Here is a 121,896-nt window from a genome sequence, read left to right on the forward strand (position 1 = left end):
TCCTTAGCAGCTGAATCATCAAACCGGTCAGTTTTGGTGTTACGCAACAGATGGACATATCAAGTGAAATTGTACCCACTTTCTTAAAGCAGAATTGTATTGTTCCAAGCAGAATTTAAAAATACACACAATGAAGTATTCTGATCACAGAGGTGGAAGAGAAATATGCTCATGTAACAACTTTCCACCAGTCTAATTGAATAGAATTATCTGTTAAAGGAATCACTTATCTGAAAACTGCATCCAACCTCAGGTTATATAAAAGTACATAAATATTTAGCCTTTCACAGTGCATAAAATATGTGGCAAAATATATCCTTTGTTAACTAGAACTATTCATGGACTTCTCATAAATTATGAAAATAATTCTTTTTCCACAAACTCCTAAAGTCATCGTAAAACATTTTTCACCTCTTCTTAGGTGGATTCTTATTTGATTCTGTGATCAATTTGTAGAGAAAAGCAGGTGAGATCCTTCAGTCAACAGAAAACATACACATTTTGAATTTACACATGTAAACACAAATAAAACACAGCATTTTATTTCTGTGAATTGATTTCTCTGCAGAATATAATGTCTCCTAGATAAGAGGTGTATAATATACTAGGTTCATATAATTAGGCAATATTGTAAATTAAACTTACAAAGTCTCTAAAAGTATTCCTGTATCTACTGAGGTTGCTTCCACCCTTTGTTCATATCTTTTTTCTCATGGATAAGCTTAGTTCAATAAGGAATTGGGGACAGAAGAAAAAAGGAAGCAAAACCAAGAAATGTGTGAACTGCTGCCTGTTTATCTAACAGCAGCTTCCTGTCTCTGTATCTGATCAAGCAGAAGCAGACACTTTTCTTAGAGGCAGATACAGGTTACGCTGCCAATGGCGCAACAGGAGCCACTGCAGGGGACACGTGGCTGCCAAGGTAAGCGCTCGGGATCCAAGGAGCCAGGGACACAACGCCGTTCTGGGACAGGTTTCAACCTAGCTCTCCCCAATGGCATGCTGACATCATACATCTGAAAGAAGGGGCACAAAAGGGGCTGGAAAAGATTGCTTTGGGAGAAGGATTATTTCAATCCCAGCACAACCAAAACATGAGACTAAGGCTAAAGATATCAAAAGATTAAATTAGGAAAGACATGCCTAGGAATAGGAAAGAAAGCTGGATTCATTTTTTGTTGTAATGGCATTGCCATGATCAAAATACTGTTGATTACGAAAGGGGAAAGAATGGAGAAGAACTGTGTTTGGGGGTAAATTTTTAACATTCTGAGCTGTCCCTCACTTCACTGCAAAAAGTACCTCAGGCCTCACAAACGATTCTAGTAACTCTTTTATTAGTGTTCTTCAGTATTTTCAGACACTGGCAAGATATCCAGTGCTATTAATATCAATATGCAGAATGCTTAAAACTTAGCAGAAAAATAAGCTCTGGTATAAGTAGCTTCTTAGAATGCCAAATATCATGTGTGTGAAAATATATTGTATGTTTCTGTATGCATAGAAGAAAACATGATACACTTAATGATACAGCAAAATAATGCTTGCATGGCCTACATTGTATAAAACCTGTAGGTATTTTTTCCTATTTTCTCACATTAAGTGAATGTTATGCTTAATTAAACAGTCCATAAAATATATCTTAGTTAAAAAGCCCTTTTAGACCTGTTTGAGTCTCTACAGAATCTCATGGACTCCTGTGGGTGAAATTTAATGTTGCATGAGGAAAAATACTGTTAATTTTAAGAAAAAAATGCCATATTTCTGAAAGGTGTATTTCAACTCTCCTAAACTGTGAAGTCGTTCAGAATTGACTTTGGAGATCTTGTTAGGTAAAAAGAATTAGCTATGAAGCATCTTCTGCACTTGAAGAACTCAGCTTGGCAATAGAACTTATTTTGAGAACACAAAGCAAACTACTTTGTCAAAATTTCTAAAAGAGAAAAAGGAAAACAATCTGACTTTCCAACTTACGATTGATATACAGTATCACCAGTACTGCAGCTACTGCTCTAGCTCACACAGCTTTGTTTCTTTCTTCCCCTACAAAGTTTTTTACAGATAAGAGTATGAAATATCCTTTTGTATTTATATTTATGAAAGTTTAGCTTTCTACTTTGCGACTTTCAAAATGTCATAAAAGGAGAGACCACATAAAGCTCTCTGTGAACCTGAAGAAGATGCTGCAGAAACGTAATGATACAAATACGGTATATAATGACTACTTTTCTCTAGAAAATCTCACAAGGGTCCTTTGTAGGATTGTTTGCATACAGTACTTGAAGCATAACATTTGCTAGTTCATTTCTCTAAAATTTATGTTTCACTGACCCTTCAGAATTCTTGTACAGTGGATTTTTTGTAGCAAAATGACAGGGACAGGAACTATGATAATAAATTAATAATGTGACTAAAAGAAAAAATTACTGTTGAGAATTTATTTTTTTTATTTGAAACATCTAATTCGAAAACAAGTCTATAAAATAAGTCACAAGTATATGGAATTAGTCATAGTAGTTTTGGACCATGAGAATCAAATCATTAAACCAAAATTCCTTGATGGTTAAAAAAATATATAATTGGGGGAAATTATCAAATATTGTTTTTTAGGATAGCTGTAAGCCAATACCATCCTCCTAGGCAAAACCAGCAGGTGTACGCAGTGGCAGAGAGAAAACCTGGGAATGCTTCAGGTCATGCATTCAGGTAAGAATAATCATCTTGCATTACAAAGTCCTAATTATCAGAAAAACAACTCAGCAAGAAAGTGTGATATGGACTACTTCCTCTGAAATAAGGCCTCAAGCAATTTGAGTGAAATGTGTTGTAATCTGGTCAAAGTGGTACTTTCTGCTTTTATATTTCTGTGCAAGAAACTGCAGCATGCATTGTGGTAAGCTTCATTTGCTGGCTCTTTGACACACTTAAGTATAGGTCATCAATACGTGCCAGAATGACACACTTCTCATTATTCCCATCATTGAAAGCATGTCCTCACGTAAGTGCCATCAATGTGTCATCAAAGTTCGGACATGGATTACCTGGGGAATGCTACACAGCCTCCAGGGCTGTGTTCATAGGAACTAATGAACATACAGGTTAAGAAAGGAAGGCAGGGGGGTACAGTGACTTGTGAATATGAAGGACAGAAAAACCTTTCTGAGCTGAAAATTTTCATGTGGTCTCAACTCACTTCTTTGAATTTCATTTTTAGTGTCCCATCCTGCCATTAGTCAATTACACCTTCAGACATTAGTCCCTTAAGGCAGATGGCAGACGAGCAAAGCAAAGAACATGTGGTTTATTCAGAGAAGAGCAATATAAGGACAAGTGTTTTACATTATAATCAGTAAGATCAACAGAGCAAAACTCTCAGAAACAGTGAGATAAAATGAAAAAGCTGAAAAAAACCCAGGTGGTATGAGGAAATTGGTATGTTGATCTAAGAGTAGATACAAAAGAAGCTGTTGTGAGTAATAAGAGAGAAGTTGGGAGCTTATAAGGATGTCAAGTCTGCAATACAAGTTAACAAAAGAGAAAGGGTTTATGGGGGAGGGAGAAGGAATTCCAATTTCTCAGTCACGAGACTAGGAAACACTGCCTCATACACTTGCTGCATTACACACATGCTTCTGAAAGGGCATGTTTCCCTCTCAGACATGAAGAGACCTGTCATAGGAAAAGTGTGATTAGGAGAAGAGGTAGGTATTTTATCTTTGATTCATCTGGTCTGCCTGCATACATTTGATTTCATTTTGGTGAGAAGTGGGTCACAATACCCTGGGATAGAATTTCTCGAGCTAGATTTTTATCTTGTGGTACTTACATATACTGATAAGCTTATACCGCCCAATTTACTGTGTGGTTTTATGAAACCAAGCTGAAATGCAGACATCTTATGTCTTATATATAGACATGGCATTTTTTTTTAAGTAGTCATCATGTTGATAAAGTCCCTCAATGGACCAAATTGGCAAGTCCTTCTCAAGAGTTTTCCTTGACTTTCAAGCTTGTGAATGAGTTTAGTGCTAGCTCTTAAGTTAAGCAACTTGATCAAATAAGGCATTGGCAGGTAAAATTGAATATGTGCTTTCTGGGTAGTTTTGTCACTGCTCCTTTTTTTTATGAATAATAATGAAAGGGGTTTTTTGTGGACAAGAGATCCATATAATAACCTCTCAGCACAGGCAATAAACCTGTTTGGGTTTTTCTGATAAACCCACAAACACATCAAACCTACAAAAGGATGAATTTTTCTAACCACATATTTTAGAAAGTTTCTGCAGACAAGATGTATTCCATTGGAGTTCTTTTCCATGTGGAACAGTTGTAGATGTGCTATTTTGCAACCTACTCATTCTTCAGGCTCTTCACCTCCTCTGCTGCAGTCCAGTTTCTCAGCACAGATGAGCAGCAGTCTCTCAAGCAGTTGGCGTATTTGGCAGTGTAACTGGACTGCAACCAATATTTTCCATTCTTGTGTTTCCTGAACGTAACAATTAGATGTTCTCTAGAGAAGGGAGCTGCTGAATGTCAGAGCTGTGACACAATCAGTGAGTACCAGCTGTCTCACCACTATGGCTGTACACCCTTTCTTACTGAAAGGTCAGCTCTTCTTTGTGTTTCTAAGGCTCACACACACAACTCCTCCAGTCCCACTGCTTTAGTCAGGCCTGCCATTTTACTAATATTTTCATGTTGAAGCTGTTGATAACCACAGTCCCGGAAGTGACTAAGAAAAGTTTAATTGCTAATGGCTTTATAAGCTCATGCATCACAGCTCCAATTTTTAGAGGGAAGAAGTGTAAATGAAAAACTGTACTCAGTCTCCACCTCACTTGTTCAACCCAGCAGATTGTCATGTGCAGGCAGGAACTCAGTAGCCTGGCAGGTTTCACACCAGGGTTTCTGGTACATGCAGTAAGTCATGCTGGAAGAGCACAGCTGATGGCAACTTCATGTGGGATCACATACAAAGGAGGAGAGAGGAAGCAGGGATGTGTGAGGATGCAAACATGACAAGAGCAATTTGCAGTAGGGAAATATACCAGATACACATTTTCCTCTTCTGAGCAGATCCCAACATCCAGTGGTACCTGAATCCCTGTATTTCTATCTTTGTCTCTCCATTGCCTTGGAGGAGAGGAGGTTATTTGGGATACATTTCAAATCTACCATATTCATATTCCCAAAACAGTGCTTACCAGGAAAATTGAAAGTGTACATCTATTATTTTATTTGTGGTTCACTTTCTGATCTCCTTTAACTCTCCCACAAGAGAGACCCAGGATTGCAGGACACCACCCCACTCCTAGAAGTGTCTTAACTATTCATCCTGCTTCTGCTGTAGAAGCTTCCATCTAACTGACCTTGACAACCTTAGATTTTGGGTTCCTCTTCCGATGCAATCTGGGAGCATTAATATCCTCCGGTCTCCTAAAAGCACGGTTTCTTTCTTCTAAAAAAAAAAAAAAAGTCACACACCAAGAATCCCATAAAAACAACAGAAATGTTATCGCTGACATTTTTTCTTTTTGGTAACAGAGGCCTGGAATCTTGTCAATCAGGTTCTGAAGAACTAACAGATGACAACCTATTGGTCTACAACAAGGGGTTTTATTGCACCCAAGCTGGAATTATCTCAAGTTTACTACTGGGGTGGACAATGAACAACACTGAGTGCCATGATGATCACACCCTGGATAAGTATTTGTTTCCATTTGTGTACAGCACTGTGATGATGATCAGTATTCCCATCAACTGCATATCCCTGTATGTATCTTGCATTCAGGTGAGGAAGAAGAATGAGTTAGCAGTCTACATCTTTAGCCTGTCCCTGGCTGACCTTTTGTACTCTTTGATTCTGCCGCTGTGGATTGATTATGCCTGGCATGGAGATGACTGGAGGCTCTCTGCCTTGCTTTGTCAGATTTTTGCCTTCCTTATGTATATGAATTTCTACACCAGTACTGCGTTCCTTGCTTGCATCTCTCTTGACAGGTACCTGGCATTAGTTCACCCCTTGAAGCTCCAGTACCTGCGCACAAGAAGATTTTCATTGATTGTCAGCATAATTGTTTGGCTTCTGGAAAGCATCTTTAATTCAGTCATATTGGTGTACAAAGAAGTATTCAATGATCCTTGCAATTTCACGAATCATACATTGTGCTATGATAACTACCCCCTGGAAAGGTGGCAGGCAAACATAAATTTATTCCGGATATGCTCAGGGTATGTGGTCCCTTTGGTAATCATTGTGTTTTGCTACCATAAAATCTACCAAGTGGTGAGGTATAACCAAGCCACAGTAGATGAAGAAAAGAAAAAAGTGAGGAAACTTATTCTGAACATCACAGTTACTTACCTTGTTTGCTTCACTCCTTATCACGTTGTACTGCTTATCCGCAGCATCAAAGAGCCTTCCACCTCTGACCCACACCTTTTGTTGTTGATGTATAAGGTTTACAGAATCACACAGGCCTTAACAAGTTTGAACTGCATTGCGGATCCCATTCTGTATTGCTTTGTGAGTGAAACCGCACGAACAGACATAGTGAATTTGCTCAGGTGTTGCTTGTGCCTGCGAAAGCGTGAGGAAGACCAAGCCAAAGAATATGCTCTGTGCAGTTCTGCTACAAAAAACACTGCACTGACCACCTACAGAACTTCCTGTGAAACACAGTCTGTCAAAAATTCCTGAATGAGCACATGCAAAAGAAAACTGGATAACCTGAAAGGAAAAGAAAGAAAAATTCCTCTCCAGTCTGTACCTAGGAAATGCCCCAAAACACAGAGATACCAGTCTAAGCAAAACCTGTAGCTGGAGCCAATAAGAATTTCATATAGGGTCGATGAAAACAATGGAGTATCAACACATATGTTTAAATCACGTATGGTACATAAATCAGTGATAAGGAACAAACGCACAGTCAAGAAGGATGGCTGTGACATGCTGACAGAATTACTGAGGATCCCCCACAGAACTGTCTCCTGTTGCAGCTTGCTAGCCAGCCTGCTGCAATGTACTAAACCAGAGGAAGACTGGAGTCCTCTTTGTCCTGATTAGCAAAGGAGCAGGCAGAGGGAGCATGGTAAATTTCTCTGTAATTTCATGGTGTCATTTATGCTGCTGTGATGGTCCTTGTGTTTCATTAAAGATTCAAATTCTTCTTTAGCATACCCCTGAGAGCAGACACTTCTCAAAAAAAGTTTTACCTCCTGTGTACAGGCACTTACCTGCCCTTAAGCTTTTGTTTTCCTTGAAAAATACATGTTCTAATGTATAACTGTATGTGATGCGGTTTCATTACAATACCAGTATTGGGTTTCAGGTAGTTGAAGATTCATTAATTCAAGTGCCCATAAAGAAGCAAATTCTAGCCACCACTGCTTTGACTTGGATGAAACTTTCCCTGATACATGCAGAGGAGGAAGAGAAAGTGAGGTTTCACATCTCAGTAATGGAAAGGGACAGCCTTTAGAGTTGCTTATTATGACTGAAATCTGGGGTGTGGTTCCGTTTCCAGACTCAATAAATTAAGGTTTGCATCCATTTACTTAACTGCACATGGAGGCCTCAGCTAGACGTTCCAGGGCTCTCAGTCTGCCAGTTTTAAGAAAATTAAACAGGCCAGACAGCAATACTGGCAAACCAGCAAAGAATGTGAATGTACCAAGAAACAGTAAGAATGGAAGCAAAAGAACCCACATTTTGCAAGAGTTGATGTTAGCACAAACCAGAAGTGCAGGATAACTCAGGGACTTGTTCATGTGCAGGCCCCAGAAACAGCTGCCTGGCCTCCTGGTTCCCTGTCCCATCCAGACACATGACCCTCTGAAAAGAGTTAAAACATTACATTTTTTTCTTCTCTCACAACTTTTTTACTTTTTCTCAATTCCCAGAAAAAAAATATTTGGTTATGGTGGGTTTTTTTATTTCATAGGGAAAGAATTTTTCTTTTCATAAAAAAAAAAATTGCCCTCTAGCCATTTGTGTGGTGGAAAGACACAAATTCAGCACCTTTTTAGGTCTGACATTATGTATGGAGGATGTGCATAAAATGGTCATAAACAATAAGATATTTCTTATGAGAATATCCCTCTTTGTATAAATTAAAAATTTCTCCGTTGCAAAGAGCATTTCCATGGTTTTCATGAGTTGCTGTGTGTCTGTATAAATGGGACCTTGCCAGGCTGTGCAAGCTGGGCTTGTTCAGCCTGGAGAAGAGAAGACTTTGGGGGACTTAATGGCAGCTTTGAAATCCTGCAAAGAGGGTATTGAGAAGATGGAGCTTCTTCACAAGAGCTCATAGCAGGAGTGATGTGTTTTAAGACTGGCTGGAAATAAGGGACCCTGCAACCTCTCGCTCAACCCCCTTCTGTCTCTCCACAGACAAGTGGAATGGAAAAGAGAATCAAAGTAAAACTTGTAAGTTGATATAAAAACAGTTTTATAATCAAAAATAAATTAAAAATTTAGTAATAATGGTCAATCATAATAACAATGATAATAATAAGGGAAAAAAACAAGTGATACACAACACAATTGCTCACCACCCACTGACCAATTCCAGACCCCACTCCCTGAGCCCAGATCAGCCACCCTTCTGGGTGACTTTCCCCAGGTTATATACTGGGCATGACATTTTATTGTGTGGAATATCCCTTTGGCCAGTTTGGGTCACCTGTCCCAGCTATGCCCTCTTCCAGCTCTTTTGCAAACCTCCTCACTGGCAGAGCATGAGGCAAGTAAAAAGTCCTTTACTTATGATAAACACTTAACAAAACCCAAAACACATCAATGTGTTATCAACACACATTCTGAATTCAAGACACTGTAACAGCTATTGAAAGAAACTTAACCTTACCTGTGCTGAAGCCAGGACAAGGAGGGACAAGAAATCACCTGTATAACTTGAAGCAAGGGTCAGAGTTGATATAAGGAAGAGTTTTTGAGCTATGAAGAACTGACAAGCAGTGGAGCAGGATGCACCGAGATGTTCTGTGTGCTCCATCCTCAGTCATTTCCAATACCCAACTCATCAAAGCTTGAGCAACATCTGACCTTGTAGCTGACCTTCCCTTTAGCAGAAGGTTGCGCTTGAGATACCCTGAGGTCCCTTCAAACCAAAATTTTCCTGTGATCCTGTGGGTAGTCTTTATTCTGGCTGTTGCCTTCCTCTCTAGAAAATGATGTTCCCTTCTCTTTTTTGTTTCCATTTACTGGATTTTGTTTTGATGTGGATTTGTGTTTTTGATTTAGGTTTGTTTTTTTTCTGTAGTTCCTTCTTATATATTATGAAGGAAGAATTATGCAAGCAGTGGTGCAAGTTACTTCATCGTGAATTTTTTCCACTGCTGACCTATGCATTTTGCAACAGAATGTGAAATTTCACAGTAGCATTGAAATAAAAGAAGAACCAAAATTCAATGTAACTTCATGGAAAAAAATAACTCAGAGGTTGATTTTTAAATCTTTCACATGCCATAAAGGTTGGAAAGTCAATTCTATTTGGGCTTTTAATTTAAGGAATTTAAGAATTCATTTTAAAAATAATGAAAACAAAAGCTAGACAACAAAACTGAGTCAAATTTAACCTCTGTGTCAGGGAGTAGTTAGAGCTGGCAGCTCTGAAAGGGGCAGGGAGCCAGGAGCTGAGTGTGACAGCCAGGCAGACTGGGCAGCATCGTCACCAACACGCCACAGTCCCACGGCACCCCAGCGAGGCAGAAGAGCAGGTCTGGCCAACTGTTCTCTGATCACCAGACAAACCTCTGGTGACAAGGCAGGTCTGAGGTCAGCTGGGAAGCCAAGTCAGGAAGGCAACCTTGGGATCAGCAAAGGTACAAGGCTGGACATGGCAGCACCATGTCAGCATTGGCCTGTGCACAGGCAGTTCATTCCTAATGTAGTAGGAGAAGAGATCACAGACTGTTGGTAAAGTGACCCTTAGCCTCTGCAAAAAGCTTAATTTCCACAAAATTTCACCTTGAGATTTTACGTTCTTTAATATTCCACCAAAGCTCATGAAAGCCATAGCATGGACCAGCTTTCATGGGTATCTGTGGATGTTTTTCATAGCATCATTTCCTGTGGTACCTCCCTGCATAGGTTATGGAAAATGTCATCCAGGTTCCAAAATGTCATCCATGCTATATATTATTGTTATTGAATATTCCACTTAGAATTCCTGATGGCTCTGCAGGTAAAAAACAAATGCTAATCCACAGGAGCTCTTCCCAAAGAAATGACATTCCTTGCACAAATGAGTTTATGAAATTCACTTCCTATTTAATAGCAAGAAGAAAGGCATGCATTTAAATTCCATTTTCCTCACAGACAATGCCTACAAACATTAGTGTACAGTCTCCGTGAGTCACCATAGTTCCTATCTCACTTCAAATCAATATAATAAGAATATGGATAATTAAAAGGGCTGTGATGGTAATTTAATTAATATCCACAGGGCATGAAATGTCAGTGCCAAAGAATATTGCTGTCAGCTTAATAGAAATAGGGGTGAATTTGTGTATCAATAATTCTCTTAAAACAGAACCTGTCTGCCAAAAGTTCAGCAAATATATAGCTCAGCTTCATAAGTTGAGGGATTTTCAGTGAATTGTGATGACCTAGCTGGTAGAATTCCAGACATCATTTAATCTGGGTTTTTTTTCAGAATCTTAGAATCATTAAGGTTGGAAAAGAGCATTAAGATAATCTAGTCCAACTATCAGCCACAACCTGCATCCCTGCAGATCATTATTCTGTTCTGCAATACCTACACATAAGGTTCACTTTGTTAATGTCAGTGCAGCCAGTCCTGACTCACAAGGTCTCTGACAGAGACACCTGCCTAGCCTGTGGCTTTTTTCCTTTTATCTTTTTTCTTTTTTTTTTTTTTGAATGTCTAACACATCTAACTGCAGAACTAGTGAAAAAGATGAAGTATGAATTTGAGTTATAAAGATAATGTATTGCACTTCCTGTTAGGATTCACAGAGAATGATGCTGCTGAAATCATTCTGATAAGTCTAGTGACGAGTCTTCAGTGATGTCACTCTTGATTAAATACCAGTAGAGAAGAGAGCAGTGGGCCATAGTTTAGTCATGTGCCAATTTCCATACTACCAGTTTCATCATTAAATCTAGGTCTCTGTTTTCTAACATGGTAAAGAACCAAACTATTCATTTGGTCCCACCTCCACACAGCAGAGAGGGAGAACATGGATAGGAGTATAAGATGCTTGGCACCAGCAGGACCACAGTGGCAGAAAACCAGCTTGCCCAGAGCAAGGCTGCAGGGAAGGAAAGTGAAGCACAGTGCTGAGCTCAGCAGGAGCCAGGGCAGCTGCTGCACCCACAGGCCACTGTTGCCAGTTGCCAAGGCTCTCCTGGTGGTCTCCAAGCCCTGTGAGATGGCAGCTTGCCCCTGCCCAAGGCCACCAACTCCTCAGCACCTGCAGGGTCCCCAGTGGGGTTGATCCAAGGCAGCATCTGATAAGTGATGCTCTAGTACTGATAAGGGGAAAAAATCAAAACACATTGTGCAAGTGTTTTTCATAAAGATTTTTTATTTTATGGCTGCACCACAATGGCTGTGTTACTAACAAGTTGCTAGCCTAAGCTGACACAGGGAATTTTTGGCTGTTCAGACATGAATTAAAAGTAACCAAGCTATTTCACCTAAATCCTTTAATGCCCTAGAAAGACATAAAGTATGTTCTGAACTAGAACTTCAGAAAAGAGAAACACAAACCAATTAAAAAAAAAAATGAAAGAGAAAACATTAAGGATAAGATTGCATTGGATGATATATAAAAGGCCTGATCCAGGTGAATTACAAAGATACTGCACAAGAGAGAGTCAGATTCTCATCTTTGCCAGCCTAGAGGTATTGCCAGCAGAGTATAACTTACAGCCTGTATCCAGCCTCTGTACAGCAGAGTGTGTGTCCTACAGCATCTCACTGAATATCAGAGTACACACATCGTATCACTAATGTGGCATGGAAGTGCTAAAACAGTGGGAGGTGCAAAAAAAGTGGGAAAATAGGTCAATCCCTTTTTTCTTTTTATTTTCAAAATTAACTTTGAATATTTTGGTGCACAGACTCACAGCTCCTTTAAATGGAGTGTGAGAGAAATTGAAAAATATAAAAGATGAAGTCTCAAGAGCAAAGGTAGCTGTTACTTTGAACTTAGCATTTTGAGAAATGTTATTGCTATAGCAACTGCTAAAGGTTCAATACAGAGATAAAAGATTCTTTTGTTTAATTTTCCTGGTAAAGTCAGTATCTGTTGCTGGATGAAAAACAGAGCTGATGACAGATTGGGTAGAAGAAGCACTGTACCAGTGCCCAATCCTATATAACCTTGTGGGGTGAGAGGCTGGACATGACCCTGCAGTGTGCACTCACAGCCCAGAAAGCCAATCCTATCCTGCATCCAAAGCAGTGTGGGCAGCAGGGCAAGGCAGGAGATTCTGCCCTTCTACTCTCCCTGCTCTGCACTGGTGAGACCCCACCTGCAGTGCTGCATCCAGCTCTGGAGTCCCCAGCACAGGAAGGACATGGACCTGTTGGAGTGAGCCCAGAGGAGGATCTTCAAGGTGATTAGAAGAATGGAGCAGCTCTCCTGTGAAGAAAGGCTGAGAGATTTGGGTTTGTTCAGCCTGGCAAAGAGGAGGCTTCAGGATGATCTAATTGTGGCCTCCCAGAACCTGAAGGGGACCTGTGAGAAAGATGGAGAGGGACTTTTACAAGGGCATGTAGGGGTAGGACAAGGGAGAAAGTAGGTTTAGATTAGATACTGGGAAGAAACTCTTTACTGTGAGAGTGGTGAAGCACTGGAACAGGTTGCCCAAAGAAATGGTGGATGCCCCATCCCTGGAGGTGTTCAAGGCCAGGTTGGATGGGGCTTGGAGTGACCTGGTCTGGTGAAAACTTTCCCTGCCCATGGCAGAGGGGTTGGAACCAGGTGATCTTTGAGGTGCCTTCCAGCCCAAGCCATTCTATGATTCTATGATGATTCTTCAGCTTTATATGTGGCATGTTGCCTTTCAAAGGACTTACTGAAGTTCCCTTAACATAAACATTGATTTACACAAGCTTTTCACAAGAGGTGGTCCTGATATCCCTAAATTTGTGCTATATTTCATACCAGCTGCAGCTTTATTTTGATTTTGTGTAGAATCTTAGCCTTACCTGCCATTTCTGCCTGTTTAAAAAAAATCTTCCTTTAAACAACAGAATAATGTTGGCTGTTTTTCTGACCCCACATGAAGAACTACACCCAGGAAAAAATTTATTTCAAATTTCTAGCATTTTAGCATGGAGGTTTTTTCACCTCAATCCTAATCATATCTCAGGCCTATCTTGAACAGTTGGAGAAATTGTCACCCCAGTTTCCTTCATCTGATAGCTGGTATCTTACCAGATGTCCCAACAGGTACTAAATCCAGAAAGCTACAATCTAAAGGAGAAATCTGTACACTGTGTTCTGTTTCACATGCTCAATTACATGTGTGAGGAAACACTGTGAGGAAAATGCTGTTGATCCTGTAAATCAGGAATTCCTTAGACTCACATCCTTAAATGAAATGAAGTGGTGAGACTGAGGTGAGTATCCTAATTTGAGGTACCAGGTCTCCCTTGTCTGAAAAGGTGGTCTGGTTTATGGCAATTCCTCTTCTTAATTATCATTTCACCACAGGATACCCAAGGACTCTTAAACAACAAGGAAGTTCTTAATGGGCAAAAGGAACTTTTAAGTCTGCTAAATACCTAACAAGCAATTCCTGAGATTCATTGTGTTCTCAGAATGAGAGCATAAACTCATGGCTTCACTGTCTTTGCTTATCCTCATTCAGTGCAACACAATAAATAATCCACAGTAAACCAAAGTTTCTGTCGATTCTCCTTCTGTATTGTGGCAGAAAAAAAAAAAACAGAAAAGGTCAGACTATTGAGGACTGCTGATTTATTCATGGTAATCCCGTGAAAACACGTGAGCTCTCCTTCCTGGCATGCAGAGAACAAGCACATGTCACTGTCTGGCAGCTCAGTGTATGTGAACCTAATATAGGTTCTGTGGAGCACAACCAAAGTAGGAAAAAGCTCCATCCTGAGATGTCTTACAGGGAAACAATGCTGCAGTCACATTTGTTGCAGAGTTTGTGCCAGAAATGTGTGAAGTACAGGATATAATTTCTTAGACACATTTCTGATGTGATCAGTGCCAGTCTTCCTGCCCCATCTGATGGCTCACAATGCAGGGTCTCTGCACCGTTCATGTGCAACTCGGCCCTCATAACAAGGAGGAGGAAGATACTGCAGTGGATTGGGAAGTGTACTGTGACTCCACATTAACTTTGCATTGAACTTTGCATCTGTGAAAATTCCCCATGCTCTGTTTGAGAAGACCATTTTGTCATGAAGTCTAGCGTTCAAACTTAGAGGATCATTTACTTCTGTGGAAAGCAGGAAATAAATTTAGGCAGTAGCATTTAGCAGTTTAAAATTAGACCTATTTGGGGAGAGAAAAAAAAATCCTGAAGGTTTTTTTAATCCTTAGTACACTGCTAGTAGATAAAATTTTGATTTTATATAAGCCTGACATATGCAGTTTCAAAAAGATCTAGAAATATTCATCAGCAGTAAGCACCATAACTCTATCTCTACCAAAGCAAGTCAAGGAAAATAACTTTCTATGAGTGAAAAAAACACTGATTCTTCCTGTCTCACTGTTGTTTATACTCATGATTTCTTCATAATTCTTTCATGTGGTTATCTGAATGTCACAGCTCTTGTATGTGGAAGTTCATGTGTATTTTCCCTTACTTTTTCTTGTGTCTGTACAATTTTAATTTTAAAATACTAAAACTAGGACATGAAAAAATAATCTAAAATATAGTATATTTAACTGTAACTGATTTTTAAATAAAATCTTAAGAGTGATTTGCTATGCATTTTTGAAAAATTGTCATTTTATTTCTTCAGTGTACCAGGAAACAACGTACATATGATGTGTCATGGTGGAAATAATAGAAAAGTGTCTTGATCACTCAGATCAAGCAAAAGAAACCTGCAAAATTAATTTAGCTGGAAGCCTTTCAAAAACTTCCCAAGTACATATAGGTACATATAGGTTTATCTTTTCTTTGTTGCACATTCAATTCAGTACAGACATCCTAAAAGTGAAACCACTTCTGGATACTTTTGGTTTTAGCCAGTTCTGCAGTTTATTTTTAGCAGTTCATTCAGAGAAACCAGGATCAGAGACCTTTTGAAGCACTACCTGTGCAGGATGCATAAGACACCCAATGCAGGTATTAAATCAGGCTCTTCACTCAAGAATCCTGTAAATACATTGTGAAGACAATAAAGTGAGTGCCTAATGATTGCAGTGAGAGGTGATAGAAACACGTGTGCTTAGATATGTATTATTTTATGAAAAATGCCTGTGTTCCTGTCACTTCAGCAAATACATTTTTCCTTAAATTCTTGGGGTTTTTTCTTGTAAAATATAATTATCACTCAAACTTAAATGCAGTGGAATATTATGACTAATTCAGCTGTATTTACAAAAGCCTTGTGTAAAATGAGTGAGCTGAGAGCCTGTCCTCACTAGGTGGCGATTTTGGTCTGTTTAGGCAGTTTTGTGGAAAGGCATTAAAGCATCCCTAGTTTAAAGCTGTGTTTCTAAAACAGAAGAAAAGGAGGTTTGGGGATGGAGCTGTCCCGAGCTCCCAGGAGGCTGCAGTGAGCCACCATGGTCCTTCAACCTCTGCCTTGAACTCCAGGAGCTGTCAGGCTGGCAATCGTCAGACCCAGGAGCAAAACAAAAAAGGCCCAACAGTGAGCCTTGAGAGCTGGCTACAGTAGTACACCATCAACTCTCATTTTTCTGCTTCAGCCATGTGCATCTAAACATTATATTTAACAAAGAAAAATGTTCACTGTTATTCTGAGCAAGTCCATCCAGTGTGAAGCCTTAGATTTCTCTCCTTCCTTTTTCTTTTGCCTCCATTTCACTAGTCCTTACATTTATTTGCTTCTTTTTTCTTTCTCCAGAGTTTGTTCCTCTATATTGCTCCACCCTGGTCCATTATATGTCCTGAAGAATATTTATTAAAAAATCTCTGCTCATCTCCTTACATCTTTATTACTAACATAAGCAACCCTGAGCCATGGCACAGTACATGGAACTGTCATGGTTTTGGGGAAGGAAAAAAAGCTCGCTAGGTATCAGTATTTTGGCTAGGTCAGAAAGGATGTATTTATCACAATGGCAGCCACAAGCAGGATTCAGGAGAATTTTCTCAGAGCTAAAATGAACTCAAGGGCCAACCACCATGAAGTTTCATATGAATGTGATGGCAAAATGAATGGATGTCATGTAACCCAGGTTCCTTGTTACTGCAATCTTCTCCCCCTCCACCCCCTTTTTCTTTTTTTTTCCCTTTTATTTGGGCTATTTTGGGATATTTTTGTCCCTGTTAGTTACTTCTCTGAAGAGCTCTTTAGAAGAGCTTCTTTCTGAAGAGCAACTGAAGTAATTTAGAAAGTTACTAAGGTTTCAATACTAAAAGTTGTTTACTAGAATAAGCATCATGTCTTTACCTTATAATACTACGAGGATGACATGATCTAAACTCATACTGAATTTCAAGAAATTACTACAGACAGATAAATCAGCTTGACCAGGAAAGAGAAGAGGAAGAATCTTGCTGAGTTCTTACATCATATTAATAATTGTATGCAAATAAACACAGAATAACTGTAGAGTGCTATGTTGGGCAGGAATAACAACTACTTATTTAAACAAGATGATTTTTCCTCTTCCAATGAAAAGTAGGGAAGAAAGAAATTTTCTCCATATTCTCAGATATGTGTAGCAAGGAGAGAAGTTTTAAATGCCTTTATTTGCTTTAAAATGTTTTGTAGATATATAAGCTCAATGAGGTGCTCAAATAACGATATGCTCTGTACCCATTTAAATGTTCTCCCAGGTATTGACCATGGAGCTTCATACAAGACACACAAAAAGCCTCTTCATTCTTCCCTTTTGCAGCCTTGGAACAGTTGTGATGTGCAGAGCTGAATGCAGGAAGGATTCCTGCTCTCACCTCTATCAGTATTGACTCTGTTGTGGTCTGCTGTTGTCAACAATGCCAACAATGCTTATCAACAACAAAAGTAGAACTAATCAATAATGTGTCACAAGGACCAGCTGGGAATATAAATCCTTGTCAAGAAAACATGATTTCAGCTTCAGGCTCTGTAACTTCAAGAATTGTTGAAGTGTTAGAAACAGATTTTTATTTCGGAATATATTTTGGTAATGTTTTCAGTAGTTCCCACCAACATTATTACTATTATTATTGTTAATAATAATAGTAATAATTATTATTATTTCCCACTTACACAATCTTTTTCGAGAATAAATGGTTGTGTAATTTACCAAAAGAATAACACATCTCAATAATTCTCACTCTATGCCATTTAAGACAGATCAAGAAAATATCTTCCCAAAAGCTTTAACAATAAGGAAGGTATCTGAAACTTTTGTTTCTGTGGGAGCATGATCATATGAAACAGATACTAAAGGAACAGAGAGCCCTGATACTGTGCTGATGTCTGCTAGGCTAGAGTCACTATGCCCACACTGTCCCCTCTCCTGCCACGCTGCCATCCTGGGATGTTGTTTTGCTTTTTTCTTGTGTTGGGAATGGCATTTCTCCTTGAGGGCACAGTGCATGCAGCCAGCAGGGGAGCAGCATGTGTGCAGGTATGCATGTGCACTCACAGACATCTACAACTGCTGGAAAATGGCTTTGCAGAGAATCACTGCAGCCTTCCTGGAATTATGGCAAACAGTGATGCTGTATTGCATGGCCACTCCTACCTAACCAGTATTGTGTCATCTTAAACATACATCACCTGCACAGTCCCTATTTTCTAATAATTAAAAAGCAGAGATTTAATGGCTGTTATTTTCAAAATAGCACTATTTTTTTTTTTAATTTTTTTTTTCTTTATTAACTACTAGCAAACTTCTACTACCAATAGCATTTGCCTTACTGGTGACTGTGCCAGACAGTGAAAAAAGGCTATGGCTGAGCTGGTCAGCCACCACACCTGGATCTAAATCTCCTACAGCAAAGATATAAATAAGATCAGAGTCTGAATACAGTGCAGCTCAGATTCTGAATACAAGTGCAGAGAGTAGTCCAATTATATGTGCTGTATATGTCATGCACATATCAAGTGTTATAAAAAACTGATGCTAAGCAGACAATACAGAGCTCTAAAAATAATTTCTTTGTCCTGAGATAATTGTATTTCTTCCTTGGTGTCAGCTATTTTTGGAAAAGTATTAAATTTCATATGAGGTGCTAAACCACAAAGATTCTTATAAAGAGGATATTAAAGAAGTCATCATCTCAGCCCAGAATGGAAGAACTCCCTTGTCTCCAATGTGGCTCTCATTTTTCTATCTATGGCACTTTAGAATTCACATAAAATACACAGTGATTAGAAATTACATGTACATGCTGACTTTTAGCTATAGCACACACCAAATCAATAAATTAATTCAGCTAAATGTAAAAATAAAATTGTTTCCCTTGGGTATGGCAGCAGTGAAGGCAAGAACCTTGGGAAGGTATATTACTTATTTTTCTTTCTCATCATCTTGGCTCACCTTGTTAATGTTTTGTTCATGCAGCAGCTTTCTTTCCAAAATTACTATGAGTGTACAAAAAGCATAAGCTAACTCCTGTCAGATTGTGGGGAAAGATTCCTAGGGAGTTTGGTGAGCTCTGAGCTATGTTCTATTTCATCAAATGAGTAGCACATATGATATTAGTAATGGCAAGTTCAGATTTTAAATAGAAAATAGTATTTAATCAGGGTAATTCATTTTTCCAAAACAGTGTCATTGCTAAACAGTTCATTTGGTTAGGCTGCTTTTATGGAACATCACAAGTATTAATACATTGTTTGAAAACACTATATTGTGAGTGAAACTATGATCTCTAACATTACCAAGAACTGCCTTCTTCAATCAAATTCTGGCATTTCTGTACTTATCACCATTTCAGGAGAAGAGATGATGCAGTACATTCTGCTGTCAATGTGCTTGTCACTTCACTGTCACTGACTAGCAACTGTGGGCATCTGGGGAGCCCTGTCAGTCAAGCCCCAATACACTCAGACACGATCACGAGTCATACCTGAACACCTTATGTGGTTTCTCGCTCTGGCATTCTCCTCTGAAAGCAAAGTAGTGCCCTTGGCCGTTCCCATGCAGCTGCTGTGGCGGTGCTCGCGCCGGGGTTCGCAGCACTGTGAGCACGCCTGCCTCCTCAGCGGAATTATTTTGGTATCTGCTGGTGAATGCTACAAGTGCACATTGCAGGCTGTTCCCGCTGGCAAGAAATTAGCCCCAGTGCTCTGTCCCAGTGTAAACCAGCGCGTGAGACATGAACCACACCCAGATCCATCTGCTCGGATCCATCGCTTCCCATCTGCCACCATGCTCTATCCTTTCCACAGGACATTGCCTCAGAATTGTGAATCATCCTCTCCAGATATCCTACTGTAACAGATGGGCATGACATACATTCCATAATAACCATGCTGGAAATTAGCTGCCCTTTGTTATGTTAATGAGTTAAAAAGAAAAGAGCCAACTAGCTGGAATTACTAAATTACTGACCTGTCAGGTAAAAATGCTGAAATCCAAATTTGCTTTAGTAACCCCAGAGAAGGCACACCTGTGAAATAACACATTTCTTCTTGGTTTGCCTGGGAATCAACATATGAGCTATAATCCAAATCTTTGTTAGTACCACTAACTATGGCAGAGAAACTCCTAGAAAGATTTAGAGGTGTCTTATGAGCAGCACTAAGGCTAAATAAATGTAATGTTCAACACTTATGACATTTGGCAATACATCAGTGAAGAGAAATAAATATTTGTTAAGAGTGAAGCAAAGATGAGTCCATAATAGGAGAGAAGCATCTCCCTGCTGGTTGTTTTGTATGATAAAATCTTATGTGCATGCCAATTTTTAAAAGATGTGAATTGCTTTCTGCTGCATGGTCTAGATTTCACAAAAGAGGATCCAGGGACTAAAAAAAACTATTGCATGTCTCAAGAATTCAAGATATTTGATCACCCAAGAAGAAAGCTGAGTAATTTGATCACTTTCTTACATGTTTAGACTTTGAAAAGGTGTGTGTGACAGGAGGAGGTTATCTGCCTGCCTACCCAGAAAGGATCACAGGTCCAAGTGGCTTAGAAGGTGCAGTCTGACATATGGAAAAGGCCATTTCCTTACAACAGTGGTATTTAAACACTGGTAAGCTCCAAGGCAGCAGCACTGTCACTTGGAGTCTCTAAAATTAGGTAAGGATAGATAAGCAGTACAGACTGTGATGGCCCATGAGTGACTGAATCCTTGCCACCTACCCTGAATGCAAGCAGAGATTTTCTACAGTGGCTGAAGGAGCTACAGCTGCCCATCCTCCTGCAAAGCTAGCACAGGAATGTGATTTATCTGCTCTGTGCAGCATGAAGGGGAACCGACTGTGCCTTGAAGTTTCATTCCTGCTGCTCCCTCAATATCTCTGCAGCCACGAGTGCTGAAATCAGTAACTCAATACCAAGGGCAGGGACAAAAATACACAGGAGTATGAGGCCAGTGTGTGCAGTCTGTGATTTTAAACAGTATTTATGACAGGAGATAGTTGGAGAAACATTATTTTAAGAGCTATGGGGTCTTTTTGGTTTTTTGTTGGGTTTTTTTTTTGGTAACACCTTATAGGCAAACATAGAATTTCTGGGGCATTTCAGAATCAAAGAGCACAGAGGGATCTTCAGGCCTCTCACTACGAAAATCTCTGAGTTTCCATTTGTCCAGCAACAGTGGCAGGGACTGATTCCCATTGGGCTATTGTTTCTCTTATTGTTTCCACTGGATGTGAGGGATGGGGGTGTGGGGTGTGGAGGTATTCAGACTGGTCACCAGAATACAGCAAATGGTTTCCAGTTCCATTGGGGATAAGCATTTCTTCAGCTATTTTGTAGATCTCTTCTTTGGTGATGGGATTTTTTTCATCAACACCTCAAAACTTCCAAAGGAAACAGATGCTGTATAAATGCAATTGGTGGTGCACATGACACTTTAGTGGTGAAAGTGACAAAGCCAGGCTGCATTTCACATGAGCACATCATTTTTGAAGATGGTTGCACATCTAACTTCAGAGGATGGAGGGCACAGCTAAATGAGACTTATATTTACTGATGGCACCTCCATCAGAGTCTGCTGTCCTGGGCCCTTGCTTCCAGACAAATACAAAAGCTGACTTGCTCTTAATATTGAAAACCAGGAATAAAATGTGCATTTGTGCTATAGCTGTGGTAAAATCTAAAGTCAATTAATTTATTATTCTTAATACATGACAGAATTAATTCTCATAATTTAACAGGTTTTATCTAAGCATTTTACTTTGTTTTCAGCAATCTTATATTTTAGTTCAATTCCACAGTGGCTAATTAAGATTTATAAGCAAATCCAAAAATCAGACAAATTCAGCAGAATTAACTGATATAACAACCATAATACACATACTTATAATGCAGATTTCTACTTATAAATATCCCTTAGACTCTGTAATTTCAGGCTATATAAAAAGTGCTCTCCCTGCATTTATTTAAAATTTGTACTAATGGCTCTAAGCATGGTATCATCATTAATAACAATAATAATTAGATTCATTAATCATTAAAGGAGTTATTTCTGCAGCATTTCATGCCATTCTTTCACCTGTAAAATCTATTTTTCTCTTACACTGCTGAGGGAAGGAATCCACCTGTGATTTGCCATTGATGGCCAGTAGCAGTGTTTGCAGATAAAGCAAGCCCAGTACACAATTTTTGGTTGAGTCATCAGAGAAGTGTGCCCTGTGACAGGAGCTTGCCTGTAAGGGACCTCCTGTGCTGTGAGATTGCTCTTGGTGTCGCTCTGGCACAGAGAGTACACCTTTTTTAAAGCTACTTTGACATCATGTAGGAAAAGGGCATATACTGCCAAAAAAAATATCTCCTATTAATAGCACTTTCTCCTCATAATCCATCTATTAGGACAAAGAATGAAGCAGCTGATTACTATGACTGATATACTAAAGGGAAAAAAATCCTGTCTTTTCCACTATTCCCATTGCATGCCATTGCCACTCTGTAAGTGCACTGCACTTTTGCAGAAGACAATTGATCTTCATCTTCTTTCTAGGGAATAACTTTCAAAGTTTCTCTGGAAACAGCACTGTCATGATGGATTCATTTATTGAATGAGACACCCAACATTTCAATTAAAAAAAATTCCTCAACCTGCATTTCTCCATTCTTCTTGAAAGATGCAATTAAACACCTTTTGATAGAAATTATGTAGTTTCATACACATATGCACACATCCATCCAACATTTGGTTCAAGATCACCATCAGTTATACTATGGCAGACATCAAAGAAATATAAGAGCTGGTTTCAGACTTGCTGTAGTGAGATGTAAATCCAGATCCTGTTTATTCATGATCTTTCCTCGAATTGAATTAATTTTCATGAATTTTTCCCGAATAAGACAAGGTTTAGTACTGTTTTTTTGTGGGATTAATTTGAAGATATCCCACTAAAGTAAAAGTGGGTAAAGATGGGAAAAAATTGGTTTAAAATTGTGATTTGGAGTCCAGAAAAGTATTAGCACAAAAGTGTGTACTCTAAGAGAGCTGATGGTAAAAGCACCCTGATAGCCCATGTGAAATTCCGCTGTGGTTTGAAGACAAATGTCATAGCAATAAACATTACAAGACACTGTTACGAATTTAAAACGGAACTTCAGTGTAACAAAAATCATTACTGCGTCCATGCATCCACATGGACAAACATGAGCCAAGTTCAGCCTTTTTTTGTCCTATAGACTTCAATATGAACAGACTATAATCCTTTACCACTTACAGAAAATCTTATGTGTTATTGGCAGACATGTGAGACTCTTGGGGATGGTGCTGTGCAGGGCCAGGGGTTGGACTCAATAATCCTTGTGGGTCCCTTCCAGCTCAGCTTATTCCATGATTCTGTGATTCTGTGACATACTAAGAGTTCAGAACTGGAAGGGCTGAGTCCCAGAGTCATTTGGGGTCCCTCATTGATGATCCATATTCAGAAAGTCTATCCACTCAGACAGGCAGACTTGCCCTAATGCTCTCCAGCAATGGCAGAGAATGGAGACTGCTCCCTCCCCGAGTCAATTCTGCTGTAACCTCTGCAGCTGCACAGCTCTCTCCCTAGATCCTCATAAATGAATTGGTGACATGCTTATGGGTCTGTTGCAAAGTTTGTATAAAATCTGTAAACAAAATCAGAGCTGGCTATTCTGAAAAGGAAATAATTGCCAGATTGAATTGGGAAACAGATTGTTATAATTAATTCACTTGGATGACACTTTAATCTCTATAAGCATGTCACAAAGACTCTTCATTCAAGAACACAGATGTGATTGTGTCTTTCAATTCTTTATCTATTCCACCATAACTGAGCATGAATAATGTGCACTAAAAGCCAAATGTCACCCAAATTAATGCCATTAAGAAGGAACAAACATCTATCTGTGAGTTGAACTGTTGCTGAACCTGCGGGCTTATGTGATTCTTGTCACTACACATACCATCAGCGTTGTATAATGACATGTAAATGAATTAGAATTGTTCTGAATGAAAATGAAATGGTTTGAGAAATAGGAGGTAAAAAAAATTGTGCTGCATATCAAAATATACATCTAGAAAATTCTTCTATTTCTGGTGGGGGTTCTCAGTCAGATCTTTTTGCAATTCACTTCAGGTACATATGCCCCTCTCCTTATTCCCTTCTTTTTCTGCTTAGGCAAGTAATTCCCACCTGTAACTTAACAAAATAGATTTATTTAACTTATGTTTTGATAATTATCTGATAATAATGCCTACTTAGATGAACAAGACTAGCTTAAATATAATAGACTTGGCCAAAACAAATCTTTACATTTTTATGTAAACAGAAAAAATAACAGAAGCTAGCAAGATTTGCTCCTCTGCCTGTCCTCCTTGCCTGAAATATGTATTTAAAGGCACCACAGAATTAATTCATCATTCCCACTTTGAAGAAAGAGAAACTTAGGACATACTGATCATTTCATGTAAAGTTCATATGGTCAATCATACCTTGCAATCATTTTGTTCAAGCTTCATAAGGCTTAATGTCCAGCTCTGAGCCCTACACACAGCCTCAGGGCTCACTCTGCATTTTAATCCAAAGTGAATCTTGTGCAGATGCACTTTTGTGTTCACACACAAATGTGTATTTATACTCCATTTTCATTCTCTGCCATGTGTGCATATAGGTAATAAATACTTAGGATTGGCCAGAAAACTGTAATTTCACCATGAGAAATATTTTGAATTTGTGATTAAATATTGAAATGTAAAATTACAGTAAAGTAACAATATAACTTAAACCACAAAAATAGCTATGAAAATACTTCCAAATCCCCTTAAGCCTTTACTATTTATCCTCCATATCAATAGGTGTTGATTATTACTTTTAAAGCAGTCAAAGTGCAGAGCCAAAACAGCCTCTTTACACTAATGGCTCAGAAGACACTGTTAGTATGCTTACAGCCCTTTTCTGAAAATCAAATTATTTCAGCTTCAAACAGCATTCAAGTAAATTACTGGAGGTGCCCTTTGCCACTTAGTGCATTGCCAATTACCAAATGCCATTAGTTTCAAATGCAATGAAATGTTTTGGAACCACAAGGTTAAAGAGAAAACCTATTTGGAAAGAATGAAAGGGCATAAAATGTCACACACAAAACAGAAAGACAGAATGAAGAGTTACAGCAGGAGTCAGAGGTCCAAAGTATAGATGAGCTGGCTTCCCCAGCATGATTGCTGGCTGTGAATGAAATGGATATTCACTTGAGATTCAGGAGGCTCTGCACAGTAGAGGATATTGAAGTAGATGCTAAATGCTTTGTGCAGCCTCCTGTGAGGAAGACAAAAGGTTTTTGCTTTTATGTGACATTGTGTTTAAAACATGTAATAGAAAAACCTTTTAGTTGAAAGAGCCGTGCTGTGTCAGGTTAATCTTTCTGTATTTCAATAATACCCTTTAAATGTGTGAATATTGTTGGATTTGTGAGATTTCCAGATTTCCAGATTTCCATTCTGTAATGCCAGTACAGTAAGCTGTAGGTAAGAATTACCTTTAAGGAGAAATTTGCCTCCTGTTTTTCTCATTCCCCTTTCATGAAAGGCATTTCGCAATCTAAACTGAAATAATTTCAGATCAAAACCAGTTTAAAAGTCTGGAGTCCAGTTTCCATGAGAGAGTGTCAACTTGAAGAATACATATAAATTTGGAGCACACAACAATTGAATCTACTACAAAACAGCCACCATCTTCAAAACAATGCAGTTATTACATATATGGGGAATACTGGTTGTTATGTCATCAAATTGAAGAAAGTGCTGACTTCAGAAGAGGCTTTCCAAATGTGTTCTCCATGATCTTTCCACAACTGTGAGTAATCACTAGCAAAATAAAGTAGCAAACATGTAGGCAGAAATGAACCATCTAAATTAATAAAAATACATAATCCAGGATATTTAGTTTTTTTCCTACCCACAAAATGGCTCTGTAGAGCAGCTATAGATTTTATCTTTTGTTATTGTTGTCATTTTAGCTGTAGTGGTGCCTATTTCCCAGCGCTGTCTCCATTTGTCATTTCATTTTCCTCCAGCTAGTGATTTATGCTTCCCCTTCTGGCTAATTCATGTCTCATTTCAATTACTTCACTTCCTAAGTCCATTTCCTACAATTACTTGAGAAATGGCTGTTTTCTTTATTGCCATGAGCAGTTCTTTTTTTGCCACAGCATTCCCCATATCATGCCATCTCAGAAAGGTTTGTGCCTACTATCTAAAATTGTCTCAGCTGTGCATTTCACCATTCACATTCTCTTTTCAGTTTGAATTCTCCCTTTCAAACCCTTGGAGCCTCTCTAAAGACTCTACTTTCATATTCTGTGATACATAAAGATGTAAAAACCTTTCCAGATCAATTAAAAAGATACTAGGACAGTAGAAATGTAAGACTGAAAGTGAACATATGTACTTCAAAAATGTGACTGCACAATGTTACGTTGGCACAGCCAGATCCATGGAGTATCCATTCCCCCTTACACATGCCATAAAACATTTCCCCAAACCTCCCTAACAACCTTAAATTTTTAATAAAATACATACAGGCACAAATAAAAATTCAAAAATTGAGAGTGCAGGCGAACTCAAAGACATTGTTAATGCTCCAGGTTCTTTCCCAGCAGGGAAAAAAAGAGATACAAGGCTGTAATCCCATCCTACACAGCCACAGAGAAAACATGAAGTCATGAAACATAGACTGGCCAGTTACTGACACTGTGAGATGAAGAAATCTTCCTACCAAGCTCCAATCACAAGAAGAATTATTTTAATCAGGTTTTTTTTCCAGGTTCACATTATACTTCTAATTGTGTGTGTGAAATTTACTAATTAGGAAATTTCATCAGCTTATGTGATGTATCATATAAAGTCTAATTACCCTACAGGTAGTGTAAAGTCTACCGTATCATATAAAGTCTAATTACTCTGTAGTATCCCTATCATTGAAGGTGCATTTTATTAATATACAGTTTAAAAGGAGTCTAATTGGAAAAAAAAGTTTAATCCCTTGGTATATACATGGAAAATATGTGACCCAGGCTAATTTACTTGACTGAGGGAATATGTTCAAGCTATGCTGCAGTGCTGCTTCCCTACAGGGCAAACAGGGCTAGTCCAGTTTGAGGTGATGAGGGTGAGCTGACTTTGGAACCCTGTCACTGTGCATCCCCCATTTTCTCCCTCAATGGCAGCTTCTCCACCTAGTAACACAGCTGGTCATGGGAGAATATTTCAGCACAGGGAAGCAAGTAGAAGTCCAGAGACATGGTGACTGAGGGATCTGCACAGAAGGTATTCAAGGAGGAAAAATGTGAGGCCAGTGTGAGCTTTCTCTCCAGTTAAACATGTAATGATCTTGCCAAGTAAATCCTGCTTGCTAATACATCCTTTAACACAGCAGCTAAGAGCTTAATTTTCAAATCTTGCACCCATGACAGTGGCCCTCATAGCTGAAGAAGAAAGGCAAGGAAGGTATTCAATGACACAAGTGGCTAAAGGAATGGAAAAATATCAATACAGGAAATACCTGGATTGGCTCTCCATTTCAAACACACTAACACATCTGCCATATGTGCCTTCTGGGAGCTGACTGACAGCTCTCTCGGTGACCAGCCTGCCAGGCTATGAAGAAACTGAAATAAAAGTACTGCCTTGTTTAAAACAGTCAGATCTATAGGTAAAATGGGTTAAAACAGGAGTCAAAAATATCAAAAGCCCAATAACTTGTGTTCCTGCTTCCTATATATGCCTTTGATAACCTTTCCCAGAAGGCTAGAAATTTAGCATTTCTAGAAGTTCTAGAATTTCTAGAAGTGGCTTTCTCTCTGGATTTGATCAAGCTTTTAGAGTCATAGGGCAGCTAATAATCTGAAAGTGTAACTAAAGATAAATAAAATTAAAAACAAAATTATTAACATCATATCTGCCTTACTAGAAGGAAGATGAGAGAAAGACAGTGCTTTCACCTAAACTGTGCATAAACTCTCCTCATGTAATGCAGCCAAAGGTACTTGTGCAGAAGGCTGAGCTTCATCCCCCTCGAACCTGCATCAGTGCTTGTTGTTAATTACCTGCACACTCAGGACAGGCTCTGAATTCCAGAACCCAGAATCACAGCTGTCAGTGAGATGCAGAGCTGTTGTTAAAGGTTTGTGAGCTGCCAATCGTGCCATCTATCCCACTGCTCTGATTTCCAGCCACTCCTCCTTCCAGAGTGATGTACACTCTGCTGGAATCAGGTAAACAGCAGGAAATTCAATGTGTGAATAATGGCATGGGCAATCAGACCTGTCCATTCAAAGGGCTGCTCTGGAAAGAAAGCAACCCTGAACTGCAGCATGTAAGGTGAAAAAGAACAAAGCCTTCAACAATAGTAGTGGGAACAAAGTAAGCTATGGACAAAGCACATTTCTCTCTCTGTAAAATTACAAATTTTCTAAACTTGCTCTAATGTGAAAAGGATCTTTTGAAACTTCAACTACCAAAAAAAAAAAAAATTAAAAAAAAAAAAAAAGGCTTTGCTTTTACCAAAGCCAGCTATTTGATCCAACTTGAATTTAGCTTGTTTCAAACTGTCCTCTACAAAACAATCCAAAAGGACAGGGACAGCACCTGTAAATGAACCAGAACTTTGAACCAAAAATCAAAACCAGAAGATATAACAGTTTCCTTATAGATACAGCAATCATTAAAAGGAAAAGGGATTTTGATCAAAGGAGGACAGCTGATTTTGGTTTTACACAGAGTTAATTTTTTCAAAGAATAAGAACATTTTCTGCTTGGTAGATCATAAAGATTTGTATATTCTATTATGCATTTTCTCTGTAATTATTCCAAACCTTAAATACATTGGAGACAGTGCAAATTTGAGAAAAAAAAATTCAGTACAAATCTCTGAATCTTTTCTTTCCATAATCCCCATTGATATTGCTGGTTATTGCATACAACAATTTTCCCTAGCCTTTGCATAGTTTTTAAACAATTTCAGATTGGTATCATTGCCTCTATTTTTAATGAGATAAGAAAGATCATTGTACATGGGGAAACATCACTTTAAGTGACCAGGAAAAAAAATTAACCTATCTAGCCTTCAATTAATCCATAGGAATATAATCTGTAATTGCTGCACAGAAATGCTAGTGATTTTCTTTGTTTCTTTCTATCTTTTATGAAGAGGGCAACTGAACAGTCTGACAAGTCCTGATCATATTAACTGATGCCCTTGGAAGCTGAAGTATCTAATGGCTGTAGTGTGGACAGCTGGAGCCATGAGGCCTAATTTTTATACTATATCATATAAACCTACAGTGGGCTTAGTGCCACATCACCTCATGTCCCTGTGCATTTATTCATACCTTAATTATGAGAAAAAAATGGGAATAAAATATCTCATAAGGGTGTATTGAAAAGTCATCAGCATCTGTAAAACAATTTGAGACCTGCAAATGACAGCTTATACATTAAATGTGTACACAGTTACTATTTTGTACTATGTGTACACAGTAACCACTGTCAAGGGCTGATTTCCCACTTTCTCTTCTATTACATTTGTATTTCAGTGGCTTTGCTGATGGTCCACAGCAGCTGCAGTCTCAGCCTGGTTGCCAGGTTCTCATGTGTCCATGAGAGACACCCAAACACTGCATATCTTTCATTTTTTCCATGATCCTTTTATTTGTGCATCCTGTTGCTGCTGTGGAGTAAGATATTTAATATTACTGTAGTATGGACTCAGCCTGCCCTGAGGTTCTTCCACACTTTCTCATGAAGTGCCATGACTGTCAAAATAATATGACTGAGCTTATTCTTTAATGTATCCCAAAAATTATTTGGGCCTGATTTCTGGTCTGTTATGGCTCAAACTGCTTTTGAACCAGTGAGCTGGAAGATGAAGGCTTGTTTTCTAGGCATTAGTAGCCTTTGGTTCATCTGCCTCCTGGTTTATCATAGAAAATAATTATTCATTGTCACTATAGTAATTCTGATCCATAATCAAGGAAAAACAATCCTGGCAGATGGTCTGGGACTGTCTAGGTACAGATAAACACCCCACACAGGATTGTGACACTGCCTATGCTATAACCTTTAGTATTATGAAAGGATTATTCAAAACAATATAATACTTAAATAAATAAGACAATGGGATGTGCCTACATGTTGCCGGCTGCCAAAAGAATACATTAAATATTCTGAGGAACTCAAGCATTCTGAAATTACTGAGAAATACTATGCCTTTCTACACCAGTATTCTTCAAGATAAAAAGACCAAGGAATCATTTCTTAACTCAGCAAAAGCTCATTACAAAAAAAAAATAGTACTTGAACAAAGAATATCTGGTCTTTTTAGTGTTTATAATTTTATTTTGTACATGTGCTACCACTTTTTAGGCATCTTATTTGCCTTTCTAACAGAAGACATCTGTTAAGTTTAAATACAGTCTTCCTTACCTTAGGTCTGAGGCAGAAAGCCACTAAGAAAAATTGCTGAAGACCAGGATTCCACCCAAACAAAAAATTCATTCATTATTTATTGGACTTCCAGCTTATTTTTTAATTACTTTACAAAGTGGCAGTTTTTTTCTTAATATTTCTGGGTTTAGTTTGTGATTGATCTTTCAGCATAAAAATATCGATTTCCAGGAGTGCCCAGGACTCCATCTGGGCTCCAAAGAGATGCAGTATTTCTCCATAGAAAACAAGCACATATTTCAATTAGCTGTGTGTCATTGCTTTTGTCATTTCTGAATAACCCAACCTTTGTGGTTAAGCTCTGACACTCTGAAGGCTGCACCCATATTTTATTGGCTAGATAATTTACCTGGATTAGGAGGAAAAGGTCTCCTGTTTCTCCTGTGCCCCTTCCATCACACCAGGTTAGTGCTGGCCGTGCAGGGTGGGCGACTGTAGGGGCTGGGGGTGAGCAGGGGACTCGCAGCTGCTCCAGACCCCAGCCCATGCCCACGGGCAGGAACATGCCTCATTTCACACTAGCAAAGAAGCCTTGGCACATTAAGAGTTTTAGCTTTCTCCTCGCCATTCTGCCGAAAATCTGTATCCATATCTGCTTCTGTGGAAAAATTGTAAAGCAGGCAGGGGAAACAGAAGGGAAATCAGATACCCTTTTAGCACACTCCAGTGAAAATGCTCAAGCTAGTGATTCAGCTCTGAACTGAATAATGAAATTAAATGGTTATAACAGAATAGCAGCCTCAAATGCAGCAAAACACAAAGAAAATTATGTTTATTAGACCATTTCTCTTGTCCACAATGCCACTGGTGCCTGACTGGGATGTGGATAATATGATCAGATATTTCAGTGATGAACTCGAGGGGAAATATGTAAGAGATGGGGGGAAAAAATGGACTGCAGTGCTCAAAAAAAAATCTGCAGGCAACTCCTGCTTAGTGCAAAAGAAGGTCTTATGGATGATGAGAGATATTCTAGCAGATATCCTCACGACAGATCTCAAGGCATCATTCAGAACCATTAAGGCCAAGACAAAAGCACAAACCTTTTATTACTGAAAGTATTTCTTCTGCTTCAAAGGTAAGGCCACTGGAAGAAAGCAGATGTCTGGGCTGTTTTCCTGTACGTGTCCTGCCTGGACTGTGAGATGCCAGGAGAACTAGTATTAGTTCTCAGGTCTCTTGATTTCTTCATCACCTCCTGAGGAAGCCAGCTTAAAATTTTCCAGATTAAAATGGCCACACAGGTCTCCTATCTCACTTCCCAAGGGCTGCAAACTTGCAGCTCTTACCAAAACCAAGCTTTCACCAGTCAAGTATTTCTATTTGGATGAATTTAAGCCTTAATCTAATTACATATAACTTTCTAGTTTTGCATCTCAAAGATATTGCACTCTGCAAAATGGAGACCTTGAGGGACTTTCAGCTTTTTTAAAAGGCACACGCTTTGGCTTGCAAGAAATAAAGTACTATTGAAATAATTTTAGCTACACTGATTTAATATATATTCTTAGGCCAAATAATAAATTTTACCTTCACTTTTATCCATGCCTAAGGACTGTTTTTCAATAAATGTGAAATTGATACTGTGTTGATGAAGCAGTAAGAAATGGAAATTTCATCCAAAAGCTATTTTCATGATGATAATAATAATGCTGTGGTTACTAATGATGCCATGAAAATTATTCCTATTATCTATATAGGTATCTGCAAATCTAATTAGCTAACAAATGAAATTATTTTGCAAAGTCATCTGATAGGTTTTTCAACTTAAAACCACATCTTTTTCTCTTTGATAGGATGAGAACTTCGTACATTTTTTCCTTTTTTTACTCTGAAGTGACATCTTCAAAAGGTATCTAGCTTGTATCATGTATCATTAAAGTCTTGATTTCAAGCCTGTTAATATGCCTTACCACTGAATTCAATGAGATTTATCTCTGACCATTAACCTGTAATGATTGTTACTAGCTTATTTTTTACCAGTTCATTTAAAATGATAAAGCATAAAGTGTCGTGTTGCAAAAAATATCATTAAATACAGAAGAAACTCAATTTCCCTACTGTTACCACCAAAGCCTCCCCTGTGAGCCAGCAGTCCTTACACAAAATTCATTCAGATACTCATCTCTGTTAATCACATTCATTGCCTTTAATCAGAGAGGCAGAGAGAAGGAGAGACAAGGTGATATCTTTGGTGTTCTTTATGCTCTCTGCAAAACCCCTGCTTCCTACCCTTCAGTAACTGAGCTCTGTGTCACAGACCTCATCAAAATCTCCTATTACAGTCCATTAGATATTGGACATGAAATACCAATCATGGACATGAAATACCATCTGGAATTGCACAGCTGCAGGTGAGGATGCTATTTTTCAGTTGTCTTCAGCTGAGCCCAGAGGTGCTGAAGTCTCTGGGAAATTTGCCATCAAATTCAAGTAGGCAGCCTTGCCCCAGTGTTTTCATAAAGTTCCTTGCAGAACTAGGACCTATTGCAGTTTAACAAGAGTAATTTACATGTAACTAATTTGTAATCATGTGGCAATCTGTCTTCTAGTCTGTCAGGCACCTCCTCTCTTAACAGGATTTTCCTGTCATTTTAAATAGAATCAAATTGAATAATTTTTTTTCTTCCTGCTATTTTTAGGCAAAGAAAACTGAATTTTAGTCTCTGGTGCTCAGACAATTGAATCACCTGACAATTTCAGGAGAAAGAAATGCTGAACTAATGCAATGCTGCAGATTATTCATCTGAGTGCTTACGTATTTGCAAGTGCCAGGACCACAGAATGTACAGTGCAGCATTCAGATTTAAGAATTGTTCTTCTCTGAAATATTACTGTAAGAGGGCCTCTTGTTTGTTTACTACCAGGAGTGTTCCTGTGAGTAGTGCCCATTTCCATTTTCCTCGAAACCTGTCTTGCTGACTCATTGCATTGTTCGAAGACAAACGTATTCAGAACTTGAATGAAGATAAGGGGGAGAAAAAACACTGAGAAGTGACATGATTTTTCATAGGAAAAATAATTAATTGCATGTATTTACCAAAATATGTTTCTGCTCTTGCTTACATTACTCAGTTTCTCATCATTTGGGCTTTAGATTAAAAACATTTTAGCTTTGTCTGATATATTTTTTTATAAAAAAGCACTTTATCACCATGACAAACATGTTACTTATTGCAATGATTTTAACTTTTAGTGATGGGTAGGAAAAGCTTCATTTGCATTCTACTATTTATTTAATCCTTTTGCTATTCAATTTTGTAGAGAGTGAATCAAAATTTTGGGGGCCATTTCCATTTTTGTCCATCTCCACTGCAACAACTCTGGTTCTACCAGAAATTATATTTTATCCTTTGTTTTCAAAGTGCAAAACCAAAGCAAAGATATTACAAAGCAGGAGACACACAGGAGGTGCATGTAGCTATTATAAAGTGCTTTTCTGAGTCTGTTCAAGCAGCCTGGGTGCTCCAGCTTTAAGCACTACTGTGGTGCTGTGGCTGTGATTCAGAGCCAGCTCTCATGGTGAGCAACGTTGGGATGGGTTCCTGTTTGATGGAGCTCCAAGAAACACCTACATGCTGCAGGAAATGGTGAGTCAGATGTCAGCAGCTTCCCTCTAATACACCACAAAACAAATGCCTTAGCATAGTGCAAGAGTGATGGAATGCAAACTCAGTTAAAGCTTGAGCTAGGTCATTTCAGATGTCACAGCTGTTACAGCCCCTGCAGCCTGAGGTGATAAACTGTGGTGCTGTAGGCTCTTGTACAGCACCTGGGTCAGTAAGAAGTCACTCCTTGCTAATGATGTCTCCGAAATCTTTTGGGGTATTGTGAGGCCATGGTGTGCCTGGATGTCTTGGGATGACATGATTAGGTACTAGCCTGTGTGTCATCACCACATCGCTCAGGATTTCAAACCTGGGGTTTATGAAGCTCTGATGGTGGCAGGAATAAGGTGATACTGAGTTGTGAGAACCTTGGTTTTGACCAAAGTTTTTTACCTAATATCTCTTGCATTTTTCACAGAAACGTGGGTGTACTGTGGACATGCCTGTACATTGCATAAGTCAGAATAAGTAGCTCAATGCCTGGAGAAAGCTCCCACTCTAATGACTGTATAATTCCTCAGATTCCCTCTTGCAGTAAAAAAAAATGGTTGTCTCCTGGCTCACAGCCTGCCTGGTGCTAGGCCATGTGGCTCTTCATAATAACTCAAAAAAAAATCTGAACATGTGTTCAGAACAAAACTCAGTTGCAGGGTTTTGAGAGACCACATTTCACAGCATTGCCTGCTGTTACAGACATGAAAGAACCATCAAGTTTGATTTCTGTCATGACCTGCATAGATACCAAAAGTGAGGGTGGCAAGAAATAATATTCATCCATCTGAGAGATAAAGAGGCTCTGATTTCAGGGGTCATTGAGAGTCTATGAGGACTGGGCCTCATCCTTCACACATTTCTAATCATATGGCCTGCACAATGCAGCTGTGTTCACTGTAATGATTTTCTTGCATTCACTGAGGCAGAACATTTCCCCACTCTACTGCAGCTAGGATGAGAGAATGGAAAACAAAAGAGCACGCTTAAGGGTTTTCATCAAATAATCCAACTGTTGCAGTTTGCTGGTCTAAGTATACCTACCATCCCCAAAGACATTTTGATGGCAAACCCTCTTTTTGTGGTCTTGACCTCTAGTAGCATTTGTTAGGTGTTAAAAGATCAGTGTTAGCCCAAGTATTCTCCAAGGAAATATGTTGTATAGTGCTGCTTTTGCTGGCAGTCAGTGACAAGATATACTATAAACATCGTGTTATGAATTTAAGGACAGAACATGACTCCCATAACTAAACTCACACAGTCAGCTGCTTAGTTATTGCATTACATACAAATTGCATCCTGAGAATTATTCAGTAAGGAAAATCACAAATATAATAATTAACAGATCCAAAGCTTTGCAATCTGCCAGTCAACAATTCAGGAGAAGTAGAAATCTTCAAATTATTATTTAATGAATTTCCTGTTTCCTCCATTGCATACAAGAATTTTTTAGTGTCATGCAGCTTTTATGGTGCAGTAGCCATTTTTATTCCTTAGAGAAATTCTTCTCCTTTACCTATTCACCAGGCACCTCTGCAAGACATTCTCCAAATGTCTGCAGGGAATGTGTTTCCCCCCTACCAGTGTTTTGCTCTAAGACTGTGCAAAAATAGTCTGGATGTGACAGTGGGAGGGGTAGATGAAAGTCAAAACTGAGAAAAACAGCCCATAATAAATATCTAAGTACCTAATCTTTGTAAATAGTAATTATTTTAAGTCATTATTTTTTCCATTGGCATCTTCCATTGAGAAAATACATTTAATTAAAATTCTATAACCAAAAGAAAAGCTTTTACAGCATCACCTAACCACAGGTTATGGGGTTTTTTTCTTTAGCTGGTGAGAACATGCATGAACAATTTTATGAGTTTGTCACAGGATATTTGTGTCTAATGTAGTGTTGAAACATATTGCATGATTCATTCATATAATCAACACATTTTTGTGAAGTGTTTTTTGTGTCTTTCCTTACCTGAATCCAGTACATCTGGTCTAAACACAAATGTTGTGTGGCGCTTCCTTTTAGAACAGCAGGTCCTCTTCGCTGCACCTAACTCAGCTTGAAATTAACATGGCTTTAAAATAAATGTAAATTAACATAGCCTTAAAATAAATATAGCTTTCATTTCACTGCCTTCTGACTTCAGGCATGTTTGCTTCATGATTTCAAGATACTGGAATCTTGTTTTTTGTCTTGGTCTTCAAGAGATGCCTGTCTATATCCACTTGTGCCATAGAAGCCAGTAAAGGGATGTTCTGCATACTTACTGTTCTTCAACTAGATTTAATATTCTGTGAATAAATTTTCATCAGAATTCTGCTCTGCCTCATGGATCATGCCATTAGGATTCTTCACCTGAACCATTCTGTCCACAGTTCAGTGAACACTAAGAGAGCACCAAATCTGCTAAGTACTATACAATAGAGGAGATAGACAAAAGCATCTTAAATTCTCATTGAGGAAAAAATGAAATTTTGGAAGCCAGAATCAAGGTTTGGTGAAATGAGCAAGAGAAAAAGTGCTTTTGCAACACACCCATTTGTAAATTAAAACATTCTAAGTTTCCCTTGGATTGATTCTCCAGTTCTCTTTTTGCCCAGCACCCAGTGACTATCTTGAATCTGCAAGAATCAGGCATGTATGGGCTGTTTACACAGCCATCTTCTATAAAATAAATCCTCACAATAATCTTCCTATTAATCAAGATTTTGTTATCTCAGAAGTCATGCAGAGCTGTCATCATTCTAGACACCAGATGGGTTACTGATTGCAGAGGATGTGAGTGGGCAGGACAGGGACAAAACAGCTAGAATAAAACAGAATGAACTTTTCAAGCCAGCCACGTTTGCTAACTGCACATTTGTGGGTTTCATATTTGTTAGGAACATAGTTCAGCCTTCAGAATTGTTGGCAGTTTGGTATGTGGAGTCTCACAGCAGCCTTAGTCATGACCCAGCTGCTTTAGTCATGCAACTAGTTTAGATTCATTACTTCTGTTGCTCATTTCATTTCCCTTTGACAGCAATGTATAGAAGATATACAGCTGCAAAGATATCCTTCTCCTCTCACTGCCTGGCTGGCCTTCCACCATTTTCAGACTGAACCCAGCTGTGGAAAGTGTGCTCTAAAGAGTCAAGTGTATTTTTTTGGAAATTGGTTGTCACTCCTATCAATGGTTTACAATTAATTATTCTGTAGGAACCCACAATTGAGGCAATTGATCCAGACATTCAAAATGCTACATCTGCAGGACAGGTATCTGGCACTGAGCATGACCTACCTCATCCAGACTTTTTCTGTCTGTTACTGAATGCTCAACTAGAAAAGACACTCTTTTCAGTGGATATTGACAGACTGTCTCCAAAACCAAAACCTTTTAAATGAGAATCTAGACTAAGCTCAGACAGTTACTGGAAGATTAAGGAAATGGCATGCCAGAAAGATATCTGTCCCACCTCCTGGAAGGAAAGGTGAGGTGGAAGCCGAGGAGCTGCACACTGTGGGGCCTCCTGGTTCACACAGGCCCCTGGGAAGGGCCAGTCCATCCCTGGGAGAGGCTGGACACACCTGCCAGCCGTGGCTGCACTGCAGCAGGGATGCAACCTGGAACTGATTGACAGTTCAGCCTGTTTTATCAGGCCTCTTAGAGACAGACAGACACCAGCCAGCTTCCTTCAAAGCAGGCAAATGAGGAGTGACCAGGTGCCAAGAGGAGTGCGCTGTTAGAAATGCAAGGTCCAGTGTTACAGGCAGCACTAGAATGGGTGGTGGGTACAACACTTGTGCACAGCTTGAAAAGCCAAGGCAAACAGGCAAAAGGCAGCATTTCCCAAAGCAGTGATACAGCTTCCAACATCATCCAGACTTCAAAGAGTACCTAACCCAAATGACTTTTATTCTACGTAAATTTTATTCTACGGTGCCATTACAGTTTTTCAAAGCTGCAATTTTATGATTCATCTAGATTGACTGTTATAATTGCAAATCTTTTAAATTAGTACAGTATCTTTGCACTAAACAAGTGGGAACAGTCGTGTGAAGTAACTTACCAGCACATTATGGGATTTTTCCTACATTCATGCCAATTCAAACAGATGTATCAATCCTGTGCTACCCATTAACATTTTAAGTGACAAGATATCACTTGCTGACATACAGAAAATATATAATTAAACAGCTGGCTAGTAAAGAAAACAGCTCACTGAAGAACATATTGAAAGTAAACTGCTAATAAATACATTTGGAAGCAAAAAGTGGTATATCAACTCATTTACATGATCCAGAGGGACCTATGATTTGCCCCAGTGAGATATCTTTGGGACTTTTTCATTTGTTTTCATTTCCCTGGCACACTATTACAATCAAATGGCATTAAGGAGGACTTCAGAATGCAAATTCCTGACCAACTGAATGATGTTTAAATCACGAAATTAACCATACATTTATTAGAGATCTGTACCAGCACTCCAAGCTGGAAAGACAAAACCATATTCACTTTCACACAGTTTCTGCTGGGACACTTGGAATATGAATTTTACAGATTGCTGGGAGGCATGAGAAGTGATGCCATAATGAAATCCACCAGTTCATTATGAGCAGGGAAGTGAAGATCATCAAATTTTGTACACTGAGGAATAACTTCATAAAATATCTCTTCCATTTGCAGTGTTTTCCATCAGAAAGTCAGGATTTACCCTTAAGTATTTCCCTACACTTATAAGAGATGCTGTCAGATACTGTAAGTGAGGAGTAGCACAGGATATATGTAAGCATACTTTTATATTCTGAATAGCTGGAAATGGTTGCTGTAATATTTAACTCCACAAAATATTAAGAATGTATATTCCATTTAAAGTTTGTGAAGATCTGAAAACCCCTCTGTTCGGCAGGGTACTTATTCTTAACTACTGCTGAAAGTTGTTTTCCACTACACAAGCTCTCCAGCAGTAAGCCACACCCTCCTTACTGAGAAAGCAAGTACACACTGCCAATATAAGCCAGTTTTGGTACTGAAGAGGAAAGTCCTCAACAGACAACCAAAAATGAACATTATTTTCACTACAAATTCAGAATTCTCATTAAAATAATATCTGAGGGTTGCTGTAATGCACATCCAGCTAGAGCAGAACAGCATCATGTACCTGAGATAGCCACTGATACCTGAAACACTGGTCATTTCTCAATGATCTTTCATCCCAAAACCATAAGACTGACTTAGGGGCACTTCCCATTTCCCTGCTTTATCTATCATGGAAACACCTGCAATATTCAATTTAAATTCAAACTTTATTAACATACTTTTCCTATATTCAGTGTATGTTTAAGAATCAGTCCATGTCAGCTGGTATTTCTAAATCTTAGTGACACTTTCTAACAAGCAGTGCATTGGATTTCATGAGCTAATTAAATATGAAACTTCACTGAAATGTCCTCGATCTTTTATCTTTTACTGCTAGCTATAGATACTTAAGAATATCTTCCTGTCTTTCCTTCTTTTCCTTCTGTTTGTCACAGAATTAAATCCTTCAAACAAGAATAGCATGACTTGTGCAACAATGATTATTATCCACAAGAAAATTGGCCCATCACACAGTATGTATTCATTTTTGATGTGTAAATGGGGAGCTTTTGAGGTTTGAACATCACTGTAGAAAACCAGAAACCTAAGCATCTCTAAACCTGCTGTCACTGTACCCAAATCCTCTGCAGCTTGGCCTTTGTAGAAGCATTTGCATACACTCAAACCAAGAGCAAACCTTTTAAATCTGGCTTGTCTGGTGCTGTCCAGAGCTGGCAGAGCTCTGAAGGGTGAGGTAGTGAATAACATGTGCTTAACACATCTGCCACATCAGTACTGCAGCCTGCTGAAATGGCCATCTTCGGATAGGGTCAGAACAAGTGAGACAAGGCAAAATGTAGGAGAAAATGTCAGAAGCCTTCACTGAAGAGCTAAGCACAGAGAAGATTGCATGCAAAAAAAATGCACTAATAAAAACAAGATTCAAATATGCCTGGTCTCAGAGAACATTTGTACTGACTGCTGTGCTATACAATACCCAGCTCAGGTTCACCTCACTTTAAGACACAGTTTCTCCTGAGTTTCTATTTCCAATCCAGATGAAAAAGCTGCTCAAGAAAGCTCTTTAAAATTCGATCAATTGAATTCTATGGCAGAAAACCTAAACTTTAGCAAAATTTACCCTGAATTTACCTTTTATTTTGATGGGATTTTAAAATACTTAAGATAAGCATTTCTTATTGATCTTTAGGGGGATTTTTTAGGCTCTTTCAATGTTGTCTTAGAATACATGTGAAATATTTTCTAAAGGATAAAACTTAACAGGGCTTGTTAAAGAGCCTTACTCAGATCTGTTTGGACAACCTTGCCTGCTTTCATTTGGAACCTTGATGAGAGAAAGCCAGCAGCTGATGGTGGATGGAGAAAGAGCATAAGCAACCTGCTCCTTTAGCCAGTGGACTGGCTGTGCTGGACAGCCTATTCTTCCCTGCAGCTACATGCAAAATTCCTTAGGGAAAGAAGCAACAGACCCTGTTCTCAGAAACATAGCCATTTGTGACCCAAGCAAGTCAATACAAGCAGGGTTTTCACCACCCTCTGTAGTTTTTCAGTTGGCTGCTTTTCCTGTGTAGACAGAAATATCTATAGCTCTTGCAGCGCCCTTCAGAATCAACATTGTGTCAGCACACCAGTGGTCCAGAACTGAAATGGGATTAACCCTTACTCCATTCTGCAACAATATCACTCTGTTCTGCTGGAGTGGAGGCACAAACTATTTTTTGTCTAGGTTTTGAACAACTTATCATAAGGAGAGGAGAAAAGAAGAGATCATATAAAGAAAAATGAGGTAAGAACTATGCTCCTGGTTTGGGGGAGGGGGGAAAGAAGGAACTGTACAAGCATCAAAGAACAAAATTTTTGAAGAAGGAAGAAATAATGAGCATCTGTCTTCTAGAATCTTTTCTTTTAAAGATGAGAAAAATGGGATTCTTTGGGGGAAAAAAAAAGATGCATAAAAACTACACACTTCAGAGGCGGTTTTCAAGAACTTCTATGTAACATATACCTCTTAAGACAAAGACTCCTTTGCTATATCACCTCAAAATATAAATCTGATGCTAAAATCATGCATGACACAGAGGAGCACCAGCAAGGTATCACAGAACTGTCAGCACAACAGAGTTCCTGTTGCTTCACTCAGACAAGTGTAACCTGTATTTGAGCTCTTACATCACCCCAGAACTGGCTGGGCCTGTTTTCCCCAAGTTCATCAATTTTTGAAAATGTCAGCCACAACAAGAAACCTGTGGCTTGGCAGGTGTGCCAGGAGCACGTGCCCATAACAGGACTTTCCAGATGAATCCTTGGAATGCAGTTCAGCCAGACGTGAGCTAAGGGCAGCATATTCCCACAGTCACTCATGTTGAAGTAGGTTTCCCAAAGCAATTTTAATTTAAATTTATATGACTAGTGCTTAAATACTATGGATACACTTCCTGTGAATTAATTACCAGCTTAGATGAATGGACAAATTATTATTTCCACAAATAATTAATTCCCCCCCAAAATCTCCCTTTCCTGGTCATCATTGAAATCAGAATACCTCTGCAGAATTCATCAAAATAAATATTGCAATTAATCACTATTCAAAAGAGCCTTGAGGAGCAAGAGTTTTATTGGATTTTGACTGTGGTCTTTGAAACATGTTTCATAAAAATTTGATCTAAACTTCTGTGAGTTTTGCAATAATTGTCTTTTTATTCAAGCAGTTGATGAAATTAAGGGGGAAATGACAGAAAGATCTGATTTTGAACATTTCTATATACACTTTAATCAAAAAATAATTAATTTGCTTTAATTTAATTTATTACATACATATGAAACATTAGTTCTGCATATATATCTAATGATGTAATATTATAATACAGCCTAACAGGAGTCAATCCTTCCTCTCCCTACACTTTGGCTAAAATATGTTAATCACCTGTTTTGTTTAAAATTTAGTGCTTTTTCTTGTGCTTTGGTTTCAGTAGACTGGAACTTTGCATGCATTATGAAATAACGTTTGATGATCCTTAGCTGAGACTGAAGCTGGGTGAATTTCATCTGCACAGATACTCCATTAGTTCTCAAAAAAAAAAAAAATTCTTGTAGATTGCAGTTAAATTTTTAGTTTATTACCAAATCTCAGAATCTCAGTTTGGTAATTTTTAGGTAATAGGCAAAAAGAAGATATCCTTACACTGGGAGGACTCATTATCAAAACATGAAGAAAAAGAACCAAATTGTCCTGTCTGCCTTGAGTAATTGCAGAAGACTTCAAGTCTATTATTAAAAAAATTGTTATTGAAGACTTCTGGTGGTCTGTTTGATTTTCCTGCATCATTACATAGATTTAAATTCCCTCAACTTCTGAAATTTATGTTTCCAGCATAGAGCATATAGCTTGTTATAGATCAGATATCTTCTTACCTAAACAGACTATGTCTATGTATGAAGGGATGCCCTGAGCAGTACTAGCAGAAATAAAGCTCTGGGGTCTGCCCTTATTGTCCATCTGCTCTGTGCTTTTGGCAGAAATGAGGGGCCCTGTTCACAGACTGGTGCTTTGTGCAGCACTGACCCAGCAGATTTCTGCTGCTCATAGAAATACCAAACACAAAATGCCACAGAGTAGCTAAAGTCTCCACTGGCAGACTTGCTAAAGTCTCTTTTATTGGGGCTGCTTTATAAACTAAAGGTTTAATAAGATTCCCAAGATTAAGCTCTTTTGACCCTAGAAAAAGGGAAATGTTCTCAAGCCAGAGGAAGTGCTAGAAGTAAGGTTTTCACCTATACTCTAGAGAGGACCCCAGAATGAGACCTGACCTGCTTAGGTAGCCATAGACTCAAAAGCAAGCCAGAAAATTAGGACTAGTTTTCTCATCAACACTTTGACAGCTTATCTGCACCCTCTGATACCAGTAGTGATGAAGATCCCCATTAGTGGTCAGGCAGTAAGGATGGGCTGTGCCCAGGCACAGACCCCCATGGCCTTGGGCTCACCATCAGTCATGCTGAGGCTCCTGCCCCAGCTGCCTCTCAAATCTGCAAGCCCAGCAGCTTGGGTGAGGTTTGGCACTAGAGGCTCAGACATATACTAGTATTTCTCAATATTGCAAAATTTATTAGGGTTCCAGCATGAAGATGCTTGTCTTCATGTGTCAAGAGTGTGCACATTTCTAACTCCAGCATTTCTTTGGTGCAGTATTGGTGTTACAGTATTTCAATTCACGGGTTTCAGATATTAACATTTTCCCATAAATTTGATGTAAAATCAGTTCTGTGGGATTCTTGGGAGGAAAAGGCACATTGATTCCTTTTCTTTTGTGTCCCCAGCTCATGTCTTTGATCAGTGCAGTATTTCAACTTTGACAAACCAAAGAAACTTGTAACTGGATTAATAATTACTTTGGGATTAGAAAAAAAAATATATATAAATAAGTCAAAGTCTTTAAATAAGCTGGTCAGCAGCCAGGAGATGAAGAAACCCCTGAATGTCACAGTTATGACTGTGAATATGAAACTATAGGCCCATAAATTCCTTTGGGCAGGTTACCTGAGCAAATTCAGTGATATGTATGTAACTTCAAGCATGGAAGTTTTTTTTAAGTGGCTTAAACTAAAAGCAAATACAAATAATATTTCCTTCCTTGTAATGACTATATTTAAGCAGAAATCACCTACCCATGACTGAATTTTTGAGAATTATGGATTTTTAAGCCATCAAAAAACAAAGCAAAAAAAAGTTGTGTCAAGGCAAGGCATCGCACACAGATTTACCCAGTGCCATGGTCAATGCATGACTCTGAGGACTCTCATTTGGCCATTGTGGGCTTTTCAGGCTGGAGTCTGCAGAACAGGCAGGTCCTTCAGAGTCTGGGTAAGACCTAACATAAAGAATAAATCCAGAAATTTTAGATATTTATGAATTCCAGAGTGATGAAGGCTGAGATTTCAAGTGCATTTTGTAATTTTGACATTATCTGGCTTCAGATAAGATCATTGGAATCAGAGAACTTCCCACAGGGAAGGCAATTTCCACAGAGCAGCACATTTATCTCCTCATCATTTGTTTCACTTCCCAAGGAACCAGATGCATCTATCCCTGATAAAATTCTGGCTGAGGAAAAAGAAACATTAGAATTGACCCCATATGTGATTTAAATAAAGAATAAGGGAATGTATCTTCATAACAAGCTTATGTGAGACACGTAGATTTGGACCTGCCTGAGCACACCAGTGTGTGTCTGTGGCAGCAGGTGCTCTCTCCTGGCATCACAGGTAAGAGCAGGTACAGGAATAGTGCAGACACATGCATTCCCACACAGCTTTGAAAGTCAAGCACATTTCAGGTTTCCAGGGCTAGAGTGTTCTCCTTGGCACTATCTGGTGTACATACTGGAGCCTTCTGTACCTGTAAGAGAGCCCTCACCTTCGTTTTCTAGGTCTGCTCTTATTTACCTGTCCCAGGTATTATAAAGCTTGTACTGGGTTGCCTAGCTCTCCTGGAATTGTTTCTGACATAATTTTTAAATAGTAAAACATTCACTGTCACTGTATTATCTTCCAGAGTTCCAGCTCCTGCTACTTGCAGCATCAGAGTAAAAATTTTAGTTCTTTTCCATTGTTCTTTCACTGAACTGCTTTGAGCTGTCTGGATGATAAGCATTAATATAAATGGTTGCTTCAATTATTAACACTGGTGACCTTTGCTAAAATGCAGCAAGGAGGAGAAAAGTATAGTCAGGGTGCTTTGCTAATAGTAATAATCAGCAGGAGGTCTCAGTGGGAAATGAAAAACATGGAGTTATATTATCTGGCAGTTCAAAGAAGGAGGCAGAGGAGAAGCAGAAAACAGGAAGAGAAGGATTTGATGCATGTTCTTCTACCTCTGTATCCCATGGTACTGTCATGCAAAATATTATGGAGAATTTAGTGGGACATGAAGCCAAGAGAGACACTTGGTCTGGCCCAGCACAACAATGTTCTTACTTGGTTTGGAGAGCTGAAGCACATTTCTGAAGTGCTCTAAATGCTGTCATCCTCAAAGGGACAACTAGCCCTCGGGTAGTGTTCTTCAGTGTTTTCCCTGGATTGAACCTCTGAGGACACACCGTTACAAACCACTTGGGTTTTGCCAAGCTTCTTTCAAGTGCTTGGATTTATGACAATGCTCAGGCAAGGGACTGAATAGGTAAGCAGTCTTCTCCCTGTGGGGATGATGGCCTTGTCTGTGCAATGTGCAGTTCCCTGTTTTCTTCTGATTGCAATCCCTGCGCTGAGTGGCAGGTGGGGGAGATAGCACAGAAGAGAGAAAAGCAGCTCTCCCTCTCATACCCAATACATGCACTCCACTTTGGGGTGAATGCTGTAGTTCTGTCTTAATCTCAGTCAGGGAACAGTCCAAAAAACACCAGAGAGTGAAGATTAGTAAAATAGGAGCCAAATATGGCAGGATGCTCAGGCAGAGAAGCTGCTCCTCTCCCCAGAGAACTTAGTAATTTTACCATCTGGTTGTTCTCCAGCTCTCAGTCAATTTCAGCCACATGGTTTCCCCAGGGAATATGACAGCAATTAATGGTGATTTTCTCAAGTGGAGACATTTCTGTAGTGTTGTCACTCAGGGATGAAGTCCTGTGTGCTGAATGGAGCAGCAGTGGCTTGGGTGATTTCTGTGCACTCATCCCCTACAGCAGGGTAAAGGCAGCTTTGCTTCCCAGGTACACAGAGCCCTGGTAGCTCAAACACAGAACAATGTGAGACCACCAGGAATTCCAACCTGTGTTTCAAGACTTCTGGTACAGAATTTTGGTGCAAAACTAGCAAAGTACTGATTAAAATAAAGAGGCTAGTTAGGGTTTATTTACTGAGTTCTTGAAAAAGTTCTCTCGTTGAGATGCATTGGTTTTGTTGCTACCAGTAACATCACTGTTATAAATAGCCATGCTGATAACAGTGCCCGGGGCACTTGAGTCTTTCTCCACCCACATTCAGAGCCCTCTCTCATCCTCTGTTCCTTCCCCTGGCTCGTTCAATTCCCTAGAACACAACTCTCCTAACCCAGAGCATGGGAAGATTCCCCCCTTCCTCTCTAAACTGAAGGAGGAGCACCTTGACTAGCCTAGAGGGTATGAGATGGACCATCCAAGCTGATCCAGGCAGCTTTGGGGAGAGTAAGTTCAGCAGCACACTCACAGCTGGCATGGATGCTCTGTGCTGCTGCAGTGGGTCTGAGACAATAGTAGTTAAATCTCCTCAGCTGAACACTAAGGGTTGGGTTTCCCAGGCAAGAGTTTTTATTAATTCAGTCTTCATAGTTATTAACAGACAAAGCATGTGACTTGATTTGAAGTGCTAATCCAGCTCCTCCAGCATTAGTTACCTTCTTTGAAGGGACAGCTTAAACTGTGCTAGGCCCTTTGAGGGTGGGGCAAATAATTGATAGATGTTCATCACTTGCAAGTCTGTCTGCTCTCTGAAGAACTCCACTCAATGCCTGAGAGAGACATTTCTCACTTCTTTCCTCTCCTGGAATAGAAAACCTTGGTAATATTGCCTTGTGATACTAAGGCTCTCCCTCTCCCTGAATTAAACAGGTGGTGACTGCCAGCAGCACAATGGGTTTTACCCAGCAGGATGGCACAAACATGTCCTGGAAATGCTCCCTCTCCTCCTAACCCCAGCAGGATCTCTGTCCAGATACCAATTGAGTGACCAGTGACCTTCCCCAGGCAGCTCTCCCCAGCTGCATTTTATGCAGTACCAGGCAGTGCAATTAGCTGTGATATAATTAGGAGCAAGAAGAACATACTATGAAGAGATGGTTTGGGAGCCTGAGGTAAAAGGTTTTTTTCCATCAGCTGGTAGGCTGAGTAGCTTAGAAATTCTTAAATAAGTGGTTCTAGGCTCTAGAAAGTATTCAGAGCATAAGAGAAGGAATTTTTTCTCTGTTTCATCTGAGGAAAAATTAAAGGGACATAATAGGAAGTTCCTATGGGGCTGATTTTAAAAGAAGTTTATCATAAACGTGAAATAATATGAAAAAATTGTGTATAAAAACCAACACAATCTGACCTGTGTAGAGACTTTGATAACAGAATAGTTGAAATGCTTTGTTAAAAGGAGGTAAATAAAGACTTTAAAAGGTATTGTCGAAGGAACAGTTAATTTACTGTTGTGCTTCTGTTGAGTTCAGAAAATAGCTGTGGTTTTCCCCACATGAAAGAAGAGGCATTTTTCAAGTGACTGGAAGAGCATCTGCTATCCTCTCTGTTCTTATTGTGGGAGCCATGAGGACACAGCATGGAAAGGGCATGGGACAGCCTGTGGTGGGGAGGAGCTGCCATCCCAAGGTGGGTCAGAGGAGAAACACCCAGTAGCCACCCAGGACTGCTCTCAGACAGGATTGGCAATAAAGGCCAGAACCACCCCAGCACATGGAAAGGCATATTCATGCAAAAATTATCATCTCACCTCGGGGAGTAGATTCTGTCTTCCTACCATCTGCTTGTTCTATATTTACTGTACAGTGAAGATTGAAATACATTAGAATAAGTAAGTAAAAGACCAAGCCATATGGGTTCCAGAGTCCTTTGAATTGTCTGCAGGCTCATCAGGAATCATTCAGCTGTCTAGGTGAACACTAAGACCTCACAGAGCCAGTGACACTTGCAAGGAGATAATTCCTTCTCTTTGTTTCTCCTGTGGATCCCCTGAGCTTAGAAGCATTTATTTCATCAGTACTGGGCAATCTCACACTTCAGCTCATCAGCACTGAGGACTGTAAAGGAGTACCAGAAGCCATACTACACTAATCAGTGGAGGGCTGAACACATCTGTCATCTCCTTGTTTGCCTAAAACCACTTTAGTGCAAAGCATCTGGAATGCGCAATAGCACTGCCACAAAGGACAGCAGGTCCCAGGTCCTGTGCCAAGTCCACATGCAACTGGAGAGCTTATCCCCTCTCCTGGCTTGCTATTGACTTCAGACCTCACTTTCTGGATGCTTTGGTCCATGACAGAAAGTCAACACCTGCCAGGCACAGTGACAGTACAACCCTCTGGATGAAACAGCACAAACCCTTTTTGAAGCTAATCTTCAGTAAAAATGTATGAAGTCCTAAGAGGGGGAGGGAGACAGGAAGTCTCTTGGGTCTGTTTGAGAGAGGCAGATGTGAATGCCTCTAAATGACATATGTGAATTTGATTAATTAAGCAAAGGTCTTTCTTGCCTTTGTACCTGCTTAGGAGACAGCAGAAAGGAGGCATTGCTGTCAAGCCATTATGCACAGGCAGGAATCCACATTAATCACTCCACACTGGCTGCTGACCATCTCAGACAAAAAGGGCACACCCCACTTTGAAATAGCATGATGGTTAGAAGCCACTTGTAAATTAGTGCAGATAACCTCAGAAGACACAAATGTGGAGACTCAAAAAACGAAAAAATGAAAGGAAAACATAATCAATAATTCATAAGATTTCCTGAATGAGATGTGATTCAGTGTGCTCCAAACCCTCAGCTCTCATCTATTCTCCTTCTGCTTACAGCTCACTGAAGCAAGTTAAACATTTTTTGCTCCCTTTGATGCATATATAAACAGATAAACTCATTGAAGTGGCATGGCATGATAACATGTATTTATGATACTGGACATGCACAGCCCTATTTATCTATCACCATTAGCAAGGCTCCTCTGAGACACATTGCCATACTGAAATGAAGTCCCCACTGTACCCAAGGCCAGTCCCTATCCCTGACAAGTGTCACACTGGCTCTGCCATGCTCAGTTATGAGCTACACATAAAAAAGCAGTGCAGAAACAGGTCTTTGAAAATGCTGCCTCAATGTCTTTGCAATTTATGGCTGTAAATATTTCCTCATGGGATTGAAGGGTGAACAGTGTTTCCATTCCTCTTTGCTCACAGAAATTCACAAAGGTTTACATTAAATTTAAATGACTTGTATAAGAACTAAAATTCCAAATTTACTCCCCTCCTTCCTCCTCATTTTTCATAAAGGAATGAAATGTCCTTTGATAATACTATGTCTAAACCACTTCCTCAAACTGAACTAGACATTTATTGTATAGAAATCTATTGAACAACAATCAGAACTCTTTGAAAATCTTTATGTTCCATGATTAACAAATTACTGAATTCAGAAATAAAAGTTTTCAAAATGCAGTCTTTCAGATCTGGACAAAAAGGTAATTATTTTTTCATTCCAAATCCTTGCAGTTACAATACTTATAATAGACCTTGAAAAGTTACAGGATGAGCCTTAAATGTTCTGCCCTCTTCATTTTAGGCACTGATATTTTTGCCCTAGAAAGGACTAAGTTGATCAAAAATGACTCAGTCTCTAAAGCAGCTAGTAAATATTAGGCTGATAGTGTGGTTCTACTCTGACAAGTAGCTATATAAAACTGAACATATCCATTTTGTGGTGCGTATTCCAAGCCATAACAAAGCAGTGCCAAAACTAAATACCTTCTACTTCTTACCCCTGTTAGCCCAGCACAATTAATGCAACCAAGGGAGATGGAACTGCATTTTAGTTGGGCCTCATTGAGATAATGGAGTGGCTCAGCTATGACAGGAAGTTCAGCTGGAAACAGCCTATTAAGGCTGATAGATCTCTAATAAGCAGACCTTCAATAAGATATTGAAATAAAGAAATGACTGTGTGATATTCCAGATCAAAGACTTCAAGACATCAGTCTGCCAGAGATATTAAAAAAAGTAGCATTTTTTATAGAGTTGCCAGAGGATGAACTGGGGCATTATTATGGCTATTTAAAACAGGCAAAAAATCAAGTAATCATATAACAAAAGAATAGCTAATCACAGGCTGTAAGAGAATAGATGTACTAAAGAAAAAGCACAGATTGTCACTCTATTTAGAAATAATTATGTACAACTTGAAGGAAATACAGTGAAGTATAAACAAGTGAGGTCAAGCAACAGATTCCCAGTTTCAAAGCAAAATGTGCTGCACTATTTTAAGTATTTAATGCAGATTACAAAAGTGCAAACCAAATTCAGTTCCCACTAAAATCTGTGATGGGAAATGATTTGGAAAAAAAATAAGACACTTTCCATGGAACTTTCACACAATTTTTTTTCTTCCTTTGTAGAATGAAAAAGAAGGAAAGATGTAGGGTTAAGTCTACCAGAACTTATAACTTACAAAAAAAGGAGAAAAAGAAAAGAAGATTGCTGCTCAAAGTAAAACTGTTTCCATAAGGGTATCTGCACATAAAGGACTTCTCTGGAGTAGGTGAAAATGGATATGGATAGGTCTAGTACATAGGAGTGGCTTCCAAAACAGCTTTAAGTGTCAAGCTTAGAGGAAAATGTACTACACAGAACACTCTAAAGTGTGTATAGAAGGACATCAAGGGAGACAAATGAGAGCCCCCACTTCCTGCAAGGTTGTTCCATAAGCAGCAGAAGAGGCACTGGGAGGCATTGGGTGCACTGAAGAGCCCACACCCTAGCCCCTGACAGGCCAGAGTGACTTGGGAGGGACTCCTCATACCCTCCTGATATTCTCTCTGCTGCTGGAAGCTCCTGTTCTTTTCCTCTTGCCAGGACAACTGACCATATCAAAACCAAGAGCCACCTAATATTCTAAGTATCAGCTTCACCAGATAGCACAGTTGAAAGGACTGGTAACATCTGATGCTCACAAGACTTGGGGGAAGGAAAAAAGGGATACTGCAAAAAATATTGCACTTGGCAAGAAAAAAGAGAAAGTATTGGAAAAAAGGAGACTGGATGCTGTTATAGTAGGACTCTCTGGAGAAGTGTCCTATTTCAGGATCTCCCTCACTAACTACTCTCTTGTTTCCCATTAACTGATGGAATTGGGGACAGAATGTTAAGAAATTTGAGGTCACAGTGCACTGCCCATGTGGAAGGTGGTTCAACAGGCAGTTCCAAAACTTAGCCATTGTTTCCATCTTTGATCACAGTTACCCAAAATCCATGAGCAACCTATGAAATACTTAAGGTGAAAAAAACCTTTAAATATGGTATCTTGTAGTTGCAAAGCCAAATAAAAATTCTGCCTGAAGCAATAGGAGTGCAAATTTTGTTCAGAATCTGATTGTCACGGATGCATGTGGGCGCTCCCTTTAATGCCCTTTTAGAAACCTGGAACCCCACGACTTTCTGGAGTACTTCAACTAGAATAGTTCCCTTCTCTTTTACTGAGCTTTTGATTAACTACAAAATACTATAGGTTTGTGGAGATTTTTGTATTTCATGTACTATCTACTGCAAATTTAAGGTCTTATGCAAGGATTTAAATTAAATTCCACACATGAAATATTTTTTGAAACATCTATGTCTTATCTATGTACCTACCCTTCACTTTTCTCTGCAGCTTGAAAACAAAGCAGCAGTCTGCAATACACCCAGGGCACAGAAAGGCTGGCAATTCATAATACATCACCAAAAGTTCACTCTCTTACCAGGGAAATATTTGCATCATGCTACTGTTTTTCTTTAACCCTCTAGGCTATATTTCCTTTTTACAGATAGATTAATATCTTGATGCACTGATATTCCTCTTTTGCCATTGCTCCAACATGGGTCAAGTTATGCAAGACTTTTTATCTGATGATCTTTTCAGAACTTGGGAAGAACTTCAGGACAAATCCAGTAACCCCTTAGGCATCTGAAAGTTTGTTGCTGTAATAGCAAACATTCTTGATGCCTTACCTAATACTAGCTTCTGTGCTGAATGAAGGAAAGAGTAAGTTTAAGTATCAGTCCTCAAGCATTTTGCTTAGACTTTAATGAAAACACTTGTATCCTTCCAGGATGTGGCATGTCTTCAAAAACTCTGATAAAGAAACTAGAAGAGGTCTCTTGGTTTAGGAAATCAAATGCCACAATAGAAAACTGCATTATTTTTCCTACCTCTCCTTGGAAATGCTGAACAAGCCATATAACCAAGATTTTCTGAGGTGATCAGAATCTCTTTCATCCTCGTTTTCTGGACATTTACCCCTTGAGCTGTTATATCCCAAGGTGCTACACAGTGCTACAGTAAAATCTCAGGTTCCAAACTCCTTGCACTGAACCCATGGCGTTAATGGAAAGACACTTTTTGTGCTTTGTTCTGCCCTCTGAGTGGAGGAAGAGCACTGCCTTACTTCCCTGCAGCAGCCCTGAAGGGTAGTCAGTGCTTGTGAATCATTCCTGATGCACTCATGATTAACGCTACTGAAAAGCACATGAGAAAAGATCAATCCACAGAGAGTGGGTGGAAGAGATTTCAGTAAATAAGGCCAGGGTTTATGTGGTGAACATGAAGGAACAGATAAAGTACTCAATAACTGACCAGAACACATGGCATGAAACAGAACACCCATGACAAGTATGAAGTGATGTAAATCAAAGATTGCCCCATAAAGCAGACATAAGAGGAATTAAGGTGCATAGACAATCAATTCTGGCATCTACCAGTTTTGTAAAAGCCTGACTACAATTTAGCAATTAATTAAAAAAAAAAAAAAAAGTACATGGAATACTCCCAAACCTTCACAGTTTCTTTATAGGAAAAGCTGTACCTGAGCCATGGTATAGTCAAGAGAGCATGGCTAGTCAGCTACTAGAGCACACAGTAACAAGTTAGAGTTAAAACCCTTGCTTGGACACAGGTTTCTGTGTAACCTGAATTATCTAATTCATTTTCTATGCTGTAAAGTAGGAATAAGGATATTTCCTAAGTATGTTGACTATAATTAATTTTTATTTCCTAGCACATGAGATCTGGCAAGGAAGTGTTCCACGGGTGAAAAATTAATAGTAAGTAAATATTAATCATCACATCACTAACAACACTAAAATTTTTTCTGTACATCACATTCTCCTATCTTCCTAGTGCTTCATGTAAATGTGTCTTTATAAATACAAAACAGTACATAAAATATGAAGCTGAAACAAGAGCCTCAAGGCAAAAAAGCATCCTCTGTCTAGAATTTAAATTAATACACAGGTAGCACTTACTATGCTACCAAAATAATAAAAATTATTATGAGTTCATACATGCCCTAAACTTAGCATTGGCTGCTCAATTGTAAATTGGTTCCTTACATTAAGCTCCTAATGGGAAAAGTCTACATTTCCAAAACTTGAGCTTGTTTTTTCTAGTGATTTAGTGATTGTGTTCAATGCACACTGGTGAGAGCAGGCTTCAGGGCTGCCCAGAGATTTAGTGTACAACAGGAAAGAACCAGCCTGCTCCTACTTGAGCCATATATGCCTCCTGCTGGTTAAACCATCTGACTTCTCGTTTGGGTTGACAAACCAAATTCAGTTGAATTATATGTTCATTCATCTGAAAGAAAAATAAAAAAAGGATAAAAAAAAAGACAAAGCTTGTTTTTCATTTATAAGCATTTTTTTTTTCATTTCAATTAATAGATGGCTCCTCTAACTTTTGGGGGAAAGTTCATTTTAAATGGAAATGTGACATTTGTTTCAGATTGAAAACATAATTAATTCCAATAGAATTTGACAGGAGGTTTTTTACTGCTTTTGTATTTACTGAGAAGATATTTCAATTTGATTTGACCCACAAACGATGTTTCTTTTTTTGTCTTCCAGAGGTTATATTTGAGCTGAAAGATCAGCAATTCTGAGATCCAGTTTTACCAAGATTACATCTCTTTTCCAGTCAGTCTTTAGCCCAGGTGTTTTGTATCATAGTATTTTGCTAGCCTTGTGCAATTTTGCATCTAATCTTTGATCAAATCCCTATGTCAAGTCTGATCCAAACACAGCATTGCTTAATCCAATCCACTCTGATTTTATTTTCCTAAAATAATTTTTTTAAAACAAATCTTATTATTTAGCAGAGTTTGCTTCTCTGGAAAACTACTCCTACTACCCATCAAGATACAACAGAAATTTTGTTGCAATGGAAAGAAAACAGACTTTGGCTGTTTGTTACAATACTAAGAAATAAAGTGAATATTTCTGTCTCTAGGTGGACCAGAGATGCAAAAGAAGGGTCCTGATCTCAGTAGAAGAGATCATATTCTGCCTACTCTGCAGTACTCCTCATTTAAAGCTTGCCCTGCAGTGTCCCCACTCCCGTCTGAGTCACAGCCAGTCACACGTTCACATTTTGCCTGGCCGAGGGACCCTGACATATCCGGATTTGTGGCTTGACTGGCTGACATTTCAACCAGTGTTTTCAGCACTCCAAATACACATTGATTGTGATGCAAGTTATTGATGATTACATTAATGGACATTAAAACCTCCTCCAAAGAGTCTTCACTTTCTCCCTATAAGAGAGGTTTCCTTTCCAAACCACACAGCACTGTAAAATAAAATCCCTTTTCTGGGTCCCATAAGCACTGTAGGTCTTCTTTTAATTCTTTGTACAGTCTGACCAACAAACTGATAGAATAACTAAGCAATACCACCAGACACAGAGAGATAAAGACTTAACCATTTCCTCTTATTAAGCTGCAAGGTTTGCCATATAACACTTTATTTCTTTTGAGTGTCTTTCAGCACCTGAAAGCATCCTCAGTGTACTCATTTCCCCATCATCAGGATGCTTCATGGAAGTGTACCACACATGTTAGTAGCAGGTAAGTGGCTAGACCAATATACAGAGATCGGCATACCAGAAATGGGGATTGCTTAAGACAAAGAGCCTGAACACCACAAATACAATGGTGACTATCATATAGAAAGTACCTCCACTTTCTTGGCCTTCACAGCTTGACCTTGCACATGAAAAAAACATACATCACCAACCCCCTTACAGAGAACTCAGGTTAAACTTACTGTAGGCAAGCCTCTTTCCATGGGTACCAGTGCAGGAATCTGAAACCCAGGGGGGGATGTGTGACTAATGATGGGCAAGAGAAATTGCCAAGCACAGCCTAAACTTCTTTTGCTGTTGCATTAAAATGCCTTATTTGAGAACTGCCAAATACAAGCTAATGAGCTTGGATTGCTTCATAGAGGATTGCAAGTGGGCAGGGCTAATTTATTACTACTCAGCCTGAGGGAGTGAGGTCCATTCTACAGAGAGGAAGACACCTGTTTTCATAGATTAGTGAAGGCTTAGCAAGGCAGGAAACTTAAGCAATCAAAAGCAGGAATGAAATGATCCATTTAAAGCTCTCGTTAAGCTGTGAAATATAAAATAACTTCCTGCTAAAAAGGAAATCATAGTTTCAGGAAGAGATAGTAAAAATTTTATTTTCCAGTTTTACCCAAGCCCAGATTTCAGAGAGATTCCTCCTCTTTTGCTTCTCATGAGAAATGCAGTCATGCACCTTACTTCAAACAGCAAGATTTGCTGTTTCTAAACAACATTATAAATGCTGTTATAAATCATTCTCAGCAGGCAGCTGTGCAGAAGGATTCCAAGGGGGAAAAAAGGAACAATTGCAACCTTTAAGGGGATATTTGTTGTTATTTTGTATTTAGTTGGGGTTTTTTCTTATTTTGACAAAATACGTTTAGTTTGTCAAATTGAGCTACATCAGACAGAGAAATGGAAATGAGAGAATATAAATGGCTTCACGGCACAGCATGAATTCCCCACAAGATGGACCTGCTCTAGGATAGAGTCTGGGCTCAACACTTGAGTAGGCTATTGTCTTACAGACATCCATGTTTGGAGGATTAAACACTTTGGTGTAAACCTGACAGCACAACTTGTATCTTTCAGCACCTAAGGCACAGCTGAAATCTTCTTGTTACTCAAATAGTGCCTATTATTTCCCTTGTTACAAAACACGCAGTCATCATTTGTTTGTGCTTAATCCCTTAAATGCCTGCTGCTGTATTCATTGTGGAGGAGTTATCGATTAGCCCTGCTCCAGCCTCTCCACACTTCAACAGATGTGACAATGATTGTCAGGGCTCTTGTTTTTCCTGCTGTGATATCTTAGAAGTCACTCCCAGGCCCATAATTTGACACCACAAAAATGATCTCAGGAGGTTCCTGTCTGTATTTAATGTCTCTTTGCACAACAGCATCAGTTAATGTGCTGTTTTGTTTATTTTCCAATCATAGTGTTCCCAGCTTGTGCCCTGGAACATACTGGGCATCTCTTTCCCACAAACCCTTGTAGGAAGAAGAGATGTGCATGCCCAAACTCTGTTCTTTGTGGAATTTTCTGTGTCTCTTTTTCTAACCAGGTATTTATGCAAGGGGAAAGCAAGTTCTTCATATGAACAATCAACAGTCATCACATGCCTTGGAATGTAATACAACCTTAATTTGCTGCTTTATTCTTCCAAGTCAGATAATTGTACTTAGAAGGAATTTGTGGCACAGGTCCATTTAGCTAATTGCTTCAAGTCAAACCTATGGTGTCCATCCATCCTGTTTAAATTGGGTTCAGTAGTGACATTTACATTGCTCTGCTTCAGAAATGGTGCTGTCAAAAGAAAAAAATCAGCACCTTGTGCCAGAATGAAGGGAAGGGATGGCCCAGAGGCAGTCTCCTACAGTGGGGAAAGTCTCCTAGGTGCCCCGTGGAAATGGTCTAAAGCTTTGCTAGAAAGCAGTGACAACTGCCAGGACAAAAAGTGTCCTGTGGAATCTCTGTGGGATACTCCTTCCTGAACTATTCACTTTGAGTATGTTACTTTATTATTGTATACTTATTTATTGTTTTTAAAGCAAATCTAAATTTTCTACCATGTAACAATTTGTTTCAAAAATAATTGGTATTATGCAAAACAGCGGACTGTACTGAGAAAATAATTTTTCAACAAGAATCTTAGTGCAACCCCCAGCATCCTGCATACAGATTTTGGTGGGGGTAAAAAGAGTATTTCACAATTTGTCACACATCCACCCTTCGGTTTTTGCTGATTTGTTGGGTTTTCTTCTCCTTTATCTTTCTCAATCATCTCTCAGAAGAGTGACTTGGGTCAGTTTGCTAAATAGGTCAATTTGCTGGAGGACTCCAGAAACTTAAGTACCACCTCTATATCCCAGGCAAGAGGTCACAAAATCAGAGAAAACAGCTGTAGCTTGATAAAGTCTGGACCTGGAAATCAAGTAAACAAAAACAATGTGCATAAACTAGAAAATGCAAATAACCATTTTTTGCATGAAAAATAAGAGTGATACAGAGTAGCTAAAGTAGGTCCAAATAAGAGACCCATGCTTATAAGGGAAGAGAGATAATTTTGGAGATGGAGATGGGCTTTGGAGAAATGCATATTGACTCACACAGTTAGTACACAAGTAGCAAGAATCAGTATGGACTGAATAGCACAAACAGCATATAAAAAGTAGCACAAATATGAGAGAGATAGTTCTGCTGAGTCCAGTGAACGTTTTTTCTTTTTTTTTTTCTCAGAGTCAAGCAAAGGTTCAGCCATGAGGGGTCTCTATAGGCACTATGCAGAATTTTGAACCAAGATTCCTGGGGGTTTTTATTACCCCAATTTGCTGACAAAAGGAACCATACTTCAAGAATTTGCACCCTCTAGAAGTGGACTGGACCCTGTTGCAATTTCCCAACAAAGGAAAAACAAGACAGTGAGGGAATCTGAGGCCCAGCATAGAAAGTTGTCAAGACAGAAATATCAAAAAAGTTGCAAAAAGACAAAAGAATTCACAGTAAAAGACAACCTCAACCTTGTCTGTGCTTTTCAAGGTCAAAAAGCTTCACCTCATCTCTCCATCTATAACTTTTTCCAGTCATCCTGGCAAACAATTTCTAAAAAAAATTAGAAAGGAGACAGAGCCTCCTCAAAGCTCTGATTCTTCCTTCCTTGTTGACTGGTCATTAAATGCAGAAATGGCTAAGTATGAGTAGAAGAATGGCTGGAAATTTGCGTCTCTCTTTTGAAACCAGCCCAGCAACATGGCTTCCCAAATTAGACACCAGGAAATATGGGAATCTGGATCATCAACCAGGAAGAAAAGGTAGAAGGGGGAAAAACAAGCTCAAAGGTCCAGCAAAAGTGATATTACCAGCAATGCACAGTTTTCTAGAGATACACAAGAGGTTAATTACAGATCCTCTCCCCTTGGTGGATAGGACAACAGAAAGAGAAAAAGAAAAAAAAACAGGAAAAGTGTTTTCATCTGGATGGTCTTTGTTGCAATTTTTTTTTAATCTTTTAAAACATTACATCATAAAATAAAGACAATAGCAGCAAAACTTATCAAGTTGGTACAAGCACATTCTGCTCTGCACCCTGGTAATGACATTTCTGAAATTTTAATTTTTCTGAGAATGCCTTTCTAAAGCACCATTGAATCTTACATAAAGAATGAAAGAGGAACAGAAACAAGAAAGTAGATAGAATATCCTTGTAAGTGGTTTTACTGATTGTTTATAGTATAATTTGAAGTTGATCAGGAAGATATAGTAGAACAGCATCCCAAAAAATGTTTTCCCAAATTTTAAGAAACTTCTTTTTTAAATACAAATCTGAAAATTACTAATATTGGTTTCTCAGTACTGTCCAAGGTCCAGATCAAGTTCTATTAGAACTTGAAAAAAAAAATCACTTTAAAAATACTTTGATACTTTGCCCTGAATAAATTTAAATTGTTGGGAAGATATGATCTAGACACAAACTCTGCTTTTTTCTAACTAAAGCTACCATAAAAAGCAGCAACCCTGCTATTTCCTGGTGATGAGACTTAGCTCAGATATGACCTGTAACCAGAGAGGAGGGAGCACAAGAAGTTTGCATCTACCTGCATGGAGTGAGGAGGCATCACCTGTAAATCTGTGTGCAAGAACCAGTTTTGTGTGGCATGTGAGGGGTGTTAGCATGGGGCCATTCTTCATCTGGTTCCTGAGAACTCACCAGTGTGGTACATAAGGCTTGCCTTTAGAGTGACCTTCCCATTCCAGCATGATCCAGCTCACAGACTATGCACTGGTTACATCAGGACAACAGCAGATTAGCTTCTGCTACTGCTTCCTCAGTGATTTCAGAAGCACAAGTCAACAGAGACTAACAATGTTATGAACTGCAGTTGCAGTGGCAGAAAGAAAAAATACAGTCCAGTTTAGCAATGGTATTAAAGAGAGTAACTGTTACTGATAGTAGAGGACACAGGGACCTTGGGAAAATTTCAGTAACTCAAAGGAATTTTCAGATCTACATTTTTTTGGTGATTCATTTCAGCCAACCAATTTCGTACATTAATCTACAAGCCTTTATTTGTGTTCCACAGAGTTGTGTTGATTTGCCTTGTGTTTTCATTGATATTTAAATGCCCAGGGAACTGTTTCTGAAGCTGAGCTTATTTGTGTTTAGTATTGATATAATGCCATTCCAGTAAGTATAAATTGCACAGTAGAGATGAGTTATAACAGCAGGCCTTTGCAATAAAAAGATCAAAAATAACAAGCAAGTTCCACTTTACTGCATAGACTTACAGGGGCAGATTTTGGCCTAGATGAGACAAAACATAGCTCAGAACACATAAATGTACAGGGAGGACTGAAACAGTCCCCAGACATCTCTCAAATTCATATCTGTTTAGTAGGACACTTCCTGCTCTAAGTTAGTACACAACATAACATGATGCTTGGTCTTTACCTGTAATTTATTTCTAGTGGATGATGGGAAAAGTGAGAGTAGCAGACATTATGCAACCTGACAACACAAATAAACCCCTGAGAAAACCAAAGCTGGAAAACAAACAGCCCATGTACAGCATAAATACAAATACTTCAGAAAAATGAAGGGCTTTTAAGGACAAGGTTTTAATAATCTGAACTCAGATGTAATTTTATTTATTATGGGTTAGAGATTTTTGCAGAAGTCTCTAGCATAGTCCATTAATGGCTTTGGAGGAAGCAGACGGGTACTAGAGACATCCTAAAGCCAGGCAGCAGAAGCTTGGGTGATTTATAATTTCATGGCCACAATCCAAATCAGGTTCCACGAATATAAATAACTGGGGGGGGGGGGGGGGAATTATTGTATTTTATTTAATATTATTTCTAGGTTTTATTAGAAATAATGATCCCTATTAAATGGTAATGAAATTTAAAATGTTTTGAAAACCAGTATCTGCACAAGTTCAGCAATGCTTATGATGGTTCAGAAGGATTCCCAAAGTGGCATAGCAGAATTGTCCTGCACAAGGCAGTGGAAAGCAGGACTGCAGAGCTGAAAGCTGCAGGGATACAGCAGCTGAGTCATTCTCTATCTGTGAGGGCTGCAGCTACAGCAAATCCATGTTGCTTTGTTCTTTCAGGTCCCAATTCCCATGTCAAGTCATGTTATGCTCAGGGCAAGATTGGAGAGTTAAAGCCAGTAACTCACCCTTCTGTCTGACTTATTTTCCGGCTGCTGGGAAAGGGCCTAATTTAGAGAAAGAAGTTTCAGATATGATTCAGACTACTTTTGCTAAAACTTTTCTATAATGGTGAAACAGCCTCCCTAGAAATAACATGACAAGTTTTTTATAGGTGTTACTAAATGCCAAAGGATGAGAATTTTAGCCATAAAAACACTTGATGTTTGAACTGAGATTCTCTCTCAAGCTGTTGCAGACAATTAAAACCAAGGGGTGCCCTTTAAAAGGGAAAAGCAATTTAGCTCATTAAAATGTCATTTTAGGTGTCAAGATGTTTCTGTGTGGTTCACTATGAAATACACCATTTCCACTTCCCATATTATAATAAAAATTATGTATATTGAGGTATTTAATAAGGAATCATCTAGCAGAAAATATTTACTCCTGTCAGTCATAGCCTGGCAACTTTCTCAGCAAGTTTCGTAGGCACAGAAATTGAGAGGATTGAAAGAGAGAATTTTATTTTCATATAAAAGGTCATCAAATTCTCTGCTCAGTATCTCGCTGAGAGTTTATAGAGCATCACCTTTTGTCCCTGAACTATTATATCCCAAACCAGGAGATGCTGAAGAAACAGCTGACAAAATGTCATCCAGGGGCTCCAACATGGCACGGCCACACAGAAACTAGAATGACACACACACACCATCACCTAGAATCTGTTCAGGGGACAGCCTGAGAACTCAGAAAGCTAAGATAAAAACTATGCCAGTGTCCTTCTCTTGCATAAGAACAAACAGTTCTGAATTTGCCCAAGAGATTTTGCCTCTTCACTTCTTCATATTGACTCATTTTCTGTTATTGCCTGTTGTCCAACTCCCTGCTCACATGAACAATTCCTACAAGACAGATTTTACTTTCCCTGACCCTAATCAGAAGAAATGCCCTGGCTATGGCTAAACTTTATATTTCACATACAGCAAATGCATCTTCCATATTCTTACAGATGTCTGTGTGACTATGCAGAACTTTTCTATTGCAGGCAAGCATAACTTGTGAGAAGAACTCATCTGGCGATAACACTGCATGCATGATGTTGACCTTGGCATTTGGTAACCAAATTTTTGCAAACCAAATAATTTGTAAAACTGATAGTATTGCATGCTTTCAGAGACAGTTGAGATGCTTTTGGGTGCCAGATCCTTCACAGATGCAAAGCACAGGATGATGTAACAAGGAATTACTTCAATTCTCAGACCCAAATTGTACATCTCAGCACTTCTGAACCTTTTTTGGAATTCAAACACAAATCTAAATTGTAACTTTCATTCCTAACCTCCTACCAATAAAACACCAGATCTGAACAGCCTTGGTCATCCAGATACGCTTCGTCCATCCTGGCATTATAGAATTAATGATGCTCCTGGTTAAGACTTCAGAACATTTGCTCATGTGTGGCACTCAAGGCCTGCCCAAAACCAGCAGTAACAGGCAGGCTAAAGAGCTCCAGCTTTTGAAGAGACCTGCACCTTTCTGGTGTCTGCCTGGGGCTTGAGGAGGATAGGACCTGGGGATGGTCACAAGCCACCATCTGCATGTTTGTGAAGCCAAGCACAGGGCTGCCTGGCACAAAAGTCTCCAGAAGCCATAAGAGTCCTTGAATTAAGTGGAACCTTCCCCCGGGACTGGGCTTACTGCCCTGCCTCTGGTAAGGTGAAGCCAGAGTGCAGCCCTGCCCCTTAGGAGATTCACTAAGCAGAATTCAATTTCCCTTGGATCTTACTGAGTTAGAGCAATCCTAAATGACCTGAAATTTTTCAAACATTGCTTTCTCATCCTTGATTTTCAGACAGATAATGAAATTAGAAAGATGATAAGAGTCATTTCAAGGGAAGTGAACCAGCGGACAGAACAAACTAAAAACTTCTTTCCTCCTCTGCACTAGTGGAATTTGGCTCATTCCTGCAAATCCAGCAGAGTCATTAGATATGCAAATATGTATACTCAAAATTTACATTCACACAGCCATGCTTTCATTCATAGCCATGGCAATCTTGAATTCTGGTGGCCAGATTGATTTTGAGTTGTCTTACTGTGTATAAAATCTCAGAAAGTATCAGGGAATGATACATGCATTTCTGTGTATGTAGACATCGGCATGCAATTCCAAAAGCCTGTGTCTGCATGACCTGTGGATGTCTGCATGATTGATTAGCTTTCAAGAGTCTCTGCAATCAACATCCATGCTTACCTTACCTATAAGCCTATAGTTTGAATTGCAAAAATATTTAGGATTTTGTGAAAGCTCAGGGAAAGCATTGCTGGTACAATCAGTGTATCTCATTTCCAGCATGCAAAATCTTCTATCTGCAATGGCCCACCCAGTAGCCCACAGGCTGACACTAAAAAGTTTAGTATGTTTTGCAATTCACATTAATTATTTTGCAGCATTTTCTTTGAAAATTTACTGTGAAGTCTAGACACAATTTTATTTTTCATATCTATATGCCCAGACAACATAAAGGATTTTTTTAAAAATCCCCATAGTTTAGTTACATTTCACTTTAGTCTAGAAATGCAGAGAGCCCATGTTTAGTTTTCATCAATAAAAGGGATAGCAAATTTCCAACAGAGTACTTGAAAGGAAATAAACCAAATAATTCAAAATGCTTGTTTAAAAAGTTACAAAATATGACAGCATTAATGGCACTTAAAGCTATAAGCACTTAAAAAATTACCACAATATTTTTTCCTAAACTTTTTTCTTTCTTTTTTTTTTTTTTCTGAGATTATGACAGCAGCTTATGTCTAAATCAAGCCCAAAAGAAAGCACAGAGCCCTGAGATTCTATGGTAGCCCTGGCCCTCATTTGAATCATGTATATGCTCTTATGTCTATTTTTAAAAATTCAGATTCAGCTAGAGAACAGCAGTTTGCTGACATGCAAAAGCTATAGCTTCCCTTCTGTCCTTGAAGTCTTACAGCATTAAAATAGAAGGGTTTTTTTTCAGTGGTAGAAAATGTGAATGAGAAATTCTTTTAAAAAAAAAAAAAAAAGTTGGCCCACTGTTTTATACTTTTAGCCAAATATCATTAAATTGATGTTTCTTTTCTTTCAAACAACATGGCATGAGATGTTGTATTTTCTTCATGTGCACTTTCTTGATGTGACTTTACATTTAATTTCCCTACATGAGAAAAAATCCGTTTCTTTTCTTTTTTTTTTCTTTTTTTTTTTAATGCTCAAGATAAATACCCAAACAGTTTTTTGTTTTGTTTTGTATTTTTCTTTTTTTTTCTTTTTTTTTTTTTAATTAAAAGAGCAATTGTACCCTTACTTATGTCTGTGTTTATTTTCCAACCAGCACCCAGCTGCTGGCTGTGTCCATGGACATTCTTTTGGCATTTAGAAAGGTAATGCATCTGACTCAAATATAGGGGGAAAAAAATCTAGCTTGGATCACGTGCCAAAACGTAAACTAAGCCTTACTGAAAGTTTCTAGTTCACTCCAATCATTTCTCCTCTTTTTAATCACCAGGGGAAGGCTTTATGGATGCATACTCCATTATAAAGATACATTGTTTTTCATTCCTTTCATAGGCTCTTCTTGCATAGCTGCCCTTTGTCTAATATCACACCATGGTAGGAGCCCTCTGGTGATACTGCCATGGTTCAATCCCTTCCTTTGTGTCTTGCCCTGGTAATCTTATACAGGCTGAAATTTCCATGTGCGTAGCTTTCTGTTGCCATTCTCCAGTGCTGTGTTCCTGATTTGTTTTGGCAGAGCAAGCTTGAGTCTTTATGGCACAGTGAAATATTCTTCGATGCTATATAATTCAGACTGAATAAGGAGTCTGTATAAGGCACGTGTCTCAATATATATGTATATAAAAACACCAACATTGTTAATTCAAGTCAAGCATCTTTTACATTTATCTTCTGTCTTAAAGTAACACTTTGTTTTTATGCTCCCTTTCTTTGGCTTCATTGGGAATCACTCCATTTTCCATGTCTGAGTGCTGCTGGATGCACTTGGTCAGAACTGCAGTGCTAGAAGTGTTCTTGGAATTATGCATCTTCTCTGTCCCCTCCTCCTTTTTTTCTTCATCCAAGGAATAGTTTCTGAAGGTCTCATAAATTTTATGCATATCCTCAGGCATGGTCTTTTTGAGATCTTTGTTTTTCCGTTTGGTCATCTTAGCAGACGATCCAAATTTGTTAATGATGTTGTCCTCAGATGCCCCCTGCCCATGCTTGTTGAGCTTATCTGACCCTTTAAGGCGCAGGTTGTTAGGCCTGTTGTTGATGCTTTCCTGAGAGGAGGCCTTGAAGCGTCCTGTTTCCAAGGTAGCAAAGACAGAGCGCTTCTCTGGAGAGAGCATGTCTAAGGAATGGGCTCGCTGGTCCAGGCCCAGGCGCCTGCGCTCCATGCTCCGGATGGTGGCTGCCCTTTGAAGTTTGTCATGGATCTCCACGCTGAGCCGCCTCCGTGTCTCTCTGAACTCAGCTGTCACGTTTGCTTTCCACTCTGCTGCGTGGGCTTTTATTTCTCCAACCTTTAGAAACATGAAGAAAGAGAAATTAACTTTTTAAGAAAAAGGAAAATCTTTCCTGTAGAACACAGCACAAGTGCTTTCTTCTCTGGCATGAAACTGAGGAGTTGTCCCATTTCCACTGCATCCATCTGCACCCAAACTTCAGAAGCAAAGGGCTTACACTGGGCAAACTCTGAATACACCAACTGATGGCTTTTGTGGCATAGAACTCATCTGTCTGTCACTTTGCCACTCCACACATTTTATAGCTGTGTTACATGATGGGACATGTTCATGCTAATCCATCCTTGATTAAGAACAAAATTCCTGACTCATAATGTCAGCAGTAGATGGTCAAGAGTGGACAAAGTTAATCACTTATAGTTAAACCAATACACTTCAGAACAGTACAACAACCAGTGAAGCAGTACAGAAATGTGTTTTCCTGTAATGCTCATGGATGCAGCTGTTAAGTCCCACTGAAGGTTCTCTTCAGAGCCACAGAGTCACAGAATATATAATGTTAAATACTCATTAGGTAATTTCAAGTGGTCTTCTAACTCCTCCAGAATGGGGTTCATTTTGAGAGACAAACATAGCTGTCTTTAATGGAGGTTTCCATTGCACAACTGTCCAAATGCCACACTGTCAAGCCATCTGGAGGAGTTTTGAACACACATTCTGTATGAGCATATACTTGAATGTCCTACTGTCTTTCTTTGTTTTACTCCTTTGCACTGCAGGCTGGAATAATGGCTAAGAATAAATCACCAAATGATGGCTGTATTCAATAAACATGCCTATAAACATTCTCATAAAATGAGAAATTCATGATAAATGACCAAGCAGTATTTCAGTTAAAACAGTTCTTTCTCAAGATCTGTTTGATCTGTGTGCTCAAAGTTCAGCTTTGAGAAAGCTGAAAGAAAGCCATGGTCAATGGTTTGCTTGTGCTGCTGCAGCCTGAACTCAAATTTTTGCATCCAATAACCCACAAGGAGTCATCTTTTTTCTGCAGGCCAGATGCGCAGGTGTCCATTTAGCACTGTGGCAGAAGGCATCTTGCATCCATGTGGGAGACCAGATTCCCTGCTGTAGGTGCCTGATGATCAATGGAACAGACCCAATCTCTGCAGACACCTTTATTAATGAGATGCATGGGGGATGCACCAGGCCTTGGGTTGTGCAGATGCCTTCAAAAATTAGAAACAGCACTACTCACCTGCCAAATTTTGCCTGCTATTTTGTTAACCCTGCCAGGTAAGCTTTTTATATATGTATATATATACATATATATATATATATAAAAAACTAACATCCTCCATCACAGTCTTCAGCTCTAGAGTCATGGCAATTGCCTTTCTATTTTCCACACTTTTTTGGGTGAAGCATTAGCAGTATCCTCTTTGAATCATGGAGGGCATGTTCTGAGTGAATTTAGTCATGCTCTCCTTGATGCTGACTACTTAGTTTCTTCAATTTTTAAAAACAGAGTACACAGTAAGTGGCCTGAATGTAAACTTCTATTCAGATCCATATTCTCTGCAGCAGAAAAAGACAGGGAAATCTCCTAATTTTTGAGGAATTTTTTAGTACAATTTCACAGCTAGCTTCAGAGTAAAGGCTGGCATCTCATTCCATAATTGCAATGCTACTGATGTGTTCTGTGTATTTTTGAGTACTGATAGAGGTGTAACAACCTTGGTTGCTTCTGTTGCTTTTTCTCTTATTTTTATCTTCCTTTGTGAAGGAGCTAAAGTTCAGAGCTAACTGTACACCAAAGGCAGTCAGTGAAGTAAACAACGGGTTATATTGAGCATTATTCATGCAGAGCAGCATTCTTAGTTAGATAAGCAGGATTCAGGCGCTTAAATCTCTCTTGTAAAATGAAAAACCACTGAGAAATTACTGATCATACCTCTTCTTGTGTCTTCTTGGACAGGACTCTTAACCAGTCTCCAATCATACTCAGGACAGCAGCAAAGTAGGCAAGGCCGACAAGGATCCAGAACCACACTAAGGGCTTATACCACTCCTTGTATTTGATATCAGCATTTCCTCCTGAAATAAGCATATACTTATGCTTACAAATCATGAGGTTCCAAAATTACTACAAAATATCTGCAATTCTGAAAAATGCCTAGAAGTATTTCATAACTCTTGTCAACATCATTGTAGTTCTGATAATAAGAGAAGAAGCTGGTCAGATGAGAGGAACCCAATCTGTTTTAATTTAAAAGTCTTCAAAACTACCTATTGTTCTGCTGCTATCTGACCTGCCAGAACATCCAGTAAACACTTTCCTTTGTATTGCTCATATGCTGAGGCAGCTCTGAAATTCTACTTTAATAGTACTTGCAACAGCACAAACACATGTCCAAGAAAAAGGTTTAATACAGCTAGTCTGCCTTATTCTGAACTGCCTGCAGCCTCACAGTTGAGAAAATTTACAAATAAACCTGCTTATGTTGTAGAGTTTCCAGACTTTTTTGGCTTTAGCTGCAAGATTGAGAGATCTGTGTGCAGAAAAAAGAAATGTAGCTTTGTCTTCCAAATCAGGATGTCTGACAGGAAGCCATGCATTAGCCCTGAAAATAAGGCTGTGCAGTCTGCTTGGGTGTCATTCAGAGGGATGCATTCTCTGGTCAGTGACTTCATAAGAGATATGGATCAAACCAAGCAACAAATATACTATATTGTTCTTTATGCAAGTCTTTGGATAAGCTGGCAAAACAAGAAGTGAGCCATTTGGCAAACTTATGGACTACAAAATAAGTAGCAGCCAGGTTGCTGGTTACTACAGGGTAAAATAAAGAAATTTTTAAAAAAGAAAGCAAAGACAACCTCACCTTTTAGACTCTCAGTCCCATCATAGTGTTATGTGCACTGTAAGAATAAGAGCCAGTGAGAGGCGGGCATTGCCCTGAGTGGAAGAGAATGAGCAGCAAAGAGCCTGAAGAGCCCCATGAGCACTGCCATATCCCTCAATGGAAGTGAACATCACCTTGGTGGTAGCTGTGTAAACCCCTGCCCGAAAAGCAAGCCTACCAGGAGACTCAGGCAGAGGTCTGCATATTTCCTGGACTCCAGCCTTGCTTAGAAAGAGCTAGACACCTATACCTCTGTATGACTGCAGAGAGATTTTAAGGGTTTTCCCTGTTAAAATCACCAGACAACACAGTTCAGCATTTTTCCTTTTGCTTTTCACAATCTGAGACACTTCTATGACTCTTTAATTTTATCAAGACTCAATATGAGTGTAGTTAGAGTGTTTGAACACCCCCGTGGAAGGTCAGACATTTGAGAATTGGCAGGAACCCAAATATAGGTTTTGATGTTAATCTCTCCCCATAGACTGCATGAATCACACTCTTTTTTTCCAGTCTTTAAGAGTCTGAAACAATGGGAGATAGGGACTGCTGTTGCTATGGTAGAAGAAGCCTCTTCTGATCATACATGTCCCTGAGGAAGCTCACTAGGAAACAGATTGTCTAGATCTATCGTGCAGAGTAATCAGGTGACTGAGAAAGTATGAGACCACTTTTTTCAGCCTATCAGATACTCTGTTTTTTCTGGCTCCATGCACAATTTTATTTCCAACTGTAGTACAAAAACCTTCCAGTTTCCCAAGAGCTGGGATTTGTTTTAGGTGGAATAAGCCAGCATAGCTCCACTGATGCTGTTTCAACCATTAAGATATAGTATTTTTGATTTGCTGTTGAAGGAACAGAGATACTGAGAGATTAAAGCGGCAGAAAATAAAAGGGGCAGAAAATCTCTCTCAAAACCAGGAATAAACCCCAGATCTCCTGGTGATCACCTGCCTTAAACTCTTATCATGAAAATGCCTCTGAAGCTGCCTTATTCAGGATCTTCCATATGATTTTTGAGAAATCCTGCTTGTTAGTAGCCACCCAGCTGTGGATTATATTCTCCTAATCATGTGAATATAGAACAATTTAATATTCAGAGCTTTCTTGCAATCACATTATTAAACAATACTGAAATGTGCTATTATTAAGAAAATATTGTAAATTATTTTTATTTCCCACTGTGATACCTCAAAGAATATCAGTGAATCCCTTTACACTAAGTGGTTAAAATGGAGCAAGCTCACACAATGACTTCTGTAGCTAAATGCTCGTAAAACTTTCTTTTCTATATCTGGGTCTTTCTTTGTTCAATGACTTTTTTTCTTCAATAATGCATGTCTTCTATGCCAGTATGTCATAAAAAAGGAGGACAAGTCTTCTTTACAAAAGAGACTTGTCTACTGTTCTTCAACAAAGAAAATTTTGTAGTTTGATTTTTTTAACTCATTCTGTTTATAGGTATGAAGTACAATATGACTGTTTTTAACACAGACAATGACTGTTTTTAACACAGGAAACTTAATACCTTTAATTAGAACCACTAACATGAATGAGAACTAGAGGTCAGGCACTGATGGGAAAAAATCCACTTATTTTAACCACCTTTTTTGTTAGCAAAGCAGTTGTGTGCAAAAAATAAAAAATTACCTCTCACCTCCCCAGCCAACTATCTCAATTCCCTCTTTGGAAATTGTATATGGGTAGATATTTATAGTTCCAGCTCATACTGTATTAATCTCCTCCAAGCACTGAGATACATACCCCATTAGTCCTTCTCTCCTACAAGAGTTTTTCTTAACAGGGCAACTGCAATGTCAAAATTTCTACCAAGGTTAGGAAACAGAATGCAGGTTTTGAAATGCTACAGCTCCTGTAGCAGCAGCCCACTACTGCATCTGACCAGAGAATTCTACAGACCTATGGCTCAGTCGTCCTTTGTAAGAGCTCCCTCCATTCATCATTTACTTGCCCCTGCAGTCATCCTCAGACTGAGCAGTAATGGACTAATACAAATCTTTAATTCAATGAGAAAGTAATTTTACTTTTACATAATTCATTGCATGATAAAGGATAATCAGGACTTTCCAGGCTCCCGTTATCTACACTGCTGAAGGCTCACAATCTACAGATGGCAAGGCACCTAGACCTTAAATCAGCCTGATGTTGTACTGCACAGTAATCCCAACAGAAACACCTGGCATCATTTCACTGGAATATAACACACTGTGAAGAGCCTCCTCTCTATACTAGAAAACAAATTCTGAGAGCCAAGGTCCTTGTGCACCTTGAGCACCTTGGCTCAAAACTGCTCACCTGCTACAAAGTCACCGAAGCCAACAGTGGTCAGGGTAACAACTACAAAGTAAATGGACTCCAAGGCTGTCCATCCCTCAATGTATTTGAAGATAAAGGCAGGAATGGTCACAAAGACGATGCAGCCTGCCAGGATGAAGGCGATGGTGGAGATCACCCGGATCTTTGTTTGACTCACTTGTTTATTCTAGAAAAAGGAAAAAACAGGAAAAAAAATGTTTGAGTGGCTTTCTGGAACTGTATTCTTTGTGAATGACGCACTGATTATGCTGGTGTCACCTGGTATGTCCTTTTCTGCCTTTTGTGAGCTGGTTGGGTGAAATACAACCCTCTCTCCCTGTTAATGAGAGTCCTGTCCAGGTAATAGTGCACCCCCATGTGTGGCCCCACTTTATCATGGTTCCCATTTTCTGTGCACTAGGAAGTGACTAATTTACCAGAAACACCACCTGGAAAAACATTCCTGAGCTTCAGAAAGGTATCAATATGCTCCATATCAGGTTCAATGCTTAAGAAAAAGTAAACATTCACACATCCGTGTAAGTATGTGTACACTCACATTGCCTCCCCAGCACCAAGCATTCAACAAAGAGGACCAAGATTAAAATGAAAATAAACCCCTTTTCCCCCAGTGAAAAGTTGCAATTTTATGTAGAAATAATTCATGTTTTGGATTTTCTAGACCCAGGATTTCCAGCTTTCATTCACAAATATAAAGGTTAAATCTCCTTTTTAAAAATAGAAAGCTGTATTATTGGTTTACTCCAGAAAATAAAAAAAGGATTTATGTCAAATACCAAAAAGCACGAAATAAAATTACCTACATAAATCCACACTGGAAAGCTCTTGAACAAAGAGTATATCTTACTGGCTTCTATAAACTGAATTCAAATCTAGTCAGTGTAATTGTAATATTTTACACTACTAAATCATATAAATTCTCAATATATTTTATATATACTTAGATTTTGCTTCTATTAATACTGATGCAAGACTGGATTAACACAATTTGATCTGACAGATTTATTTCAGATTTTCTCTGCTGTGAATAAACTCAGCATCCAATAAAGTTTCATGAGAAACCTGTAAATTACTAGAAACCTTACTGTGGATTAATTTCAGTACCAGCGTAAATTCTGTATTTACCCTGGAAAAGCAAAGTGGAGGTCACTGTAAGGCATATTTCCAAATTAGTTTTCCAAATCAAGCATCTCCCTTAACCCAAAAATAAGATCTCATTTCAGATTAAGGCACTGCCTAGACCGGAAATAAGATCTCAGAAGTTATCTTTGTAATATACAGAAAGGATATTGCCTGAACTGGTTAATACCTAACCAGCCTGGGAGCAATACTGTGCTTCCCCTAAAATGAGAGCATTTCTTCTAGAGGTGCAGTGTCACACCCTCGTTAAGTACACCGCTGATCTGGGATGCATTCAGAAGCAGGTAGTATAAAATGCCATGTGGCATAGATACTTTTATTTCTAAAACTGTTTAAGATGATCCTTGCACTTAATATTTTATTTGTGTGTGAGCGCACTATTTTCTGTGTCTGGATGAATAGAAATAGCTCCATAAGATTAGTAATATAATGCCAAATATAAGACATGGAAGAAACTGCCAAGTAGCAAGAGAAAAAGCAAAACAAAAATATAAAATCGGAATAAATTCCTTATTGCCTCTTTTTCCAAAAAGCCATTTTGAGTATTTTGCTAAAACACCAAAGGACAATCCATCTTCTTTAAGAAGTATGAACACACATTCACAATGGCATGACTTCAGACTTATTGAAAGGAAAGTGAAAGGAAAAGAACAGATCACATGGATGTTACATATCCTACATTGTCACCCTTGCCTTTTGTCGTTGAGAATGAGGATTTAACTAAATTGACATCTATTTTCTAGTCTGAGCAAGGCAACTTGTTTACTTCTACTAAATACTTCAGTTTCCTGAAGTTATGCACAGTAATTCTTCCTCCAGTCCCCACATAGCAAAAATTAAAATGCATTTCAATATGAGTCAGAATTGTCTCATGAAAGAGACAGGAACAAAAATAATTGCCTTAAAATCAGTAAAAAATGTTCAGGACATCCCCTTGTCCATGAGTAATAAACTCAGCCAAGGGTTGTTGGTTTTTTTTAAGTAAAAATGGTAACAATGTTAATGAAATGATCTGTAGAAGGCTGGACTCATGGTTATTGTGCACCTTTGTCACTCACACAAAAGCAGAGCAGCTGAGGATACAAATGAAGGCAGAAAGCAATGGTGAAATCAGGAACAGCGTTTTTAGAGCTGCTGAAAAGAGCACCAAAGCAGGACTCAGAAAAATAATTACTTAATGAACAATAACACATGAAATGCAGGACAGACGTGAAAAGGGGGGTCTTTTTACAGTTAGGCATGCATTCAGAGGAAATTCACAGTACAGTCTAACTGCTAAAGATGAAAAAAATGCAAAGGCATAATTGTACTTACTAATGGAATATGTACATTGTAATAATGACATACTACAAAAATGTAATCAACTGCAGTGGTACACCAACCCATTAAATAAATAAATAAATAGATAAATAAAATAATCACTCTATATAACACTAAAGGTTGAGAAGTCTGAATAAGTTTAAACAAATTTATCTTTTAAACAATATTTTCAGCTTGGAGCCAAACATTATCAAATAGCTGAGCACGTTCTGCCAAGCTAAGAAATCATCTGAACCCATTTTGTGGCATGAACACAGAATTTTCTCTAAGTGTCATAAAGAAATAATAAGAAACCCCTTCCTCCAGGAAAGGTAGCTAATCTTATAGCTGTTCAAGTAAAATTAGAACACCTTTAAAAGAGATGTTTTCCTCTCTTTTTCTTTTTAAGTTTGTTTACCCACAAGTTCTTTCCACAGTGATGAAGCAGATAATTTGTAAAACATTCTTCAAATATAAATAAATTAGTGCCTGCTAATGAGACCAATTTAATTCCACCTAGAACTAATCTGTAAAACATCAAAGAAGTAATCTAAGAATCTAAGAACTGAGAGTTTTCTGTGAACCCATCAAGGTAATTTCCATTTTCCAATGACAGTGCTGATTTTACTCTTAAGATGGCTAAGTGCTAAACTGGCAACATTACTGATGGCATTTTGCTTACATGAATTCAAACAACCTACAGTCAATCTTCTCTAGTGCCAAGAAGGGTAAAGACAGACAGTAATGAGGGGAATTTATCAGTGGAATTTAGTTCTTATCCATCTTTTCCATCAATTACCGCAGCTTTGTTTTTTCCTCATTTCCTATTATATATACAGGGGTTTTAGTAACTTTGGTATTACCTAATAATTTCAGGATTTAAAATAAACCTTGAGTTTTTTCCTTTTTTTTCTCTCTCTGGCCCAATAGATCAAAGCCAGTGTTGTGGATTATTTTAAGTCTCCTGCTTTCCTCAGGTGAATTAACTGAGGTACAATTTTTCTGACCTGATGGCTGACAATAAAAGCACCAAACAGTGCTTTTAAGTTTGCAAACTGAGACCACAGGATTGATATATATTCCTATGAAAAAGGAGCATGAGGCATTAAGGAGGAAATCAAAAGAAGCTACAGACATTTATCAGACTAGAGTAAATGCTAAATATGTAGAACATATATATTTCCATGAACAGCATATTTCATATAAGCTTATTCCAAGATTCTGTAGTGTCACCTTGCATTTCATAGAAATCTTCCCCAGTATACAGTACTAGTAAACCAAAAATAGCACTGGAACACTTGCTGCTTCACAGTGAGTTCAGATGATTTTTCCATCTTCCAAACTCTTCCTTCTCTGAATTCCTGACAAATCTCCCCAAGGCTCTGGGCAAGCTGGCTACCTTTTTGGCTAGATGACCAATGGGAATTTTTTAGGGATAATGTAATATACCTGCATGGAAAATGCTGTCCTCACCTCTCCTAAAGGTTCTGTATTTTGGAGCAGAGAAAACACATTTCAAACAAAATACATTTCTTTAATATTTCTTTTGTTCCTTTCACTTACTCTTAACTTTGTGTCCTTCCCCATGCTGCCAGCTATTCTCAGAACAGATTGTCTCTGCCCATGCACTAATTAAACAGCTTGTCTTCTAAATCACTTTCTTCCGACCAAAATATTTTAACACTAGGAATGACAGTCTTTGTACTAAAGCCATAAACCAGAATATCACATATATCATCTGACAAACATTTGATATGTCCTTAGTCAAAATACGTTTGCAAAGCTAGTGTAGATGGAGCAGGCAGTCATAGGTTCATGCTGTTTGTCTTTCAGCTTAGCCAAATGCAAGCCAGTCCTGGTCCAGAGCCTGGCACACACCTCAACAGGTGGCCTGGCCCTTCTCAACAGGCTATGTGGAAAGACTGGCACAGCACTGGCTCACAGAGCTCCTTGGTCATCAGTGATTTGGTCACATCAACCTCCTTGCTGCCTGTAACAGTCACTGTGGATTTCATCTTAACTTGTTCCTTCGTGTCCAAAATGAGACTGAAACTAAATGTATTTTAAATATCAGTGACTTGGACATAACACCTAAGAACATTATAACAATGTTTTGTTCTTTGTTCTCTGACACTGCTGACTCCTGTCAACTCCAAGAGACCCACCTCAGGGCACTGCTGAACCACTGAAATGACATGGTGACACCTCTGGGAAAGCATGTTTAAGAAAGGGCAGGCATGCTGGACAGGCAGAAGACAATGAAACACAGAGAACAAAGGAATAACAAGGTCAGGTGAGTGGTAGCTTCTCCATGGCAATGCAGGTACTACAGGGTCTGCAGCCCTTGGAGGACCAGCAAAGGAACAGAGAAGAGTTAAGAACAGCAGAGAAACCACTGTGTACTGACCCAACCCCTGTGTCGTTTGCTGCTGCACCAGCAGGACTGAAAGTGACCCACAGTAACATGGGTGGAGGAGAGGTTTCTGCAGGGAAGTGAGCCTAGGAGTGAAGCAGAGCTTGCAAAATGGGGAAGAAAAGCATTTTAAATTTTTGTGAGGATTTTGTTTCCGAACATTCAACTCAGTAATAAAGTTTTTATGCTAATTGTCAATAAATTCATTTAAATTACACAAGTTTGTTTTGCCTGTGAGAGTAGACAGTAAGTGACTTTGTTGTCTTTATGTTGACCCACAAGATTTCTCAGAGAGCACTCTATTGTTCTTTCCATGTTCTCTCCATCATTGTAGGAAAGTGAGCAAACACCCATGCTTGCTGCCAGCCAGGAGCTACTCACCACACCGGTGAAGAAGACAACACTCCTTGAAAACAAGCAGCAGAGTTATTATATGTACTAAAATATAGATGGCATTTCAGACACCTCCATGATTTATGAAAAGGGGGTTGAACCATTCTACTAGTTATGGGCTTCCCCTACACTCTAACCTCTTGGTGCCTCAGTATTATTTTAGTTCTCATGTTTTATAAAGAATGCTGCTATAAGAAGGTGCAGAGTCCATCCTCTGCTTTTTAACTGTATTCAGTACCAGAGATATTAAAAGTCACATTTATTACTAAGCTTGGGAGGGACAATCCTGAACTCATACAAGACACAGGTCAGAGTAAAGAAAGATTTCTTCTTTTTTTTTAAACATCATTTTTCCCCCATAAAACTGCATTTCTGTGGGGTGTTTGTCTAGACCCAGATGGAATATGCAACAAGCTTCTCACAGAGCAGCAGCTTTCTCTAATGTCATTTCTGTAAATCTCTGTGCATGGATCTTGCTGCAGTCATAACGTGAGTATGAAAATACAGAAACACTGGCTCAGACATTTTCTAGGCTTGATATACCCCTTTCCCATCTTCTTCCTCTCACTAGAAAGCACACAAAGGGCTTTCTGATATGGACCCACTAATTTCTGCATGTTTCTTATTACAAAAATAAAAATGGCTGAGCTGTATTCCACCCAAGGGAAAAAAAAGAAGCAAAAAAACAAATTGAATAAGAAGAATCAAAGTATACATATGCTTTTTGCAAATACTGGAGCAGACAAAGGACAACAGAGGTTGATGGCATAGACTTAAGCAATTTCACAGAGGCTGAATTTGTAATGTGTTCCTCCTCCCTTCCCTCCTTCAACTCACATCTGAGTTACACCTATATTCCCCCACCAAGAGAGCACAAGAATGGGTTAATAACAATTGTTCCACATAGCTTCCCTGGACTTGAATGGATTTGATCTTGCCGTTCCTGGTATTACATACTCACCATCAGTGACCAGAGGATAAGAAAAAAATTAGCAAAATGTCTGTTACACTTAAATTGCTTTCCTTGAAGTGGAATAGCTGTAAGCATCACTAACTAAAAACTAACTAACTAACTAACTAACTAACTAACTAACTTAAATACCCAGTTAGAGGGCCTAAAATGTCAAAATCTGGGATCCATAGATGTTCTAATTAATTTTTAGTACTAGCTTACTGTCTTAGGTCTGTGCAGGAAAAGTTACTTTTCTGCAGCTCAAATATAATGGAAGGGATGAGTGATTCAAAGAATAAAGCAAACATATTCAAGACAGTGGTTTAAACTAAATTCAGAGACAAGTTTGGCTCTGGTTGATGAGGACCACCTGTAATGAAGTCACAACACTTACCACCAAGCCTACAAGAACCTCTGTTTAAACCCCACTCAGGGAAATATGACTCAAAAGGACCTTTAAGGCGTGACAGGCAAAAGAATAGATCATGAGCTGTGATTGTTCACATGCATTTGCTCTGGGTTTGTAAATCACCCTCCTGATCACTGATTTTTTATATTTCTTTATCATTCTTTTTTGGTGGAAAGAACTCAGCAAATTGTTAGGCTGAGGTCTGAACCCTGAACTTTCAGCTCATAAACCTTGTATAATTTTGGAATAATACTGTGAATGTGCAACAGTAGGTTGAATTTCACACCCTGTCCTGACAGCTCTGTCCAGAGACAGGATGCCAGCAGATGGCAGATGGATCACTGCATCAGACAGCTACTCTTTGGAAGTTGTTAAGTGAATATAATTTTTTTTTAATTTTACCTTTTTCCCTACAGAAAATCTCAGTGAATAACATTAGATTAAAAAAAGAAAAGATAAAGTATTAATATCCTGGTTTTTAGCAGCTGATGTAATAACACACTGATGCTGGCTAATAGTGCAATGTAATTAAACAAAATAAAAGAGATTGTCTTGAACAGAGTAAATCCATGAACAGAGGGGAGACTATAAAAAAAAGTCTGTATTTTTAAGTGCTCTTCCTCTACACAGTTACTGTCTTAATACTAAGTTGTTTCCCAGATTCTGTTTTTCATTCATTTTCAGGGAAGGAACTTGTACAAACAATTCCTGTCACTTCTGCAGAAAGAGATCAGAGAAGCCAAGTGAAAGAGTAGCTAGAGTTGATCAGGTGTATTCAGAAAGACAAACAATAAAGTTTAGGAATGGTAGAGATTTGACAGGCACTAAAAGAAAGCTTTCCACCAGCTCAATGGGACTACCCTTACTGTTATGTCAGCCCCATTACACATCTGTCAACTAAGAATTACTTTTCCTAGGACAATTCCAAGGTTAGGTGATGTGTACTGCTATCTTTCATAAAAATATTAAGTGTAGGCCACTTTCACAGCATGTCTCTGAAAACTAGAGCAAAACATGTTCTCTAAGCTGAAAACCTGAAAGAGAAGTAACAGATGTGTCTGTTCTGATAAGTCCCTGGCTCAATGAAGCACAAGTTGCTTACAGAGGCACAAATCAGTGTATTTCCAGTGGTGCAGCCTTGCCACCACTCATGTCTCTGGCTGCTTGCTCACACCCTATATTGCAATTCACAGTCTACCAGCTGTGTTGCCAGACCTGTCCTCTGTGTCCTGCTGGAAACCAGAGCAGTGAAAGCAGCAGCTGAGCTCAGGAGCTGATCACAGTGGCTCCACCTCAGAAGCCAGAAAATCCTGGAGTGCTCTCAGAAACATTGTGCCCAGGCTGAATTCCTGCATCTGTAATAAACTACAAGATAGGGGAAGATCACTCAGGTTATCCATCTACTTCTGGTGAGAATCCAAACATTCGTTCAAGGTTTGAAAAAAAACTACCCAAATTAGCCTATATTTAACTCATGATAATGGCAGCTGCTGTGTTCTGTAACAGTGTACTCTGCCTATGGAGTGCTTTCTATCTTTAGATGCTTGCACACACTGTGTGTACAGAGCAAGCCAAAATAATGAAGCTTTGTTCTACTGTTTATTATAGAAACATTCACAGGTTGTTCATAAGATCCCTCATGTATGTAAGAGAAAAATACTACTTTTATGGCATTATGTCACCTTGAAATTCATATTTCATTTCTGGTGTGTCTGGAAAGTTTCACTGGGTGACAATCTATTTATAAGAATTATCAACTTTTAAATTAAATTTTGAGTGTATATGTGCTTTTCTGAGGTGGTCTGGGAGGGCTGATACATCACTGGACCTAGAAATTGGATGCTTGTTACCAGTGTATATAGTGAACCTGGTGGCTTTGTACATACTCATTTTTCTGGGGAATCACACTTACATGCATGTAAAAACAGACTGGGAGACAGGCTCTGCCCTAGATTATTGAAGATGGAACATACAGGAATAACCAGGAGCTGAGAAGACAGAGCTTTTGTGGGGGAAGCTTTGGTTTACATCTCTGACCTGGTTGATGCTTATTTACTTGTACCAAATATAATCATTCCAGTAGGACAGATGGCATAAACTATTGGATTTATTTGGGATAGCATCATCCTGCCAGAGTCTCTGTTTCCTAAAATGGTACGTGAAAAGTTCTATTTTTTACAAAGCATTATTTTGCAATGAAATACCTCCAGCCCTACCTACTCATAAATGAGTAGATGTTTTCCTGGCTAGTTACACACTGGTATAATGGTAACATTTTGGATTAGAAGATGAGTGGTGGCATGTGCCCAGCTCTTCTGCTGAAATATTCTGTCAATACTGTTGGGTTAGTGTGTACTTGATAAGAGCAGATTTTTTTTCTCACTTTATGTAGTTCAAATTTTTCTTAAAAATCCCACAGAATGCATGGGCTGATTACTGCAGTAACTACATTTGAAATTCCTATGCTCTAATTTGTGGTGTTAATTAAGGTAGGTTTAGTAGGGCTCTGCACAGGTCATGTCAGAGGCAACAGAAATGCACTAGCTCAAGTCCTCTGGGAGGAATCCCCCTTCCATCTTTCCCGCTATGCCGAGGAATGCCAGAGGCAGGCTGTCCCTAGTGTGGCACGAGCTCCATGCTCACAGGTACACTGTTGGATGGAGCAAGAGGAGTTCCTGTTAGGAACTGCTTTGGGTGAAAGGATGACAGAGACAATAGAAAATTCTCTCCTTGTTGCCCACCAGTGTGTGCATACCACACCTAACCTAGCTTCAAAAATGATCCTAACCACAATGCACTGGACACATACAGAAGCAGAGTTCTGAGACATATCAACATGGAAATTTGATGCATTACACACATGCTAAGTTTCTTCCCATTCTTTCCACAAGCAACTGTCCCAAATTGTCTGTGAGGACAAATAATACAGGTAGCTAATTTGTACTCTCTCTAGAGCATTGATGCACCCCATGGCTTCTCAGCTACCTCTGGAAGATTTGTCAGGCACACCACCCAACATTTTATTAAGTTTTTCAGTGTCTTTTTAGACTATGTTTGTTCCTTTTAGTTTCTTGGTAGCTACACTCATAATTTTTATGTCCTCTCTTTAAAGATGGTAACAGGCTGTTTTACACCCACAAACATGCTGAATTTCAATTCATTTAGGAGACGGTTACGAAATAAGAGACAAGAGTTACACATTGAATTAAAATTTGCTCAGTGCTCAGTATTAAATCAAGAACTGTTACTCTACTTGAGGCTTCATCTGGTTAAGTCCTAACATTTATGAAGCCTAACAGTGTAAATACAATGCAATAATAAATTACATAGTAATTAAAATTATAATGATTACTATATTCTGCATATGCTAAATGCTATGTAAATAATCACTTAAAGTGAAACCACTGGTATGATTACCAGTTCCTAAGATGCATGTAAATTCTAAACTCTATTAGAAATATTTCAAATTGCCAAAACTCATTACAAAGAGTAACAAAAGAAATTATGTACAACCCTGTTAAACAAATCACAGAATAATAGATGTAATGGAATGTAATGGATTTATGACAATCAAAATAAAGGGAATAAACACACATCTTGGCTAAACAGGACCACAATCTCTAAATTCCTTTGGAAGCTGACAAAATACCAAGAAGGAAAACAAATACTTTGGATGGCTATAAGCAACAAGCAACTGCACTAACTGAAGAAAATGCAGGAATACTTTGAATACCAAAATAACTCACATTATGTGCTGAAGGGCTATATTTTGTACGAAACATTAGTATCAACATTCATCTGTGAATGTTAAAATACTTCAAGTAGCATATATACTATGCTTTAGCATGGAGGCTGGACTAGATGATGTCAAGACGTCCCTTCCAGCCCCAGTTATTCTGTGATTCTCTGATTATTTTAATCATAGACTATCATAGCAACAGTTTAATGGTCTTGTCCATGTCACTCAGAAATACAATACTCAGCTGACAATTAATCAAAGATTTTCTGACTCTCAATCCATATCGTGACTTCAAGATAGTAATTTTTCTTGAGCAGAAGCAGGCTGGAATGTTCAGAGATTCCACTGAAGTGAAGCAGGTGTAATAAAAAGGTAGACAAAAAATAAACTAGGGATGTTAGCTGCGTTTTTGCCAAATTGAACTGAGATAATTTTTAATAACATTATATTCATTAAATGAAAATATAACTCTTGAAGTGCTCTCCAGACAGGCATGTACATGCTTACTCACCCATAATCACTAGTCATCTTTTTCTACATTTATTCTGATATACTCTTTATGCCTGGTCTGGGACACCTAAAAGCCGTTCAATCAAAATAGAAAGTCCTCATTCTTCAGTCTAATACTTAATTACTTCCTTCCAAAAAAAAGTTACAACTAATTTGCTTTCACCTGTGGGAATGTTTTAGGAATAGATGTCTGTTAAACTAACCAGCTTGGGCAGCTTTTCATCCACTCCATCCCTGCAAAGACTTATCTTCAGTTATGCCACTTCCAAGGGAAGTATCACACAGGTCACCTCTAGAAGTTCTGCCTCAAAGAGAGAATACCTGAAGTGAACTATTAGCAAGTTAGCAAAACAGCATTTGCCAGGTCTGTGGCACTGCTTGTGAAAGAACTGCTTACAGCAATTCAGACTCAAAAACAGAGGGTACTGGCAACAAAAAGGGAAATTACATATGAGGAAGCCTACACAAAAATTTAGGGTAGGCAGGGCAGAGAATTATCATGATTTCAGCCAGTGGCACTACAGCAGTTTTTGTAGTAGAGTTGCAGATCTGCTCCAACACATCTGTCAACCTGCAGTGCAGACGTATCACTCAACTGTCTCCCAGTTCACACTCACAACAGCAACCCTGCTTTCCAAGTCTTTTAGGCTGTACCAATAACACAGCCATGACCTGCTTTACATCTCTGTTCCTTCAGGGAACAATTACCTTCTCTCTGTTTTCAGTGAAGAGATGTACATATCTAAAGTAACTTGTGGTGTTTTGAAGACTGTTTTACAACAATTCCTTGTAAGAAAACTAACTTAGGAGATACATTTCCCAGCAATACTATCAATAAGGAAATTCAGAGTTGGATCTATAAGTCCTGCATCATCATCTAGAGAAGTCAATGTTTCTCTCCACTGACTACAGAGATCCTTACAGACATTAACTATTATCTCAGCTAAACATGTAAATGTTTCATGGTGTCCAGCATGTAAAAAATGCAGCAAGTAATAGCAACAAAATTAAAAGCAGCTATAAAACACAAGAAAAAAGTGTCAGTGAACTTACTCTGAAAACCTTTTCCACCCTTGCAATACCCTTCCCAAAGATGGTTCCAAGTTGGTCTCCAATCCCAGCCAGCAAGAAGCCAAAGAGTGGAATCCCAAATAGGGCATACAAGATGCAGAAAACCTTGCCACCAACAGTGCTTGGGGCCATCTTGCCATATCCTGAAGAGAAAAACAATTGTCAGACTCTCAGAATTTATACACAGCTTTTCAGTAAACAAACTAATGGGTTTTAAAAAACTGCTCTTCCTCCAGGCATACCTCTGTTCCACCTATAATTCCAATTTATAGACTTTCAACAGCATGATGTAATTTCCAGGGCAAGTCACACTCTGTTATTCCTTTTTTTTTGAAGCCTCAGTTACCCATATTTTCTCTAGATTCAGTCTATCTAAAATTGCTGTTTGCTTAATTGATCTAGCTGATGTCATGGCATAAAAATCCCTCCACGCTGGCCTGGTGCCTGCATGCTGTTGCTCCTCTTGGTCTGTGCCAATGGTTTCCTGACAGGAGTGTGATTCACCTGACAAGGCTCATTCTTTCCTCAGCCCCTCATCACACTGACTAGTTATACTGCAGCCTCCAAACTGTACCCACACTATGCAAATCTGCCCATGAACTCTTGTTTCAGTAAGCATTATGACTCCAGGAGACACGGTATTTCTGCTGAAATGTTAAAGAGAAGAAAAAACAATTGTGACAGTAATATTTGCACCTTTTTATTTATGATCAGGTATTTTAATTGAAATGTCATAGACATTTTTTTTTTTAACTATACATAATTACTTAAATATTAAAAATCATCACATAATCACAAATCACTGATGCAATAAAGCATCCAGAGAGGAGGAAATGTATGAAAGTGTCAGGTCCTGTTCCTGTTGGGTTCACAACACTGGCACAGGATATATCTCTCTGTCATGGCATGCTGCAAGAATTATGCTGACACACAATAATGCATGTCTCATAACCTACTGTCCTTTTCACAGCTGGACCCATCATCCCAGATTTCTCCTAAAATTCCAAGAAATTTCGGGTTCCATGGGTCCCTGGACTGAGGTTGACCACATAACCTGCTGTGTTTCTGCCTAAAAGGAGCCCTAACAAGTCTCTGGTGGATAAACTAAAATAATTTTCATGCCCTGACACAATACACAGACTTTGTGCAGCCTATAAAAATCTCATTCATGGAGAATTTAAAACAAATAGGCAAAATAGGCAAATGGGCAAAAATACAAGGTCTTTTCCATAAGTTATTTAAATGGCAGATATCAATTAATATGCCTGCATAAACTATGCCTACAAAGTGGAATTTATTTAATGAGTAATTTAAAAGCTTGCCACTTGGGTCTGTTGTGTAAACAAATATTAAGGGAGGGTTTTCTTACATATGAATCAGAAATGTTTTCTTTCTTGCCACCCGCTGGTTTTATGCTACCATCAAAAATACATGGTAAGGTAGCTTAATATAGAGGAACACAGCTTGTGCATTCTATACAATCCCTGTTTCCCCCTCACTCTGACAGCAAAGAAAAGGCAGAGCCAAAGACACAGACTCTACTGCTAGAGATGATCACCACAGCAAGTCTTTTGACTGCCACAGGATTTTTTGTTGCTGTTGTTATTGTATTACCTGCATTAAAAACCTACAGAATTTAGTCAGATTCTCACACTTTATTGAAGGGTGATGTGATTACCAAGTTATTTGTCTGTACTGTCACCAGTGTGTGCATCAGAGCTGTAATGTGGAAAAGCACTTTATACAATATTTAAATCAGAATAATACTCATAGAAAACACAAATAAAAATCAACGATTTACCAGTGATTTCCAAATAATTAGATCTCTTGATCTGATTTTTATGACAGTACTGAAATCAAGCTTAAAATTATAAAACTACTGTATAATTGTCAGCAGATTAACTTTATCAACAATGTTATTGGATTATTTTCTTTTTCCTTCAGACTGCCTTCAGAAATCCAAGCTTGTTGAGCATTCCTCAAGAGAGGAACTGGCTCAGAGAGGAGAGATTAAAAACCTTAGCATATCTGAGGCCAACATTCAGAGATCAAATTCTAAATACATTGGACACAATACATGGGGAGAGAGATTATAAGGGCCTAAATAATGATCCTATTAAAATTAGTGGTTCAAAAAAAGTGAATGGAGTAGTTCAGCATACTCTTCATTTAACACAGAGAAATGTGTCAATAATTAAGGCCATGAATTCCAGAAAGTAAAGAAAGTGGGGTTTTTTACACAATGTGTCATTTGTGGAATTCCTTCCAATTGTTAATGAAAGCAAGTAAGAGTTTTAAAAGGGATGTAATAGTTATGAGACTATATTTCCAGTTAAATGAGAAGAATTGCTTCTATCAAACTTCAGAGCATAAGCCAAAATTAATTAATGTACTTAGGAAGAAAGTTACACTTCTGAGCAAATTCATCTATAATCTTAAAATCCAATTTAAATTCCCAAGAATTATAAAATATTTCATGTGGTACAGCTTCATGATCGTTTTAGTGAAAATTGAGACCATCTACATCTACATCACGAATAGGGTCATAAAGCATAACATCATAAGTGTTGCCTGTTTTCAGCTCAGCATTGCTATTCTACCCTAATAATGTAAACAGCTTCTGACACCTACCCAAAGACTCAGTGCCCTTGGCACATGCTGGAGTCATGTCTCCTGGTAACAGAGAAATATACTTCAGCTACTTTACTTCTTTGTTGTCTACCTTCCTCAAATAGATTTCATTATCCTTGTCTCAGTATGACTATGCATTTTAAAAAACAAACAATAAATATACCTATAGTTGTGATGACTGTTCCAGCAAAGAAAAAGGCACCTCCAAGGTCCCAATGACTGCTGTTGTTAGAAGAATTTCCGATGGGACTGACTCCTGCATTATCAGCATCAACAGCATGCTGCAAAGAAAATACAAAAAATCAGCATTATGCATGCCTTACTGTATCCTATGCAATTTGGTAAAGGGTCCAAAGGGAAATTTCTGGGACCATGGAAGCAGCTTCAATTTAAGTTTTTAATATGTGCTCAAAGTACAGTAACCTCTTCTGTACATGTAAGTCGAATATACGACTGAACTGAATATCCATTCAGGTAGAAGAAAGATACAATGCGTAAACAAATGACAAAAGGTAGAAAGCAATTGAGAAGTGGAGGACCAACACCACAAATTCGTCCATAAATATCATTCTTGTAGCAACTACAGCCAAAGGAAAATTTCCTCAATTGAACAGCTCATGTTAGAAGCAGCTAGAAAGGTGGTAAATACAAATAATGTCTGTGAAATCAACAGAAGCTAGTCAGCCAAGGATTTAAATTCCCAAACAATCAGTAATTGATTAAGTAATTTATATTTTATGATAACTAAATAAAAAAAATATTGGATATATACATATATATATATATACCCTGTTTGAAATTAACAAATAAGATACCTATGGAAACATCATAAAAAAACTTTGTGATCAGCTCAAAAGTTGCCACACTACACATGATCTCATATACACAAACACAGCAAGATACAGAGACTCCCAGACAGTGCTTGAATGAAGTATATTCTGGATAGAAGCTGAGATAGCTATACTTCCTGGTCACTATCCTGTGTCCCACTTATTACTGAATCAAATCAGGCAGACATATCAGCCTCCTGAATGTTTGTTGGGAATTTCTAAAAATGTACCATATTGTATCAAGGGACACACACATTCACTTTTCATTGCAGCCTCACAGTCCAAAGGAAGACAGAGTTGAATACATCAGCTTACAAAGCACAGAAATAAACCTCTTGTCAGCATCTGGTATAATCACCTGAATTACTCTAAACTGATTTTTGAGATGTCCTTCAGAATGTATTTTGCAGTTGGTTTTAGATCTCATGCAAGCTATTCCTCATCATAGAGAAATTCAGATCTCACTCTAGAAGAGCAGCTGAAATGACTGCCTTTCTCCCTTCCAAATGCTCTCGAGTCTAATTTCCATAAAACTGCACTGTAGAGAAACCGAGCTTCTCCTTTTCTGCCTCCTAACATTTCCAGCTTTTTGCTTTTCTCCCATTCTGCTCCAACCTCACTTCATGTTGCTGTTATCAGCTGCTCACACTATTGCCAGACCATCTCCTTCTCCTGTTATTTGTTCCTCCTCCTAAATAGTGCCACCAATCTTTAGCCTTGGTAGTTTCAGTGAACTTATTGCTGGGCTCAACAAGTGAAAGCGCTACCTCTTGCATCCTTTTTTCTTTGGCTTTGTCCAACATGGAATTCCCACCTATCAACACAGGTTTGACTTTTATTATTCCATTTCTTTAACTAGTTATTTTTTCTCTCTGATTTATGATCTATGAATTCTCATGGTGGTTTTCTATTTCACCTTTTCCTATACAGTCCATGTGCAAAGCAAGGTTAGCCTTCTATTTTACCATTGCCCCACTTCTTACCTGATCATGTCTGTGAGGTCTCTCTTGATCTTCTCCATAACTTCACATTCTCTTGTGGGTTTAGCATTGACTTTTAAACTCATCCATTTAACATCACTTCTCTCCCTAGCTTTCATGATACACTTTTTTCATCATTAATGTTTCCACCAATGGCTTATTAACCACAGTTTTTCTTTTCTTCCACTTCCATTTTTCTCACTCATTTTTTGTCTTTATTTCCAAGTGACTTCACGGTCATAAATGTTCCTCTACTGCTTTTTCAGCCTGGGCAAGTTTCAGCTAATCTGCTTCCCAGCTTTAGTTATTCATACCTCACAAAAAGGGAAAGGAGTGGGAGGAGAGGCGTATGGGCAAGAACAGAGACAGCTACATCTGAAGAGATCAGTAAGGGACAGCCCTTTTTAAAAGTACATCTACTACATGCCAGGCTAAGCTGATTGTGAAACAATAGCATGAGCAAGCTCCAGGCTGGACCGGTTTCACCTCATGTGGGCAGAAAGCCAGGGCTCCTCAGCACATGTCCATACCTCAAAAAATAAGGATATAGAGGACAGATGTGTTTTGGACCAAACCCATTGGGTTTTACAGCAATTGTACCAGTTGCTGGCATATTGCAGGTGGTGTGAAAGAGATCATTTGCTGGTTTCTGCAGAACAGCATAAATCAGCATAACAGACAGGTTGCCCATTTAAATAGGCCATGACACACTGTCAGCTACCCTGGTTACTTCTGCCAAGGAATGCTGTCTGCCCTCCCCTTGAGTGTGTGAATGTCAGCAAGCTAATTACACTTAAATCACACTTGAGTTTACACAGTTTAACAAGTCTTTCAGGGCCAAGCACTAACCCCTGAAGTGAAGGTGTATCCTGTTGCCTCAGATAGCTTTGAGATTCTCAGACTCCCTTATCATCCCAAACAAATTAATTTTTCTTTAAAGCTTCACTGACATCATTCATTTATAAATAACCAACTATTCCAATGCTGTCTTTTAATACATAGTATTTTGCATACAGCGATGGAGGACAAAAAGAGAGTGACAAAAAAAAAGCAGCTAGCAGCCTGCAGCTAACAGCAGTCAAACAACCAATTTCAGCTCATGCATGAGAAAAGGATGCCTTACTACTACCACCACAAGTCCACCTACACAGAACTATCCTGCTAGATGAAAACTGACACAAAATTCAAACAATTATACTATTACTGGCAAGACTCTCCAAGTTCACATAGACCACAAAATTTTACAAGTTTTTCATCGAAGCTTCAGATAGGCTTTTCAGCAATGACCTGAAGAGCTGCATCCTCAGGTTATCTCAGAGTAGGAAAAAAAGATAATTTCCAGTTTGCTAAACACAAGCCCCACATATTTAAGAAATTTTAAACTGGTAGTTTCAGCTACTTTTATAGTTGAAGTATTGTTGAAAGTAACAGGTCATGAAAGTACCCAAAGCTGTTTCACACTTGCTCCTTTCCTGATCCCTTTTTCCTTCTCCAGAGGAGCTACAAGCATGGTATACAAGTAAACAGTATTTTTTCAGTATAGCTTATTAATTGAAACTGTTTATTAACTGAAAGTTATTCTTTACTAAATAACTACCAACTTATGGTAATTTTTTTCTTTTGAAATGCCACCCATTTCAGGGAAGGCAATCATTTGAAATACCTCAAATGGCTGAAATTGTCTTTCTGGATGTGCAAGTAATGGATGTGTGTTCAAGCCAACAGACAGGTAGAAGTGAAGAGAATGACAAAACTACTGAAATTAATAAAATTACATGAAATTATTTGTTTTTTAAAACATGTATTTCTGATCACAACTTTCTGGTTTGCTCCCTATCATTTCATAGACATGCACTTTACTCTCGGCCCTTTGGTATCAGTACAGTCCTTCTGTAACAAAAGAGACGTGGCCCAGTGACATGGTCTGCATGAGACCAAAGGCAAACCTCAGAGCAGAAGCCCAGGATTTGTAGTGATACTGGGACAATTGAATCCTGTATTCCCAAAGAGAGTGGAACCAAACCACATCTCAGTCTGAAGTACACTTATTTTGTCAATTCCACTTGCATAAGCATCAAGATAGCTGGAAGCCAGTGCAGCTGATTAGGAGAGAGAAGCAAAATAGACTGTTTCTGGTTTCTCCATGAAGAAAGGTTTTTATCTGGTTCATTTGTTCACGTTTCTGTAATTTCTCCAGTTAGATCCCAAGTATGAAGAAGACATCTTTTTCAAGGGCAAGTGTAATATCCCTCTCAAGTGATGAGACAGTCAAAAAGGTACCTACCCTATGTGATATCAAGGATAGGAATTTGATAGGAAAAGAAAATTCTTGTCCTTTTTTTTCCTATCTCTATTAATTCCTTTCCACAGATCATTCTAATTCAATAATTATTACCTCCCTCTACAATTCTTTTTCCAAGCAGATTCCTATCAAGCATACAAAAAGTTGCTTCAATTGCCTTTCATGCTCTGATATTTCTCTGTAAGGATTATTAGGAGGCTTCTCATTAGCAAGAAGCTTTTAAAAACTAATTCTTTAATAACTTTTTTCCTATACTCCCTAACTCTCTACTTATTCTCACCACCCCTTATATGGTATATAGGGACCCTCATTATAAATTCACATTTATTCACTTTTCCACAACAGCATTTTCTAAGGACCAAGGAAAGCAATTTTTTTCAGATTTAATCAAAAGTAACAAGCTCTCAAAGCCCATTCCTTAAATATTTCTGCCTATCCCACAAAGGGCTTTAGGAACCAATCAGCCAGAAAGCGATCTACCTTCACTTAGAGTGATTTGATAGTCATGCATGCACTGTGTCTGAGGGTAGACCTACAGCATTCAATGAGTGATATGCACAGAGAACTAAGTACAAAAGGCTTAGCTCTCTGCAAAGGCATCAGCTAAGTTCTGGAAGCAGCACAGCTACGGGAAAGCTGCAGACTTGTGAAGCATCTTAGGCTCATTCTGTCTCCTACGCAGCTGGAACAGCTCTGGATTGGTGTTACAAACCAGTGTGCCTGCACCAACTAGGACAGGACCCAAGACATCTGAATCCTTTCCTTTTAGGAGGAATAGGGTAAAATAAAGATAGGGGCAGAAGGGAGGTTGGGACAAGTTAACCACCAGAGGCACAGGTAGAAGGTTCAATAATCAGATACTTACGTCTGTTTTTCTTCACAGTACAAACAGTCTTTTCTTGTCTTCAGCAACATGCAAGTCTTCTCCATAGTTAATTCAAAGTACTATTTTTTGCCTGACTATCTAGAGTTTTCTTCTAGCACATGAAAATTCTTTTCCTTTGACATGGAAACAGCCTGGAAAAAAAGCTGGCTTATGACACTAATGAACCAAGCAGCAGCAAAATTAAGCATCTCTGCAGGATGTGCCCTTTCTTTCTTACCTTCAGGGCAAAACTGGTTCAGAACACTAATCCAAAGTGCCTACCCAAGATATGAATTCTTACTAATATAATTAGGCAGTAAAGCCTGACTAGCTTATTCCCAGCTCTGCTTCTTTTCCAGCTTGCAGTCTAGCTCTATTGGGTTGCTGTAGTCATTAGTGGACAGCAATAATATGACTTAGTTACCAGGTGGGTGATTTTTTTAATATACATATATACTGTAATCACTCACACTCCTAAATTAAACCCTGTTGGACAAGGCAGAAGAAAGCAGCCTGACAATAACATAAGTAAGTTCTTAAGTAGCAAGCCTCTCTATCCTGCATAATTTTGTAGGGTTCATTAGGAAAACAAGGTGCATTATGGAAGTTTTTATCCATATACAGTACACAGGATATATAGAAACAGTATGAATGCCCTTATCAGGTCCATAGGAATTACTCTGCCAAAACACAAAGATGGTCTTCCTATCTCTCCTAATGATAGATGAAATCTGAACTTTCTGAGGAGCGTAACCTCCCCATTATACACACTGTGTGTGTTATTACAAAGGCAGGATGACTTGGTTTTGAACACAGCTATTAATAAGATTATTTTATAATACATAAAAACAAAAAGAAAAGGTCTGTAGTATGTTAGCAATGTCACTTTTCTTTTCAACTCTATGTCCAGTCACCTAAGTACTGCTATCTTCTGCTATTTGATCTAATAAATACAATGCAGCTAATTGTACTTAAAGAACCTGAAGTTTCATTGTCTTTTAGCATGTTCTAGGTTTCATTTTCTCTAACTCTGAAAACTCAAAAGCATTGAGATAGAACACACAATGTTCTCATTTTCTTAACCGCATATTCATTATTTTGCCAAGCTATAGTTCACCTACAACCTTAAACAGTGTACTGGATTCACTGCAACAAATATTTTCAGATACAGAAATGGGCTTTAAAAATTCACAGTTAAGAACTTCCACTTAAAGTGGCTTTAGAAAATTTGGACTGCACTGTGAAACACTGGACATTGTTATGAAAAAATTACCTGTCATTGTGGGAGTATTAGATAGACCTGAACCAAAATCCAACAGTCAAATACAAAATTAAAATACTTTGAATCTTCCTAAGAATTTGCACTCCTTTCATCACTGTATTTCTTCTGAAGTCTGTGAATGAACTTCCAAGTCTGGACTCAGCAATTTATATTTGTGCTAACAGTGCTAATATTTGCAATGGGTTTTTGGAGATAAAGCTAAAAAGACGTCTCATCCCCACTAAATTTTAACAGCATCCTCATACAGTGCTGTACATCTTCCTTAGAGGTTTTCCAAAGCAGAATCCTTTGAAAGATTGAAATTTAGGAAAAGGTATACATTTCTCCATCATTAGTCTCATAAGGATGATGGTACTCCATTGGTCTTCTTAAAAGATTGCTCCAGAGCCAACCCACAGTAAAATAATACAAGTTAGTTCTAAGGTTTCCCTTTTTGTATTGTTCCATACTCTCCAAAGCACAGAGGCAAATCAACACAGTCATTCTGCAGAGTATGATCTGTGTTCACCTAAGAGCTTTCAGGTATTCAAATAACATTAATTATGAATAGTTCCCTTAGCAGTAGACTGCACACAGCACAGCAGCTAGGACCCATGGAGGTTGCCACATCAGTCTGAACTCACAGCTGTAAAGGCAGTTGCAGCATTTGGTGCAATGCAGAACTGTGTTGGGCCAGCCAGGGGGATGTCACTTCTGAGATCATCAACATGAAGCTGTGGAAGCTCAGTGTTAACTCCCTGACATTATCTTCAAGCAAGTTCATTCACTGCTATTCTGTGCAAGTCAGTTACAATCAGTTCTGTATAAACATACCCAACTACACTCTTGAAGCTGGTTTCACCTCCAGACATACAGAAGAATCCAAAGAAACTTTTTCTTTATTGACAAATCTATTTCAATATTTCATATCATTTGGCTTTAAGACATTCACATCCTAAGCTGCTAAACCCATTTTAATTTATTTTTGCACTATGATTTCCAACTACCCATTGTAATGCCTGAGGACATACTGAAATCTCAGAAGATAAGAAGATTTGTCCAGAATATCTGTCTTCTAATAACAGAGTATGTGTGTTCTTTATCACCACTTTTGAGGTGGAAGAGAAATTTTATTTTATTAATAAAATTAATAAATTTTATTTATTTTATTGTGTAAAATAAAGAATTGTTGTTCGTACATAACTTAGGCTAGAGAATAAAGGCTGTTTCTACTGCAGTTAGTATGCAGAACTCCACAATCTGCTGAAGTACTTTGCTGGTTGCACCTCATATGAGTTCTGCTTTCTGGTTGGAATGAATGTATTCTACATATCTTTTACTGGTGACAATCCCACCAAGGGAATAAAAGCTTCTTGCATTTAGTGTTTTCAAAACATCCTTTACTTCTAAGGAGTAGCGGGAAATACAGATCTTTGCAATGCTGCCAAGAAAAACACATCTGAACCAATATCCCTGGATCCTGGCAACCTAACATGCTCACCTGTCTTTTGCAGACAGATCAAGGATGTGATCCAAGCCATCCCTGAATCAAGCAATACTACTTCCTGCAAAAGCAGATTTGTCTTGTTAGTTGTTGCACTAGGCTGCCCAAAGGTACTGGTTCAGCTACACAGTTTTTGACTCAGAACTGACTGTCTTCTATGAACACAGAACACAAGAGGGAGAGACCACATCTATTTGCAAAGAAGTTTAGGCTGAAAAGTAGAAGGCCTTTTCTATCACATAAGTGAGATATTGGAACATCTTATTAAAAGAAATAAGTTTATAAATTCGATTCACCTACAGAAAGGTTTTTTTTAATACAGCTGACTGAACGGACACAAGAATTCAGGGGATAGAGCCATGTTCTTTCAAACAGCCTGAAATTAACAACAGATCTCTGGTCCAACACCCCAGAGGGAAACACAGTGCTCTTGGAAGGCTGACACAAATTCAGATCTGAAATATGAGGCTGAAGTTTAAATATATTCCTTAGGTATGTTACGTTTCTTATCTAATCTTTTTTTTCTCTGGGCTGATATGCTTCTACATGGAATCCCAGAAGATACTCTACTAAAGTCTTGTAAGATCCATAATAATTTCCTTGTCTAGAGTTCTATCAATGAGAGATACATCTTTCTTGCCTGTTATTACATTTTCCACTTATCCTTGCAAACTTGATAATAATTTCCTTCAAAATCGATTCTAAAACTTTTCATACTACATCAGACTAAAAGTCCCAAAGCTTTTAAATGACAATTACTTTCTATTTTGATTTGTATGCTTCATCCTCCTTCATTTATTTAAAAATTACAACAGTAAACCTGTAAGTTCAGAATTCTTGGCTGGATATTTATTTCAAAAATCCCACCTATCATGTTCTATGTGCCCTCCCAGTTGCTGTGTTTAATTTTGAAGAAAGAATCAAGAATTTAAGACCACTTGAAAATTTGTAGAGATGAAGGCCTATGTCTTGCAAATCTATCACCTCACTCAAAAATTTTTTCCAGATATTACATTCTTCTTTTCTTTGCACACATCAGTCATTATTCTAGTGAATTCAAGTACCAATTTTTTCCTTCTCCTGACCAGTGACAGGACACAAGGAAATGGCCTGAATCTGAGTCAGGAGAGATCTAGGTTGCATATCAGGAGAAAGCTTTTCACCCAGGGGGTGGTTGGGCACTCGAACAGGATCCCCAGGGCAGTGGTTACAGCTCCAAGACTGATACTGCCCAAGAAGCATTTGGATAATGCTCACAGGCACATGGTGTGACTCTTAGGGTGTCTTGCATAGGGTCAGGACTCAATGATCCTGATGGGCCCCTTCCAACTCAAGCTTATTCTATGATTCTATGGTTCCATATTTACAATATTTTGGAGACATAGTTGCTGCTTCTCAGACCTTAAAATGACTAGGAAAGAGCTTGCTCTTCATGCTGCCTATTCCAAGGCCTTTGAGAATAATTTTGTCCCTCACCAACTCAGCTGGTCAATAATTCACTGAGCTGTTCTTCCTAACCTCCAAGAAGTACCATCTTCTTTACATGGCCTACCTGAATCAGTGTCTCCAGCTCTAGCTCAGTTACACAAACATGCTCCCGAAGAAAGTCAGCCTTCTCTGACGCGATTGTGTTCTTCTGCTTGCTTTCGAAGGGCTGCTCCAGAGCACGGAAGACAAGTCCTCCCGCCACTAGGTAAACTACCACCACGATAAAGATGGCCACCACTGCTCTCCAATCCATGACTTTCTGCCGGCCTTGAGAAGGGGTTTCCATGGCAGCAACAACAGTGGACCGGGAGGAAATGGAGAATTGTGGAGATGGGTAATGCCTGATAGTTTTGGGCTCAGGCTCACAAGTTGGCACTGCTGAGGGAACAGCCACTGAAACACAAAGCAAAAAACCTTATTCAAACTCAAATCTCTTAGGGTATAACCTCGATTTTCATAAAAACTTTTCTAAATAACATTTTCAAGACTTTTACATAAATCTTGTTCTTCACTTAGATATGGTTCTTCTCATCTAGAAGGTTCCATGTCTGCTTTGGCCACACATACACAAGAGTTTGTTTTGCCCATTACCTCTAGAGCTTTGCCCATTCCCTCTATAACTTCACCCATTACCTCTAGAACTGGACAGGCCAGTTACATGTGCAAAAAGTTTAGAAATATACAGAAAATCACTTATGCAAAATTATGCGAAAATTCTGACCAGCTGGGACATAAATTACACATGGTGGTGTTTGGTGAAGGACCCTGGGAGCGATTTGCGTCCTTAAATCATAATTTTAATAGTATTCATAGTGCTAAGAAATTAACTGTTAATGAACACTGATCACTACCTGACCTGGTATTGAGAGAAACAAAAATGCTTTGCAAACCACAGTGTTATTTGGCTCACTAACATAAACTGTCCCATACTATTTACCTGTATTCACAAAAACATCACTCATGAAAACATCCTTAAGCCCTGGAAGCTTCACAAAGTTTATAATAAATCATGTGTCGGCCAGAGTATACAAGATGTCTGAGGTCAAAGTTACAAGCCAAGTGCAACTGTTGACCTCTCACCTTGGGACTGAGACACTGCATAGCCCAGATGACCTTTACAATACATCAGAGCTAACAAGCCCTGACCTCCAGTTGGACTTAATAGCCTGACTTCTGTGTCAAGCTAACGATGTATGTAAATCAAAGCTGGGTCAAAAATAATTCAGGTGTCTCATCATCACACTTCCCCGCTCCCTGTTGCCAGTGTTACCAATGGCAAGATGAGGCTGGGTTCCTCAGCATTCACTGATATAATGGTACCACATGTAGAATTTGATTATGTTGGATTTCTTTTAAACCAAATTCCTGTGTAATCTTACCATGGTGCAGCTACCACTGGCCTGCAATTTCTTTGAAACCAAATTAATTTTTTGCATACAAGACAGATTACAGTTAAAATACAGCTACTTTAGGTGCATCCTCTGAACATATTCACAATGTGTCTTTGCTGTCTCAGAAATCAAAGCAGAAAGATTTACAACATCCCATCAGAGTGGCATGGCAACCCCATTCTCTAAAATTTAAACATACAACATGATTATACCTTGAGTCTGAAGAGGGTCACAACTCTTTCCCAAAAGAAAACGTTTTATGATACTGAATAATTTCAGAACTGAGGTGTTTAGTACAGTCATATTTTCTACAAGAAATACAACTCTGAAGTATTGCACAGAGGATAGAGCTTACAGCTTATTTGATAATCAATAAACTACAGAAATCTATAGTTGCTTTACACTTACAGTTAATATTTCATTTCATATATTATTTAGAGGTTCCAGATACCAAATAGTTTAGAAAGGATCCTGGATCAGAGCAAAAGCTGTTATGGTTGACTCCTTTTTTTTTGTTTTACAACACCCTGTGACATAGCTGTTCAGTTTGACCATGAAAGGATCTTTATAGTTCCCAGCACTTTTTAACCAGGACAGAATGACATCAAACTTAAATGGATATTTTTTCTTACCTCCAGATATATTTCATGTGACTATTGAGAACTTTAATGTGAATTAAATTAAGAACATTATTGTGACAATAGGAAGAGTGACAGTATTAGAAAGAAGTCATACTTTTTGTAAGATATCAGTACGTTTATTCTCTGTCTCCTGAAAGTATTATTGTAATAAATACACTGAATTTCAGCAGAAAACACCAGAGGAGTATGAAGAAGAAACATAAAACATTGAGGTTTGTATGAAGCACTTAGAATTTCCCTTTCTCTAAAGGCAAGTATCTTAAACCTGAGTCACAACATCTCCTTACTGAATGAAATGTGAGTACTCACAGAAGTGGCTCAGCTGACAACTCAGTGTTTAGCTTCCATAGATTCCATAGGATTCATACAATATGAATTAGTTAGAGCATATAACTACTGTTTATTTTGTAAACCAACATAAAATCTGTGAGCCTGAGGGCTGATTTTTCATGCTTCAGATTACTCAGCATCAGGATCCAAGGCTCACATGGTAAGAAGAGAGCAGAATTCATGAGACAGAATGCTACAATTTTTTGAAACAGGTATCTACCTTACCAAAATTGATACAGTCCAGTGTAGACTGGGTAAGCTTCCCAGTGGAAAACAATGTCTGCCTTTGATATGACAGAAATTAGTCAAGAAGCTGGAAGTCAAGAGCTGGTATCATTAAAACAGTGTTTGCAAGTTTTCTTTTCCTGTCTACTAGTATAAATGTTTTTTTCTTATTCAAATAGTGTTTCTGGCAAAGTGTTAGCAACAGCCCTACAGTAAAATCATGGCCTGTTTGATTCTGTCTTCTATGGAAAATGTGTTGTGCTGATTTAAAAAGGTGGGAAGTTCACAGTAGAGAACATAAAACATTCTTATAAATATTTTGTCACTTAAACATCTTAGTGGATTACTGTGCTCAGCTTGCTTATTTCTTAAAAGAAGAATTGTCTTAGTTTTTCATTTTCTCCTATAACTAATGACTGTCCTAAGTGGATGTAGACCTTGTTGTTGATTGATCCTAAAGTATTTTATATTATATAAATAAATTCACAGGAAGAATGTACTAAAGCAGCTAGTTAAGCAACTGATGTGTAACAGAATGGTCTTCTTACAAAGCCGATGAACAAGGCACAATTGCAGTCAACACTGCAGAGATTTTAAGCAGGAGTTAGGTGTTGGAAGAACAGTGTAGATACTCCATCTAGGAGCTATCCAACTCTTTACAAGACAGTGGGGTCAGTGACTTAAGCACGTGGCAATTCAGAAATCCTTATTTCTGATTGGAACACTGTCTCTGTGAAAATATACTCTCACAATGGTGCTGCCATTTGCCTTTAAACCATGGTTTCATCAATATGCAGAAAGAGAAAGTAGTGCTTACTTTTTCTACAAGTGCCTTGGGAAAGTCCATTTCTGTAAATAAGAGCTACATAAAATTCCAGAAGTTGAACAAGTAGTTTTACTAAAATTAAAGGATGAACTGCATTGGCACTTCAGCAATGTGCAAAGGTATACAGCTTAAAAAAATAAAGGACTGCATAAATTGTTGCATTTGTAGAGATGGCTTAGACCATAGCTTAGGACAAACATAGAGCAAGAGAGAAGAGGACATGTTTACAATAAATGCAGAACAATCCCTACTTCATTTGTTCATGTTTTTTCAAAACAAGCTGCTATCAGAACTTTTATCAGGCTTTTCCCCAAACAGAGCCTCATCCATATTTTTCTTAAATCATGTCAAAGAAGATCTAATCAGTCTCTGAAAGCAATGATAGATATCCATTCACATGCATGCACTATGTTAGCTGACAGCTAACCTTATAGGTACAGGAACCCTCAAAGGGGCACTTAAGTGTTTCAAAACAGGCCTTATCCCAGTAAAAGGATACCAGAGAGCAAAGAAAGGTAAACTCCTGATTTTTTTTATAACCTTCAAAGTGAAACGACTGAAGATATTAATGCTACAAATGAAATTGCAATCTTAGGATCTGTACATTTATTCACATCTGAGATCACTGCATTACCTGGGCTTGTACTGGGGAACATTGCTGCCGCATTTCCAGGTGATGTGCGATGAGATAAAATACCTCAGATTTCTGCTAATATTGATGAGAATTAAAAAGCAAAACATTCACTCATCATCAAGATGATGGGGTAAAGTTTAACTGGTTAAAGCTGTAGGCAATTTCCTCCCATGGCAAGCAGCAGGCCCAGCATGCTGACCAGGCCTAGCCCATAGCAGGGTGTGCTGCCTCCTGGGGCCTGGGTCACGGGCATCACCAGGACATCTCCCAGCCTGGCATGGCCCTCAGACTGCTGCCCGCTCCTGATGGGCCACAGAAGGGGCCAAGGGAAGGGCAGCACATAGTCCAAGGGCAATCAAAAACTTCTGGGCCTTCAGATGTTTGGGAAGGGAATCAGGGGTGTGGGTTATATTCTCCTCTCTTGTTACAGCTGAAGGCAGCAACATGGGAAGAAATGGACACACTGAATCTATGTCTCCATGGCTGGTGTCATCATCAAAATTTTGGGGGTTTTGGCAATGAAACTGTTCTACACAGCCCCAGGCATGCTGGTGTCAGACAGGATTTGTCTTTCTCAGTGGTGGAAGAAAGCCTTTGCTCAGGAATTAGTGAGGCTCCCTGTCAGGACTTTGAACTAGATGTGAGGGGGTAGAGGAGCAATATGAGGGGATGTGAGGGGCAATATAAGGCTTGTCCCTGGCAGATGTGAGAAGACATGAAAATAGAGGGACAAGAGTGCTAACAAGGGCTCTGCAGTGACTCTGAACTGTGCTAGCCATCCTGGACCATAGCTGCAGTCTTAGGGAGATGAGCCAGGGAGTCCTAACAGAAACCACAGGGAAACAGCGGGGAAATGTCTGAAAAGAATAATGGGGTGTTCCTCTAGGAAGGCAGCTTGGAAATCCCCAGGAGCAAGAAATTGGACAAGGAAGGCAAGAGACTGGTATAGCTGAGGCTGGATAGGGAACTGCTGGTCAAGCTAAAGAGACAAATGCACAGAAAGTAGAGACAAGGGCACGTAACCTGGGAAGAGTATAGAGATTAAGGACTGTGGTAAGGAAGGCTAAGGCAGAGCTGAAACTGAACCTCACAAGGGACACCAATAATAACAAGAAGTGCTTCTATTGGTATGTAAACCAGAAAAGGAAAGTTAAATAAGTCCCCTGATAAACAACAGTAGCCCCCTGATAAACACTGGTGAACTGGTAACAACAAATGAGGAGAAGGCCGGGGTACTCAACAACTTTATTGTACTCAGTCTTCAGTGACAGCCTGTGTTCAACTGACTTTCGGCTATGAAAATATCAAAATGTGGCTTCGCTACAGTGACCTGTATCCTGGCAACTATCTTACTCAATATGCTAAGAACATATGAGATACAAAGAAACCTGGTTTTGGAGGAGAATTTTTAAATGGTTTAAACCAAATAATTTATTTTTTTAAATAAACATGCCCTCTCTATGTTACTGCTGTCACAATTTCTATTGTGAAAAAATGTATGGTTTAATAGGGTGTTATTTAGTACTTTATTTTCTTCCACATTCCTGTGTTACACAGGTACACAGCAATGTATGTACATTTTAATGAGAGAATAATAGACACATCTAATAAAAATGCTGCATTCACAGAATTCAACACAGAATTACATAGAGGCTATATGCACGTACACATTCACAAACTCAGCAACAGGCTTTAAATTTGAAACATGAGTTGATCAAAAATGAAACTGGACATTTAATCTCTCATTTTAGTGATGTCATTGAAAGAAGGAAACAAAATACTTTCAGCTGAAGTAAAAAGGTTTGCTGATGCTTGTCTAAAGGTTCATACCAATATTTTTTTCCCAAAATCCTCATACAGGAGGATACAACAGGAGGTTTCTTTAAAGTAAAGAATTTATGCATTCTTCAGACATGTTCATAGTCAAACATCTGAATTGTCCCATGAAACCTTTTTTATGTTTACAATAATCTAGAAATTTAGTTAGAACTATAAAGTAATCTCATCATGTAGTCCAGTTTCACTGAGAAAATTCATGAGCAAATAGTCTTCCCTACAGCTTTTATAAGATCCTACATTGGGTTATTGGCACTTCTACATCCTTCCTGTAGCACTATTTAATAAGCCAGCATTCCTTCATGAACTAATATAGAAATACAATTTTTTTGTCAAGTGTATGAAGTTGCAGGACAGAGCTCTCATGCACCAAAGCTCAGAAATATCTGTGAGGTGTTAACAAAGTCCACTACAGCTTCCCTGAACTGACCACTAAGAGTAGGTGGATTCACCTTCTTTAGAATGGATCATAAAGGATTGGGGGATGAAGAGACTTCACTGGCCATAATTGTTTTAAAGTCATTCATTTCTATTTAACTGGACAGTTTCTTTTCCTTCTTTGAAATAGCCACATACTGAATTTAACATTAAAAGGCTTCCTGATTGAACAATATAGAAAGGCAAGGAAATGAGCAGCCCACCAATGGATAAAACATTAATCTTTCATTCCAAGGCTCTTGCTCATCTCCAAACAGAAGTTCCTGGGGGATATGGGTATCTAGCGTTTGCTTCCAGCCTCAGATCTTTCCCACAGACTCTGCAGGCTCTTTCAGGTAAGGGCTGTTGGAGTTAGACTAGCAGGGCTGTGCCTGGAAGTCATAGCAAGTATAAGAGGTATATTAGAGAAACAGTGGAGACAATTCGTGTATTAAGCTATCACCTATATGAACGTCTCAAGAATATGTCACAAACAGAAAATGCATGCCTAACAAAAAATGCATGGTCTCACAGGAAGCAGGTGAAAGTGGTGAAACACTGAAGTTTCTGGCCATGTGTTACCAAAAATCATGATACCGTCAAAATTTTATGTTTTGAAGATATAGCAAATAATTTCCACTACCTGATTTACTTGTTATTCTACTCCCCCTCATCCCCCATTCATCTCTTTCTGTTGTGGTTTTTATCAGGTTTTGTAGAGAGCATCCATTTAACCAGCACAATCAATGCTGAATTTTTATAACTGGGCATTCAAAAAATCTGACACTGGTTTAGAAAGTCTGGCTTTTAGAACAAAAGTCCCAGTAGACAATTGTCATGTTTGCCTTTGTGTATGTGCAGCATCTTTGCATGATGTGGGCTAATTAACAGGTGACATTACAGCTGTGATCAAAAAATGGGAGAAAAATCCTGCCTGCAGGCTATGATTACATATGGGGCAGAACACCAGCATCCCTGTGGCAGTTGTTCTGGATTGAAGAATAAGAATAATAAGAATTGCTGTCTGGGGACCACAGGATTCATACAGTCATAGATCAAGAAAGCTGTTATCAGTGCTGACATGTTTTACACCAGTTTGGCCCTGGTCCTTCTGCCTGTCCCCAAGGCACAGAAATTGAGCAGTGAAAGTCATCACAAGCTTGCCACAAAAGGGGAATTTCACCCTACTGCTTCTACAGCATTTTGCTGAGAACTGTCACTGAAGTGAGAAGCATTACTATTGCATTTACTATTCCTGAAAGCAAAGCTTGACATATTGTTTGTTAGGAAAACACAGAGTGCCTCTGAGCATAGAGCTTTTCTCTGCAGCAGCACCCCCTGGGTTAAATCTAACACTGTTTTCCCTGAAGAGGATTCTCTAATGCAGCATTAGTGCTGCTGACTTCAGCAACATCTCAGCCGTCTGCTGCAAATGCAGTCATCAGCACCAAGGCATTCCATGGAGTATGAGAGACAGGTAAAGGCAGAAAGGATAATACACATTAAACAAAATAGATTGGATGTGCTGTTAGAAGAAAAGCCCTCCCAGCTGCCCCTTTCTCTGCGTGGTGAGAAAGGAGCAGTATGTTAGGTTACAAATCTGCATAAGGAATAAAGGCACTGTTTGCTTCCTATTACAGGGTAATGTTAGTGAAATAGAGTAAAAGTTCATAATACTGAGTTGTCTCTGTTGGTGGGGAGAGAAATGCCAGCAATATGTATCAGAGAGAATTATATCTGACCACTGTTTTGCCATCCCTGGCAGCAGCTTTGGAAAGTATGTCATACCAAAAGGGTTTTGCAATTTCTGCACCATTTGTCATATATTCCCATCTAGTGCTCAAAATAATGATTCTCAGTAAGCTTCCAAAAAAATCTACATAATTCTGCTGCATCAGTTATAATTGAAACATAGTAATTAATAGCTCTTGGAATACCCCAGCTATTTTATTAATCTGGAACACAGTTGTTATGAGAAAACAAAAAGGCACTGTTTTATAATGTTTTTCATTCTTTTTCATTAGAAAACTATAGTTTAGGCAAAAATAAAAAATCTTAAACAGCCTAAATTGGAACATGTTAGAAATAAAGAAATCAGTGTGGTTTGAGTTAAGGTGTCTCTTTAGAAAGGGCTTTCCAAAGATGAGAGTCTTCACATAGTGGTTGAAATCATCAGAACTGAGGAGAACCTAAGCCTCTTGTCTCTTGCCAAAGAGCTTCTTTAGTGTTAGACAAGAACTTGGTTAGGCAGTAATTGCAATTCATTTTACCTTCCATTGAAGCTGAGCCCACCAGGGAAGCTGGTAGCACTTCTGTGAAAGCATACTTTAGAAAAGGAAAATATTGTGCAGACTTTGAAGAATGAGGAAAAAGTGTGAGAAAGAACCTAAAAACACCAAGGTCAGTGTAGGAGAAAGAGGCACTCCAGGAGCTGTAGGAGATAGTCTCCTGCAGCCTGTGAGTTTTGGAAGAGATCATAATGGATTTAGTATTTCACTGGAGTTCATGGAAAGTATCACACCAGAGCAGATATTCACACTGCAGCACGTGAAGGATCCCAATCCAGGGCAGGTTGATATTTCCTGAAGTGCTACTACCTGTGGAGAGACCATGCTGCTGGTTTATCCTGAAGGATGGCAGCCTATGGTATGGACTCATGCAGGAGCAAGGAAATTATTTAAGGAGAAAGGTGAAGTCTAGAGGAGCTAGACCCACCAAAAATCCCCACTCCCTATCCCCTTGCGCCATGTGAGGTGGGGAAAAAGAAGAGTCAGGAATGAAGCAATAAAGTTTCTAGGAAAAAGTAAAGCAGGTGAAGGTATTTTAACCTTCATCTTTATTTCTTACTACCCAAATCTATTTTAATTAGCTATAAAGCAAATACATTTTCCCCAAGTCAAGTCTCATTTGCCTGTGATGGCAATCTCTAACTGGTCACCCTGGATTTATCTCAACCCACAAATTTTTCCAGTCTTATTTTCTCCCCCTCTCCTGTTGAGGAGGAGGAGTGAGTGTGGCTGGTTGGGAATTTGGTAGCCAGCCAAGGTCAACCCATTACAGAGAGTTTGCACCGGTGCAGTAAAGATGAGGACACAACTCAGACTGTATTGTTCAGCAACACTTTTCCTCTGAGACTCACCGGTTACTTGCATATTGATTTGGTGAAAAAGTCATCAGCCCAAGAGCTAATATCAATGTATAGATCAGGATTTAAACTACAATGATGAACAGCAGTTAGCTACAGAAGCAGCAAACATCCTTCCAACAATAATGCATTTTTGTTACTCTCTACTTGAGCTGGGTCAATTTGGAACAAAAACATTTGTCTTGTTGTGTGGGTTTGATTTTTTTCACTTTTTATCACCTTTCATTCTAATTTTCCCTTCTCAAACATAACTATTTTATTTCGCTCACTTTCTACACACATTTAAGAAAAATGGATACCAGCAGGATACATTTTAACATAAAGCTAAATGTCAAATTGATTAAATATTTCATGCTGGCAGGAAGTGCATGCATATGTAACCAATGAAGTATCAATACAACATGATGTCCCTGACAATTCTAAAATAGTATAAGAAAACCTCAGTGTTCTTTTAGATGCTAAATGGCTTGAAATTGGGTGCTGGGTAAACTTGACAGGTGGGATTACTTATTAATCTAGGTGTAATCAATTTAACGAGTATGCAAAAGATTAAAAAGTCTATGTAATTATCATTCCCCTGAGCTATGCCATGTCCCTCTGCATTGTGAGGCTGTTGTAAAACTCTCTGCTATTCTATAATTTAGCAATTCTGAACCTACCATCTCTACAGAGATAGAATAATGTATGTATCAGCAAATTTAATTTTAGTCAAGAAAGCATAGTGAGAGAGGAGGGTCTGAATACCATTTTCATGCCTATTCTATTTCTGAAAGACAGTTCCATTTCTAATTGTGAATGTTTTAAAGCACAGAAGAATGGCAGTTCAAGCATCTCACAGGAGCTTTCAAAGCAGGGAAAGGGAAAACTCACAATGGTGGCCTAGGAAATAAGAAGTCTGAAGGGCTAAAATCTAAGTGTCCTTAACCACATAAACCCCAGAAAATCTCACTATGCCAATAAGTTTGTTCCTAAATTAGTTTTTGTATGTGTCCTTATTAATAGTCAACACAGTCATCTTTCAACATCCCACATCAATTTCCATTGCAGCTTCCAAAGTATTTGCTTAATATAAATGAAAACACTGTTTAGATTATATGTAAAAAGTTAAGTGTAATCTCACACGTGAAAATAAGACAATGAGTAACTAAAAAGAGTGATGAATTCTTTCCTAGATCTCTTAAGAATAGCACAGAAAATAACTGATTAATCTGTACCAAGAAGCAGGGGAATATATATTAGGAAAAAGTCTATCTACGAGGAGAGCTAAGCACGGGAACAGCCTTCAATATATTGAAATGTCTTTTATTGGAAGTATCTAAGAACAGAGCATAAAATCACCTGCCAGAAATTGTCAGAGTTATCCATGTCCTGCATATCCCTGTGAATCCAAGAAGAAAAGCTACCAATGACGGGTAGCAGAAAAAAAAACAGCCTAATGTTGTATTCAACATCCAAAATCTGTAAAATAGGAAGTTATGAAATGTTAAAGGTATATTAAAAAAAAAATCTAAAAATCATTCATCTTGACAATCTAGTCTCAACTCCTATCAGGAAAATGCTCTTGAAATCCTTTTCCTCCCCTTCAATGTAAGACAGTCAATCACACCTCAACATTTCTATCAGTTGTGCCAAATCTCATAGCATTTCACAAATAATAGATAAACCCCTGTGACACTGAAAAGAAACAACACTGTATGTGTTCATACTTTGTCTCATGTAAACACTGCCATAGAGAACTTAGCAAATTAATTTAATTCAAGAGTAATTTCCATAGTTGATTAAACAAGGTTTTTGTCATGTGCATGAAGGAAATATAATTTTTCATCAATGTAAATTTTCAGCTTCTTTTGCTCTTTTCCACTATGTATTACAGAATGCCATTCTATCTGTTAAAAAATTAATAGACAGCCATAAATCAGATTCCTTTCTTTTGTTGGTTATAAAGAAAAAATATGATAACCACATATAAGCCACCCTAGATGTTTATTTACAAGAACTTCCAGATTCTGGGCCAGCCTCTCTTCTGTCAGAACTGCAGTCTGAGCGTACTCATGAACTTAAAACAGACTGTCCAAGAGTTACTCTCTTGCAAACACAGCCTTAGAGCTCCTGCTACTGAGGCTATGCAAATGTCAGGGAAACAACAGGAAGCCCAAGGCTGGCTTGAGCAGGTATCTGCCAGGACTTATCCACTGACATCAAAAAAATCTCTGCAAAAGTCATGGTCATGGGATGCTGGCATACTTTCCCCTCCCTCCTCCCTCTCCCAGGCACTGCGCTATTCTAATGCATACGTGACAGCTCACTGGTCAAAAGAATGGATGTGCTAAGGCAGGACATGAACTCCAGGAATAGCTGAAAGCATCAGGGTTTTTTTCTAGTTTGGCTTCAGGACAGCAGTCCTCAGGGAGGGTCCTAGCTAACACTGGCATTCGCATGAAGATGCACTGCTGCTGACACCATTTGTAGCACTACTTACAGAGCTGCCAAGTCCAGACGAATACTTGATAGAGGTTTGTCTTCTGCTGGAGTGAGATTGTACACTCACTGCTGGAGGGCAGTTTGGATTTTGTTTCCCTTGCTTTGCCTTCTCTCTCTCCCTGCCCTCCTCCAAATCCATCCATCTGCTCTTGTCCCTCACTTCTTTCCAATCGTGCTGGCAGCATGAGAGGTAGCACACCCCTAACTCCCTGTTCAGTTCCTTTTCGCAGCACTACCCTTCCCAGAGACCCGATACCTGAGCCCATGTTTATGTGTGACAGGGCTCATCAATGAACTCCAGGAGAATGAAAAATTGAGCAGAAGAGCACTACAGTGAGGAGCAGGAAGAACTGAGGGGAGATTAAAAGTGATTGACAGGGGCGAGTCCCAAATATGGAATCCTCCTGCTTCAAGATTGGTGACTGTGTTTGTTCCAACACACTCATTGGCAGCAGAGCTATCATCAGCTTTATGAGGCTATTTATAGAGAAACTGAATACAGAGAAACCCATGAAAAATTCTCACCTTTCATTTCCTGAAATAAGGCTAAAACCTATAGATCATGCTAAAACATGTTTCCCTAGCAATAGATTAGTAATTCTTGCTCCTGCTAAAATTGAGAGTTCATGCAGGTCTCTGCTCTGCCAAATCAGAAGCAAATGCTTTTGGCTCAAGATCTTGAGGTGTAGAGATGAAAAAGAGTTCCTGTCAGAAGAATTGACCATACCATTGTATTTCCTCATTAGGTAACACATAGAAAAACTGATTTTTTTTTTGTCAGTATGGTACAAGCACCAAGGAATAAACATCTGCTCTCTGGTTCTCTGCAGATTTCACCCTTCAGTGAACAACAGACAGGTTGAAGTGATGCTGCTATTTAGCCATAATCTTCTTTTCACAGACTAAACCAAAAATACTCATTACATCATTATATGCTTTGTATGAAACAAGTTGTTTAGTTTTCCTCAATAGGAAGTGTCCCAGGATTCCACCAACATTTAGGAAGAGTCTGAATCTCCCACCACAGGTTTTCAGTGTGCTCCCCTTCAAAGCACTCACAGGATGATGTAGGGTCAGGCCTTAACTTATGCTGGGATCTTCCAAATACCCTATCTCACAGATTCAGAAAAGAAATTCAGCCAATGGTCTCATGGCCAGATCAGATAGTCAAGGAAACCTAAGTCTTGGAATTTAGCATAAGAAGGCCTGTGTGCAAGGGGAAGGACATTCTTATTTAAAGAAACCTAGTGGCAAAACAATCAAGTGGAAGAGATAACAAAGCAAAGATGCATGCTGGCCTTCCTAGAAGGAAGCTATCTAGTCTACATTTGAAAAATGATTGACGTTGGCTGTCTGCCAGAGGTACAGCCTTACAGTAGAGTGAAGGAATTTTTTGATCATTTCAGTCATGAGAAGGGGACTTGAGCAGCACTGCTGACTGAACATCAGGCCAGTGGTGTCTCCCCCAATCTGACTACTGATTAGGTACTGATTAGGGTCTATAGAAAATACTTCAAGCAAATCTCATTAGTTATTTAACATTTCAATTAAGTGATACTTTCTCAAATTTTCTGTGCAACTCAATAAAAGTGGATTTTTCCATGTGGCAATGGTCAGAAATCTTATAAGAAGTATATTGCTTGGGCTGTTTTTTAGTTCACTGAAGCTATACTATTTGCATAACCTGAGGATTCAATCTATACAGTTGTCTTGAGTTCTTATACACATTAATACCCTTAGTTAAAGTGAATGAAAGTTTCCCAATATTTTAAAACCTATTCTGGAGCAGGGTGAAGAATACATATAAGAGAGGTAGGACAAAATTAATATGTGCAGGAAAGGTTTTTCACTAGGAAGAGAAAGTTGCTGTTTGAAACACATTTATTCAACACAGGCATTTTTATACTCTTATTCTAAATTCTTTATAATATACACATTTTTATTTTACACTTCCAGTGTGTAAGTAATCAGAAACACCTGTGTCTCATTTCTCTGCTTGGCTGTAACTTGGAATACATCCCATTAATCTGTCAATACTGATGTGGTCAAACCAATCAGTGAAGCCTAGAGAGATTCTGCTGACCCTAAACCAGATGTTTGCTGAAAATTCTCCTGGCTCAAATAACCATATTTGACTATAGCTCCCTTAACCATAGCAGGTCCTTAGAAAATTAGAATTTCAGCTACCTACTTATATTTGGCTGTTTTATTTTCCAATTAAGTCACACTCAAACGGTGTCATTCAGTTGCACATCCTACTACTAAGTGAGAGGTTATGGGATAACCTAACTGGCCTTAAGCTGTGCCTCAGAAGGGCAGAAGTCTCCCTTAGGTCTATTATCACATATACCAGGCCTATAGAAATATCTCAGCTAACTTAAATCCCCTTAAATGTCAGCAGATGCCTATTTTTAGAAAACTGAATCAACAAAAAACATCTGGTAGCAATGAGAAATTCAGGTCACAAAGTTACATGTCAGTATATCACTGTAACCCTATAAACAAACTCTATTTCCTATGAAGACAAATTAGGCTGTAGGACCATGAAGAGGTGACTGGGGTTGTTTCTGTAGTTGTCACAATTGCTGCTACTCCAGGCCTCTCTGCCCAATGCTTTCTTGTGCAATCCAAACTTAGCAATGTTAACATTTAAGTAATCAGTGATAGACCTGGGTTAACCTAGAATAACATCTTTGAGATGTTCCTGTTGCTTCCTGCATTTCAGCTGGGAGCTTCTGCAGTACCATTTCTTTCATAACTCTTTCATCAATGAAGTCTTTTTACACACAGTAGCTGGTGACTGATTTTTGTTTCTCTAAGATGAAAAGCTGAAATTTGAGAGGTTAAAAGCCATGGACAAGCTGTCAGTATGTATTTTCTGGTTTCAAATCATGCTAATATTATTATATTACAGTATCAAGTAAGAAATAATCCAAACACCCTTCAACAACATATCACTGAATCCTCAAAAACTCAGTGGCACAAGTTTAAGGTGCCAAAATCCAAAATCCTCATCCAGTAAAGTCAGTGGCATGTTGTCTTTTTCTTCCTAGGGAAGAAAAGATGAGTCAGTCCTGATGAGATATGAACATATGGTTCTAATAAACCTAGGTACTCAAAGCCTGGTGCTTAAAGAGCTGTGATGATCCTGTAGGACAGTGATACCATAATAACTTGTACTGCTTTCTAAGATTTTTTAGGGTGTTGTTTTTTGTAATCCATTTCTAATAAAACAGTCTATTTTCTTCAGTGAAACATCACACAGTCATGCATAATACACAGACTACCAGAAAAAGAACTAAAGCAATTTAAAGATCTATTAAATGCATCCATTTGGGGAAAAAAATAGAGAAACAAATGGAAGAAACATTGTGTGTTTCTCCAATGAAAGACTAGTCAAATAAACAGATCATCATCTATGACAGATACTTAATTCATGAGATAAAAATATTTTGTAATATGTCCATGAGATTATTTATAATGTGATTTATTTTTGTTCACAGAGGAAGACCTTGATACATGCCTGAGGCACCAATAGAGAATACAAAGATATTTCAGGGATTTTTAAAATATGAACTATAATACATGCTTACTTCTAAAAGTCAGAAATAACACAATGTGCTTGATAACAGTGAATTCTAGCTGAAGGCAGCCAAACTCATCTTTATGTCCTTTTTTATTATGTCTCTTTATTTTCTTTTCACAGTATTTTCAGCCTTACCACAGGTACACTCTGTTCATTCTGCAGTTTTTGCACTTCTGTCAGTAGATCTTATCTGGTCACACTTTCGACCCACTCTTTCATAATCCATATTTCCTGAAGCAATTTATTATGTCTCTCTTTGTTAGGTCTTTATTTCTTTTAAAATGTCTTCTAAAATTTCAAATAGCAAACACTCACAAAATGCAAAACCTAAGTATGTCTGGATTTCAAAAAAGAAATTGAACCACATCCAGATCTTGCAACTGATTACTACTCTTATTCAGGACTCCAGGTCCGAAGTGCAACATGTTTCAAGTCCCTTCATATATGGTATATCTCACACCTCTTGTCACAATTCCAGCTTCCAGCAGGATGTTCCCTTTCCATTTTAAAATCAGAAAAATAAAATTAATCCAGGCTTGGGCATTCTTTTCCACCTTTTTATTCCCTCATACAGGTTTTGATAACAGATTCTATCACCCTACTAGCTTTTATATCAACTTCCAACACCATGATATACCCACATTGAAATTTCTACCCTAACCTCAAAATTGCACCAATGTTCTCCTATGCTCATATTTTAGGACAACTGGATAATACATAGTAACACATGTACTTGAGACATTTTGCCAACAGCAAGATCTGTAATAGCATGAGAATTGTGTTAGCAATTACAGAAAAAGATGAAATCTGAATTCTTGGTTTCAATATTCCCAAACCAGGAAAACAGTCCCTAAATTCTGTGATGTGGTAAGAGATTCATAGTTCAATTTTGAAATAACAAAAGTAAACAAATGTATATTTTTGTTTAAATATTCTGTGTTGATATTTGTGTGTGAGAAAAGCAGCCCAGAAAGTATGTTTTGAGAATAATAGTGGTCCATGGACTAAAAAGGATTGGTACTACCACCCTGAAGTACAAGGGTGTAGCACATCTGCTGTTCTCACTTGTTGTTTTATCTTATTCAGGTAAGCAGTGAGAACTGCATGGCACATCTTTTATGAAAGTCAGCAGGTTCATCTTAGAGCATGTTTCCCATTACATTATAGACAAATAACAGAAGTATTGAATCAAGGGTCTAAAAGTATCAAAGGGTTATGGCCTAAGCTAGGGGATGGAATTGCTAGAATTTAGCAAGGACTATAGAAGCAATGTAGAAGAGTTAATTACTAGCAGATAGAACTAGTTGGAGCTAAGACTATATATCTTTTGCTTTGCTTTGTTGTGTCAGGATGGGGAGGATAAGGTACTGTAAAGATGAAGAAACCATAACTACACCTGAGCCCCAAAACCAGCCAGAACTAGGTTGGGGGGTTTGAATTGTGGCCAAGGGACCAGAAAGCCTGCCAATAAGATAAAGGTGAAAAGCTTGCCATGAGGAAGACTGACTTCATCTTAGGAGACCACTGACCCATTTTGAAACTCACTGACTCATTTGGAGAAAGAAACTGCACAGACGTGAAAGGACTTTAAACTCATTTTAATAAGAAGCAGGGGTAGGTGGGGATAGGTAATGCATATGTATAGATGCAATGAATAATTATATAAATATGTAAGTTTTTTAGATAAAAGAGGACAAGAGTCCCGTGGATTTTGCACATGCCTGTGTGAGATTCCTCCTCGGTGTGCCCGGTGTTATAATAAACATACTCTCTCTAAGTAGTTAGAGGGGTTTTTGTCTCAGTATATGTGTATCAGTATAACCAATGTCTCAGGAACTGAGATATAAAAACCTCTATTTGACAAAGGCAAGGTCCCAGGATGTTTCTAACTCCTACAGAAAACAAAGACCAGATATATTCCTATGAAAAAGGTACTTTAAAAGGTACTCTTTAGCCTTTTGCTAAATGTCACATAAAACTTCTATATAAAAACAGACAACTGTTCAGAATTCATATTGTCTGCTTCAGCCTTTGTTATTACACTGAGGTTATTATAAAATAAAGGTTAGGCGCTTGCATCACACCGAGCTTTTTAATACCCTACCTTGAATACTAGTGTGTTGCTTATCCCTTTCTTATATCAGCCTCCTCATTTTCTCCTTCCCCTTTCACTCCAGGTGTTTACCCTATTTAGAGCACAAAATCTAAGGCCTCTGTTTTGCCAGTAATTCCAGGCACTCCCTTACTCCTAGGTCAGTAAAGCCTGAGGCAACAGCACAGTTCTTTTAAAATGAAGAATTTCATTTTGCTCACACTGAAGTGAGTCCTAGCTCTGGATTAAATAAAGGGGGTAAGAATTAACCTGTATCGCCATCTATATGCACTCTTCTGTCTGAAGCTGATATAGTCCACACACTAGCTACATAAATCCACATAAATGCCAAAAGCTGAACCAAAACCATCCCAATTACAACTGGTATCATATATCTTCATCCCAAGAGCAAACTCCATCATTTCAGGTAGCATCAGTTTTTTCAAGAGTTTCCCAAGGGACTTTTCTGTCCGAAAGCCATTAACAGATTACTCTTGTACACACACGGCAAAAAAGAGCATTGGTATTCTTCACTGAAATCATAATCCTGTCCTAACCTCACACTGATGACAATTCTATTGCTCTTCCTATCTTAGAATTACAGCTTCCTATTGCCTTTGATTTTTTTCATTCCCTTTTCCTCGCACTACAGATGACATCTTAATGATAGTCCACCTTCCATCTTTCTTACCTTGACTAGAGTGCAGTCTTCCTTCACTACTCTAAGAAAGCTGCTGTCAGGTCTTTTGCTCTTTCACTTCCCTACTACTAATTCTACTACTTTTCTGAATCCTTCATTTTACTATTACCAGGGCATCTTAAAGACAACAATAACAAAACTAATAGTCATCTGCAGTCTTTCTTTCTCTCCTAAATCAATTGTATCTATCTCTTACCACACTGGCATCCACAGTACTCATCTGTCTTCTCCGCAGGCTCCACATTGCCTTTAGTAAAGTTCTGATTTTTTCATTCTCTTCTATTTGTTTTACAAACTCTTCAAATTTTACACCTTACTGTATTTGGCACTATTGTGTCTACACCATGCACTTCCAGAAGTGTCCTCTTGTTTGTCCAATTTATTTCCTCCTTCAGATATCTCATTGAAACTCCCCTGCAGTGTTCTACAATCCATACTTACCAGGCACAGCAGAGTCCCAGTCTATCAGACGGGTGTGTAAGTAGCCAATATGACTTTTTGACAGAATTAGCACAGGGTCAGTAGCCTCTGACCATGGATCATTGGCAGGGATCAGACCTACTTTTTCACATATTACAGCTTCCCAGAACAGTCTTCATCTACTGAGCTAGTAACAACGAACTTGATAGTGCAGAAAGATATTGTCTAACTCACAGCTGCATTCCACTCCTTTTTACATGTCTTCTTGGAAAGAGAGGACAGAAATTAACACCTTTATTCTACTCCTCTATGTCTTTCTAATCAAGTTTACCTTGTGCATTGGTCTCTTCAAACAAAAGAATAGAAAAAGCAGGTACTGCAGCAGTTAGTAACACTTCACCAACAGCATCAATTTACTTTGTACTGAGAACTGATGTTGAAGATTTTTCAAACAGTCATCAAGGGATGGTCCAATCCTGACATCTGTATGAAGGCATTTGAGACTCAGTTCATTGTCCCACACACATGTATCCAGTGCTGCTTGAGGTGTCTCAGGTGAAGTGAGAAATCCCAAAGCTGGTGACAAAGGATCTATGGAAGATTTGAGCCTCTCTGAAGCAGCAGCTGGGCAATATCTAAGGTGTTTAGATATTTCTAATGGGAAACTCAATTGTCTGTTAAGAAGCTTAAGTGATACTAGTTTCCTCTAGTTGCAAAGTGCAGAGACAACCTTATTTCTTAATTGACGTGATCTGTGAACGATGACAGGCTGTTTTGCTCCCTCCTAATTGTTTTAGCATTTAATTGCAATGCATAAGCTCTTCTCTCAATAGCAGATTTTAGATTGCTCTAAACAAGTTAATTATATTTCACAACACCCTTGTGCATTAGGGAAGTATTAATATTCCTGTTTTCCAATCTAGAAAAAGGGAAGACATGACAGGGTAAGTGGCTTCCCAAAGGTTAAACAGTAAGTCAGTAGCAATATTTGAAGGGGAACTCCAGACTTTCAACCACAGTTTGAATTTCCCACAGACCATTAACTCCCATGCTAATTGTAAAGATGGTAATAAATACGTGATTTTAGAGTTCAAAACTGCAAACAGTGCATTTGTGAAAGAATGCAGGAACTTGAATGAAAACTTCAAAGTTCCAAAACTTTAGTGTTGATGTAAACATTGAGCTGGATATCCGAAAGGCTCTGACAATCCATATCACTGCAGTAACAGCAGAAACTGCAGGCACACAGGTACAAACAAAACTGAATTCCATTTACTCCCTGCTAAGAACATCACAAAGACATCCTTCCCTTGAAAAAGGCATCTCACCCTCACGATAAAAGACAGTCACACTTGGGGATAATTTCTAAGCATATGTGAAACTGTCTCATCTATCTTTCTTATTTTTTTCCTACAAAAAAAAATTCAATTTTAAGCAGATAATTTTTAGGAAAAAAATGATATTACTATAACATCCAGAACCTAAAACTCTGGTTTAGGTACTATATAAAAATATATGTGCAAAGACATTATGAGCCAATTCAACCACAGAAAACAGGTGGGTATAACAAACAGCAGGAGGACTGCAAGGAGGGAGAGATATGAACAATTATGAGAATTAAAGTCTTCATATGCTGCTAAAAATCCAGTCTTATATTCTGGAAAGTATAGATGAGAGGTTGTAAGAAGTATGAAACTGAAAATCTAGTCTTTCACTAATTTCAGTTATTACTGCTTTACTTAAATTGCACCAAATGTGAGAAGTGACAATAAAGAGATTGGCAGATCAAATGTTTTCTGATTGAGTACATACATACTGATTTCACCAGTTACACAAAACAGCAAGCTTGTTTTAATAAAATGTAAGGCCAAGTACTGTGATATCCTTTACTATTACTCTACATGTACAGTACTCCCTAAAAATATTCTTGAAGTATCTGCTTGGGGTTTTTTTAGTAATTTCTTACCCTATTCATTCATTGAATATAAATTGCATGGGTTTTAATCAATATATATCAAATGCTAGGGCATATTTCACATTGGATTGCTAAGACCAAGTCCCAATGACTTTTGTGACTGAGTTTGATCTGTTTGTTGAGGAGTTCACATAGTTTGATTGCCTGATGTAGTATGGGGACTTCACCATAGGAATCTGTACCCTATACACTACCAGATTTATTAAATATTTGGTTTATCTAGAAGACACACTCAGCATTTACATGTAACACAGAGATATACTTTATGCCCAAGACACATGAAGATAATACATGATAATATCACAGTTTCATCTCCAAGCCCTGATTGTACCAGTTTAATGGCTAAGAAACCAGTCTCCCACTACCTGACAGACCATTCTTCATCTCAATTCTATTATTTTAAACATCTTCTCTCCACAAAGTCTTTCTATATTGATCTTTGCTGATGCTAACTGAGAATTCCAGTTCTATGCCAGATGAAAGTTACCAGCAGCCCCTAATCTATCTGCCTATGTAAATATTTGGAGTTTAGTCAGCATTATGGAGTTGAGCATTAATTCATTTCAATGACTATCATTTTGACCTGGGTTCAAAGCAGCAATATCATCAATACCAAGCCAGCCATATCTACACAAAAAGGTTCCCAGCCTTTAGAAATGTGTATAATTTCTAGAAAATATTGCCTGGAATAATCAGGTCTAAACAGTCTTTGGAATGCCATAGCTCTCACTTATGTCCTTGGGCTGCTAGCTTGCTTGCCAGGAGCATCAGTTGATCTATTCCAAATACTGTTAGCACAAGTTATCACAATTCCTACTAGACAAAGCTATGGAAACTGCATGTTTTCTGGCTGACAACAAGAGCAGTGCATAATCATAAAATACACTCTGAAATGAGTCTGGTATTAGAGTGTGAATACTGACTGGACATGAACTGTGTGCTCTAATACTTAGAAGTCTGCATCCCTTCCCTTCAACTTTTTACATGTTGATATTTGCATCTGAGAAAAGCTGTTTCAGCTCTTAACTCCAGAGATACCGCCTAGCATGCAAAACATGACATCATTCTTGTATGTGCAGAGAACAGACTACATATGTGATTGTAAAATTCATTTTAGACCTTTAGTTATTTCATGTAGATCATTGATAACATATCTACATAAATATATTTTTGTTTCAAAAAAATAGAACTCTGATCTACCTTGTCTTCTACACACATAATTCTTAAGTGGGACTATGTGAGTACAGTGTCACTGCACTGTTCCTCTCTTGGTAAAAAGATTGGGACTTAGTTTTTCCTTGCCAAATTGCCTTTTTTCCATTTCACCAAATTTTATCTGTTTTCTGAGTCTCTTGGAGAATTAGAAAATAACTCTTTTTTGCTTCCTCCTTGGCAATACATCAGCATCCTTTCTATCTGCCTAACAAAGTCAATACACTGAGGGGAAATAACTGGTAGGATTCTGAAGTTTTTAGCAGGCATTCAGTTTGACAGAGAGGAAACCTGCTGGGCTTGGGGTCTTTTAACTGCTAAAGTACTCTGTGGTTTTGTCACATCAGTAAATTGTGGCCAACCACCTGTTGAATCCATGTTTTAAAGATGATTGCCAAGCAAAGGAGCTGCACACAGAATGTCATCCATACGTCCTCCTGTGTGCCTTGTCAGAGGAAAGAAGGAAAGAGATTTTTGCATTAAAATACATTTTGCAATTCATGAAATGGACTTAAAGTAAGCTACAGCAAACACACATTTAGAAAAGCACCTGGATAGAGCAAGTTTTCACCACAAAGAATTTAGACCCTAGGATAAGGAATATACTGTTATTTAAATAATCATATCTCTGTTAGCACTACTATCCATGTGTTCATTAGGAAGATGAGGGCAGAGGAGGTTGATGTTTTGATTTCAGCCTTCACCTAATTAAAGATGTACTAAGGCTTAAACTAAACCTGAATTGTGTGTACAGCCGTTCTACTGTATTCTTTCTATAACATGAGAAACTGTTTCCAATGTTTCATTTTGTAAATGTGAATACATGGAGGATGACAGACAAATTGAACACTAAAATCAATCCAAATTAAGAGGAATAATCAAAGCCCATGTTATCTCTTCATAACTCCTGCAAGCACTGCTGTACAGCTACTGGCTGACAGCAGTTCTGCTGCAAACCTGAGCAATGGCTTCAAGTTGTTCTGCCCCTGTACCAATGCACAGAAATATGACACACCAGTGTACAAATTACCAATAGAGGTTTTTCAGTCACTTCTGTAGGATGCAGATGAATCTTCTCCCTGTGTCAGGCAAGGAGAGTATTTGACTATGTTTTATTTTTAAATACTACTTGGATCATCTTATTGAAAACCCCTGCACTGGTGTATATCATCTCATTCCACCATCACACAAGCACATTCCCTAAGATTGAGTCCAAATGTACCTATGTAGTTAATCAAACTATCCACTTGGGCTGATCAGTTGTTAATAAGACACAGTAAAGAGTGTAAAGGTCCCTTTGGGCTCCCTTATTTAATGTGTCATTTTATACCATCCAGGCTAAAGGTCTGTCCACACTAAAGGTTGTATTGCTGCGGCATTCTACTCCTGCCAACAAACATGTGCCATCAAGGAGCCCTGAACAAGCACTCGCATCTGTGTCCACTCCTGTACCACCCATTTAGCAGAGACAATGATCACTAGAAACAACAAAGGAAGCACTGATAAAACAAACAATGCTGTGAGCCAGAGATCACTGCCATGCCAGCCAAGTTTGTCTTGAAAATACTCAAGAAAAAGGGAGAGGGGGAGGCAAGAGAGATATCAAATATAAAACTGAAAAACTTACACCTAGAAGAGGTTTTAGCCATGCAGCCACCCAACCCCATCTCTGAGTAGCATTTTCTAATGCACTGCTATAGGATTGAGCAAGAAAGACTGAGCTATGCTCATGGGAAGCAAACATCCAACGCCTCCTCCCATCTGGAGTCACATAGTCTCCCACGAGTCAATAGACACAAGGAATAATAATATTGTTATTACGGTAGTAATGATAGTAATAGAGAATCACCAACCTTGAGGATCCCAGTTCACCTGTTTTCTTGGAGTCTCAATTGGAAATTTCATTGCTTCCTTTTTGCAAAGGGAGTAAAAAGAATTAAATAAATTCCCAACCTTCCTGTCTCGATGCTGCAGTCAAACAAATTAATTTCAAATTATAGGGAGCCTGCGCTGTTTGACAGAGGGAAACTGGTGGTTGCCAAGGAAAGAAATACACAAATAAATCGAAGAAGGTGGGGAAGGGCGGGCAGGGGAGTGGAGCGGAGGGGTTTGCAGGCACCCCAGCACAGAGAGGGGTATAAGGGATGGACTGAGGACCAGAGAGAATCTGGAGGAGCAGGAACGGAGCAGACTGAGGTAGGCAGCGGGTCCAGGGTGCTGCTGGCTCCTGGGGAGGCTCCCGCAGCTGTTTCGCCCCGTCCACCTGCAGATGTCAGGGTGGCGGGTCCCCGCTGCAGCGCGGCCCCTCTGCTGCGCCCACCCGAGGGGAACCCGGGCTGGAGAGAACGCAGGCTTGCAAGGATCGGGGAGTCGTCCAGCCCCCCACACCCCCAGAGACACCTCCCACACGTGCACAAGCTCCCTAGCCTAAGCCATCCCCCAAAAATGAGCGCACCTCAGTTCAGCCCCGGGCACTAGAGGGGTAGCAAAAGTCAGCCGTGGGGCGTGAGCTGCAGCAGCATGGCTGGGGCGAGGCAGGGGCGAGGCTGGGGACCACCCCGGCTCAATGCAGCAGCCGCCTGGCTCGCCCAAGAGAGCCGGAGAAGGAAGAAGAGAAGGAGGAGGAGGGAGCCACCCTATAGCTTTGGAGGGAATTCACGGAGCCCCTCTCTGCACTGGCATAAAAAGGGGGTGGGGAGAGCCTGCGAGTCCCTTTGTAAGAGGCAGTGGCGGGGTGCCTAGGGAGGGGACGGGCTCCGGCTGGTACTCACGAGGTATCCTTCCCGGGAGGGGAATGAAGGCTTGTTTGGCGGAGTTTGCAGCCGGAGACACGCTCGACTAAGCTACGAGCAGCAGTAGCGGCGGCGGCAGCACATGGCAGGAGTACGGCAGCATCCAGAGGCTCTGCAGCGCAGGGGGAGGGGAAGGGCAGGGGATCGTCCGAGCCCCTGCAGGCTCTGGGGAGGAGGACCGGGTACCCCGAAAGCCAGGGGACCCCTGATCCCCCTTCTGTCCCCGATCCGCACCGTGGACAGGGACAGACACTTCCCGTCAAGGCAATGCCTGGCACCGCGGGGCTGTAAGATGTGGCCAAGCTGCAGGGAGGGGGCAGGAGGCTGGAGGCACCTCAAAGCTCCCTTAAGCTGTCAGGGGCCTTCGGGGAAACGGAGGACACTTGTGCAATTAGCAGGCACTTGCTTTTTTCCAGATCTGCATTCTCCCTTCTCTTCCTCGTTCTCCAGGCTTTCCCTCAAACCAAAAACAGGCTAGTAACACCAGAACGGTCTCCAGTTCCAGTTACAATACATGCCCCAGCTCCCCTCCCTTAGCCAGGAAAACAAAACCTCAGCCCCTCTGGGGGCCTGGAGGAAAACTGTGTGAGGTTAACCCTGTCCTGCCTATTCTCTTCCACAGTGGAAATCAACTCATTGTGTGAAGGGGATCATCCACAGGGGATGGTTTAGTGGAGATATCCACAAATTCTCATATGTCATGGTCAGAGATCCATATTAGAATCAATCCAGAGGTCCATAGACCTTCTGAATTTTCAGGAATGTGGTTGGGATCTAAACCTAGTGCCTATAATAATTTGTGCCTTGCATTTTCCCTATACTTTTTTTCTCAACTGCCCTTTTTCTGTTTTTCTTTTCTATCTGTTGCTCAAATGTTAGCTAACTTCCTAAGAACAAACAGGAGACATCTACCCTTGTGAAATAAAAAAAAAAAAAACAACCAACAAAAAACAAAACCCAAAGCAGCCCAAAATATGTGACTCTCCTCCAGAAACTCTTACTGTAAAGGTTGGCACACTCTTTTCACATCCAAATTGTGAAACTAAATCCATGCTTTTTCCCAGTCTTTGTTCAACCCTAAACAGGAAGAGGAAATCAGTACTGGGGAATCCACACTTTCATTTAGTGGTGTGCAAGGTCCTGTAAAGCAGCATGCAGTTTGAAGAAACTGGATGGAAGCAATGCAGCAAGTGTTCTCAGGGGAGGTGCTAGGAGTCTCTCCTTCCCCTAATCTGAGCACCCCTGTGGCTCTTGTTTTGTGCTGTACAGGAGGAGGAGGGAGAGGCTGCTCTAAGGGAGGACATGGTGAGAATGATAATGAGCCTGCTCAGTCAGACTTCAATTTGAGATGATTGCAGTGATGACATCAAGAGCACAAGGTATTTCCTTGCAAGCAAACCATGATGCATTCTGAACACGTTTCGGGATTTCTGTTGACATTACTTCTGCAAACTGAGTGGGAACAAAAGTGAGGGTAGCCTTTGCTAACTGTGCGGTGTAATCACTTGAATTATGGTTACAGTAACCTGAAAGGCTTCAGATGTGTTCTGAACCCTTAACAAGATCATTTATCAAATATGTATCAATAAAAAACAATTCATGCATTTATACACACACATGCATAATATATATATGCATGTAAATAACTTTCCTTTAGCATGCAAAAGTTTCCAGCTTACTGGTATCTTCCTTTTACATTACCAGGGAAAATCTAACACACAAATATTACTCAATCGTGTCACCCTAACCCAAGCACTACTCTGTCCCTCTGCCATAACTATCAGCAGTTAACTGATAGTGTATTCTGCCACAGACACCTGTCCACTGAGAACTCACCTAAGATAATAAAACTGAAACAGTCCACTGATGCATTAAATTCCTGCTAAGACATGCAAGAAGTCTATAGTCTGGAGGTGAATTCTTCAGGTTCATTTCCAGAAATACGTCCTGGTTGATACTGTCTAAAGAAGAGGAATTGCCATGAAAATGACATGATGGAGACATCTCATATTTGTTTGACTTACTGTAACACTAAATAGATAATAATGACACAATACCATATTCATGTTTCTTGTATCCCTTTAATGTTCCCATATTCCCAAGAAATGTCTGTAATCTCTAGATACTTGCTCTACCTACATGACTGAAAAATGTTGTGGCAAATCAGTTGTGGTCTATCAGGTACATAAATACATGACAAAATGTAATTGTTTTGCAATTTTTTTAACCATGTAATGATCATGAAAAACTTGCTCAATTATTTCAATGTCTCAAATCTGCAATTTTATTGAGTGGGCCAATTTATTCCCAAAGTAACTCATTTAAAATCAATGAGGTTACTCCAGAGATAGATTTGGCATCTTTCACTGACAGCACAGCTGCTGCATAGAAACGTAACTATTATCTTATGCAAATAAAAGGCCTTTCACCCCTCAGTGATGTCATATTCTTATGACAGGGAGAACTGGTGCCTTGAAGCTATAGTGTTTCAAGCTGTTACTCTGTCAACTTTTATAAGCTAAGTGGATTCAGTAATGTTTAAAGTTTAAATGAAAGATCACCAAGAATAAGAATTTTCAGTATTTGACTGGTCTTCCTAAATTCTTACTTCTCATTCAGGGTGTATTGTTCAGACTTAATGTTCTCAAAGCTGAAAAATCAGTGCCTTACAGGACAGGGCCTGTGACAGTCACAACACAATGGAAAAAAAGCTTTCTATTACAAGTCATTTCATTGAAAAAAAGAATAAAATGCTAAGTGCCCTTTTACTATTCATTAATAATATGGCATGAGTGATTTAGAAGTGAATTTGATGTAATTCAAAGAAAGCCATAGAAAAAAAGGTTCATAAATGCCTACTTACCTCTAGTGAGCAGGAATGGAAAAATTATTTTATCCTTGATAGCAGATAGTAGATATCATCTGTAACTTGTATGCTCCCTTTCTTAGATGCTCTGAAGAAATGAGACAGTGCTAGGTGGAAGTCTAGACAGTCTTTGTGTCATCACTTAACAATGTACATTTGTGTATGTAAAAATTCAGTTTATGGTTAACTATGTAGTTGTTTGAAATCTGGTATTTCTAATTGTGAAGATTATTCTTCAGTCAGTTTATTGCCACACGAGTGTTGTTATTTACTCTGAGATCAAGACAGCAACTCAACTGAATTGCATCCTGTTCTTTATATTCTATGAATTCATTCTGCAGTAGTATTAATTTGGACATGATCCAGCGCAGAATTCTTTTATAACTTCCTATTCTCCAGGAAGCTTTCTGTTAAGGAGAACATTTAAAGCCTTCTCTTTAGGATAACCTGAAAACTTCTTGTTCAAATAGTTTTCAGAAGGCTTAGTGTTATTAGGAATCAGAGCTTTAACTAAGAATCAGGACTGCACAAGGAAATACAACCTGTTGTTTTTATTGTCTTCTATTGTGTGGAGTTTCTTATCACTTTTTAA

At 38.8% G+C, this 121,896-nt stretch overlaps 2 protein-coding genes and 1 long non-coding RNA gene across 4 annotated transcripts in view; 1 reads left to right on the plus strand and 2 right to left on the minus strand.

The window, feature by feature from the left end:
• Nucleotides 1–8,954, minus strand: part of LOC117244533 — a 10,638-nt gene extending 1,684 nt beyond the window's left edge. Inside the window, exons 1-2 of one of the 2 annotated variants that reach the window (XR_004497836.1) lie at nt 8,868–8,954; nt 5,370–5,458 (exon numbers count right to left, since the gene is read on the minus strand). This is a non-coding gene — a long non-coding RNA (uncharacterized LOC117244533). Of the gene's footprint in view, nt 1–3,285; nt 5,459–8,867 lie in introns of those variants that run through there. The other variant, XR_004497835.1, reaches the window with a different exon arrangement.
• Nucleotides 821–8,150, plus strand: GPR65 (G protein-coupled receptor 65). Its single transcript, XM_015631143.2, has 3 exons — nt 821–922; nt 2,611–2,706; nt 5,545–8,150. The coding sequence occupies exon 3, from the start codon at nt 5,666–5,668 to the stop codon at nt 6,698–6,700; it is 1,035 nt and encodes a 344-aa protein (XP_015486629.1). The 5' UTR covers nt 821–922; nt 2,611–2,706; nt 5,545–5,665; the 3' UTR covers nt 6,701–8,150.
• A 53,721-nt stretch (nt 8,955–62,675) lies between the features above and the next one.
• On the minus strand, nt 62,676–118,648 carry KCNK10 (potassium two pore domain channel subfamily K member 10). The gene is made up of 8 exons (XM_015629582.3): nt 118,418–118,648; nt 117,500–117,557; nt 93,800–94,128; nt 84,669–84,786; nt 81,857–82,017; nt 69,928–70,114; nt 66,660–66,802; nt 62,676–64,762 (listed from the first exon to the last, which is right to left on the minus strand). The coding sequence occupies exons 2-8, from the start codon at nt 117,549–117,551 to the stop codon at nt 64,151–64,153; spliced, it is 1,602 nt and encodes a 533-aa protein (XP_015485068.1). The 5' UTR covers nt 117,552–117,557; nt 118,418–118,648; the 3' UTR covers nt 62,676–64,150.
• Nucleotides 118,649–121,896: the final 3,248 nt, after the last annotated feature.

This window comes from Parus major, chromosome 5, assembly GCF_001522545.3.
Source record: "Parus major isolate Abel chromosome 5, Parus_major1.1, whole genome shotgun sequence".
Lineage (NCBI taxonomy): Eukaryota > Metazoa > Chordata > Aves > Passeriformes > Paridae > Parus > Parus major.

Bases quoted from the DNA above. Each gene is read 5' to 3' on its own strand.
- GPR65 (XM_015631143.2), top strand. From the start codon at position 5,666: ATGAACAACACTGAGTGCCATGATGATCACACCCTGGATAAGTATTTG.
- KCNK10 (XM_015629582.3), bottom strand. From the start codon at position 117,551: ATGAAATTTCCAATTGAGACTCCAAGAAAACAGGTGAACTGGGATCCT. The intron at 70,115-81,856 runs GTAAGTTCACTG...TCCTTTTTCTAG, and splicing joins GGGTGGAAAAGGTTTTCAGA to AATAAACAAGTGAGTCAAAC. The intron at 66,803-69,927 runs GTGAGCAGTTTT...TGCTTATTTCAG, and splicing joins CTTCGGTGACTTTGTAGCAG to GAGGAAATGCTGATATCAAA.